Source organism: Vigna unguiculata, chromosome 9, assembly GCF_037176805.1.
Source record: "Vigna unguiculata cultivar grain cowpea cultivar isolate G323 ecotype 2 chromosome 9, ASM3717680v1, whole genome shotgun sequence".
Taxonomy (NCBI): Eukaryota; Viridiplantae; Streptophyta; class Magnoliopsida; order Fabales; family Fabaceae; genus Vigna; species Vigna unguiculata.
Genome location: NC_140800.1, coordinates 8,612,018 through 8,756,196, shown reverse-complemented (window position 1 = coordinate 8,756,196; position 144,179 = coordinate 8,612,018). Strand labels below are relative to the sequence as shown.

At 30.5% G+C, this 144,179-nt stretch overlaps 7 protein-coding genes across 10 annotated transcripts; 4 read left to right on the top strand and 3 right to left on the bottom strand.

The window, feature by feature from the left end:
• Positions 1–48,677: 48,677 nt before the first annotated feature.
• On the top strand, positions 48,678–51,870 carry LOC114162207 (vesicle transport v-SNARE 11-like). 3 transcript variants are annotated; one of them, XM_028046021.2, is made up of 6 exons: positions 48,678–48,928; positions 49,182–49,289; positions 50,450–50,508; positions 50,583–50,771; positions 51,215–51,385; positions 51,570–51,870. In XM_028046021.2, the coding sequence occupies exons 2-6, from the start codon at positions 49,196–49,198 to the stop codon at positions 51,720–51,722; spliced, it is 666 nt and encodes a 221-aa protein (XP_027901822.1). In that variant the 5' UTR covers positions 48,678–48,928; positions 49,182–49,195; the 3' UTR covers positions 51,723–51,870. The 3 variants fall into 3 exon arrangements, with proteins under 3 accessions (XP_027901822.1, XP_027901821.1, XP_027901823.1); XM_028046020.2 differs by having other exon boundaries at positions 48,694–48,928; positions 49,177–49,289; XM_028046022.2 differs by having other exon boundaries at positions 48,701–48,895; positions 49,177–49,289.
• Positions 51,871–54,119: 2,249 nt separating this feature from the next.
• Positions 54,120–59,619, bottom strand: LOC114163126 (two-component response regulator-like APRR1). Its single transcript, XM_028047227.2, has 6 exons — positions 58,933–59,619; positions 58,277–58,438; positions 58,041–58,174; positions 57,044–57,211; positions 55,758–55,854; positions 54,120–55,476 (listed from the first exon to the last, which is right to left on the bottom strand). Exons 1-6 carry the CDS (start codon positions 59,099–59,101, stop codon positions 54,524–54,526), a joined length of 1,683 nt encoding a protein of 560 aa, XP_027903028.1. The 5' UTR covers positions 59,102–59,619; the 3' UTR covers positions 54,120–54,523.
• A 14,768-nt stretch (positions 59,620–74,387) lies between these two features.
• On the top strand, positions 74,388–76,290 carry LOC114162798 (putative pentatricopeptide repeat-containing protein At1g74400). The gene has a single exon (XM_028046773.2). It carries the CDS (start codon positions 74,636–74,638, stop codon positions 75,962–75,964), a length of 1,329 nt encoding a protein of 442 aa, XP_027902574.1. The 5' UTR covers positions 74,388–74,635; the 3' UTR covers positions 75,965–76,290.
• A 2,498-nt stretch (positions 76,291–78,788) lies between these two features.
• Positions 78,789–81,598, top strand: LOC114162492 (galactoside 2-alpha-L-fucosyltransferase-like). Its single transcript, XM_028046404.2, has 2 exons — positions 78,789–79,174; positions 79,937–81,598. The coding sequence occupies exons 1-2, from the start codon at positions 78,952–78,954 to the stop codon at positions 81,379–81,381; spliced, it is 1,668 nt and encodes a 555-aa protein (XP_027902205.1). The 5' UTR covers positions 78,789–78,951; the 3' UTR covers positions 81,382–81,598.
• Positions 81,599–87,238: 5,640 nt separating this feature from the next.
• LOC114196120 (FKBP-like peptidyl-prolyl cis-trans isomerase family protein) lies at positions 87,239–89,485 on the bottom strand. The gene is made up of 5 exons (XM_028086652.2): positions 89,376–89,485; positions 88,183–88,353; positions 87,978–88,087; positions 87,578–87,720; positions 87,239–87,474 (listed from the first exon to the last, which is right to left on the bottom strand). Exons 2-5 carry the CDS (start codon positions 88,325–88,327, stop codon positions 87,432–87,434), a joined length of 441 nt encoding a protein of 146 aa, XP_027942453.1. The 5' UTR covers positions 88,328–88,353; positions 89,376–89,485; the 3' UTR covers positions 87,239–87,431.
• Positions 89,486–108,209: 18,724 nt separating this feature from the next.
• Positions 108,210–124,149, top strand: LOC114164227 (DNAJ heat shock N-terminal domain-containing protein). 2 transcript variants are annotated; one of them, XM_028048813.2, is made up of 20 exons: positions 108,210–108,602; positions 108,685–108,754; positions 109,576–109,618; positions 111,391–111,468; positions 111,600–111,681; positions 111,776–111,858; positions 114,354–114,411; positions 114,853–114,963; positions 116,937–116,994; positions 117,188–117,284; positions 118,046–118,081; positions 119,190–119,326; positions 119,502–119,572; positions 119,666–119,719; positions 120,353–120,495; positions 121,187–121,327; positions 122,731–122,970; positions 123,118–123,177; positions 123,436–123,711; positions 123,790–124,149. In XM_028048813.2, the coding sequence occupies exons 1-20, from the start codon at positions 108,449–108,451 to the stop codon at positions 123,928–123,930; spliced, it is 2,133 nt and encodes a 710-aa protein (XP_027904614.1). In that variant the 5' UTR covers positions 108,210–108,448; the 3' UTR covers positions 123,931–124,149. The 2 variants fall into 2 exon arrangements, with proteins under 2 accessions (XP_027904614.1, XP_027904615.1); XM_028048814.2 differs by having other exon boundaries at positions 108,213–108,602; positions 123,802–124,149.
• An 11,370-nt stretch (positions 124,150–135,519) lies between these two features.
• LOC114162828 (transcription factor MYB122-like) lies at positions 135,520–137,573 on the bottom strand. The gene is made up of 3 exons (XM_028046807.2): positions 137,259–137,573; positions 136,797–136,926; positions 135,520–136,565 (listed from the first exon to the last, which is right to left on the bottom strand). The coding sequence occupies exons 1-3, from the start codon at positions 137,389–137,391 to the stop codon at positions 135,659–135,661; spliced, it is 1,170 nt and encodes a 389-aa protein (XP_027902608.1). The 5' UTR covers positions 137,392–137,573; the 3' UTR covers positions 135,520–135,658.
• Between the last annotated feature and the right edge of the window lie 6,606 nt (positions 137,574–144,179).

Sequence of the window (144,179 nt, the reverse complement as noted above, 5' to 3'; positions counted from 1 at the left end):
GGGTAATAATTTTTTTTTTTTTTAGTGAGATGGGAATGGCTGACCAATGGAAGAAACTTAAAAAATGTTTCTTGTCAAATGCTCTAGATGAGACTTGAGTAATGGAAAGATCCTTAAAAATGATTTTCACGGATATTGGTTGATTAAACTTATTTGGTAGATGTAAAAAATGTATTAAAAAAATTTCACGCATAATCCATGTGTTTTTGAAATACAATTATAAGTAGTATTAAATCAAGATAAAATTATTTTTGTTTAGAACTTAGAGCTTTGAAATGGAAGGTAGAAAGAATAAATAATTGTAAAGTCAATGAAATTACGTATTTTCAGTGAACTCCCTCCACTTTTCGACCAGTCCATATTTTTATTGATGAACTTTATGAATCGACAATTTCTTTTCAACATCATACTTAGAAACTCCTGATAAATATATAATTATAATTCCACTTGAAATCTTGTATTGATTGGATATTTATGAGCACAGACAATTTCTGTTTTTTACTATTTTAAAATTGAGTATGAGTTACTCTTTTCATTTTCTAACCGGTTTTAAATTACTAAAACATTTTAAGTCTTCAGGTAAAATAAAAAAACCTATATTAATTAACTTTTATTTGGTTTTTGTAACTTCTTTTCATGACACACATAAAATTATTTTTTAATTTTTCTTTACATTCATTTGATTTTTATTCTTGATATTTATAAAATTATATTTTTTTATTAATATATAACATTAGAAAGAAAATGTTTATGCTTTTTTTCATTAAATATTTGACCACTACAAATCTGATTAACAATGAATCTTACTGGACAAAAGTTGTTAATTATTATAGTAACCAATTTAGATATCAATATATAAAATAAAAAGTTATTCGTTACTAAAGTAGTCATTGTTATGCATAAGAAATTATAACTGGTCTCTAGATTGATTTTTAAAATTTAGTTATCAATATTGTAGTTAACAAAGAAAATTAGTTATTAAACACTAATTAGTTAATAAGTATTTTGCTACCAAATAAATTAGTTTCTAAATTAATATGTAATTAATTATGTCATATATGGTCTAAATTAATATGTAATTAATTATGTCGTATATGGTATAATATATTGAGATATGCATTTGAGATAAATGATTTATTCTATATCATCCGTTGTGTTTGGATTAATTTCTTTTGGGAAAATGTTATCTCTTAACTTATTACGATTTTTTTAAGAAGATAAATGCTTAATTTCTATTGTGCTTGTTGATGAATATTTTGAAATGAATTATGTTTGGAAAAGTTTTGACAGATGATTGGTAGATTAGACATTTTTTGGTAGATGTAACAAATTACAAAATTTTATGCACAATGAAATTTTTTTGAAAGGCAGATATAATTAGTATCAAATCTAAACAAAATTCTTTCTGTTTAGAACTCAGCTTAGAGAAGGTAGAAGAAAGACGATCGTTGAAAAGAAAATGGTTCAACAAATAAAAAACTACGTGCTTTGTTTTCAACAATTCTCGATCGGTCCACATTTATTGATGAACGTTATGAATCAACAATTTGTTTTCAACATGGTATTAGAAACTTCGGATAAATATATAATTATAGTTCGAATTTAGCAATCAATTTTCACGAAATTACTTCTGCAATTCTCACCAGTGCAAAAATAATTTATGATGAACAAACATAGGAACTCAAACATAAAACCCTTAAAACTTAAAAAAACACAAAAATATAGTAAAACAAAATAACAAAGTTCCTCTGGCGACACAAATTCAACATGTTATATTAGAAAAGGAGGCAACGATAGAATTGGAAATGGTTAGTGGGAATATGCAACCAAAACAACTGGCAGGAGTATAACAAACTCGTGTGATTTGGGGAAAAGGTGTGGGGCAGTAACTAAATATATAGGTCATTAGCATAGGGAGGGGGAAGGGGAGGAATTTGGTCTCTATTGAATATTGCCTCTTAGTATTTATCTGTATGGTGCTTTTATTAGCAACCTTCTCCTTGGTTTCTTTCTCTACAATAGTAAATAATACTACAAAGTTGTTTCCTTGATTCACCTCACTCTGTTACTTTATTCCCATTATTTCTATCATTACATTGGTGTTTTCACTGATTTTGTCTATGGCGAAAAACACTCGTTTGAAGGATATTAGCATAGAGCTTAAAAATTTGTCAACTGATGTTAGACGTATAATGGAAATGATGGAATTACACCATGCTGATTATGCTATGCGTTTTGAGAACACGGAGACTGGTCTTGCCGCTTTGAAATCGGATGTTGCATCCTCGCAATCTCTTGGACAGAAAAATTCGAATGCCTATACTCTTCCATTTCAGGTTATAAATGTCAAGCTGTTTTTTTTTTTTTCGATTTTAGAGATGGTAATGCGGTCCGGCCCAACCCATTTAGGCCCGACCTGCATAAGGCCCGCACAATGCGGGCTGGCCCGCTCCGCCCCACACACTTTATGTAGGATGCAAACACTGACCCGTCCCACCCTGCACTTGGCTCGCGGGCCCACGGCTTGCCCTTTTTTTCTTTTTTTTAATATTTTTTTAATATTTTTTTTTAATTTTATGATAAAACTTTCCATGTTTAAAAATTGGGAAACTTTAAGAAGTTCACAAAATTATGTAAAGACTTTGGGAAGTTGAATGATAATTGATAATTCAACATTTTCATCATATTCATATGGTTTAATTATGTCTTTGGTCCCTATTTTGGAGTTAAAATTTCAAAATGGTACCCAAATTTTTAAAAGTCTCAAATTGGTCCCTTTTTTTGTTAAAACATCTCAAGTTTGTCCTTTCCGTTAAGTCTGGCTAGACGGTGATAAATGGGGTGCCACGTGTCAGTTCCTCGATTTTTTGAATTTTTTTTGAATTTTTTTTTAAAAAAAGAAATTTTTCCATGTGTCAAGCTATCATCGTGTCATGTGGCAATGACAGAGTGATGTGATAGTGACAATGACACGTGTCAGTATTATGCCAGATGTCATTTCCTTAGTCTCAATTTGGTTCTTGTATTCTAATTTTTGTCTCAATCTAGTCCCTATTTTTGTAAAAATAATTCAACTTCGTCCTCTCCAAATTAAAACAAAAATTAATTTTATATAAATGTTATACAAATATTTTTATTAAATTTGATATTTTTATTCAAATTGATATTTTTATTATATATTTTTAACATAGCTAAGTTTATTTAAAATTGTGTTTCACATTCAACTTTACTTAAAATTGTTTTCAAATTTTAAATTTATATGTTTTTTATTGTTGCATGAACTAGTTAATTTATGAATTTTTTTCTGTTAACATTATTTTCTATTAACAACTTTAAAACAATTTTAAATAAAGTTCAATGTAAAATATTAATTAAATGAACTTAATTTGGTTAAAAATATTTACTTAAAATATCAATTTTAATGAAAATATTTGTGTACATTTATATAGAAATTAAATTTGATTTCAATTTGGAGAGGGACAAAATTGCTAATTTTTACAAAAAATGGGACTAAATTGAGACAAAAATTAAAATAAAGAGACCAAATTGAGACTAAGGAAATGACACCTAGCATAATACTGACACGTATCACTGTCATTGCCCATCACTCAGTCACTGCCACGTGGCACGATGACAACTTGACACGTGGCAATTTAAAAAAAAATAAAAAAATTAAGGAACTGACACGTGACACTCCCTCTAACGGCGTCAACCTTGACTTAACAGAAAGAGCAAACTTGAGACGTTTTAACAAAAAAAGGGACCAATTTGAGACTTTTAAAAATATGGGTACCATTTTGAGATTTTGACTCCAAAATGGGGACCAAGAGCATAATTAAATCTATTCATATTCATACTATGACATACACAATGTATTCTTTAAATTTTAGCACATTAAAAAATACATAATACTTGTCTTTTCCAGATATACAAAAATTTGAAACATTAATGCAAGAGTCCATAAAAAAAGTAATTAATATACACAAGTGCAAGTTTTTTTTAAAACTTTTTATGTGGGCCGCATGCTTATGCGGGTCGGGTCACTGTAAGCTCACTACCTTGATCCACCCCGCATTTTTTTCGCGGACTTGTGGGTCGGCCTGACGGGCTAGGACGTAATTGCCATCCCTATTCGATTCAATGAATCTAATGCATTTGAATGGATTTTTAAGGCTGAACAATTTTTCACTTACTATAATATTCCGGATGCTCAACGTTTAACCATCGCTGCTATTCACATGGATGCTGATGTTGTAACCTGGGTCTTACAAATGTTATACCCTAGCATGGATAAGAACAATCCCTTTTAGTCATAGGTGGGATTTACTTTTGCACTCAAACTGAAATTTGGCCCTTCACCATACGAAGCTCCCCGATCTGCTTTTTTTAAGCTCAATCAACTGGGGTCTGTGCAAGAGTACCATCGAGAGTTCACTGCGCTGGAAAATCGTGTATATGGTATCACTGCTGATGCTTTGTTAGATTGTTTCAACCGTGGTCTCAGATCTGACATACGGAGGGATGTCATAGCCCAGGAACCTACTTCAATGTTACATGCAGTTTCCTTAACCAAATTATATGAAGCAAAAATATGTTGTTGGAAAGAATGTAGTTTCGTCACCGACGTCTTCCACCAATACCCTTGCCATGACCCACCAAACACTCAAAAACACGAGTCTATCCCCTATATTACCTTCCCTTGTTGTCAGGTCATCATTTCAACAAAACCCACCACATCTAATGTTCAAAAACTCTCTTCGGCAGAGATGCATTTGCAGCGTGAAAAAGGGTTATGTTTCACCTGCGATGCCCCATTTACACCTACCCATAAGTGTCCTAATAAGCAACTTTACTTGTTACAGGTTGCAACCGGTGCACCCACCTTGTTGGACCCTGATCCTCCTGATACAGAGCACGAGATTACTCAACAAGCTTCTTTAGAGCATCATCTCTCTTTTAATGCATTGAACGGATGTTCAGGAATTAGAACCATGAGATTTCAGGAAACTATTCGTGGAATGCAAATTCAAATACTTTTGGATAGTGGGAGTTCTGCAAATTTTTTACACCCTAGAATTGCATAGTATTTGCATTTCCATATCGAACCAACTTCTGGTTACAGGTACTGGTAGGCAATGGTCATTCTGTGAACGTGGAAGGGATGATAAACTTTGTGGAGGTTCAAATTCAAGGGCATGTTTTACATATGTCGATATATCTTCTTCCCATTGCGAATGCAGACCTCGTACTTGGAGTAGCTTGGTTAGCTACGCTTGGTCCACATATTTCGGATTACACAACTGTGACATTTAAATTTTACATGAATGGCCAATTTGTTACTTTACATGGTGAAAAATCTCAACTATCACCTCCAATTCAATTTCATAATGTGATCATAAATGTCAGTGGGTCACTGTCTCCACTAATAAAGATGTTGCAACCTATGACTATGCTGCAATCCAGAATGATTGTAAGAGGTAATCAGCACATGCAATAGATCTTAATTCAATGGGAAGGCATGGATGAGATACATGCTACATGGGAAGACTGGCCACAATTTCAACAAAAATATCCTGATATTAACCTTGGGGACAAGGTTACTTTTAATTCGGGGTGGTAATGTTATATTAGAAAAGGAGGCAAGGATAGAATTGGAAACAGTTAGTGGGAATATGCAACCAAAACAAGTGGCAAATGAGGGAGTATAACAAACTCGTGTGGTTTGGGTAAAAGGTGTGGGGGCAATATATAGGTCATTAGCATAGGGATAGGGGAGGAATTTGGTCTCTATTCAATATTGTCTCTTCCTATTTCTCTGTATGTTGCTTTTATTAGCAACTGTGTTACTTTATTTCCATTATTTCTATCATTACACAACCTTCATATGTTACATAGGCGAGGCCAAATTTGGGTGACGAGTGGTGGCACGAATGAGTTGATTGATATGGTTGTAGTTGAAACATAATGAGGCGAGAAGTAAAAAAAGGAGGTTGATGATATACCACCATAAAATGCTGCTGTGAGAAAAAGCAACAAAATTGAAGTTGAATGTTGGAAGGGATTGGTGTTTGAACCTCCATACTTAATCCCTATTCAAGTTAACTACATAGCCATGAGAATAGTATGAGATTTGTTCTTCACGGTGTTCGTTTATGAAAATATAGAAAACAAAAGAATGAAAAGATATAGAGGAAAAAAAAACAGAAGGACAAAGAGAAATGATGCAGATAAAGAAGAGAGAGAAGAGTGAGATGAAGAATCTTGTAGTTGATTAAATTCGTATTTAATAAAGGCCATAGCTAGAGGCTAAGAGGAAGCGAAACTTAGAGGAAACTTCCCAGAGTTTTGAGATACGCGTGCATAGATTACCCGGAATTAATTTTAGATTTTTTTCTTCTAATTTATAATTATTTAAATTTATATTTTAAAAAGATTCAATTTATTTATATTAATATTTGATTGTATACTTATTTAAATTATATTTTAAAATTAGTTTTCCATTTCATCTATATTTTAAATTTTTATTTTTAATAATTTAATTTAAAATATAAACAATAAAAAATTTACGGATATTAATATTATTATAAAAATATCTATGAATGCTTTTATATATATATATATATATATATATATATATATAAAGATGAATAATGGACAATTTTTTTTTTTTTAAAACAGAAGGACTAACAAGTGAATATTATTACATTTACCGCCCATGGATTGTCATCCTTAGGATGGTGAATGAGTGATGACACCTGATAATTAAATATCGGAAACAAATGTGTAGAGAAATGTATCGTTAACCGCTTCTTTATTTTATAATTAAATATTATTATTAAAAATTCTTATATTATATAGAATTTATTTTATAAATTTGTTAAAAATTTTGTAAGAAAATATTTTTTTCTGATATTTCTTTTAAAAATTTTAATTGATAGATAATTCCTTCGTAGATAATTATTGTTTACAAAATTATAAAATTTACAAATATTTTCTACAAAATTTATAACTAAAAGTGTTTTATATAAAATATTTTAAAAAAAATTGGCAGCAATTTCCTCTAAATTTTTTTTCATAACAAATATATAAGTATTTTTTACAATAAAAAATTCAAAACAAAATTAATAGAAAATATGAGTTCTTTTAGTAGTGTATTTTTATTTATTATATTTGTAATTGTATCATTTCTAGTTCTTATTATAATTTAATATTTATCATAATAATAATTATAGAAATTTAAAAATTCTTAGTCATAAATAATAATAATAATAATAATGTAAATTATTTAATATATGTAATATTTTTCATTAAATAAATATTAATAATATTATTTATTAATTTATAATGTTAATATTACTTTATAATATTAATGAGAAATTCCTATTTTAAAAATACTTTCTCTTGCATAATTTTATCATTTTAATTAACATAATATTTGTTATAGATAGGATATTGGGTAAACTGAATATTTGTGAAACTAATGATTATTTAGTGAGAGATCTATCTATTTACCTAATTTTAAATTTTAGCTGTGATAAATTAGATATTTATTATAAAGACAATTAATAATTATTATAAATTATTTGAAATTATTGTTAAAAATATAATAACGATTAGAATAGGTAATAATAATAATAATTATTATTATTATTATTATTATTATAAGATACTAGTAATTTATGTGTAATAATAATTATTTATTAATATTTGACATTGAAAAATAGATTTATTTTTCATTGAATACTTAACAATATGTTATGCTTATTTTTATGATTTTTGTTTTATAAAAATATTATTTAATTTAAACTTGAAATAGTAAAAGGGAGGATATCGACACAATTATGGGTATCTTGAAGGGATAAAATTGAGAGAAAATATTTATATTTATTAAACATTAAAAGGAAAAGGAAAAGAAAAATGAAAATTAAATTTTTATTTTAAAAGTAAAAATAAAAATGCTCATCCACCTAAATCTATTGTCGTCAGTATTTAAAAGAAGTAATTCTATATTATTTTTATATTTGATCTATAAACCACCCTATTTTAGCAAAAATATAACAATTTTACCCTTTTTCTTATCCGTTGCCTGAATACTTTGCAGTTTCCCATATCCAAATATTCTAATTTGTTTTCACATTAACAAACAAGTGTTGTTTATTAAACTCTGACCATTTATTACATTTACTAATATATCTATTGTGTTAATGTCTATTTTAGTGGAATAATGAATTAACTGTTTTTATTTGGATACTATATATTGAAAGCATCCAATGGTATAAATAGATAAAATTTATTAAAAATGTTTTTTTGAGTTAACAGTTATGTGAACCGAAGAGTGTTAATTTATAGGAGTCCAAATTCTAATTTATAGGCAGTGGTATTCCTTAATTCATGGACCAACAAACATAACGAAAACATAAAATCTATGATGCACCGATACTTCAATTTGGATCATATATTCATATCCAACACGTATCATATTCGATATTTTTTGGATATTTTAACGATATTTATCAATCGGTCTCTAAATTGATAATTAAAATAGTTTCAATGATGAATTGATGTTTAAATTAGTCACTAACATTAGTTACAAGATTTTGACTACCAAAATAATTTGTCTCTAATTAAAAAATTTGGTTTCATACTTTAACAATCATATATTTATTATGTTTGTAAGGATTAATATACACTTTCCATTATTCATATATCACGTATCTATTACGTATCATATCCTATAATTTTAAAAATAAACATATTGACGTATCAGATATGTATTGTATCCGATACACGTATCGTATCTATACATCATAGCATAAAACCCTTCAAACTTAGAAAAACACAACAAGGTAGCAGAACAAAATAAAAAAATTTCCGGAGAGACACAGATAGAACATGCTACAAAGGATCACACCTGCATATGTTACACACATAGTCTTGCACGGGAAACCGAATTTGAGTCGTGAGTGATGCCACAAATGAGTTGTTTGATCTGGTTGTAGTCGAAGCAGAAGGCCAGAAGCAAAAGAGTGGTGATGAGTTGATTGATCTGGTTGTATTTGAAACAGAAGGCGAGAAGTAAAAGAGGGACGTTGATGACATAGCACCATAAAAACTCAGGAGCAATGAGAATCCACAGCAGTGTTTCACATCCAACTACACCAGAGACGTGGAATATGAAAATAGTTGGGCAGGTAGTTTGAGCTGTGGAAGCAAGTAGGTGAGAGCATGCTGCTGTGAGGAAAAGCAACAGAATTGGAGTTGAATGTTGGAAGGGGTTGGTGTTTGAACCTCCATACTTAATACCTATTGAAGTCAATTCCAAGGCCATGAGAATAGTATAAGCTTTGTTCTTCATGGTGTTATGGAAATAGAGCTTGAGATGAAAATAGAAGGAACAAATGTTAAAGAGAAAAGTGAATAATTCGGAGAGAAGGAAAAGAGAGAAGATTGAGATGCCAAGTGAAAATATAGAGGAACCAGAAGTGAATTTATATAGGGGAGAAAAAAAGGTAGAAGGGCAAAGAAAGAAGAGAGAGAAGAGTGATGTGCCCAATTGCAGTTAAAGAAATAAATAATGCAGGAAGGAAGAAAAAGAAGGTAGGGAATTGTTATTACAAAGAGAAGAGCAATCTCCCGTATTGCACTTAGAGAGAAAAATGATGTAAGGTTTGCACTTAGAGAGAGAACAGTGATGTTTGCATTTAGAGAGAGAACAGCGATGTCTGCGTTTAGAGAGAGAACAGCGATGTTGAGAAAAGAACGGCTATGTTTGCATTTGAAAAATGATGTTTTGACCACCGCCAAAGAGATAACAACGATGTTTGCATTTGTAATGTTTATTTTAAAAATATTAAAAGAAAACTGAAAAATTTTAAAAGTAAAATTTACGAAAGTTTTGAAAATAAATTAATAAATAAAAAATATTTTAATGAAATTATAATATAAAATTATAATTTTATTCTTTTAACTAAATTATTATTATGGGTTAAATATATTTTTGGTCCTCAAGTTTCAGTAAAATTTAGAATGAGTTCCTTTTCAAAACTTTTGATCAAATATAATCATTTATTTTTAAAAATGCGTTAATTTAGTCTTTTTAACCATATTTTATTAAGTTTATATGACGTTTCAAGCACAATTCATGATAGTATTTGAATTATTTACACCATTTAACATATTTTCGTTTCAATGTTAACTCAAATATTATCATAAAATGCATTTAAAATGTCAAATAAATTTAACAAAATTTGATAAAAAAAACTAAATTAACACATTTGTAAAGATAAATGATTAAATTATTATAAAATTTCAAAAAGTGACTAATTTTAAAATTCACTTAAACTTAAGAAATAAAAATATATTTAATTCTTATTATTATTTTTATTGTTTTAAATAAAAAAATTGAGAAAATAAAAATAAATTGAGCAAACAATAAAGTAAGAAACATATGCACACCATATGATAGGAAATGCTTGAGTAAAAACACTTTTCATACACCTTCCCCGCATCAAAGATACTCTCTGTTATCAATCCTCATATCAAGTGCAATGTAAAATTAGACATAAGAACGTAGGGTTCATCCATCCCCACATCAGCGCATTCCATGTTACCGGCCAGTGAAAATGTTAAAGTCAACAGATAATAGTGATGTTTGCATTAGAGAGAAGATAAGAGAGAAGTGATGTGCCCAGTTGGACTGATATCATTTATTAATTTACAATGTTAATATTATTTTATAATATTAATGAGAAATTCCTAATTTAAAAATCTTTTCTCTTACATAATTTTATCATTTTAATTAACATGTTATTTGTTATAGAATATTGTATAAATTTGATAATCGTGAAATTAATGATTATTCAGTGAGGAAATCTATCTATTCTACCAAATTTAAAATTTTGGCTATGATAAATTAGATGATATTTATTATAAAGACCAGCGTATACACATGCGTTGTCGCACATGTGTGTACACATTTTTTGAATATGTATTGTATTAGTAGTTGATGATATTGTAATGTTATTAAGTTAATAAAAAAAATAAAATTATATTTATAAAAAATAAAGTTAAATGTATGGAGAAAATATGAAAAAAAAATTGTTGATGAATAGGAGAAAAAAGAAGAAGGACATAAGTAAATAGTTTTATAAAAACTTGTAAAAGTAACCGTTAATTTTTAAAAATTTAACAAATAATTACATTGTAAAGAGTAAAGTTGAAATTATGAAATGTAGACACAAAGATCGAATCTCTTTATATATAGTTATAGATAATTTTCAAACTATTCAAAATTATAATAAAATTTTAAAATATTGTCATTAATTATTATCATTATATATAAGATACTAGTGATTATTAGTTTGTCATTATTATTTTATATATAATATATGTGATAGTGACTTTTAATTATTATTATTATTATTATTATAAATTGTTATTGATACTTATTTTTATCTTAATATAATTTAATTTTAGTAAAAATAATATTTTTTAATTACTATTACACAAAAGTTATTAAATAATTATTATTTTTCTTATATTATAGTTTGATTCTAATAAAATTTAAAAATATCATTTTAAATACAAAAGTGATAATTTAATTATTTATCATAAAATTTTAATAATAACATTTATTTTATTTTCCTAAAAGTATTTTTTTAGCATGCGTTTCGAAGATTTTTGGGTGGGTCACTAACACAAAAGAGGTCTTTTACGTCCGGTGCTTTTTACTTTTCTCATCTGGTTTAGATCAAACGTAGTAACGGTAGTAGTAAATTTACGTCTAACTAAAAATAGGACATGAATTTACAGCTGACCCAAGAGAACAGACGTGAAGTTACGTGCAATGGACTCTAACTAGACGTAAAATTTGTCAAAAAATCATGCGTAAAAATTTACATCTGACATTGTATATCAGATGTAAATTTACGTCTGTTAATGCACAGTCAGACGTAAATTTATGTTTGTTAGTACACAGTGAGACGTAAATTTACGTCTGTTAATGCACATTCAGACGTACATTTGTAGTTTTTTTTTAATATTCGTTTTGTTTTAGCATAAAACCAACACCTGAAATCCAAAAAAGGTCCAGAACAAGTTTTGTCTTTTAATTTACGAAACTAATAGTACAATTACCAAAGTCAAAGTACATATAACTAATTATTAAAAACACATAAAGTGAAGAAAAAAAAACTCCTAAAAACCTAAGCTTCTTGCAATTGTTTGAGCAAATAAGATAAACACTTTTTCCTTATCTCCAACATGTCATCCTTTGTCAATGGTGAGGCATCATTGAAGGCCTTAAACAATAATTATATGTTAGTATGTGTGAAGTTCTGCAAAGCATACAATTGATAAGTTATATAAGTGTTTACAAATATACCTTTATCCAATAATCAACAATTTCTGCCCTAATTATAGTTTTAATCCAATGCATCATATAATATCTGCATTCAAAAGAACTATTTTGCCTATTACACTAAAATAGAAAAGAGAGAAATTATTCTAAAATATAACTTGTATAAATATTAATTAACTTATAGACGTGATTCCTAACCTTTGGAGTTATAATTTGAAAATTTTTTGATCTCCTGTTCAGTAACTGGTTTGATGCTGCCATAACTCTAGTTAAATTGAAAAATGTTAGTCATAATTGTTATATACTAATTGGATGTTATGGAACTTATAACATTACCCTTGTAGATAGTCCTTCATGTCATGGTTGGGTTTCTTATGAATGGAGCAAAACCAAACAATTAGGTACTCGTCATAAATCATCACTATTAACTGTCAATGAGACCTACAAGTAATTATCCTACTAGTTCATTAATTATCCTAACTTAAAAGTAAAATCGTACTAAGACCTACAACGTACACACATTACAAAATTTTGAAAAATAATTTTTCCAAACTGTCTGATCGGACAATTCAAGACTTAATACAAATGATTCAAATTAAATCAATTGCATTAAATCTTAAATGGGAAATAAGATTTACTCAATCTATCTATAAATTAATGAAGCATATAAGAAATATAAAATTATATAAACATTCAATATCTAATATAAAATATATAATATAAACCAAAAATAAAATTTAATAAAAAATCTAATAAATACAAAAGTAAAAAATATTTTCTACAAAACGTAGTATTCAAACAAAGTCTCTCAACATTACAAAAATAATGAGAGATGGCAAAATTAATACAATGGATTAACATGCAGTCAACTTTTCTTAAAATTAAGAATACTAATGTCAATCAAAACTAATTTGTATATGTAAAAAATTAATGGAAAAGACCTAACCTTGATAAAAAAAAATGTAAAAAAGGAGTGTTTTGGGAGGTCACTCTTGTTTCACACCACACCCCGCAGATGATAGTTGAAGTAGACGCTGGTTGCAAGAATTCTAGTCGTCGTGTGGCAAATGCACAATCCTCCGCTGTTGTACAGTCCTCCGCTGCTACACTTCAACCACAATCCTTTGCCGCTGCACTTCAAGCAAACGGCCACCGCTGCGTGTTGACCAGTCTGCCGCCGCTGTAGGTCTGCCACCTGTAGTTCCGTTGTTGTTGCCTCTACCAGAAATTGCAAAAAATTAGGGGTTTCAACGTAAATGGAGGTGCACCAAAATTGAATTAAAAGAGAAATCAACCTTTCAACAATTAATCATGGGATCCTCCACTAGTGCAGTTCGAAAACGTGAAAATCACATTCCCTTCTCGTGCAGTTGCGACACTATGGAGAAGAAGGTTAGGGATTTAAGTTTTAACATTTACGTCTGACACATTGTAGTCAGACATAAATTTATGTCTAACTGGCACTAAGCAGATGTAAATTTACGTCTGACAGGAGAAATCAGAATTAAGAAAATAAATTTATGTTTAACCTAAGGTGTCAGACGTAAGCAATTGATAATTTAATTACAAGTTTGTCACCAGTCATTTTTTATGTCTGATTCTAGTGGATCAGACGTAAAATCGGAGACGTAATATGTCTTTTAGCAGGCGTTTCAAAGATTTTTGGGGTGGGTGGAGGAACCTAAAAGTACTTTTTGTGAAATTATTAAATTCTAGGAATTTCTTTCTACACCCAGCATGTTTTTTTCTCCTCCCACACAATATCTATGTACTTTCCTTCACCTCCCCCATTTTCTTCTTCCACTTCCAACTCCACCCCATCTTCTCCAACCCAAATCTCCATCTCCATCTTCACCTCCATCTCATCTACTTCTTCCACCTTCACCTTAACTTCCACCACATCTTCTTCATTTCCACCCTAAAAAACATTCACAAGTGTCCATTAAAACAAATAAAGATCACAATATTATGAAGCATAAGAAAGAAGATGAGAATCAACGATAAAAAAATGTAAAATGTAAGTTTCAGATTCTACAATCATGTGCATTCCAGATTGTACAACCAGTAATGCAAAATTATATTACAGATTATACAATTCGAAATGCAAATTGACATTATAGATTGTACAATTCATAATGTAATTTTCGCATTACGGATTGTGCAATCTCAAATGTAATATATGAATTGAGTAAGGTTATGTTGGTCACCAACCTCACTACCATAGCCTCTCCCCTTGCTTAAGTCATATAGCCGGAGGAGGAGCCACCATCTCACCACCCCAAACACCATAAAACCGAGACACCCATGTATCTTAGGGCTACAAGACATAACATACTTTGTTAGTCTGTTTTGCCGATTCATGGAACATCCAAAGGAGAGTCACTTGCAGCAAAACAAATACTATGTTATTTACGGGGCACTCAAAATCTAGGAGTTTTTTACAAAGTTGGAGGAAGTGAAGAACTGTTGGCATACACTACCAGTGACTATGCAGGGGATCTTGAAGATCGAAAAAGCACATCTGATTATTCTTTCTTGTTGGGAGATGGTGTGATCTCTTAGGCATCAAAGAAACAATTTGTGGTCAGTTTTTCTACAACTGAAAAGAATAATTTATAGCAATTGCATTATGCACATGTCAGTGTGTTTGGTTGAGAAGAACCTTGGAACACCTAAATCACCATCAAAAGAGAGCTACAACAATGCTTTGTGATAATGTTTCTACGATTAAATTTTCAAAAAACTCAGTCTTATATGGAAGGAGCAAACCACATTGTTGTTAGATTTCACTTTTTAAGAGATCTATGCAATGATTGTGTTATTGAGCTAGATTATTGCAGTAAAGATCAGTTAACAGATATCGTGACAAAGCCACTTAAAGCTGAAGAGTTTCAACATCTGTGAAGTTCATTAAGCATGGTTGAAGACTTGAAAATAAACTACTGCAAGGAGCATACAGTTTAAGGAAGAGATTGTTGAATGAGTCAAAACAGTTTAAGAATTAATTTATTTATTTGTTAGATTTTATGGGTACTCAGTTACCTATTTTTTAGGAATAAAACTGTTAGCACAAATGTGTGCATATGTGTTGCTATTTTTTAGCAGGCTTAAGTGTATAAACTTGGCCATTTTATTTGAAATAATATACAGTATTGCACGATTGCTTTTGAGCACAAAACAAAACAGTGTTTCTTACATGCTAAATCAGTAAGCGAAGATAGGAAGAAGACATAACTGGTTCAACAAAACGAAAACTTCGAGTTTTCAATGAACTCCTTGCACTTTTCGATGAGTCCACATTTATTGATGAACATTATTAATCAATAATTTGTTTCCAACACATACTTAGAAACTTCTGATAAATATATAATCATAGTTCGAATTTAGCAATCAAATTTCACCACATCACTTCTGTAAAATTTTCCAGAAAATGGTCATGGAACATTGTGCATTTTAATTATATAAATATGGAAATCCGCATCCGTCATCCATATTCAAAGGGAATCTTACTTTAATGAGATGAAAAAAATAAATAAATGATAGTAACAATTTCCGACAAGCAACCAAAAATATTAATTCTGTTTATTATTTTCATTTTGAATTTGCTTTGACTTTAGTGTAATTTATAGTTTGGTTATTAACACCTTTTATATGTATGATTTTAGTATAAATTTGGGCAATTATATTATTTTTATATTTGATCTACCCACCACTTTATTTTAGCAAAATATAATAATTTGACCTTTTCTTTTATATTTAGCTTAAATATTTTACACTTTTCTATATTAAAAAAAGGTGACAAAATGGGTTGCACTTGAGGGATGGTCTAGTCTATAAGTTTATCGTGTGTGCGGAATGAATTATTATTATTAGTGATTTGTTTTTTTTTACGGGTCAAATTGATCCATTTTTGAACCTCTAATCCAAGATTCTAATTCTTAGTGATGTAAACGGACAGGTATGATATGGGTAGTAGCTCTCTCCTACTTTAACAGTTGAATAAATATTTGTCTTGTATCTGTATCTATATCTGTGCGGGTATCCGTTATATGGGTACCCGTATATTTTTTTAATATCCACGGTCACGGGTATCCGTAGGTATTTACAAAAAAAATAAAAAAATATATTTAATAACATATTTTAACTATAAATTCAAATAAAATACAATACATAACCTTCATAAATTTCGAACAAAGTTCAAATAATCTATTTAAATTGTGTTGAATGACAATTTTCAAAGAAATGAAGATTTTCTTAAAACCAATTGATAAAAAATAAATCATTCAAAATCAATGTGTTAATATTTTAATCATTTTTTTAAATTTAAATTAAAATATAGCAAGTATGGCTATCCGCAGGTACAGATACTATGATACCCGTACACATCCTGTTAACATGCGGGTATAAAAAATACTCGTATCCGTTATCCGTGGATATCCATTTATGATATTCATTTTCTACCCATTGCGGATTTTATTCGCGGATATCCACGGGTACAAATTTTGTTGACATCCCTACTAATTCCTTTTCACAAATTCTCTCGTATTTAGAATTAACTTTGAGTCTTGCTTAATAAATTTACTCAAACCATTTATTACATTTACTAGTACATCTCTTTTGTTAATGTTTATTTTATTTGAATACTATATATAATATTAAAGGACAATGATACTTTAACTCACTTTTTTTGACCCACTTTTAACCCACCACTTCAATCACCATTAGATCATCACATCACATCACTAAAAAGAATAAAAAAAGATGATCTAATGGTGATTAAAGCAATGGGTTAAAAGTGGGGTTAAAATATCATTTTCCAATATTAAAAGCGTCCCATGTTATAAATAGATAAAATATATTAAGAAAAATAATGTTTTAATAATTTTACAACTTCCTTTTATATTATGAGATGACTTTTTTGAGTGACTTTTCATTTTTTTTATAATCCAAAACCATTTAAAACATGTCACTTTAGATTGTAGTAAAAAATTGTTAAAATTTAGTTTTCAAAATGTATTTTTCATATATTAAATATGACTTCATGAGTTAACCGAAGAGTATATATTTATAACTAATTCATGGATAAAGAAACATAACAACTAAAACATAAAGCCAAACTTAGAAAAACAGAAACATAGGAAAACAAAATAACAAAGTTTCCGTAGGGATACGGATTCAACATGCTACAAAGGATGACGCCTGCGTATGTTACACAGGAGAGGCCAAATTTGGGTCGTGAGTGGTGTGACTGATGAGTTGATTGATATGGTTGTAGTCGAAGCAGAATGAGGCGAGAAGTAAAAGAAGGAGGTTGATGATATACCACCATATGAACTCAGGAGCAATGAGAATCCACAGCAGTGCTTCACATCCAACTACACCAGACACATGGAATATGAAAATAGTTGGGCAGGTGGTTTGAGCTGTGGAAGCAAGTACGTGAGAGCATGTTGCTGTGAGGAAAAGCAACAAAATTGGAGTTGAATGTTGGAAGGGGTTGGTGTTTGAACCTTCATACTTAATCCCTATTAAAGTCAACTCCAAACCCATGAGAATAGTATAAGCTTTGTTCTTCATAGTATTTTTATGAAAATAGAGGACCAGAAGTGGAATGAAAATGGAGGGAACAAGTAGAATGACAAAGAGAAATGATGTAGTGAAAGAAGCCGAGAGAAGAGTGAGATGCAAATTGAACTTAGAGTGACCGGGTATATATAGAGAGATCAGCAATTGGTGAATTCAATCCGAAAAGTTCTGTGTATTTGAATTGTCGTGTTTTATGATGTAATGACCAAAAAAGAGCAAAGAAGAATTGGTGGTGCTGTATGATGCAATGACAGAAAAGATGTAAAGGAGAAGGTCTGGTGCTGTATGATGTATTAATAACCAAAAAGATGCAAAAGAAAATGCCTGGTGTTATATGATGTAATGGAATCAGAGAGAGAAATTATAACTTATTATCTCCAATACATTTAATTCTCATGTTTTTAACTCAATTATTTTTATTTATTTATAATTTTAAAATTCACCATAATATTAATTATATTTTTTTTAAGTATATCTTTATTTTATTTTATTTTAATAAGTTTATATATATCTTGTGATAACAAAGATACAAAATTTATTATATTTGGTAACTTTTATAACAAAAAGAACCTACAGCCCATAAAATAATAGAGACAGTATTTTTTTTAATAACATTGTTTGTTTGGCAAGAATATTATTAGGTCATCATGGTACCCAAGGCAAGTAAATTGAGGTTTGGCTTTATCTAATGAAATGATACTTATCATCTGGTGGGGTTGGGCAGCACCAAAATTTCTCCCACAGGACCATTTCAACAAATGTTGACAGAAAAAAAAAGTTAAAAATTAGATTATTTGAAATAAAAGAAATAAAAAATAATGAAAAAATTAATAATGACTTATTTATAAGATAGGATAATTTTATTATATTAATAAATTTAAAAGATAACTTTTAAATAAATTTTAAAAATAATTTAACATAAAATATCATATTCTTTAAAAGTATTAATAGAGTTAAAATAAATTTTAATCTTGTTGAAAGGGAGAACTTGTTCAACTCCGGTGAAGATGGTTTTGATGATGTCTAAAATTATGCATCATCTACATCACTGATTTAGGTTTAGTCTTAATTTTCTAGTTTGTGCATTAGATGTTGTAGATCAAGAATTACATGTATAAAGCAAGCTTGCATTGAATTGTATCAGCCATCAAACCATTGAATGTGACCAAAAGCAGAACTCGTAAATAGATTAGCTACTTAACTAATAGATTAGATGAGTGCACTGCACTGATGCATTGAAAATACACTCACGATAATCCATTAGGTAAATTTCTAATCTATTAATAACTGCAACAGAACTCTGGTATAAAACCAGTTTCTGAAATCAGTTTTAAGTGTAAGAAAAATAACTGAATTACTGAAAAACGAAATTGAGAGACTTCATTTCTGAGATCTACAGAGTTCTTGTGCTTTCTTGGGAGATCATTCAATTGAACCTTCAAGAAGATTGATGGTGGATTCAACCTTGATGGGTCAAGCTTGGATCTAGGATCAAGTGACAAATCTGCACATCCATTAGGTGTATTCGTTCCTTGATTCTTTTCTTATTGTATTTCTGTTTATAGATTGATTCACTGTGTAAAGTGAAGGTCTAGTGCAATTGTGTGGATGCATTGCATCTAGGGGGAGTTCTTGATTTGTAGATCAAGCTCCTTAGTCTTTAGGGTCTTGAATTATATAGATGCTCTTGTAATTCTTGTATCTCTATTGATTTAGTGGAATCCTCCTAAGTGGGTTGTTAGGAAAAGACTGGACGTAGATTCATCTTGAATCGAACCAGTTTAAATTGTTGTGTTCTTTGTTTCTTTCATCTTTTATGCTTTTCTCAATTGCTTTACACAATCCATTAACACAGAACTGTAAAACTGGTTAATTGGGATATAAAGATTAAAGAAACTTTCAAGCTTCATTTAAAATCAGTAAAAAATTCAATAACCAATTCACCTTCTCTCTTGGTTGGGTGATATTAGACATATATGTTTTAACAAATCTAAAGTAAATTTCATTATAAAATATTTATAAACAAAAAATTATATTTTGAAAAACAATATAATAAAATAAAATTATTTTGCAAAATATCAAATTTTAATTAATAAGTTTTTGTTTATTTATTATTTTAATATTTTTCTTTTAATTATTTATTTATTATAATAAAAATATTAATAAAATATAAATGATTTCATTTAATTTTATATATTATTTTAATATTTTTAATTTTATATGAAACCGTCATGTATTATATGTTTCTTTTTCTCATTCCTTTACTAAATAAAAATTATGATATATAAAATGCATTTATTGAATGAATTATATAAAATATTAATAATTTGTACCAATTTTAAACTAAATTAGTTCATAGATATGATTAGTGCTTACACTTACACTTTTTTTAGTGACCATTTTCTGAGAATAAGAATTGTGATATATTGAAAGTTTGTGATTTAAAAATAATTAATATTTTAAATTATTTTATGTATACTACTAAAATAATTTAGGACGCATTAATTAAATGATAAATAGATAATTTTCATGTTAACAAACTAACGAATTTTAAAAAGTTATCAATTTATTAATATTAAACGTTTTAATATTTCAGAATGAATATTTAAATATAAATATATAATAAATTTTAAATATATTTTTCGAAAACACTTATTATTAAAAATAATGACTTAAACAAAAAATTACTGTAAGATAAAGTTAAATTCTGATTATTAATATTAAGGGTTAAATATGTTTTTGGTCCTCAAGTTTTAGTGAATTTTGAAATTAGTCCCTCATCAAAATTTTATATCAATTTAGTCCTTCATCTTTCAAAATGCATGAATTTAGTCCTTTTAATCAAATTTTGTTAAGTTTATCTAACGTTTCAAGCACATTTCATGATAGTATTTAAGTTAATATTGAAGCAAAAACGTGTCAAACAGTGTAAATAATTTAAATACTATCATGAAATGCGCTTGAAACATCAGATAAACTTAACAAACAAAATTTGGTTAAAAGGACTAAATTCATGCATTTTGAAAGATGAAAGACTAAATTGATCAAAAGTTTTGATGAGGGACTAATTCCAAATTTTGCTTAAACTTGAGGGACCAAAAACATATTTAACCCTAATATTAATTATTCATTGAGAATATTAAAGCTAAATTTATTTATTTTTTATAAAATTTTTGTTAATAATGTAATTCTATTATTCAAATAGAAACGAGATGGATGATAGGAGGAAATTTTTTAATTCATCATTTATAAAGAAACTAAATTAACTTTCACTACATTTTTATTTGATGAATCTAGCCACCAACACTTCTTGCTTGAAGAATATTTGTCAAAGAATCATGATGAAATGTTATGTTAGGCTGATTAATTTCATGACTGTAAATTTTCTTTACCATAATTTGATTAAAGATTGTTTCGAAAATTTTTTTGATGTGATAGAATATTATTTTTGGTTGAAGACAAACTTTTAGTGAATTAAAACATGATTTTAATCAATTAAAATATTTTCGGTTTTATGAAAAATTTATAAGAAATATTTTAATTGATTAAAATATCTAATTAACCAATTACATGTTATCTTATTTTAATTGAATAAAATGAGTTTTAAAAATAAGGTTAAATTATACTTTTAGTTTCTATTTTCGTAGCAAAATTTGAATTTGCTCCCTCAATTATTTTTTATCTCCATCTGGTCCCTATTTTGAAATATTTGACTCAATCAAGTCCTTTCCGTTAGTGGTGGAGTAATGGTGTTAAATGGGGTGCCACGTGTCAGATTCTGGATTTTATGATTTTTATTTTATTTTTTTTATAATTTTTTTAATTTTAATTTTTTTAATTTTTTTTTATATTTTATTAATTTTTTTAAAATTTTTTAAAAAATTAAAATTTTGTCACGTGTCAAGCTGACATCATGCCACATGGCAGTGACAGTGCCACGTGTCACTGTTTGGGAGGCATCATTTTCTGATTCTCAATTTGGTCCCTATATTTTATTTTTTATTTCAATTTAGTCCCAATTTTTGTAAAAATTATGCCCTCCAAATTGAAACAAAAATTATAAAATGTTATACAAATTTTTTTATTAATTTGATTTTTTTATTCAAATTGATATTTTTATTATATATTTTCAATAAAACCAAGTTTCTTAAAATTTGTTTCACATTAAATTTTACTTAAAATTGTTTTCAAATTTTAAATTTATTTATTTTTATTGTTACATAAACTAGTTAATTTTTCTTAAATTATATAATTGTTATTTTTATACTAACTAAAACATTTGTATAGAAATTATTGAATTTTACACATTTTAAAAATATGCAATTATTTAAAATATAAATTCAAATAAAAAACAATATTAAAGTATAATGTAATAAAATATCAATATAATTTATGAATTATTTTATTAGCATTATTTTCTATTAACAACTTTAAAACAATTTTAAATAAAGTTTAACGTAAAATATAAATTAAAATAAACTTAATCTTGTTAAAAATATTTACTTGAAATATCAATTTTAATAGAAATATTTGTGCATATTTATATAAAAATTAAATTTGGTTTCAATTTGGAGATGCACAATTTTTACAAAAATTTGGACTAAATTGAGACAAAAATTAAAATAGAGGACCAAATTGAGAATGAGAAAATGACACCTTCCATAATAGTGACACGTTGCACGATGTCAGCTTGACACGTGACAAAATTTTAATTTTTTTAAAAATTTTAAAAAAATTAAAAAATTAAAAAAATACAAAAGCTGACACGTGGTACCCCATTTAACACCGTTACTACACCACTAACAGAAAGGACTTGATTGGATCAAATTTCCCAAAATAGGAACCAGATTGAGATAAAAAACAATTGACGGACCAAATTCAAATTTTGTTACGAAAATGAAGACTAAAAGTATAATTTAACCTAAAAATAGTTAAAGCTTTAGTTCTATTTTGAATATTCATATTTTAATTGATTAAAATGATAAATTAATTAATTAAAATTGATTTTAAAAACATATTAAAATATATTTTAATCCATGAAAAGATTCTATATCTCTACAAAATTAATTATTTTGAGAAATCCATTTTGCATGCTTGGTAAAGACTACCACCACTATTACTAACACTGTCACCGTCACCACTAGTGGCAGATTTTCAGACAAAAATTCAAGAGACTAATCATAAAAAGTTAAGTACATTTTCGGTCTCTGAACTTTAATATCAAATTGAAATTTGTCATTGTTTGAACTTTGATATAGTTTGATCGCAAACTTTACAAATGAATGGATATAGTTCTTTTAACCTAATTATATTATTTTTTATATGTCAAACATGCTTCCCAGCATATATTAAAGGGAAAGTGTTATACCGTGTGAACAATTTAAATATAGCATGAAACACGTTTGACAATTTAAAAGAAATTTAGTATAATTAGATTAAAATAATTATATTCATTCATTTTTAAAATTTAGAAACCAAAATATATTAAAGCTTCGAATATTAATGAATTTCAATTTTATATTAAAATTCAAATACTAAAAACATATTTAAACTCAAGATAAATACATTTAAAAAAAATAATTCAAATACATAAAAAATATTAAATTAAAAAGTATATATATAAAAGAAAAAAATGTGGAAACCATAACCCCTACTAATACACTAAGATATGTCCGTCGTCACCACCACCACCATTATCACACTACTACAATCACACCACCGCCACTGAACCTCCAACACCATCTCTACCACAGCAAGACCACCACATCACCACTACCACCACCCGCTACCCTTACAATCACCACCACCACAACACGGGCACGCGTGAATACAAACTTCGGTGGCGATTAATCTTAGAGAGAGGGTTATATATGGACCATCACAATTAGGATGACATGAGCATGACTTGGTGGTGTAAGACTAGGGGATAAAGCAGCGGACTGGGGAAGAGAGGAATCTTCACGGAATCAGAGTGCTTTTGCTTGGAAAATTTTCTTTTGACACCATTTTTTTATTTGACCTAATTAGTCATATGATATCCATTTTTTTTTTAATATTTTAGTTTACTACTTATTTTTAAAAGGGTGTCAATTACATCCAAATTTTTGAAGAAGTGTCTCAATTAAGTCGTTTTTAGAAAAAAATATATATATTAACACCGTTAATAATGTATTACGTGTCTGATTTTTTTATTTTTTTAATTAGTTTTGTCAAGTGTCAGGTCCTTGTATGACACCTGACTGATAGTGAGAAGTTTTGTTAAAATTTATATTGATGTAACACTAATAATGTTAGAAGTGGTTAAAATGTATAATTATTAAGAGAAATAATTCAATCATTAATTTCAAAAATAAAAAAGTTACATCATAATGTAAGAAAAGTTTAATATAAATATCAATAATTCTTAATTTTGTAAGTCGTATTTAATAATAAATATCAATATACCATTTATATAAATAATAATTTTTTCTTGAGACAATATTTCAGTATTTTGAAATAAAAAATTGATACTAAATTGAATCAAAAGAACATATGTGGGGACTAAATTGAAACAAATAGACATATGTGGAGACTAACTTGGAATCAAGACAATGACACTTGATAGTGACACCGACACGTGTCAATAATACCTTGTTACATGACACTGTCAGTGTCATGAGACATATCAAGGACATAACACGTGGCAAAAAAATATTTAAAAAAAAACATAAGATTGCACGTGACATGTTGTTAACGTCGTTAATAATTTTTCTTTTCTGAAATTAACCTAATTGAGACATTTTTCGATAATTTTGAACGCAACTAACATTTTTTAAAAAGCTGTGATCAAATTAAAACATCCGAACAAAAATGGATGTCATCCAACTAATTAAACCTTCTTATTTTCCATACACCGCACTTTTATAACAAAATGTTATATTAACCAAATAAAATTAAATATTATAATATAATAATAATTTATAAGAATTGTAAGTTGAATCTAAGAAAAAAATTCAGTATCAAAATATCCGTTTTCTTACTCAAAATATTATGAATCAAAATGATCAAAACGCGCTTAGATTAGGGTAGATTAATTTCAGAAAAAATGTTTTTTTCAAAATTATCAAAACACGCACGCATAGATTAGCGTAGATTAGTCTTAGAAATATTTCTCTTTTTATTAAGTTTATACTTTGATGTAAATGATTTAATTTTTTTTTTAAATATTAAATTTATTTACATTAAATTAATGTATAACTATTTGAATTATATTTTAAAATATTTTTTATTAAATTATATTTTAAGAAAATCATTTTTATTAATTTAATTTTAAATTAAAAATAAATAAAAATATTTGTAGATATTTATAGATATCTACAAAATATAAAAAAAAAAAATCTATGAATGCTATGTATAGTCCCATGCATGGTCAGGTATTACACTTGGTAAATATTTGGGAAAAATGTATTGAATAGTCCACTACTTCTATAGTTTATAATAAAACTAGTTTTAAACTCTTATCTACACGTACGAGTTGGTGTTTGTTTATATATTTATTAAAAAAGGTAGAGGTTGAAAAAAAAAATAATTTTAAGTTTATAATTAAGTTTTGTGTAGAATCAATGTGAAAAATGATGTATAATGTAAAAATATAAATAGTATACTTTATAAAAAGATCAAAGGATAAAACATGTGCAAAAAGAAAAAGAGTATAATTTTTAAAAATATAAGGAAATGCAAAAATATGTAGAGTAGACTCGTTAAAAATAAAAATTAGTGTATGAACCTATATTGGTTCACTTCAAGAAAAATTATTTTTAGCAAGGGTTATTTTTGGCATTTTCGGAGGTTTTAACCCCCATTAAAGGAGTTACCCGCGGTTTGCTTTTCCCCTAGAAAAAACAGCGTCGTTAACAGATTACCGACGATTTTGACTAACCCCTGGTAAAACAGCACTTACCGGCGGTTTTGAAACCCTTGGTATTTATCGGCGGTTTGGAACCCCTGGTATTTACTGGCGGTTTTGGAACCCCTGGTATTTACCGGCGGTTCTGGAACCCCTGGTATTTATCAGCAATTCTAGAACCCTGATATTTACCAGCAGTTCTGGAAGCCCTGGTATTTTCTAGCGGTTCTGGAATCCCTGGTATTTTCTAGCGGTTCTGGAACCCCTGGTATTTACTAGCAATTTTAGAACCCCCTATATAATGATATTGAAATTTCCTTTTCAGTGTTTTCTACCCTTATAATGCAATTCATTATTTGTTTATGTTTTTATTTTTTAAATTTCTTTAATTTTATTTGTTACACTTTTTGAATGCATATAATTCGTAAAACATATGATATTAAATGCAAAAATCTTAATATTTGGACATTTTTTTATAATTACATATAACATTCATAGAAACCAGGAACATTGTCTATAAATTCAAGATAAATAATAAAGTTTAAACATTCAAACTAGTGAAACATACAATATCTTTGTTTTTATAGTTATAAAGTCAAATATAATGAAAGTCTAATAAGATTCCCACTTCCATACTCACTCATCGAATAAAGAAATGATTAAATCCAATGAAAACAACAAGGGACTTGATGATAAAAAAATAACATAATAATGCTTCCCAGCCAAGATTGAATGGAATCAGTTCAATTTATAGAGAAAATACATCTACTGGACAAGGATTCCACATAGAGAAAATACACATTAAACATTTAATGTGTATTGTTAAATTCATTAATCAAATGCATTGACAATCATTTAATACGAGTTTAAGAATGGAGTTTGAGAGGTCTAAAACAAATTTTAAAAATGAAGTCTTTTATTTAAATTTTTTTTCGAACTTTTTTGATGCAAAATTATTTATTAAATTGTTATAATTAATTTCATTTAATATTTTTTTTCAATAGATAATAGATCTAATCTTTTTTAATCTTTCTTTAGATATTGTTAATCTTAAATAAGTTTTGATAAACTTCTCATAGCAGAAGCAACTGATACTAAAATTGTTAACATTATTCTATAAGCTATATATACATTTGAAAAATAATTTTGTTTTTTATATTATGTCACCTTCATTGATGACTCCACTAAAAAGGTATGACTTTTTTTTTAAGCAAAAATAAAAAGTGTTTAATGCCTTTAAGAATTGAGTTGAGTTAACCTGGATTTGAAGGTTGAGTTAACTTGAGTTGAGGGTTGTATAGAGTCGGCAAGACCAAAGAATTGAGTTGAGTCAACTAGGGTCAAAGGTCGAGTCAAATTGACCTAAGTTGAAGGTTTAGTTGAGTTAGCCTAGGCCAAATGTCAAGTTGAGATGCTTCGAGCCGAAGATCAATCTAAATCAGTCCAGAAGGTTGACCTGAGTCGACCGGGTCAAAAAATCGAGTCGACTTAGCTTGAGTTGAGCAGGTTGGTATCAAAGTTGAGGTGAGTTAGTTTGTCGACTCGTCATGACCTTTAACTTGGGTCAACTTGTCTCAACCTTTAGCTCAAATCGACTTGTCTCAACCTTTGAATCAAATTGACTTGTCTCAACCTTCGACTCAAATTGACTTGTCTCAATCTTTAGTTCAAATTGACTTGTCTCAATTTTCAATCTGACTCGACTTGACTTTACCTTGACATAGATAAACTCAACTCAACCTTTTTATCCAAATTAAAGATATTATTTTTATGAATTAATTAAAATATTATAGTATGACCAAAACAATTGTAATATTAATGGAAAGTCACTTTTAAGAGAGATATTTGAAGTCTGAAACTTTTCTATATCTCTCGTATAATTAACGAATAAAATAGAAATTTATTTAAGTGATTTAAAAGTTACACCCGGGATCAAATTCGCATCTACATATAATGAAAATGAATTTTATAATCATTTTAGTCAATCAGACACAAATTTTGTTTTATTCTCTCCTTGTATGATAACTATATTTTATTATGTAATTTCTTAAATTTTCTTAAATATCATATTTTCTTACAATTTTATAATATGTAACATAAAATTATTCAAGTCTAAAATATGAAATTCAGAAATTTTCCTTTTAATATTTCTTTAAAGGAAAACAAATATTCTTTAAATGAGAAGTTACCTTTTTAACTCACCTCCTGCCAACTTTTTATTCTTTTAATAAAAACTTTCCTTTAATAAATGAGAATAGAGATATTATTTACATAACTTTTAGTTTAATTAGCATCACATTACAACTACTTTTATTAAAAATTCATATAAATTTCAAATATTTCAACTGAATAAAATCATAGTTGACTTTTCTAGAGGTATAACATTAATCATTGACGTTTTTCATTACCTAGAACAAGAGTTGGTCAAACTTGTATGAGTTATACGCTTGAAAACCCAAAAAACTGTACTGTTTGCATGTCGTTTACATTTAATCCCTATATGTCGGTAGTTAATATGATAAACAACGCAAGCTGTGACTTTCAATTTGGATAATTTGCCAAAAAGATGTAATAATTCATTATTATTGTTTTTCCTTAATAAATAATTTAAGTAAAATGTAAGTAAGTATAAAAAACAATTCGAATGTTCCAACACTTTTGAGGATATATATTTTAGAAAAATATCGTAAACACTACCAAATTTATTATTATTAACTAAATTAATTAAACTTTTAAATAGTTAAATATTTCGTTCCAAATTTTTTTCATAAATCCCCTCCTGTTTAATATTAACAAGGAGTCTGGTTTAGCAAATGCTAATCATTTATTACATTCATCATCTATTGTGTTAAAGTAAAAATAAACTAAAAAAAGAAATATGAATGTCTATTAAGTGAAATAATGCGTCGATTATTGTTATTTTAATACTATATATTAAGCAATAAATGCTATAAATAGATAAAATATATTAAATATAATTTCTCGAGTTTACAGAGCTGTGAACTGAAGAGTACTTATTCATGCAGTATAGTGTGCCTAATTCATGGATCCACAAACATAACCACTCAGACATAAAACCCTTCAAACATAGAAAAAAGACAAACATCGCAAAACAAAACAACAAAACTTCCCCAGAGAAACAGATTCAGCATGCTACATAAGACCACACCTGCATGTTACTTACATTACATCTCAGTCTTGAACGCGAGGTTCGAAATTTGGGTCGTGAGTTGTGTGACGGATGAGTTGATTGATATGGTTGTAGTTGAAACAGAATGAGGCGAGAAGTAAAAGAAAGAGGTTGATGACATAGCACCATAAAAACTCAGGAGCAATGAGAACCCACAGCAGTGCTTCACATCCAACTACACCAGAGACGTGGAATATGAAAATAGTTGGGAAACTGGTTTGAGCTGTGGAAGCAAGTAGGTGAGAGCATGCTGCTGTGAGGAAAAGCAACAGAATTGGAGTTGAATGTTGGAAGGGGTTGGTGTTTGAACCTCCATACTTAATACTTATTGAAGTCAACTCCAAGGCCATGAGAATAGTATAAGCTTTGTTCTTCATGGTGTCATGGAAAATAGAGGGACGAAAAGTGGAAGGGAAAAAAGAGAAGATTGAGATGTGAAATGAGAAAGGGGGTATATATATTGGTAAGGGTGGGAAGAAATTTCGCGGAAATTTTCCAGTTGACCAGAGCTTGTTTAAACACCATGAACCACAAAGCTTATACTATTCTCATGGTTTAATGTGACAGTTTTAAGAATTCTTTTCTGTGACGCTGACGATTAAGGATGAAGACGGACTGAGGATGACGGATGAAGAAGACGGACTCATGAATTCTTCAAGGGGAAAGTGTCTCTTCTTCACACTCTTAGGATCATGGTTCCGTCACAATCAAATTTTGATAATAATTTTGATAATCTTAGTGCCATTCATGGCTTTCTATTTTCTTATCTGAAAACATATTTATGAATCTTCTTTATACCCAAAATATATATATATAATAAATTTTTAAAATATAAACTTAGAAAAAAAAATTAATACAATTCAAATAAAATTATACACTTAATGTAAACAAATTTGTTTTTTTTAATTAATTTAAATAAATTATACTAAAATATAAATTTTAATAAATTATTATTTTTAAATAAATTTAATTTATAAGTCTAAATAAAAAAATAAAAATATATATGAATTCAAATTTCTCAAAAATATTTTAATTATTAATATTTATCTTTTGATCACTTAATTTTTAAAAATACTTAAATAAAATTCTTTAATAATTATTATTCTTAGATATCATGATACAAGCTTTCTTTCCGCCTTTTTAGGTGAAAGAGTTTTTTTCTTTTCTTTAATTTTTTCAAATACAGAAGACACAAGAAACTTTATTTACACTTTGATTTACCCTCATACATTTTTAAGTCGATTTTTTGAAGAATAAAAATAAAAGGTGTGACATTGCTTTTTTTTCTTTTCTTTTCCAGCAATAAGCTTTTAAAATAAAAGGCGTGACATTACTATTTTTTTCTTTCCAGCAATAAGTTTTATGTTAAATAACCCATACAATAAATTAAAGTTTTTATTTAATTATTATCGTGATCAATTAATTACGGAAACAGAGAAATTATAAAATACTATCCCCATTGCCTTCTCATTTTCATGTCTTTAACTCAATTATTTTCGTTTATTTATAATTTTAAAACACATGATAATATTAATTATACTTTGTTTAAACATGTCTTTATTTTATTTTTAGGAACAAAAACAATCCGAACAAAAACAATCCGAGAAGCAGTACCAAAAAAGTGAGAATTTGGACTCCTTATGAACCTCTAGAAAGAAATTCTACAACTAATACATTTAGGCTTTATTATTTGTAATAGAATATCTTGGCGTGCGCTTACACATTCAGAGTTCGCTTTCTTGATGTCATAAAATAAATCTTCATCATCTCTTGGTTCTGGGTTTCAAAAAATAATGCTCATACCGACATATTCGGCAGAAAAAAAAAACTACAAAAATTTGGGAAACATTCAATTATTTGAATTAATAAAATAAATTAAAAAAAGTATAGGTGATTTCAAGACTCTATGACTTAATATCCGAATCATACTCTTGATATAGAATTCTAAAGGGAGTATGCGTCTGTGCTGGCTTCTAAACTTTGCAGAGTCTAGACGCAAGGGTTATCACCCAACCACACACAAAGTTAATCCTCTAATGTCTTGGGCCCAATATGTCCCAAGACTAGGACCTCCTACCACTCTCACCACATAAGTTATTCTACTCTATGTGAGCGTGAATAATTTTTAGAGTTCAAGATACCTCCTTTATCTAGACATCTCCTATATCAAGGTATACACTAACCACCATCGCCAATAATTTCCCTTCAAACTCTTTTACCAACAAAATCCACATGCCATATCAAGCATTCAATTCTCATGCCAAACCACCACCAACCATACAATCATGTTTTCCATCTCATACACAACATAACAAGATCACATTCAATCTCATGCTTTATAAATGCATACCAATGTCCAACCCAACAAAGTCACGGCTCATTACATAACAACACATTATTCAAATGATTTGAGATTTTAGAAATAAAACTGCAGCTTGTGTAAAGCTCCAAAAATTTTGTATTTATATTCAAATTAAAGATTATTGAATCAAGAACCAAATGCAACAAGAACCAACTTAATTGAATAACTATAGAGAAAGTTATGCACCAAACAAGCAACAAAGGTCAATGCTGTCAACAACCAAACTACAGGGACCTTGCGATAAAACCCTCTCTCACTATAGAACTCCGATTCAAGATCCAACTGGTCAAAGTCAAGAACTAGGTGTTAAGGATCAGCTGTTAAAATTTCAGCTCGATCTAACGGTTAAAGAGTCGGGAAAGTCAATTTTACTAAAACTGCACATATATAAAAAAAAGACATAGTCGCCCAGCGACCACTCGATGCTTCTAGAATACGAAAAATAACCTCAAATATCACAGTTTAATGAATATTTGAGTCTCTAACTTGGAAATACACCAAAAATTAACGTTTTCCTCAATCTTGTCTCATATTCTACAAAACACTAATCAAGCTTAGCCAAACGAAATAGGGACAAGCAAAATAACTTAAAAAAAGTGAAACCCTAGCTTCCCTTACCTGCTTAGATGCTAGCAAATGCAACTAGGTGCGAAACCAAGGAGTAAGACAGCTCTAAGAATCAAATAGTGAGCTGAAAACAGGAACACTAGGACAAAACGAACGTAAAAGGTTAAACCCTAACCAGACCAACGTACCCAAACGGTAAAAACGGGAAGAAAAGACCAAGGAGTTTCAAAGTTCGACTTACTTGGAGGTAGAACGAATTTTGCTAGCTCGAAAATAGAAGGTTTCTTGTGCCCTAGCAGAGCTCTCGCACTGATTATTTTCTACAAAGAGAGACAGAATGAAGAGTGAGGGTCTGTGAGGGGATCTTGGGGGTCCATAGTGGGCTGATCTTGGGCCCTTGAAAGGCCAGGCCCAACCCCTCTTTTAGGACATATATTAAAAATAAAAAGGGGTCTCACAATCTCCGCATCAACAAAAATTTTCATCCTCGAAAATTAAGACTTACCAAAAAAAGTGCGGACATGACTTCCTCACATCCTCCTCTAACTCCCATGTAGAGTCACCCGTCCTCCGGTCCCAGATGACTTTGACAAGACTGATGGTCCTTCCCCGACGTTCCTCAACAAATTACATTGAACTTTATTTAAAATTGTTTTAAAGTTGTTAATAGAAAAAAATGTTAACAGAAAAAAATTCATAAATTAACTAGTTCATGTAACAATAAAAAACATATAAATTTAAAATTTGAAAACTATTTTAAGTAAAGTTGAATGTGAAACACAATTTTAAATAAACTTAGCTATGTTAAAAATATATAATAAAAATATCAATTTGAATAAAAATATCAAATTTAATAAAAATATTTGTATAACATTTATATAAAAATTAATTTTTGTTTTAATTTGGAGAGGGACGAAATTGAACTATTTTTACAAAAATAGGAACTAAATTGAGACAAAAATTGAAATATAGGGACCAAATTGAGACTAAGAAAATGACACATGGCATTATCACTGCCACATCATTCTGTCACTACCACATGGCACGACGACAACTTGACACATGAAATTTTTTTTATTTTTTAAAGAAAAATCAAAAAAGAAAGAAAATAAAAAGAAATTCAAAAAAATCAAAAAATTGAGGAACTGACACGTGGAACCCCATTTAACGTCGTCTAGCCAAACTTAATAGAAAAGACATATTTGAGACTTTTTAACAAAAAAAGGATCAATTTGAGACTCTTAAAAATTCGAGTATCAAATTGAAATTTTGACTCCAAAATGGAGACCAAAGACATAATTAAACCTAAAAATAAAAAGGGGTCTCACAAATAGAGTTAAAATGAATTTTAATCTAAAATAAAAGTTTATTATAAAATATTTATAACCAAAAGGTTATATTTGAAATAACAGTATATTAAATTAAATTACTTCACACATTACCAAATTTAAATTAATTAATTTTAGTTTATTAATTATTTATTTATTATAATAAAAAATATTAAAAAATACAATTATTTCATTTATTTTTATTTAGGGTTAAATATGTTTTTGGTCCCTCAAGATTCAGTGAAATTTGAAATTAGTCTCTCTTCAAAAATTGGTAAGAAGGACTAAATCTACACATTTCTAAAGATGAAGGACTAAATTGGTATAAAGTTTTGAAGAGGGACTAATTCCAAAATTCACTGAAACTTGAGGGACCAAAAACATATTTAACCCTTTTATTTATCATTTCATTTTAATTATTTCTATTTTGCGCAGTTTTCGTAAAATTGCATTTCCTGGTTCGTTAACTGTGTGATTTAGGTGAAATTTTGACAGGTGATATATAACATGTAGTTCTCCACTTTGAACGGTGGAGATTTTATTTGGAGGTCATTAGCGAGAGATATATGTTATGCACGATTGTTGGGTTCATAGTTTATCTTGTAAGTGAATTGATCATATGTGCGTATAAAAGAGTTTATGGAACGTTAAGGGGTACTACATGGAGCTATCATGGGTAATGTAAATATTAAACTGTTTCCAGAACCATTAACGAATATATATATATATATATATATATATATATATATATATATATATATATATTTGTGTGTGTGTGTGTGTTGGTTTGAGGTGGGAAACAAATCGATGTTACCTAATTGTTTTATAGCCTTTGGAAGGGAATAACTTTGTGGCAAATGGCTGAAATAACATGGTTGGAGTTGGGGATACCCTTACATGTATATGAAAGTAGCACATGGGTACATGGAATTGTTATGAGAATAGAGGTGGAAATTTTGTTGTAGCACTTACACGAACTTGGGAAAAAAAAAATCAGGCTACAAGGGGATAACCAGTGCAGCTCGCTGTACTGATGTATCGTCTGGCAGAAGGTTTGGAGCCACCAGGCAGTAGTTTCAAAACCAGTGGCTATTGGAACGTGTGGCGCCTGGCGGTGAGGAGTGTTCTGCCAAGCGATAACTGCAGGCATGGGCATTAGAGGCGCGTTTGCGCCTGGTAGTAAGTGTCCCCCGCCAGGCAGTATAGAGGCAGGCAGTTCCTGGCGCCTCATGAGCAGCACCAAGCAGTTTTGCAGCAGCAGATTGTGGTTATGCTTGCTATGATGTGCATGATCTACAAGGCTTCTAGGATATCTTAAAGGTCGACTTGCTGGTGTTCCTTGAGTTGTGGCCTAAAACGTATCCCTTGAGTTGAGCTCGGGATAGGGGTTAAGCACGTGGCATTCCTCGAGTTGAGCTCGGAATGACATCCCTCGAGTTGAGCTCGGGATGGCAGATGAACACGAGGAACCCTTGAGTTGAGCTCAGGTTGGCGAGGGTTGCCAGTGTTAATGTGTTGGTTGTGGCCAGTACGGATAGGTCCAGATAGATTTCCCTCCTCAGTAATTAGCTGACGAGTTTGGTAGTCTTGGGACGTTACGAACTATGTTCGTATATGGGAACTCCACATGGCGTTACGGTGTGTGATTCGTAGCATGGTTTCCCGCACGTGCTCTACCGGTTGTGGCTGATAGGTATTGTAGCAAGACACCTTGCGGTACTCACTAGAAGACACGATTAACATGGTGGTGACCATGTCATGTGATATCAAAGGATGGAATTCCTTTGGTGAGATTGTGTGGTTTGTATAATTGTGCCATAGGTATATATATGTTTATTTTGTTAGCTCACCCTATCTGCTTGTGTTTGGCGATGATCGTGTACGCGGTACACGGGAGCAGATGATGTTGCAGGTGGATCTAGTTAGGCGTAGTAGCGAAGCGGGGAAAACACATGGGAACAGTTTTATTGAGTTTTTATCACTTATGATTTTGGAATAAAGTTGTAAACTATTATGAGACTATTTTGGTATTTCATTGAATTTTGAGAAATTTGAATTTAGAGTTATCTTTATTATGAAATAAATTATTTGAAATTTCGCGCGTTTTTGGGAAATAGGTTTATAATTAATGAGATTTTATTTTTCTTATTTTATTTTATTATTTAAACTCGTAATATCCGGTCGGGATGTTACACTCTCCATGCCTTGCACCATAAGGAACATGCGCACCAATCTAGCTTCTTCCAAGCATTCTCAACCAAGCTTCAAATTGGGCTTGAAGCTTAATAGTTAAAATCTTGGTAGTTAATATTAAAGACCAATTTAGACTCTAATTTTATTTGGTATTTGTAACTTATTTCAAAGACACACCGCTATAAGAGAACTACTAAATAGTGATCAATTATAGTGACCAATAATTATTAGTAACTATAGTGACTAATTTAGATACAAATTTACAAAACTCAAAATTATTAGTTACTAAAATAGTTACTATTATGAATAAAAAAATGATAATTCATCACTAAATTGTTCTTTAAAATTAGCTTCCATGATTTTGACTATCAAAGGAAATTGGTCACTAAAAATTAACTACCTGAGTTTTGAGTATCAATGCTAAATTAGTCTATAATTATTTAGTGACCAATTATAATTTATTTATAATAGTGACTATTTTAGTAATAATTCATTTTTAATTTTGTAAATTGGTATCTAAGTTAGTCACTGTGGTGACTATTTTTTGTTTCTAAAATTGGTTTCTAATTAAATATTTACTATTTTTTGTTTTTAAAATTGGTTTCTAATTAAGAATTTTCCTAATCGCTTTTCATCTTTTTTTATATTTATTTGATCTTTATTCAATTATTGTTTGATATTATTATTTAATATTTATACAAGTATAATTTTATTTATTGATATTTTGACATAAGGAAAAAAATGCATCATTTTTACATTGAATATTTCACAATGTTAAGTTCTGTGATTTCTATCTTTTAAAAAACAAATTATTTAATTAAACTTGAACTAGTAAAGGAGAGAGTAGACCATGGTACAAGTACCTAAAATAAAATTAAACAAAAATTTCATATTTTTTAAATCTAGGAATGAGAATGAAAAATAGTTTATGTTAAAAATTATCATAATTTTAAAAAATGATTTGGGAGGCTTACAACAAACATAAGAATGAGGCATTTTTATTAATAATTTATGTTAAAAATTATCATAAATTTAAATAAAATTTATTTTTCAAATTTTTTGTTATGCAAATTTATCTATTAAATTTTCATAATTAATTTTCTTTAATATTTCTTTGTGAATAGATAATAAGGCTAATTATTTAATCTGTGTAGAGACATTATTAATTTTAAATAAGTTTTTATCATCTTTAACTTTGAAAAACTATTATTGGTGAAGTAACTAATACTAAAATTGTTAACATTATTCAATAAACTATATGTGCATTTGGAAATGAATATATTCTTTTTATATAATTAAGAATGATTTAAAAAAATAAAATTTGGTTCTAGTTATCAAAAGAATAAATACGATCACAAACTCGTAGTATCTTGAAGTTTGAAATTGAAGTTTCTTTTTATTCTTTAGTAAGTACTTAAATTTAATTTTTAAATTTGAACTTTTTCATAAACCTGCTCAGTTTATTTTAAAACTATTCATTAATAAAATAATTTAAAATAAATTATTTTAATTGAGGTATATTACAATTAATTTAATAAAAGTATATTCGTATTAAAAAAATAGAAATCTCCAAGGCAACACTACATGGTTTGTTCATATCATCTCATGGAATTGCTTCTAAGCTCCCAAACTCCTTAAAGTAAAAAGACATACAAAAAAAAACAAAAGCTGAACAATTTCTACTTAAGTGAATTAGAAACTCTCAAGATTAAGACACTATTACTCTAATTTATATACAAAGAACGATTAGTAAGTTATTAAGTTGTTAGCATAAGACAAACCCAACCGAACTTAACCTACAACACAATGCAACGCAACGCAACACGAGAAACAGTGCAACCTAACAACGCACATGAGAAACAATTGTGAAGCAAGATGAACTAGACCTGCAACGCAACGCACAAAGCACTGAACCTGCAATCGCAAAATGCAGAACAAATATGATAAAAGGGGAAGTGAGAAATTAACATGAAAGTGAAAGAAAAATCGAAAGTCATTACCAATTTAAAGTTGTGATTGAGCGATTAGAGAAGAGAAAAACAAAGAAATTTAAAGCTACAGTTGAGAGGACAACGTTTGCTAAAAACGAAAGATGAAGCAGAAATGAAGAGAAGAAAATGCCATTTGTTAGGTCATGCAGGAGAATACAATGTATTGAAAAGTTAGAAAAGAGAGACCTAAAAAAATGAAAGGAAAATGAAATATTCATTTAAAAAACCTTTGACACTTACCAGAGGTTTAAGAAACTTTTGATATGTATATAAATTACTTGGGGTTATACTAACCTCTCTTGATAAACCTCCACTAAAATTCAGAATTTTTGTAGTGGAAAGTTATTAAAATAAATATTTAACTTAATAAAATATGTATAAAGAAAATATTGTAGTTGATAAAAAAAATTCAATTCTATTAAATCTTGCAAGACTCCCTTTCTGTTTTAAAAAGGTGAGGGCTGGTTTTATTAAAGGGCCTAGGTCAGCCCACTTGTTACCCCATGACCCCCTCCCAACCACTCACTCTTATTTTGTCTCCTTTCCAGAAACAATTCCCTTCTCCCTCACAGTTCTGAAGTAGAAAGATCTGCTAGGGCATAAGATTTTTCCTCCTCCGAGCTTACTGAACGCTCTTCCTCCACCTCCGTAAGTTGTAGTCGTGTCGTGGTGCTCTTCTTTTAGGGCCTGTTGTTGGGTTAGCATCTTTTAAGGTAAGGGAAGCTAATGGTTGTGCCTTAGTATGTTTTTTTTTTTATTGAATTATGGAATTGTAAGTTTATTCTTGTTTCAAGTTTGGGAATTTCGTTTTTAGCAAATTTGGGTATTTTGTTAATTGGTAGTTTAATTCCATGTATTGATAAGAAAAACTTAGTTTTCAAAATTTTAATTATTACGGAAGGGATGTTTTTGTTCAAAGAATTTGTGGTTGTCTATTTTATGAGATATATATATATATATATATATATATATATATATATATATATATATATATATATATATATATATATATATATATATATATATATATATATATATATACATGTATTGAATTTGGAGGGTTATAGGGACATGTTAAAAAGTGGATGCATGTGAGATTAAGTTGTGGGTCTTGGAGAAATATGGTTCTTGAGTTGAATGGAGATGGAACTCTTTTATTTTGGTAGGTGATGTAGAATATGGTACAAGGTTGGACTTTGGGTTTGTAACCATGTTTGAATTGAGGGTTTGATATTACTTAGCTAAAGTTTTGCTTTTACTCATTTATAGACTTGGTAAATGTAGAATTTAGGTAGTTTAGAATGCAATTAGAATGAGAGATATTGATTGTTATAATTGTTCAGTTTGGTATCATCTATAAACCACTTTGAAATGAGTTTGAGAAGATAAAAGTGCAAGATACCAAATTGTACAGTGGAACAAGTCAAAATCTCACAACCAAGAAGCATATGGTGTGGCGCTACCCATTTTTCTACATTGCACGCCTTTCGTAAAATGAAGGTTCCAACTTCGTTAACTGTTGGATCGAGCTGAAATTTTAACAGCTGATCCTAGACACATAGTTCTTGACTTTGACTGGTCAAATCTTGAATCGGAGGTCTGTAGTGAGAGAAGTTTTTATCGCAAGGTCCATGTAGTTTTGGTTGTTGACAACATTGACCTTTGTTGCTTGTTTGGTGCATAATTTTCTCTATAGTTATTCAATTAAGTTGGTTCTTTTTGTATTTGGTTCTTAATTCAATCATCTTTAATTTCAATATAAATACAAAAATTTTGGAGCTTTACACAAGCTGCAGTTTTATTTCTAAAATTCCAAATTGTTTGCATAATGTGTTGTTAAGTTGGATTGGATAAAAATTATAAGAATTAGTTATTTTCCAAGAGAGACATATGTTGTATGGTTTTTAATATGTGTTTTAAAATGCTTGTGTGAGAATATAGGAGATTCCATGGGGGAAATCCTATTTGATTTAATTAGTAGTGTGTTCATTGATGTAAGGAGTCAGTACTAGAGGTTTATCTTGATACTCTAATGTTCATTCAAGACTCATGTAGAGTGGAATGAGTCATGTGGTGAGAGTGGCAGAAGGTCTTTTCTTTAAGAACAGTCTCAAGGTTCTTATGATGATTTAAGGGACTAACCTTGTGTGGTGGGGTAAAATCCATTGACAATGACTCTGCAGATAGTAGATGCCACCACAAGTGCAATTGAGTCTAGATCCAGATAATTGAGTCTAGAGTGTCATCTTGTGTGATGGGTTAGTTGATATTACTTAGCTTAGTGTAATTTGTGCATTGTTCTGTAATTCTTTTGAGTGTTATATATATATATATATATATATATATATATATATATATATATATATATATATATATATATATATATATATATATATATATATATATATATATATATATATATATATATATATATGTGTGTGTGTGTGTGTGTGTGTGTGTTTTTTTTTTTTTTTTTCTTTTTGCAAGTAACTTACTCTTTTCTCTTTGTGTCTGCTTTCTGTATGGTTATTCTTTTTGCAATGAATACCAAATTTTGGTGTGAGCAGTGTGGAGATTCGTGGAGATTGTTCCGATGGTGGAGATGCCGATGTTTAGACTAGGTGGTAGTTTTTGCTCTTTGGATGACCCTTTTGAAGAACAATTTTAATTGTAATCCTTTGTTCTATTGAGCAATCTTTCTACCAACTATTTCATGTTTAAGTTATGTTATTAACATTGTTTTGTGTCTTAACTTTCCTTTTGGTATATTATGAATAAATGTAATGGTTGAATCCTTTATACTTCACGTCTCGTGCTCTAATTATTTATAATTATATGATATTTTATTTATTAAAATTATTTTATTAAATTGGGATCATACAAGTCTTGTCCATCAAATATATTTAGCAAGTGGAATATTACTTGAGAAAAAAAGTCACGATGATAAGATTTGAATCTCCGTTCTATTTTTATTTAATTGAAAATTGTTTACTTGAATGAAAATATTAAAAAGTTCAAGTTTACTTAAAGAAAAAATCAATCAAATTTTAAAATAATTTAAAAAATGCGTGAATAATATAATTTCTGAACAATTTCAAATAATTAATTCAATTCAAAACATTATAAACAATGATTTATCAAATTAACTAAAAAACGTTCAGTTTCAGACATGCAAACAAATTTTCACTCAATCATAATTCCTAAACTTAATATGATATGATCATATCACCTCAGGTAAAGATTGTGTATTCTAAAAGATCTATAAAAAAAATATACATAAGTTTCCTTAACTGTTTATATTATTCAAAACCAAATAATAAGGTTATTCCAAGATTTAGATAGTTATAACAATATATACAAACATAATCAAATTTCAGCATTTAATAAAACAAGTTGAGAGAGACACTCTTTTCCCAACTTGTCTTAAGTGACTACCAATAATGACAAAATTATAAAAAAATCCGAGGAAATATGGTGTAGAGGTAGCTTAAAATAGAATAGAATAGCCGTAAAAGCAATAAGATTGTCTACGTCAATATTCTTACAACATATATAAATGATCGATCCGGAACATAAATCTCCGGTGTCATAAATACACACGTCTCTTTACTTGTCTGCTTTAGTTAAATACATTATTATGAAGATGTTTTTGATGAATAAATATGGTGCAGAAGAATTTACAAGACATTAATAATTAATGAGCGACGGTACTGTCGTTTTTGAAAATTAAAAAAAAAAAATCCAGTGAATGAGTTATGTTATGTAGGTGTTAGAAGTAGGGATTTAAAAAAAAAAAAATACCGCAAAACATATATTAAAAATGATATCCACTACTCGCAAATACGGTTATTTTTTATACCGCATGTTAACGGGGCGGGTACGAGTATCTGTACCCGTGAATATTCGTACCTGTTAAATTTTAATTTACAAAAATACCCATATATATATATATATATATTAGTAAAAAACATTCTGATCTAATTTTTTTCTAAGCTACACATCTCGTCTTGTCTTCTGTATTCATTCTTCCAGCTTCAAGTACTGTATTAGTACGTTGTCTTCTTCCAAGTACACCCCTTGACATCCTTCTTTTTCCTTTCTTTAAAATTGAGCATATACATCAAACCTTATATAAACACGTTTATGGTATGTTTGTTGTCAAATGATGAAGTTAACAAAATAAGAATACTGGGCATATCACAGTTAAGGTTTATTATTTGTTTATTTTGTTTATTTTTTAGAAATGAATTAGAGAAAGTGAGTTTGTTGATCCAAGGAATAATTAAAGAATTTTCATTGTGTTGAACATCATTTTATATTTATTTTTATAATTATTTGGACTCATATGAACTTGAGTTTATTTGAACTTTATCTAAAATTTATGACAGATGTATTTTATTTTATTTGAATTTATGATTAAATATTTTTTTAAATAATTTTGTAAATACCTATATATGTGAATATCAACGGATATGAAAAAAAGAGACAGTTATTAATAAAAAAATAGATATATACGGAACAAATATTTATCCGGCAGGTAGGATACGGGAGAACTACTATCAATACCATACCTCCGTTGACATGAAATAGATAAAATAAAGAGAGGAAAGAAATATGAGTAGATAAAAGAAGTCACATAACCATTTTATTTAATTAAACAACAAGATCAACAAGTTTCAAGATGCAACAAACAAAGAAAGGAGAGAAGGTAGTAATAATCCTCCGTCGACAGCGGTGGAAGCGTGTGGAGAAGGAATGTAAAAGAAAAACGGAAAACAGTAAAAGAAGAAAGAACATAAAGCATTGGGATATGTGACTGGCAGCGGGATCATATGAGATCAAGGACAGTTATTAAGAAGTGTATCTGTGACAAAAGAGACGATGAAGGGGAGGCCAGGGACGGCACGGTTTAGGGCATTGCCGACGCAAATTCGTGCTTGGACAACAGGCAACGGCGTAAGGAGGGCGCAGCAGGAAGGGGCGGTGGTCGGGGGTGGTACACCCACTGTAATATTCAGCAAATTCAACACACATAGTCTCAACACAAATACTGTATTCTCAGGACATTCATCACGAATTACAGGAGGCATAGGTTGTGCACCTGGAACAGCTTGAGGGTTCACTATTGAGACTGATACTAGACACAGAGACACCACTACGGCAATGTATTCACTCAAACCCATTTCGCACTTCCTTACTTTTCTTTTCTATATGCTTACGGATTCTCAAGCATCAACAACTCAACACAACCTCCTATTTATACCCTACCTACCAACTTCTGCTTTTCGGCTTCATCATTTCTTTTCACTTAACAAAACTATAACTAAACAACCCTTCTAATTAATTATACATATATATTTTTAACTTAACAAACAAATTCATTCAATAGATTTTTAATTTTATGTTATTATTGTAAGAGATAAATATGTTTTTAATATATTAATTTTAAAGCAAAATTAAAATTTGTCTGTATTTCAAAGTTTGATATAATTTAATCTTTAAATTTGAAAAATGAAGGAAAATAATCATTCTAATCTAATAACGTTAAACTTTTTATGTTCTGGATTGAAGTTTGAATTGGTTAGATCGTTTGACACATTATAGTTCAAATGTTGGTCTCAAATGTCGTTTAATACATAAAATATATTAACATATTTGGATTAAAAACTCTATATTCATTCATTTAAAAAGTTAAAAAATTAAAATATATCAAAGTTTTGACACGAATAAATTCTAATTTTATATATAAATTTATAGATTAAAAATATATTTAATCACGATAACGTTCAGTTTCATCTTTATAAAAGAAAAAAAAAAAATATATATATATATATATATATATATATATATATATATATATTTGTAAAATTCATCTACTGACATCATATTATTATAAAATTATAAAATAATTAAAATAATAAGTTAAAAATATAATCATATCACTTAGTTAAAAAAATAATAAGTATTCAATTAAAAATCTAATTTTTTTAAAATACTTATATATCATATAAATGTAACTAAAGATTCTCAAATTTATCATAAACTTAACTTAAATATAAATTATATTGTGTGCCGTGTTCTGCAGGCCAGTTTCATAGAGTTTTTAGTAAGGTAATAATTCCTATTAATTTCCTTCAAAACTGGCTCATGTAATAGAGCTTCTAAACAACTAAAAGCTGCAATATATATTAATTTTATTGTACAGGCCAACTAGTGTGGTAAAATTAGACCTCACCCCTTTAAGTGTATATATATAATTGGACTAGATTACTCCAAATTAAAAAAAAAAATTGTATAAAAACACAATTCAACAATGCAAACTTAATTGACGACAGTGTATCCTCCACTATTTTCAATATCGCAGGTTTCTCTACCAATGTTCCCATTTCATCTGACTAAAGAGACCATCGTTGTGCCTTGTTCCCTTGTGTTTCTTTGTTACTACGTGTCTTTCTTATTATGGGTTTATTTAATATGGTAGTTTGTCAGCAAACAAATTGTTTGAGTTGAGGCGCACCTCAATTATTAGGGAGAAGTCTGTTGTGAATATAGATAATAGAAAATGCAGTTTGTTCTGAATTTGAATGAGAAGACTTCATCGATCACTGGTTTAGAAGATCAATAAATAAATAAATAAATAAATATATATATATATATATATATATATATATATATATATATAACCACTTACGAGCATGCACTTCGTATGGTATACATATTAACTATTTCTAATATCTTCCATTTGAACTATAATTATAAAGTTTGACATCAAATCAAATTTGATACTATAAAATATATTATTTGCAGGCACGTGAGTTGGGATGACATGTGTCATTTGATGAAGTATTTCAGCAGATGCATATCTGGAAGGATACTGGCGAGTATGTGGATGAGAGGTCTAGAAAGACAAATGTAAGTCTCTTTCAATTTCAAAATATTAGTTACTCTTAAACTATATATATATATATATCACAATATAATGATAAATGTTCATTTTTTACTTACAGAAGAATTTCTAAGCTATCCCAAGTCAGATATGAGGTATCCTCATGTGGTGCTGATGGAACACAGGAGCAATCCTCTGTTAATCTCACACAGGACGAGAATATCAGGACTAGGTGTTGGATTGAGACGGTTGGAGGAAAAAAGAAAGGAAGATTTTATGGGGCTGGCCAACTTGTTTCAAAATATACGGGTTCAAAAGAAAGCCTATCAGCTTCTTCCTCTTCTAATACAGAGGACCTCACAAACATTAGGCAACAACTTTCACGAAACCTAGAGGAAAATGAGCAATTGAAGACTGAGTTTCGATCCTTTCAATCACTAGTCCTGCAATATCTCCCTCCTGATGCTCAAGCTCGTCTTCAGCAGGCACAGCTACAGCCACAACCGCAATCTCAGCAACAAAATAATGAAGAATCTTCTCCAGATTATGAAGATTATTAGCTCTTCATTTCCTTAAGAAAAACATTTACCATGTACTTAAACTTGATATTTATTATGTTTTACTTGGTATCATGGTCATGTATATTTTACTTGACAAATATTGTTATGTTATGCTACATATTATTTGGTATGTTTTGTGTGATGGAATTTTATGAGTATCTTGTAGTGCTGCAATTGTTTGGAATGTTAGAATTTTCTGGAATTGTGTTAGAGTATTTTATATGCAGGTAATTGGAAAATGCTAAATAAACAGATGTTGCTGGATACAACACTTTATTTACCGATGAATTATCGACGGCCTAATTCGTCGGTAAATACATACGTTTATGCATTGCCATTACCGACTGTCGATAATTACTGAAGGATTTATCCGTCGGTAATGGCAATGTATAAACGTATGTAGTTTCCGAAGGATTAGTCCGTCGATAATTACCGAAGGCTCAATCCGTTGGTAATAAGCGATGACTTTTGCAAAGGATGTTTCCGTCGGTAAATACTAACGAATTTCAAGCGTCCGTCGGTAAACTGTTATTGACGATGCGTTAGTTGACGGATTTCTGGCTGTCGGTAGTCCGTCGGTAATACCAATTTACCAACGGATTTGTGACATTACAGACGAATTATTGTCGTCGGTAAATTTGATTTTTCTTGTAGTGATATGAAGAGACATACATGTCAATCATCTATCCTATAAACAGACATACATGCCAATCATTTATCCTATAAACACTCAACAAGTGTGGGATGTTATTTATTTTCTTGATGTATTGCCTCCAACTGAAAAAATAGTCTGGAAAGTCAAAAAAGAACAGAAGACTAGAACCTCGAGAGTTAAAGAAGGACCAAAAACAGTTAAGAAAATGTGGTTAATGTGAATGATGTGGCATTTGTAAAGAACTTGGAAACAACAGAAAATATTGTCTCTAGCTAAGTCACTAAAAACAATCTTCTCATTCAAGTTAACCACCAACTTCAAGTACACCAATTACACCACCTCCAGGAACTCGATTTTTTGAAAGATCACAATTGACATGTGAAACCAAGGTGGTATGCTTCTTGAAGATTTGATGAAGATTTAATGAAGCTCTTTTGAACTATCTTGAAGCCATTAACCATTGGAATGAAGCCTACATTGATAAAAGAAAGGTGATTTGATGGTATTCATGTTGATCAAGGTTGGAACTTGTGCTCTTCACATAGTTACATCATTAAGAAAGTGTATTTGAAGTTTGTAATTCATATTGCTGACCTTGTAGCATTAATTAAATGTATTTGGTCTTTGTTATGTTTTTTAATCTGTTGAATGGTTTTTCAACAAGTTAAAATGTCTTTTTTAATTTGTTGAATGGTTTTTAAACATGTTAAAAGGTTGGCTGCAATAGTCTTAAACTGCAACAAATTCAATCAGTTGATTTATTTTTTAATCGACTGATTTTAATTAAGTCAAGTGAAATCAACCGATTGATTTGGAAATCAACTTATTGAATTCGTAACAGTTTGACTATAAAAGTTATGATTTTCGAAAGAGATGTGTGTTGATCATTTTTTAGCGTGAAATTATTCTGGAAACTCTCTCCTTCGTGATCATACAGTTTGCAGCAGTTGAAAATTGATCTTGGATCAATTCTTGGAGCTTTTGGCTTGGTTTGAAGCTTATAGAAAGTGGTTTGTGGTAGGCTGGGTTGTGCTACCATTGAGATTTGATCTTTCTCAAGCTTTGTGTGTGTGCCTGGTGGTTTTCCAGGTCTGCAAGAGGGTTCTTGTTGTGCTGGTGTGACTCTTGTGTGATTCAAGAGTCTTTTGTGTGGTTTTTGCATATTTTGAAAGTGTAAGGGTGGATACTTTGTAAATCTTTTGAAATAGTGCAAAGTCAAGCTCAGGTTGCCTTGACAAACTGGATGTAGCTGAGGTTTGAGTGAACCAATATAAAAATCTTGTGGTCTCTTATCTTCTCTAACCTTCATCTCTTGCATATTCATTTTAAAGTTGAAAGAACTTGTGTTTTAATCATCTTTTTCATGTTCTTGCATGTTTTCATGACATATGCAACATTGAGCATGTTTGCATAATCATTTAGAACTTGTCTTGATCATTCTTGTGCATTGTTCCTGGTTTAAAACTCGAAACTGCATTTCTGCATTTTTTCCCAGTATTTCAGTCGACTGTTGTTCTATTTCAATTGGTTGATTATACCATAACATAATCTGTTTAGTAAAATCAATCGATTAACTATGTTTTTGACCGATTGAAAGTATACAGTTCAGTAATGTTTGCACCCTAACTTGATGATCTAATTGATTCAATTAAAAGTGGTTTTTAGCTTTCAAAAATAGCCTAAATTTTTAACTAGTCAATTCAACCCTCCGCCCCCTTCTTGACATTTCAACCATTTCAAAACTTACAATCACAACCACTCAGTCTTCTAAACCATTCCAACCAACACTACTAAATCTAATTCATTCTCCACCTCTCCCATCACAAGCCAAACCAAACACAAGGCAGAAATTGAAATATAGGATAAGATGTGTTTGGAAAACCAAAAAAGAACAGAACACTAGAACCATGGGAGTTAAAGAAGGACGAAAAACAATTAAGAAAACGTGATTTACGCAAAAGAGGTGGCACTTGTAAAGAACTTTGAAACAATAGAAAATGTTGTCTCCAACTAACTCACTCGAAACAACCTTCTCATGGAAGTCAACCACCAAATTCAAGTACACCAACTACACCACCTCTAGGAACTTGGTTTTGTGAAGGATCACAACCACCACTACAAACAACTCATTGTTGTAAACACACTTAGCACATATTATGTTAATTACATTACATCCATCTACATTTTACAACGAAACATGGAATTTTCATTAACAACGAAATTATGATGATATCAATTACAACAACAAAAACAAATAATCCTTATTAACAACTTTTGGAATCCTTATGAAATTTCTCTAGATTATATATCTTCTTTCTTTGTCTCACAATATAGCATTTCTTTCATCACCACCATCTTCAATGCACCATTTTAAATAATTGTACCCCATCAAATCCTCACTTTCACTTTGTTTTTCAAAAGAACCATAACAAAATACAACCTTATAGTTTGGACAAATCCTCACAAAACAAAACATAAATTTCATGAATCTAATCTTATAGTCATTCTCAACACTACAACCTATACACAATTGCAAATAAGTATTACACTCAATCGTCTAGAGCCATCATTATGAGAGGAAAGGGATGATTTTGCATCTCCAAACATTATATGAGCTAAATGAAGACGAGTGACACTTAGACATAAAGACAACACCATTAATGAGGACAAAGTACGTTTCCTCTTCCAAAAAAGACAAAAGTTGTAACCTTAACCTCTTGAATTACATTCCAAATTTAAAAAATGTGACACGTGTATTTTATTTAGTTAACATTTATTAAAATCTAATAAAAATAATCAAATTAGATAATTTAAAAAATATATATAAACTTAATTGAAAAAAAATTAAAATACCCGATTAAATAATTAAAATAAAAATTATAATTAAATAAGAATTTTAGCCGATAATATATTATAAATATTAAAAAATGTGGTACACAAGAGTGTGTATAAATTTACTCATTTAAAATCATTGAACATTAACTATGTTAGTAGTTAAAGTAACAAAAGAATAAGCTTAACTCATCTTAAAAACTTAAATTAGAGCACCATAACATAATATTTAAATATAAAGCATGAAAATATAAATGATTAGGAACATAAAAGATTAAAAAAAAATAGCTTATAAATTTCAAGAACAGATCGGAAATGTCAATCCAGTAGTAATTCATGGCAAAGGCGTAAATACTCACAAGTTTGGTGAAGCCCAACGAACTCTCGTTGATCCTTCTTCTTCGGTTGGTTGTTTTATTTGGGCAAGCTCCGCTGCTTTCTCCGCCTCCTCTTCTCCGATCAGTCTCCGTCAATCTTCCGGTCAATATCCGGCAACTCTCAGGTCAACATCCGGAAAACCTCTGATCGTTCTTCGGTACGCTTTTTTGTCAACCTCCGTCGACACTTCACGTCCATCCTCCTTTGTATCGTCACATTGCTCGTTATTTTCTGAGATTCTATTTGCAAAGTTTAAAAGTTATAAACATATTTATTGGCAAAATATACAAAAGTTTCTTCATAGATATATGTGCGCGTGTGTTTGAAATTAACGTTTAAGTTATTGTTGCTGTTGTTGTTTCTAATTCTTGTATTGGATCTGATTGATTCGAATTGGGATGGTAGGGTAGAGAAATTGGGAACAATGAGTCAGGTATTTGACGGGTACGAGCGACAATACTGTGAACTATCAGCGAATCTTTCGCGGCAATGCACTGGGGCTTCCTCTCTTGATGGAGGTAATGCAATCAATCTCTTTCTTCACACACACTCTTCAGTTCCACCCTTATAATATTGTTGAGGCTAATGATTTTGAGGCCGTATATAGGAACGGGAAGAACATCGTAAAATCTAATGATCAAGTTGGGTTCACAGGATATTATACAATGGTTAATTACTTATTTTGTCCCTTTACGTACATAGACTACTTGTTTTAGTTTTACACGTACACTTTTTAATCCGTTTTAATTTCTAACGTATAAAATTGTAAGGATTCAAACAGATTAAAAGGTTTATATGAACTAAATGAGTAAAAAAAAATGTATGCTCGGGGACTGAAGTAGTAGTTTCTGTGTGTAGGGACTAAATTGTAATGATAGTACAAGTATTGAGATTAAATGAGTATTTTTTTTTTTTTCATCAGCAAAGTGTATATATATCTATATATATTGTAGCACTTTGAATGCTTCAACCCTTATAAAAAAGTATTTACATTGTTCAGTGGGCTTTAGGTCTCCATAAACATGATTAAAACCTCTACATTTGAATAACTAAACCTTATGTAATTACTTATCGAATATGATGATGGAGTTTTACTTCTCATGATCACTGGATTACTATAAGATTATTAAATGCTTCTCTTTCAAAGTTGGTATCATGAATACTGGAACTGTTGGATGTAATGTTTTTATATGATTTTAAAACTGGAAAAAACTTAAATGAAGTTCTTTAGATGCTTTTTAGTTCTGTTTTCTAATCAAAATTGGAGTTTCACACTGGTAACTCGCACAACAGAAGTGGACATTTAAAGTTGGCATTGAATAATGAGTTGGGCTCCTATTTTGATTAGAGAACAACGCTAAAAACATCTGAAAAACTCCTCCTAAGTTTTGTCCTTTAAAATTTTCGTTTTGCTAGTTTTAGCAGACGCAACTATAAGCGTGCTGTATGAGACTTAAACATGCATCAAAGGCTTGCTATGGGGGAATGCATGATGAAGAGATTTTCCTTCTGATAAACTATGTTATTCATATAATTTCTGCTGAACAGACTTAAGCTTTTTGTTAAGGATGTAATTTTTTATTAAGTCCCATCCCACAACATACACGCACGCAAAAGAAATGGATAAGGACTGTAGCTTTCTCTGTCTAATGTTTGCTGGTTACCTTATGTGCCGCAGAAAAAAAGAAGCAGAAACTTTCTGACATAAAAGCTGGATTAGATGATGCTGAAACATTGGTATAATCGAACTTATCTTCTCTTTCTCCTCCTGATGTTTTGCTCAATTATAATTCTTGCTTGAATATTTTCAGATTCGGAAAATGGACCTTGAGGCTAGGAGTTTACAGCCTAGTATGAAGGCAACTCTTCTTGCCAAGTTAAGGGAATACAAAACTGATTTAACCAATTTGAAGACCGAAGTTAAGAGAGTTACTACATCTAATGTCAGTTTCGCTGCTAGAGATGACTTGTTGGAATCAGGAAGTTCTGATACACTGGCGGTATCTCTCTTATACATCCCTTCCTTAGATATTAATAGGTGTCAATGTAACTAATTTTGAACTGGGAGATTTGAGACTAGATTTGGCTGGTAATTTTCGTTGTTAGAAATGGCTTTTTGGAAGTTAAAAGTCGTGAATTGCCTTCAAGCCAAAGTTGGCCAAGTATTGAAGTATGTATGGGCCTCCAAGCCGTAATACCCACATTTATATAGCACTAAATTACTGAAGTCTTGTGTGTATTCTAGGGTTGGAGAGAGCCAGAAACATTGCATGATGTGTAGATATTTTGAATCTCAACTTCCGGATTCTTTGACATCTGGCAATTTCTTTCACCTCCATCTCAGTGCTACGTTTCTTATGCACTACAGTGCAACGATAGATGATACATTACCTTCTTTTCATTTATTTTGCATTCTAATAGCTACTTATGGATGCTAGGACAGGTATCAAATGATCAAAAGGGAAGACTTCTAATGTCTACTGAAAGACTTAATCAATCCTCTGATAGAATAAAGGATAGCAGAAAAACAATGCTGGAGACAGAGGAGCTTGGTGTCTCTATCCTCCAAGATTTGCATCTACAACGACAATCCCTACTCCATGCCCATAAGACAGTAAGTTCCACCACTGGGAGTTTTTAATTGCCCCCTTTCATCTAGATGATTTAGCATTTGATGCTCAAGCTCAACTAGCAGATGCACTTATAAGTTATAAGCACTTCACTGGTTAAAATGGTTTCCCAAAACCTTACTCCTGATAAGTTGTCACGAGTAGAATAGTAATCGTTTCTGGTTTCAGCTCCATGGGGTGGATGATAACATCAGCAAGAGCAAGAAGATTTTGTCAGCCATGTCAAGAAGGATGAACAGGAACAAATGGATTGTAGGCTCCTTATTGACAGCTATGGTCGTTGCAGTTATAATCATTTTATATTTCAAGCTGACTCGTTAGCCTGCTATCTTAGCTTCTCATATGGCTAACTATAAGTTGCCTAACAATGTCAGTTTTTTCAAGAGCTGTTTGAGCAACGGTTCTTAAAATTTCTTATTACATGAAAAATTCTTTCATTTGAGAAAATGACAATGGTACCATTACACTTTCCTGTGATGCATCATTATTGATACTTCAGATTGGCGTATACAAAGAAAATAGAAGTATCGTCACTATACCAAAGATAAAAACAACAGAAATGGCACATGTCCTTTATAGCCAAATCCTTTTCCTGTTTATTATATCTCAATTCCATCCTACCAAACATTTTCATTACATGCTACCTATTCAAGATAAGGATGAATGACTCAAATTTTTAGGAGGAATCAATATTCTCTAATAAAGCTCTGGTTAAATATTTAGTTATAAATAAGTATTTGACATTTTCTTAATTTAAAAATGAAGGTTTTTTTTTTCTATGACAATGGCTTCATGTACCATTCTATTTTTCAAATGTAATCACAAAATTGACTTTTTAAAAGTTGCTATACCTTTCGGAAGATACAATTATTCATTGAATGATGGATTATAGAATCCCAAAATAATTTGGAAAAATATATCTCTGGATAGTATCTAAAACTAACTTTTAACTAGTTCAATTTAATTATTCTGTAACATTCTATAGAACAAATTTTAATTACGAAATAAAATTCTGAAATCATTTAAAATATATGTCTACAAGTTAGAACTTACTAAAATATTTTATTCATAATGCTTTTTAAAACCTTTCATAAGGCTTGTTTGGGTAAGTCATTCATATTATCCAAGAGAAAGTGATGGGTGTGCTTACAGATGAGCTTGTCTGCTCAATTTTTCCTTTTCCTGGTTCAGTGGTCTTATTGTCTTAGAGTTGTCATGTTCAAGCTCATTAATTAATATTTGTGATAATTAATTACTAATTGGCCTCGGAGAAAAGAGTGGTAGGATTTGAAGCCATGTGCTACAACAATCACAAACACATATTCCTTCACTCGTTCTCACGTTTTTTGATTTGGTAGTGAGCACTGCAAACTGTGTAGTGGCTCGGCGTAGCTGTGTTGCACTCATCCCATCATAAGCTTTCAGCAGGTTTGAAAAAACTTTTCGAATAAAATATTTTAAATGATTGAATGATTAATACGAATATAACTTAAAATTCTTATTTTGAAGTATATTGTTTTAAATGATTTTGGAACGTGTATTTAACAATGATTGAATGATATGTTTTTTAATTTATTTTGTAGATAAGAATTTCAAAGCACATTTTCATCGTTATAAGATATGTGAATGTAAAAGAATTTAATGGTATGTACCTGTAATGTAAAATTATTTTACACCGTTGCCTAATCTCAAATTACTGTTCATATGAATTTTAGGATACAAAGGTTGGTCTCTAACAACATGCAAATATGGTTCAAATCTCTCTTTCACAACAGGTTCACATTAAATATCTGACAACCTCAAATATGATTAACTTCAAAGAATGATACAAGTGAAAAAGAAAAAATAAAAAATAAAAGTTCAAATATATTAATAATTTAAAAAATTAATTAAAGTATTTACTGCATATATTATTATACAATTATAAATTACTAATTTGATATCTGCAAATAATTTATAATATATTCTAACAACTATATTCAAATTAATATATAAAGTTTGATTTTATATAAAATCATGCGAAAGAATTACTGTTATTTAATTTATAAGGCATCGTAACCTTTAGAAATTAAAATTAAAAGTGGATACAAATTTATTTATTTTAAAAATGGGTTCATTTTAAAATGTGTACTTAATAGAAACCATATAATATAAATACATAACACACAAACATAAAGAATTTTACATATAAATGCAATAAAAATACGATTATACGATAATTAATTATATTCTTTTCTCATGTCACTTACTATCTAACTCAATTGAGTGTCCCTTTAACTATCGGTTGTCCAAAGAATTTCTAAAAATGACATAATAAAAAATAACTATATTACATGTAATAAACATTTGTCAATATATATATATATATATATATATATATATATATATATATATAATTTGTTATTTATATATAAATAATGGTAATTTCAACATTGGATCGATATAATCCTTCACTAATGCTTTTAAAAATCCCCACAAAATATAAAATATTGCCGATGTTATTTTACGTTGAAAAAATCACTCAAATTTTAAAAGTTAAAGTTGAATGACTCAAATAGCTTCTTTAAAAGATAGAAAATCTGGATAAAATTTAAAAATAGGATAAAAGACCAAAAGTAACTAAAATTTTGCCATGGCGGAAAATTGATTTATCATCCCCCGAGAACAAAAAAATGTACAACAAAGTTTAGGAGGTGAAGTGTTTTGTATGCTCGTGAATTATAAAAGTAAAATGTTAAACAAATAACTCATTTCTGAGGTCAACCTTTTAAAATGTCATGACATTTCTCCATAAAATAAGCAGAAACAAGCTGCTTGTAACTGTTTGAATAAAAAGTAAGCATGATACTCTCAGCCGCAGTGGACATAACCTTCAGAAATAGCTCAGAAGGATGGATCATTCATTGAGCTTGTTTCAACTGTAAAAGATGAGGGTACATATTGGAAGAGCACCCCAGATACATGAGAACACATGCACATGCACATGCTCATGCTAATAATTTGATGCTTTGGTCAGAACTTTCCAAAAGAAGTAAGGAATCCTTTTGACAGGACAATATCAGTGAAGGAAGAAATAGATTGACCCTTCATTTTGTGAAGTAAAAGTAGCAATTTTGACATGCTCAAGCATCCTCAGGAGAAGAATCTCTAGCTCCCTGCTCATCTTCATCCTCTTCATCGTCTTCATCATAGTCAATTGATGCAGGCTGTCCATTGAGATCAACATTGGAATTGTTTAATTTTCTGACAAACTGTCCCCTCACCCGAGGCCGTCTTTCGGCGAGTCGTTTCCGGTTAACATACCTAATTTTCTTATCAAAGCAGCGCTCTTTCCTTTTCTGTCTGAACTTCATCAGTGCTGCTTCTCTCCTGTCAACTTTACTTAATTTTGCTTCTGATGAACTTGAGCTGCCAAATGATGGCCATGAATGGGGTTGAGGAACCTGACCAGGTTGTAAGCATATACTCATTGGGTAGTATGGGAAAGATGTCATCCCTGGTCCGTGAGGACCACCTTGGGGAAGATGACTGTACTGGGCAATCATAGCTGCACTAGGATGATTCTGTAGGTCCTGCATATTCTTCTGGTGATACATTTGTGCAGATGAAGGCATCATGACATGATTAACAACTCCTGAAATATAATATGGATAAGTATGTTGGGAAGCCATGCCAGACACTTCATGCTCAGAACAATGAGTTCCATTTCTTGGATGCATCACACCCTGATGGAAATTTTCTTCCTTGTGCTTTTGCGGGGAAACTTCCATTGATGCAGGTGGAGTACAAGACCTTTCCATAGAGAGAGAATCAGGTATACTACTGCTGCTGGGTAAGTCATCTTGCGATTGACTTTCACAGGTCTCTCCATTTTCACGTGTTTGAAGGTCATTAACCCCTTGTTGACCACATGCTTGATGCATAACTTCCATCCTCACATGTGCAGCACCATTGTTGTCTACGTTAACAACCCCTTCAAAGTTGCTCTTCAGTATAGATGCTTTGACATACGTGAAAAAGGCTGATGACTCACCTATCCTTAGTTCACTCTTCTTCGGACCAGATGAAAAATGTGCTACAAAATTACAAAATATCAGAGAAAACAGTAAACTGAAATGGGTAGGTGCTACAAAAAATTCCAACCACAGGAACTCAAATTTCAATTCAGATTAAACCGTTCAGATATTAAAAAGTACGGAGCTATAAAAGGCAGGTAAAGAACAAGTGATTTTAAAACAAGTTCCTACAATCATACTTAGAAGTAGTTGGTGCTACACTACGTAACTTTTTATAGCAAAAAATCAATAAATAATTTATGGCTATTGAAAAAAGATCAAACGAAGAAAAGAAGCACACCTGTTCGATGATCATTAAATCCATTGACTTCAGGCCCGTGTTCTGATGCATGAGCATCTAGAGGTTTCTCGGCAGCAGCCGCAATTGCAATAGTAGACTGAAAAAGTAAATTATATGCATAAATGACCACATACTACAATACTTGTGATTTGAAGTTATTAGTAGCTACATAATAATGTCTAATCATGGCTTAAACACCCATATAATGATGTCAGCTTATACCTGACCGATAAAAGGTAATAGAGAATGCTACATCTAAACCCATTTACACTTGCAGATAACTAGTATCCTTTTCTGCACTACAGGAGTAACTTTCGATCTGTGTGGAGGAGACACGCAAACACAAATACTAAATGTCAAGGAATAACCACTGAAAAAAAATTAGATAGTTTGGTAAAGACTGGATTTTAAATTACATCTCTCGCATGACCCCCCTCAATACAAGATGGCAACAGTGGTTCAGGCTTGAGGCGTGAATAATAAACAATCCACCTACAACTTTCTTTTAGAAAAATGAGTCTGGTATATCAAGATGCAAAGGCTAAAATAGTCAGAAAGGTATGGTCAACCCAAAGGTTAATAAAGGTAAAAAAGGCCCAAAAGCTCTCAGGTCCATTATAACCTATATAAACAGTTATAATACTGAGGTAAATCGCACTGTTCGTTTTCTAGCATACCTTTTGCAGGTAGCCACCCCCCTTTTCACTTGAGTCCTGACATTACACTGAGCGGAGAGAGGAGGAAGGCATCAAATGTCAGGAGAGGGAATTTGTACTTATTTGCAAGTACAGATGACACGGATCCAAGTCTACCCCACTTTACATATTATGAACTATCCAAAAGATTAAAGTTAAACTATTAAGACACAAGAATGATTTCACATCAACTCTAAACAAATTCCACATGTAATAATGGCTATAAAGATAGTTGTGACTTTTTATATCTTCAATTCCTATGAAAATAATACTTTTCAAAGTATCACTTCACAAACTTCCAGGCTTTGTTTATGATTTCCAATGGCGATGCTACTTAAAATTGGTTTTAGGGAATTAATTTATTTATAACTTGAATCTGATTCATTGTTTGAGTTCCTATGAACACAGTCATTGCCTTTGCTCCACAATCAATAATTTATTTTACCTATGCTTTCCGGTTTATAATTCAATCTCTATAGTGGCATCAGACTTGATGTTACCCCTTCATGGATAAACTTAATTTCAAAGTTTACAATTTATTGATTGGTGACCATGTTGGTTGAGTTGTTGCATTATTTAAATACTTCTCACCTCTTGCTCTTGTTGGACTGACAATCCCACCTCTGGATTGTTGCTTCTCTTGGACTTGTCATCTGTGTCATCAGAGAACAAGGTGGTACTGTTTGTATTGGCATCACTGGGGTCTGATGCTACAAGATCAAACTCATAACTCAAGATGTTCTTCTCTACAAGTCCAAGCTGCAAGCAAAGATATAAAACTTCAATTTCAAATTGGGTAGGTCTAAGCATGAATTGGAAAATCAAGAGAAAAGTTCCAGCATGCAAAGAGCAGAATCAGGCTAGGTAAAGTGGAGGCACAGGCCTAACGTTCTATATCCCATGCATATTGTATAGTTAATTCAACATCTATGTAAATTGTTTCTATATGAAGCCTCCTATTAACTCAAGGTCCGTTAATTCTTTCCAAAATCTAATTTATCTGACAAATTCAACGTATATAACATAATGCAATGCAAAAACGAAATTATCAATTATAATTGATATCTGTGTGATGGTAGTAGACATAAAGTTGTTTGGCTTTGCCCATAAACTGTTGCACAGATGAGGTAGCCCAATAATTGGTATGCAATGTGGCTTCTACAAAGCTTAAGCATATCCTCTAATAGTTCCATATAAAATTAGACAAATCGTTTTGTCATAAAAAGTAATGCAAACTGACTGACTAAAACTTAGAAAACTTTTGGTAGAACTTAGATTGGCAAGATCAGCCTCAAAACTTAAAAAAAAAAAAAATAAAAAGTCAAAACTTCTAATATATCTTACTCATCTAATATGTCAAAAAAGTATGTATTATATCGTATCATTCAAACCATGGTTCATCTGCGGCTTAAATCTTGACAACCTAATTTTCTAAAACTAGTGACTATAATATGATGGTAAAAGTTGACAGCACAAAACAGTGGTGAGTCAAATCTGCATCAATTTTACAGACAACAGGTTGAAAACTAATAAAACGAAAAATAAAAAATGGGGAGCATCCATAAATATGAAGTTGACCAATACGAACCATGCGCCTCCGTCTCCACATGTGCGTCCACAAATTTAATAGTTCATTAGTACGTAAGGGCTTTACTAGATAGTCAGCTGCTCCAAGTCTCAAGCATTTAACAACAACGGATACCTCATCTTGTGCGGACATCACTTATCAAAACAAGATATTCAAAATATTGATGAGCATAACATAATTTGCTTAAATTCAAGAGTTTGACTAATTTCTTAGCAATATAAAGAACCAGAGCTTACTTATAACTGGGATTCTGCGAAACTCTTTATCCCGTGCTATGTACTTCAACATCTTCATGCCCTTCTTTGTTGGAAGGTCAAGTTCAGCCAGTATGATATCTATATGTTGCCCCTCTGCATTCAGCGCGTCAATTACCTGTCTCGGCGACTTTACTAAAGTCACTGTGTAGCACAGAGAATCAAGAGGTTTATATATATAAAATCTCAGGGTGAAATTGCACTTATCTTTGACATATATACATCTTCAACAAATGAGTATCAAAACAGAAATAGCAAAACTGATTATTCCAAATACTCATTGAAATCCAACACTAGCACAAAGAACACCAGCCGAGTTTCAAAAGGAACTATAGTCAAACTTGGCTTAATGAAATTCAAGTTTGACTAACACGTCCTTTCAAAGTGCTGCAGACTGGCCAACAAAATCCGATTCCAAAGTACTCTTTTTTCTAGAAACATATTCAAATTAATACTTTTCATAAGACACCGCAAAAAAAAAAAACATTTTTTTCCTTTGGAATTTGAAAGATGACATAAACAAAACCACAGCAAGCAAATATAGCACACAAGAAGAAAAAACAACTAAGTAGAAAAAAGGGAGCAAAGAAAAAAACAAAGCAATTATAAAAGGGGTTGAGTTGAGTCTCCGTACATACCTTGATAAGAACACCTCAAAAGAAGCGTGAAAACCTCTTGAGAATTCTTGGAATCGTTATCGCACAACAAAATCCGCACCTTACTCCTATCAATGAACCCATCACCACTCTTCCCATTATTTCCACCACCACTTTCTATATTCAAATTAATCTCCTCACCAGACTCCATCTCCAACTCAAAAAATCAATTTTTTCAAAAAACAAAAATCACACACTCACCTACCCATTACCCCTGACATAAAAACGACGACGCTAAAGAACTCTCACAACAAGACCCCCCATTTCCACAACGTAACCCGCCAACCAAAACCATCGTCAAATCAAAAGCTCCCTCACTCACCCAGCGAATCCGGAACTCCCTCAATCCAATAAAGCTGAGGAAGATCAAGGAGCACCGTTCAGACGGCGCACGTTAGCAAAGGGGGCAAAAGAGTGGGTGAGAGGAGTCGGCGAAACGAAGCATGGTAACCTGAGTTTTCTTTATTTGGAGAAAAGCGATTAGAAAAGGGTGTGACTAATATGCGCCGGATTGGGTTAAGGTAGAGGGGCAGTGCGCACGGGGCGTGGCGTAGCGGAGAAAGGGACGTGGAAAGGGACGAAGAAAAGCGCAAGAGCATGGAAGAGAGAGAGAGTGGATAGTTGGGTAGAGATAGAGAGAAGGCCACGTCACCCTCAGATCTTTCTCATTCAACTAAATTCAACAATGGCCAGTGCCTGTCCCCAAAATATCCCATCACAACTATCAACCAAATCTATACACACTCAAATTTCATATTTTCATGTGCTAATATATTTCTAAATATTTTATTCTAATAATAGTTATATGTTAAATATTGAGTAGAAAATAGAAAATATAATTATAAATAAAAGTCACAATTATAAATTAAGAATTTTTTTTTTAATTTACTTGTATATAAAAGATTCACCTTGTTCATATTTTTCAATTTTATTCTTTAATAAATAATTATTTTTTTTAATTAAAATACTTAGCTTATCAATTTTATTTTTTAAGTAACATTTTTTCAATTTAATTATTATCACTAATATCATAAATTCTACCTTTCATTTTTTTTTATTAACTTATAAGATACTTTAATCTCTCTATCCCATATTTTTCAATCATAACATTTTCATATAATTTTTACATCAAATCAAAATTTTAACAATATAATGAAATATTTCACTTTGTTAAACACATATTCACCATTTTATTTTAGGAAATTTATTGTATAAGAAATCAGAAATTTATGCCCTTCTTCCACTAATATATTTGAAGATTCATACAATAATATGTAACTCAAGAAATATAACTTAACTTAAATACATCACTTAAATTCTTAAATATAAGCGTGACATCAGATATAGTCCTGTTAGCATTGAAATCTATTCTAATATAGTAATACAATGTATAAGAAAAATTACTTTACTAACCCCATTTAAGTGTTCAAATTTTCATTGTTTGCCCATAGCTTAGTGATCAACACGTGGTAGTGCTCTTATTTGGTTTAATGCACTGATAGAGTGAAGATGCAGATGGCGCCAACACTGTAGCTCAGTGTGATGGTTTCTTTCAAATCTTCTATGCATATTGTCATTTAAAATTAGTTTTCTGCTTTTCCTTTTTTTCATCAGTTGCTCCATCTCAGTTTTCATTTCTGCTTCTACTTCTTCTTTTTCTCCTTCTTCCATGTACTACATTTTTTTGTCCAAGGTGAGTGATTTTGGTCGTGGGATTTTGTATGTTTTATAGTTGATTTCTTAGACGGTGGTTGTGTTTCAGTGCTTTTGTGAAATTTGTTTCCATTTGGTTGTGGGTTTGCAAGAATTTGTGGTTATGCTTTTGGTGATGTTTGTGATTTCGTGTTTGGATTGAGGGATGTGGGTTGTGGATTCTATTTTTTGTTGTTGCTTATTTTTTGTTTTGCATTTGTTTATTTACACTCTTTATTTACACTTGATTCGCAGTTGCTTCAAATGTTCTACTATAAGTTTGCTTTTTATTCTCTTTCATTTTCGTAGTGTATATTCAAACGGGTATGGTTTTTTGGTTTGGATTTCTGTTTGGTTGGAATGTGTACTGTCTTTCCAATTTTATTTGTTTTGGTAAAGTTTTTTTATTTTGGTTCTCGATCTCGACTTTCCTATGGAAAAAAATTTGTCTTTGTGAATGGGTATTTTATTTTTTTACTTTTGGTTTTGGAGTGTTGTTTGGTTAGAAGAAATTTTAGTATTCGTAAATGGGTATGGTTGGAATGTGTGTTTTAACGTTTGGATTGTGAATCTGCGTTGTGTTAGGGTTTTAGCGTTTAGCATTCAATTTTTGTGGTTTGATGTTTTAGCATTTACCATATGGTTTATGGGGGGTTTTAGATGGTTTGGTGTTGCTTTTTTTTTCTTTAAGCGCATAACCGCATTTGGGAGGGTTGTTATGTTCCATTTTACTTTAGTTGATTTTTTTGGTATTCAAACCCTTTGTATTTGTTTTCATCTAGCAAAATGGTTAAATTTTGGGATTCTTTTGTGTAGTTATGTTCATCTTGGAATTGAGTATGTGGTTATCTTTCATTTTATGATTGTGTTAATGTTTGTGTGCAGTTATGTTTTATCATTGTAATGACTTTGGTGATTTAATTAGGAGTTAGTGTGTCTAATTATTGAATGTGATTTTGTAATTTGTAACTATTATTTCAGAAATGTGATTGCTCGAGAAGTTGCATAATTTGTTCATTTGTTTGGATTTGAAAAAATTTCATTTGAAACCACTTGAGTTTTATATAAGCTAATGATTTGGCTCTAATGTTTTAATTGAATTTAAGGCTTCATTTGGTTTAATTAAAACTTGGTTGGATGGCAAATTCAGAGGGTTTTTCAAGATTAGTTGTACAGTTCTAAGTAGAAACTGATATTGGAGGAAGCACGGGATGTGTTCGAATAAAGTAAGAACCGAGCTTAACAAGAAATAAGTAGTTTTGTTGGTTTCGTATGAATAAGTTGTGGCGCATTTTCTCACTGACTTTGTATAGTAGTATATCAGTCATATGAATATGACATTTTAGAAATGGTTCCTTATACATCTCAATATCTTTGCTATGGTATTGATCTTTCTTTTTCTAATTAGGTGGGTGAATCTAAGTATATATTTGAAGCCAAAACAATTCAGAGAATGAAGCTTTTTGTTCTGAACACATTGAAATGGAGAATGCATGTAAGTACAGCAATTCAAAGATTGCTTGGTAGTTAATTTAAGGAATGGGAATCCAATGCATGAATTAACTTCATAGAGTTCAGACCCTCATAGATTGCAGCAGTGGCAATATCACATTTTAGTAATGGTTCCTTATACATCTCAATATCTTTGCGATATCTAATGGTTCCTTATATATCTTTTTATACATCTCAATTGCTCTCCAGTTTGTTAATAATAGGGCTATGATGGTGCAACATCAAATGCATGGTCATGTGGTGTTTAGAAACTCTACTAAAATCCCAATGGAAGAACTAGTTGAAAGTTGGCAATTCTGCATCATTTGTTAGCAAGTTTCAGAGGAAATGATGATATTATACTTCAATTCCATGTGTTAGTTTAATGCAAGGGTATTAGTGGGCATGAACTTACTTTAAATATTGACCTTTTCACTATAACAACATCATTATATTTTAATATTGAAATGTTGTTGGCTTTGTGTGTTGGTTGTACTACTACTTCGTTTAGTGCTTTTAATGTAGTGTATTCCTACGAAAGTGATCATTTGAGATATCTAAAATACTACAAGCATTTGGTACTACTCATGGACTATAATTTGGCTTATTGTTAGTTTTACAAGCCAAAAGCTATGCATAGGTTTTATGCATTTGGTACTACTTCTGTTGTGTTTATGTTTCTAATCAGTTGTAACTAATTATTACAATTTCAACTTATTCTAGAAGTATATATAAACTCTTGACAAGCTCTCAGTGGTTAGATATCAAAATGCCAAAGATTCCTCAATACTCTCAACTTTCTATCACTTTCTCATGAAATTTAACATTTAGTATTAGTTTGAATATTTTGGAAAGTCTTTTGTACTTAAAATTGGCCTTATGATTCATTAGAGACATTGATTCAAAATCTTCTCTCTTCAATGCCATTTATTTCTATAGTTGTTGGAATGCTTGGCTATTATCACTTTTGTTGAATGATCAAGAGGAAACAGAGAAATCAATGGCATATTGTGGGAGTGATTCATCCCAAATTAGGTTCCAATGTAGGCATATTTTTCAAATATACTGTTAGTTTTATTTCTATTTTGCTTATTAATCCAAAGTTTTATGCACCTCTATTACTGATTGTTTTATTTTCAATTGTTATCGCACTTTTTTCTATATTTGCGCTCCTAACATTTCTACCTTAAATTTAGTCTTACTGTGCGTTAATTCGGGCTTTTCTACCTCTGGTAATGATTAGTGTTTTTCAGTTTGTGCATTATGTGGGGGTTAAAGTAAACCAATTTGTTCATTATTTTTGTGGTGCATCATAGTTTCTGTCAAATGAGTTCTTCTCATAATGACTAAAGGTTGGTTATTTCTAATATAGTTTCTATCAAAAGAGTTTTTCTTATCATGACTAAAGGTTGGTCATTTCTATAGTGCAGATTGTAGTGCGAGGAAAGGATGATGGTGTTGTGCATCTTCATCTGGCAGTCATACAACCTCTATTGCAACTGGAAAAAATGGAATTCCAATGAAGATATATAGACATGAATTCAGGAAAGCAAGTTGGATGCCTCCATGTTCTAGGTGAGGAATGACGTCTCCCCAATTGATCACTTTTTAATTAAAACCGAGAACTAACTTGATGCTTTTTCTCTTCATGATTGTTGTGAATAAAGCACTTTATAGACTTTTTGAAGGCTTTAATTCTCTTGCCTTTTTCCTTTTCACCCTTTTATGTGTTTAAGTTACAATTGTTCTATTTTGTGATTCTTGCTTCATAGAAGTAATGTAAAACTCTAAATTATAGAGTACTCAAATTTTAGCTTATGTTTTTTGGTGCAAGAAATATTGGAAGGGGTAGCTGACATTGACTTGGCAATCAATCTGAAGCTCCAAGAAGATGTTCAACATGATAAATGCCTTGATAGGAGAATTTGGAATAAGTGTGGATGGTAATTGAATGAAGTCAATTAAGGGTATGTTTCTCAAACAACCTCTGTAGGGCCTATTGTTATTGAATGGCATGACTTTTGTCACCTTTTTTTAATGTATTTTGGTTGGTGTACTTTCAAATGACATGGATTAAAATTTGTTAATTATGTTTAAGAATAAAGACACAAGCTACCTTATGTTTGTAATTATATATTAGTCAGAAGTACATATCAAATTTGTTTGTGGTCAATAAAAACCCTAATCTAAAGCACTTTTAACAATGTTAGTCATTCTCACATCTCATGATGCATGTGAGAGAACATTTGTTTATTAATGGCATTCTTTTTAAATGCTAACTAGGGATGGCAAAACGGGCCAACCCGACCAGTTTAGGCCCAATTTGTCTCTGGTTCGTTAAAATCAAGTTGGGTCGGGCTAACCTGTGTAAGACCCGGGAAAATTAAATAATTAAATAAATAATTATTTAATAAATGCGGGTAGTAGAAGTCTTTATGGTATTTAATGTTAATTGTTGTGATGTGGAAAAGTAGTAGCTCAAATGGTTGAGAGTATTTTGATTGTGTGAAAGGACTTGGGTTTGAGTCCTATGTATGTCATGTATGTGTTATTTGATTTATTATTAATTTTAATAATATGCATGATTATGTTGGTTGATAACGTAATTATAGAATTAGAGGAATTAACACAAACGTGACTTGGTTGAATTGGTTGTGCCTTGACATTGGAATTGCAAGGGTGTGTGTTCAATTCCTGTTCAGAATGAAATTGATTTCTTTATTTTTGCTAATATAATAGTGGTCTGAATGTAAAAGGGTGGGAAAACCCTAGAGGCCTTGGCAGCCAAGGGAGTTGGGAAAAATAACCCATAATGGTCCTACTTAAAATCAAAGGGCAAAACCAAGCAATTAGGAGGTTTTTTGGAGTCGAAAACCTAAAGGGTGGTAAGGAGCACGAGTTTGGGAGTGAAGGGTGTGTAAGAGGGAATCAAGAGAGCTGGAATTAGAGGGCACCAAAAGAAGTTAATTTTTGGGCAAGAAGAACCATCATCTTTCCTTGTTTTTAAGCATAAGAAACCAAGTAAGGGGAGCTATTTTCGTTTATGTAGTTTTGCGCATGTGTGACAGCCATAATCTCATAAATTGATGCTATATTGACATGGAATTTTCGTGCATGTATGATTTTATGTGTGAATTGAAGTTTTGACATTGTTGAGAAAGCCTCTTGTACATTTGGGTATGAATATGATTGGGGTAATTGTATTATAGGGTTGTTGTGGTTCAATCTCGAATTGTGGTGGTTCAATTAGGTCTAAGCATATCCATGAGAATTATTGTTGCTTAAGGAATGCGTGATAATGTTTGTTTGGGGTTTTGGTTTGGAAATTATGCGTTGTGCGTGCGTGAACAGGGATACCATTTGCTAATCTCGCTCAGGCGAGCCTAGGCGAGAGTTGCAGAGTCTTGATCTTATTTCTGCTCGAGCTACTCGCTTAGGCGAAGTGCTCAGGTTTTTGGGCTACCTGTTATCTTGCTCAAGTGAGTACCTCTCGCCTAAGCGAGAAATCGAGGGGTGTGAGACTTTGTTTTGGGCACCTCGCATAGTCGAGGAGGTCAATTTTTGGGCGACAAGGCTTTTCGCCCAGGCGAGAGGTTCTCGCTTAAGCGAGACCTCGTGCTTAACTTTGTGTTTTGCTTAACTCGCCGCCTAGGCGAGAGTTTTTGGTGTTAGGCGAAGGGTGATCTCGCCCAGGCGAGGAGAGACTTGCTTAAGCGAGACTTCGCAGATAAACCAGGTTAGCACGCTCTCTTAGGCAAGAAAGCTTAGCCTAAGCGAGACAGGCCTGGTCGCTTAAGCTAAGGCTTCTAGCCCAAGTGAGTTTAGTGCAGTTTGTACGCATTGATACGAACGTGGATCAGGAGATGATGTGCCATGAGCGGGTAGGTTCATGGATGGTGGTTGACATGTGATGGTATGAGCGGGGAGGTTCATACTCAATTACTCTCCTGTGGGGATACGAGCGAGGTAGGTTCGTATGTTCTGTGCTCACAGTTGAGAGATGTTGCGTGCGAGGAGGTACGTAGCTAGAGAATCACATGTGTTGGATTACGAGCGGGGAGGTTCGTAGAGGCAGGACCACGAGCGGGCAGGTTCGTGTGAGCATCATGAATCCTAAGTCCATGGCTAACTTTGTTGTTAAATTGGAGGTTTAACTATGAGAATATAATTGGGTGTATTTAGATTATTTAATTGATATGTTTCTTATATTCTTTTGAGCTCACCCTTTATGTTGTGATTGGCGATGATCGTGTAATTCGTTACACGGGAGCAGATGTTGATACAGGTGATGCTGAAGGTGCTCAGGCGACGGAGTGAGGGCTAGCTGGGATTAGAGCTAGGGATATTTCTACTATGTTTTCATTATGTTTTGAAATTTTGGAATTGTATCGACATTATGATTTGATTTCATATAAATTTTGGCGCGTATTTACACATTTTAAATTTTCCCGCTTTGGAAATAATAAAATTATGACTTTTGAATTTCATTTATATATTGGTGTATTTTAATTAAGTAATATTCTTTAGGGATATTACAATTTGAAGTCTAAAAACGGGTTGAGATGTTCAACTCGTCCCGCCAATAAGTAGGCTGGCGGGCCGGCCCGCCCCTCCCTTCTTTGCTTTCATAGTTCTGGAAATATGAAGAATGTTTGCTCAAAATTTATGCACACTCAAATCTCTTTCAATGTAGGAGCAAAAGTCCCTCCATTTTTGGGCTTTACTGCACGTCACAAAACCAAACCAATATCACCCTCAAGTTCCAATTTTTACCAATTCTTGTAACCACAAAATTCAAACCAAAATCCCTTATTCAAACTACAAAATCCCAATCCCCAAATCGAACCACTAAATCACAATCCCTAATTTGAACCAGAAAATCCCAATCTCCAAATCCAACCACTAAATCACAATCCCTAATTTGAACCAGAAAATCCCAATCTCCAAATCCAACCACAAAATCACAATCCCTAATTTGCCCAAATTCGAACAACAAAAAGAAGAGAATAGAAGAAGAAAAATGAAATTGAAAAACATAAATGAATTTGTTTCCCGTCGCTTCTGTGGGTGAGTTTCACAGGGCTAGCTCGTCGACAAGGTGGAGTGGTTGGTTGTGCTGGTAGGAGTGAGTGTTTGAGAGAAGAAAGAAACGAAACAAATGTGAAGGGAATGAGAGATGATGGATGAAGTGCAGGAGTCTAGGAGAGGAGACGAGAGAAGCGAAGGAGAGGAGACGAGAGAAATGAGTGTCTGAGAGTGAGAAATGAGAAAGTGTCTCAACTTGCACTGAACATGTTCCAAATTTTTTTAGTGACGTTGGGTCACGGGTTGGCTCGGTTTGAACTTTGGGCTAGCTCGACGGGTTCCCAGACTTGGCGGGCTGGGTTGCATCGAGTCTAATGGTTAAACACTTTGTCCCGACCCAATTCTTTTTTACGGGTTGGCGGGCTGGCCCGTCGGTCCTGACCCATTTTGCCAACCCTAATGCTAACTGAGATACACTAAAGTAATTATTGAAAGCTTTTCTCTGCATTTTTTTCCAAATTTCCTTACATTGTATGAGTAGGTGTCAATTGCACTCAAGGATGAAGTTGTGCTTGAGGGCATGTGTAGCGTTGTATATGTGTTCCTCTTGAAACTTATAGAAATAAAGAAAAGTGTGTCAAATGATACATGGATACGTTGACTCATGGCAACAAATATAAGTGTCCATAGAACCCTCTACCTATTTAGTAGCATTTAAGTTTTTCTTTTTCTTTCAAGTTATCAAATTTGAATGCACGAGTATGTGGTTTGATATTGTTGAACTTAATAATCAAGTGATGATTAATTATCCAAGCAATATTCCTTTATATCTAAATATTATTTTAATAATAATAATATTTTTGATTTTATATGTTAATAATTTTTAATATTTTTTTCTTTTTATATTTACGTATGTTTTTATTTACCATATTTAACATCAATTTCAAATTTCGTGTTATTTTTATTTTTCACGGATCATGTGTTAATATACTTATATTTTATGATGACTACTGAGAAGTAATAATGTTTTAGAGTCATACTCAAATTGTAAGTTATCATGATTACCATGGGTAAAATCAAATGACTCATAATTAACAAAAACACCAATTCTTGCACAATAATTAACTTCATAACGAGATTATCCTAATAGTGAGTATTTTGAAAACAGTTCCTGAGATACAATAGTTTACTTGCAATCATGAAATCCAACAATACAATAGGTTATATATATTCGTCACACCATCAATACACCAAATTACCTTTTGATAGGTTATATATATTCATCATATATGGTTATGATTATAGTCATCGGGAGATTGTAGTTTCATATGGTTATATGACATTAGTTTTACACATATAAGATCTTAGACACCACTTTAACCCCAAAACCTTAAGGCAATGTTGTTATGGGTCTTTATTCTTATATAGTGTTTAACTTTGTCTTTTCTATCCAATGTGGGACTTTTTGACTCACATTGGGACTATTCCCAACATGTCCCTTCAAGGGTGAGTCCCTTATTTTTTTTTTCTTTTTTCATATGGTATATTTCCCTTTAGGTGTATGAGTGACCCCTTTGGTTGTGGTTATGCGGTCAGTCACTTCGGTGACCCCTTTTTGTTATGGTTATGGTTATGCGGTCAGTCACTCCGAACCATCGGCTCTGATACCACTTTTAGGTTATATATATTTTTCACATATATGGGTTATGGTTATAGTCATGGTTATAGTCATTGGGAGATTGTGGTTTCATATGGTTATATGACATTAGTCTTACACATATAAGACCTTAGACACCACTTTAACCCCAAAACCTTAAGGCAATGTTGTTATGGATCTTTATTCGTATATAGTGTTTAACTTTGTCTTTTCTATCCAATGTGAAACTTTTTGACTCACACTTGAACTATTCCCAACACCTTTTAATATATAACTAAAATAATATATAAAACCTAACAAAATAAGATGTTGTTTATTATTGTTATATCATAAAAAGTAAAATATAGCATAAACTAATATTATATGTTATGTCAGCTCCTGTTATTACGAAAACTAATATATTCTTATGTATATATTGCATTCGAATGAATAACTATAAATTATTTCACTTAATAAAAAAAACAAACACCCGTGCATATGCACGGGGTATAATATCTATATACTTTTTCCATAATGATTCGGAGTTATTTTTCTTTTGTTAGTTATACATTTTAATCATCCTTATACTATTATCAACAAATTTGGAAAATTTTGAATATACTTCCTCTTCTACCTTTATATTCTTTTTACTTTTTATGAATTAGTTTATAAAACTTTTCAGAATTTATATATATGTATTGATTTGAGTTTTATGTTCAATACGTGTGAGGAGAAATATCAAGCAGGATTCACTCTTCAGGATCAGCTTTAGGATGATGTATGATTACTTTAGTTAGGTTTTGTCATAGTCTTGAATGGGTTATTCCTTAAAATTATTAAAAGACTCAACTCAATAACTTAATTTTTTCTTTATTGTGTCTTTAAATCTATTGACATGTTTACATGATAAAATCGTTAATTACTTTTTTTTCAAATCTTGATTAGGTAGTTGCCACCATTGACAACATTGAAGAAAGTTGTCCAACCTTGCAAATCATGCCTTAGGATTGACAGCTTCCTTTGATGACTACTCATCAAATTGATAAGTGCACTAAAGGATGGTACTGTATTTATGTTGATAGTAATTACAACTCTTTATCATTATATATGTGCCAAAAGATAAAGAGTACCGAGTGCTTTGTATATTTAAACACAACCCTCTAATTATATTTCTACTAATTTATATTTACACACAACCTCTATAATTATACTGTATCTACACTCTCAGATTTTCAACTGAAATTGCAAAATGCAAATCCTTTTACATTCTAACCAATTCGAAAGTTCGTTATTTTGATTATATTCCACTTTTGCATACATGTAGAATTGTTTGGTTTTTCTCAGCTTTTTTTCTTGGTTGAACTTTGTTGGATTTTATGTAAATTAGTTTCAATTTTAATTGCTCTAATTCTTTATAGTAGTAGTTAGCAGTGAGTTTACAAAATTTTAAGCAAATAAATCGACTTTAACATCAACGTGATGAAGGCTAAGATTATACTGAGTTCTTGCGGCCAGAATGGATCCTTTTCCGCCATTGGAGTTAAGCCCTGGATATGAAAACTATCATGTGATTCATATGGAAGTTGCAGAAATTGATGAAACCCCGAGAATGATACGTTAACCTCATCATTTTGAATCTATATATATATATATATATATATATATATATATATATATATATATATATATATATATATATATATATATATATATATATATATATATATTAATTATATGTTTGTTTAATTAGATCATAAATAATTATTTAATTATAAAAAAAAATGTGTGTTTTACCATTTAAATTCTGGAATAAATAAAAAATATGTGAATGAGAAAAGGTTAAAGAAACTGTAATGTAAGTAGGCAACCAAAAGCCAAATTATCAATGAAGAGATAGGTTAATGTTTAGTTTGATTAGATGATAAATAATTATTTCATTTAAAAGCAAGCAAGAGTTCCAATATTTTTAACCAATTTATTTTTAATTATTTTCCTTTATTGATAACAATGTGTAAACTAATTAAATATTAGGTGAAATATAAGGGTATAAATGAAAAAGAAAAGATTAATTACGTTGTGTTGAACTTTGTGGAATTTTGAACTTGATAGTTTATAAAAAATAAACTTTTTTAAGAAATGAAATATTTGAAAGTAAACGGAGGAAGTTGTTGTTATAAAAAAAAAAATTACTTTGACATCACTATTTACAAATAACTCTCACTTGAGACCAGCTTTTCTTAATAAAATATTATTATCTAAATAAAATATTAATTTATTTGAATGTCAAGTGGAAGTAACAGTTGTCAAAATACCACCGTCAGACAAACATTACATGACTCTTGATTAAATAGAAGTTGTGAAGAGAACATGGTTAAGACGGTAAATTTGAATTCAACTACCATTGAGTTGGCTTAAAATGGTGAATTTGAACACATTCATTTATTTGTTATTAAAAGAAAACGAAATTTGACAGAAGCTATATATTAATTATTGTAAGATTTATAGTTTATTAAGTAGTGGATGGTTGTATTTTCTAGAAAAGATATCATTGGTTTTTATTTATAGTTTATTCTTATAAATTTACAACTTATTTTTATATAATGTAGATAAAGACGTATGCACTTGAATTTAGAAAGCTAAGTTTAGTTACTTTACAACAATAGAGATCTCAAATGTCACTTGGAATAATTGTACGATATTATATGTCAAGCAGAATCTATAGAAATTTTTATGTACATAAATGCTTAATGTTTAAATTGGAAAGTATTCAACAGGAGAGCAATTGTTCCGCCAAAGTATTACATAGGTTTCTATTTGAAAATATTAACATCAATTTTATGTTATATTTATTTTGTACGGGACAATACTACATAATATTTTATATTTTACTTAATAAGGGTCCGTACATATATATATTTCATCCTAATATAACATTCAAATGTTTATATGTACATGAGTTTTTATTTAAAAATTTTAACATCAATCTCATGTTATATTTAATTTATACGGGACCATATTATGTTTATATTTTACTTTAACAACAACCCGTTGATACGTATTTTATTTTAATATGTGTTTATATCTACATGTGTTTGTATTTAAAAATTTTAATATCAATTTCAGTTTGTATAATATTTTGTACAGGACCATATTACACCATATATACCTACATTTTACTTATTTGATAAGGACTCTGCATACGCATCTCATCTTAATATAATATGTGTTTATATCTACGTTGTTTCTATTTAAACATTTCAGGTCATATAATATTTTGTAAAGCACCATATTATATAATACACCTATATTTTAATATATCAATGAGATGCGCATACCAGTTATACTTAATTAAATCAATAATATATTTAAATATTAAAATTAATCATTATATATAATTAAATCAATAATAATAATCATTCAAATAATTGATTTATATATAATAACAATAAAAATTGTTTTAAAAATTACAAAGTATAAAACAAAAAGAACACGATCGGGTCTCCTACGAATTTTTCTTTACATCCCCATTGTATAAAATTAAACTTCATATTCTTAACTATCTTAACTGTTTAATATATCCAATAATTCCATGTAACAATGTTCAAATTTTATTATGATTTCATATAACTATGTTTAGAAAAATTACAAAATATAAAACAAAAAGAACATGATCGGGTCTCGTACTAATTTCTCTTTACATCCTTACTATATCAAATTAAACTTCATATTCTTAACTATCTTAACTGTTTAATATATCCAATAATTTTATGTAACAATGTTTAAATTTTATTATGATTTCATATAACTATGCTTAAAAATATTAATACATTATAATTACTGTATTAAATTAATATATCAAATGATATTTATTATATTTTGTTCTTATCATCTAAATTCATCATACAAATTAAATTTGTAAATATAATAATTCCAATTACTATATATTACAACATCAATTACAAGAAATAAATATAATAAGAATCCCTTTATTTCATATTTTCTTAATACTCACATTTCAATATTTTAATACATATAAAAAAACAAGTTTGTTAATTATTTAACTTCATTTTTATATTATCAATTTTTTCATTTAAATATTATTATATAAATAAAAAATTTATAATAATATAATAATAATTAAATTAACTATCATGAAAAAAAAACAAATTTTGTAATCACAATTAAATGGGATGTAAGAATTTTAACTTCTAACCAGTTTTTTAATGATTTGCATATTCCTTACTAGTAGTGTATGTTTTGATGCCAATAAGGAGAAAATAATAAGAAGAAGAACTATGGTTGTATATTGTGATTGATAAATTACTAGTACATATCAAGTGTTTTTTTTCATATAAATTTGTTATACTAACTACAATATATGTCAAGTTTTTAAATCTAAGACCGATTTACGTTGTTGTACTAGCTCGGATACATTATATTTTATCTTTCATTCATTATTTTTTAAATTTCGCAATATCTGAGGGATTATTGTTGAAATAGAAAACTGTAAAAGGTACATTCTTCTATGTGTGTTGCTATAGAAGCCATGATGAATCTATGCAGTGAATCCTCCGCTCAAGGTGTGAGAGTGAGATCCTCTCCTAAAGTTGTTAATCTACTTCGCAATGTGCTCTACAAATCCATTGTAAGGATCACACTAGACGTTGGCTTCTTCTTCCACAAGTTTTGGTACGGATTTCACTCTTCATGGGTTCTTGTGAATCTTTCTCCATGGATAAGGGGACGTTGTGGCTTGTGACTATGCAAAACAAGCTTTCCCTCAAAAAACATAGATTCATTCACTCTTCTTCTTCTCTCGAGGTCTCTTTTCTCTTCTCTTATTCTTCTAATATATTCAGTTTATTACTCTGAGTTTTCTTGCTAAATTCTGATTTATTGGAAATATTTGATAAATTCTTGTTATGTCTTGAAGGACTTGCGCAATAGAGTAATCCTTAAAAGTAATGAATTGGTATCTGAGAAACTAAAGTTGAAAGAGTGCTTAAAGAAAAAATTTATGTACAATTGATTCGGTTCAGATATTAGTATTTAAAAGTTAAAAATCAATATTTGTATGTGTGTGAAAAATGAAAAAGAACATAAATTCATATGAACGGAATTCATAAAAATTGTCATTTTTACATATAAAAATGATAATTTTCTATCTTTAGTGGAATAAAGGATGATCTTTTATAGTTAGAAATCATGATTGCTAACCATCACGAGTCCATGTTCTAAAAAATAACAAATTTTGAAATATATTATTCTTTTATACAATTGTGTTTAGAAGATAAGAGCTAATGTGTTGTTCTTTTGTAAATTTTTTAATTTGGTACTGAAGTAAATGATTTAAATAATGACTTTTTCGGTAAAAAATTTACTTTTAATGTCAGTTCTCATCTCTCTTATTTTTTTTATAAATTAGTTAAATATCACATTGAAAACTTTGATTTCTACTAATTTATTTTTAAAATTTCAAATTTTGAAAAGGTTAAATTTTACTACTTTATGAAAACATACTTTTATATAAATTTTGAGAAAGTTAATTTTTTCTTCCATTAAGCATGTCCGCGTATGTATGTTTGTTTTTCATTCCGTTGAACTGAATCTCACCAATTTCTTATTTTCTTCTTAGTTTCTATAATGTAAAGTGGAAACAAAAAATTGAAGGTATATCTCACTCCTTGTTTCTTTCTTCTATGTTTGTGCATTGGAAGTTAAAAGGATTCATTTCACGAAATTTGAACAAAAGTTCATTAATATGAAATGAGTGGAGTGTTATAAGGATAATGAATTATACACATAAGTGCATAACATGGCAGAACTGAACCTGTGATATTGATGTCACACTTGAAATGGTTCAACTCTTTGCTTGGAAGCAGTGCGAACCGGTTGGTTCGTGTTTCCATGTCCACCTACAGTCACAAAGTTGAGTTCCCCATTAGCCTCAAACCACCAAAACCCAACCAAACCCTTAGGAAGCACCTTGAATGCAATAGGCACACCAAAGTGTTTCTACTCTTCAGATCCTTGTTAAGAAAAAGACCAACTTTCAACGCCATTGACAGCTTTTCTCTGCTTTATGCCCTCAAAGCCTGCAACAGCAAACACTCCTCCACCCAAGGAAAACAACTGCATACCCTCATCGTAAAATTTGGGTACCAAGCCATAGTTCAACTCCAGACATCCCTTTTAAAAGTCTATGCCCAGTGTGGCAACCTCCGTGATGCACACCAAGTGTTCGTTCAAATACCCTCAAAGAATATCATATGCTGGACCTCTTTGATTTCTGCCTATGTTGACAACCACAAGCCTGGGAGGGCTTTGCAACTGTTCAGAGAGATGCAGAGGAACAATGTGGAACCTGATCAAGTCACTGTGACCGTTGCCCTCTCTGCCTGTGCTGAGACCGGGGCACTGGAAATGGGTGAATGGATCCATGCTTTCGTGAGGTGTAAAACAGGGCTGAACAGAGATTTGTGTTTGGATAATGCTCTTATAAACATGTATGCAAAATGTGGGGATGTTGTCACGGCTAGGAAGGTGTTTGATGGCATGAGAAAGAAAGATGTCACAACTTGGACTTCCATGATCGTGGGGCATGCAGTCCATGGGCAAGCAAGTGAGGCTCTTCAACTTTTTTCAGAAATGAGCTCAAGTAGAGACAAGGGAGATTGTGTCATGACCCCAAATGACGTAACGTTCATTGGGGTTTTAATGGCTTGCAGCCATGCAGGGTTGGTTGAGGAAGGGAAATGGCATTTCAGAAGCATGAGTGAAGTTTATGGTATAGAGCCCAGAGAGGCTCACTTTGGCTGTATGGTGGATCTCTTATGCAGAAGTGGGCATCTGAGAGAAGCCCGTGACTTCATTATGCAGATAACAATGCCGCCAAATGTGATTTTCTGGCGAACTTTGTTGGGAGCTTGCAGTGTTCATGGTGAATTAGAGCTAGCTGTCGAAGTTAGGCACAAACTACTCCAGTTGGATCCTGGCTATGTTGGTGACAGTGTTGCTATGTCTAATATTTATGCAAATAAAGGCTTGTGGAACAACAAGATACTAGTGAGGAATCAGATAAAAAAGTCTAGAGCTCCTGGTTGTAGCTCAATTGAGGTGGAAAGTGGGGTTGGTGAATTTCTGATCGTTGATGGCGATCATGCTTTATGACAGATAAGGGGTGATGTTCCATGGAAGCTTATGGTTGATCATGTGACTTTGGAAGCTTCATGATATACACTATTGAAATCTCTTCCCAAACTTTCTCTAGGACTGGAATATGCTGTAGGAGTGCAGCTGGGAACAATGTTTGTTATGTGTGCCACTGAAGTATGTCACACTTAAAAAGAAATCCGTAACACTTTTCTTCATTCCCTTCCAATAAAAGTTTCCAGCCAACCTCTTGTATGTTTATGTGAACCCATAACTCTTGTAATAATAGAGGAATCAACAATGAACTTTTAGATAATAACTTCCCTTCATTGAAAAGTATTCCATCCTTCGACTTGGAAAAATCCAACCAGCATGGACTCATACACATGGTTCCTAATTCAATAGTATAATATCTTATTGACAAACATTTGCAACTTTGTTTTCACAACTAAGTTTATACAAAACATCAAATTAGTACTCCGAAACTTATGTAACTAATATTGTTGAAAGTAGTGGTAATTCTGTGATTGAGTAATTGCTTCGAGCTCTTATGATAGGTAAAAAGCATAGAAACTTCTTCCCTGAGGCAATACATACAACACAAGTGTCGTAATTTTTTTTTATACATAGATTTAGATAGAGATCAAGTATGTTCTTAATTTCTTACACGTAAAATTAGAATTTGTCTCTTTCAAAAAGTTTGTATAAAACTATTTTCATACTTTAGTAATACATGAAATACATTTTTTTCATTGAACAACATTAAGTTTTTTTTTTAAATGCGTAACGACAATGTTGAGGAGATTAAAAAGTCTAGACATATGGTTGATACATGATTGATATAATTTTAAAAAAAGAAGTCTGGGCATGTGGTTGACACATGATTGATATAATTTAAAAAAAAAAATATCTATTTTATTTTATCAAAGATGGTAGGATAGTAATAAACTTTGAGGTCCAAGGTTGTTTGTTCTTCTTATGAGAGATAATGATGAAATTTAGTTGGACTTGTGCATGAATGGTTAAAGATCGATTCTAATTTTTTATTCATAATTATGACTTTTTTAGTAACCATTAATATTTTATTTTATAATTTGATGTTTAAATTGGTCATTAAAGTAACTAACAACTTTTAATCACTAAAATTAATTGTTAATTAAACATTTTCGTGCAATGTAACCACCTTTACAAATCTTAAAATAATAACTAACTTTTATCCATTTCTCAAATCAAAATAAAAAGTTAGGATCAAATAAAAAGATAGGATTATTCTGCTTATGCTCTACTATAATACTTTGACATTTATAATTATATACTCTTAACTTTTAAAAAAATAAAAATAACATAAAAAACCACATGATATAAACATAAATGGATGATGTGACAATAACGTGTTGATGTGTTATAATATTAACACAGAAAATTTAGGATCAAATGTATAATAGTATGAAAATACAGTAAACAAAAGTGTAATAGTATGAAAATATGAGACAAACGTATAGCATTATAAAACTAAGAGGATAAAATGTGAGAAATATTAATATTAAAAAAAAATAAACTATTGTTTATTATCTTTGAGTCTTCCTTCCACAATATACACACTAACTTGTACTAATTATTAGGGTGAAATAGATCCTCATTATTAGTGTGATAATGAGTACATTTTCAATAGAACTTACATTATTTTTTAAAAGTATATTATGAAATGCCAATAACATCAATATTTATGACAAATTGTAATTATATTGAAATATACAAAATCTTTCGCAAATGAAAGAGAGAAACAATTAAGAATTATAACATGTAACAAAATAGAAGATGGTTGAGTGGATATGTGACCAATCAAACTCATAATAAGAATGAATATGTATAAACAAACAAAAATAGTTTAGAGAAGTGAAAACTTACTAACATTTCTAAAATAAAAATTCTTTATCATTTTTTTATTCCTATTTGTATTTTGTCCTCATATTTTCTCAATAATGCACATTTGCCTTCATATTTTTATAATGATGTAGATTTGTTCTTATATATTTACAATGCTGCACATCTGTACTTATCTTTTTTTAGTGTTGTACATTTTTTTTAGTAACATTTTATTAGTATCATGAGTTAACCATGTCAAATAATGAAGTGTTGTGTTAGGTATCAACATTGTTATGTAATAGTTGACCAAATAAGATTGATAGTTGTGAACAAAATACTAAAATCCTTATATTTTTTTAGGAAGAAAAAAAAAATGTGTCAAAATTAAGTATAAGAAAAAATTCACCAGAAAAAGTAATAAATTGGAGAAAAAATACATTTATTATAATTATGACTATATAAGTTTTTTATTTAACTGGTTGGTTGTCATGTAGAGTAAAACATATATATATATATATATATATATATATATATATATATATATATATATAATAGTTAAGAAGAGTTTTTATTGTAGTATTTATTTACACAAATATTTTTTTTTTATTTTACCTCTAATTATAATTTTAAGTAACTAACCTTTATAATATATTTTGCTATTCCAATTATAAGTAAAAACAATTCAACCTGAATATCTCTATCAATACACAAATAAAAAAAGATAAATAAATGAACCGAAAATAAGGCATATTATTAAGTATATGTGTGTGAAAAAGACAAACAACCACACATTCTCTATAAAGTAATTCACTATTTTACTATATATCTTATAATAGTAAGTATACTTCATTTTAAAAATATATAAAATTAAATTAATATAATGTTTGAGTAGAGTCTCCTCCATAAATATACAATTCAGTTTTGGGTAAATAAATAATTAAGTTTTTATAAAATAAGAGTAAAACTGGTTTAGTCAAAACTTGAGTTGTGGCATGATGAGTGGTGTTTATGGCTATGGAAGGGATCTCCAACTCCAAAGCGGTGTAAGAGTAACTAACACATGACAGTGCCGTGTTTGGGTGTGAGTGAAGAAGCAGAGCATAACTGATAACTGAGGTCGAATCCAACCCATACTGCACATGAAGAGGCATTGGCGCAACACCGGCCACGACGAAGAAAGCCTCCCAGGTTCCGATTCAGACACGCGCTCCACCCGGAAATTCCCTCTCACGCGCCTCATGGCGCTCTCTCTCTTTTGTCTCTTCATCTTCTCCCTCACGTTCCTTCTCCCGCGCCCTCCCGTCCAATCATCTCCAACTATAAAAGCTCTGCTCCAACTCAAACAAACCCAAACTCAACAAGGTTTTTCTTCTTCTTCTTCTCTTCTTCTTTAGTTTATGATTTGGTCTTCGTTTCTATTTCAACTTGGTAGACACGTGAGAAATTTGGATCTTACAGTTATGCGGCATTTGTTTTCGTTTTGTGTAATGTGCTGCTGTATTGGATTTATAACCTTATTTATAAGTCTTTTTCTAGTTTTCTCTACATTTTTGCTTGGTCAAATGTATGCTGTGCAAAAGCTAATGATTGTTGGAGATCCAACATTCACTGTTGATAACGCTAGAATACTGTATGTGAATGTCGACTTGTGACTTAACTTTTGGAATTGAGTTAGGTACAAATTCAAAATTTTGAGATGGCATCTAAGCCTGTTGGATCATCTTTAAATATTTAGTCTTAGCGAATTTCGTGTTATTGAATTTCTGTTCTTGACATTGACATGAAGTAGTATTATTGCTGATGGAACAACCGTTACACGAAAAAACTTATTGGATTGAGTTAGAATCAAACTCAATTTTAAGGAAGCAGTCATGAATATGATTAGAGAGAGAATTTGATGTTTTGCATATATTTTTGTTTTGCATATATTTTAGGTATGCTCAAAAGCACTTTGTGATACATGTACCTGATTTAACCTAGAGGAATATGACTTTTGTTGTTGTTGCTATTATTGTAGTGACCTGATTTTCCCATTTCCAGTTTTTTTAGATATTTGATTTACTTCTTATGTACATGAATGAACATTCTGGTTTAATAATGGAATTCTTCTTTTTTGACTTGTAGGTGACGTCTCTGATTTTGTCATGTTGAAAAAGGATAAACTACTTGGTGGCCTTTTAGCAGGTGGTTTCGATGAGAGATCCTGCTTCAGCAGGTACCATTCTGCCTGGTATGGGAAAGGACTATCAGGAAATCCTTCACCTTACCTTATTTCTAGATTGAGAACATATGAAACCCTTCACAAGGAATGTGGACCTTACACTGAATCCTATAATAAAACGGTGAAGGATCTCAGGTCTGGTCATGTGAGTGATTCCCCCGCGTGTAAATATGTGGTATGGATTTCATATAGTGGGCTAGGGAATAGGATATTGACCTTAGCTTCTGCATTTCTATACGCCCTCCTCACGAATCGTGTTCTATTGGTTGATCCTGGAGTTGATATGGTTGATCTTTTTTGTGAACCGTTTCCACATGTTTCCTGGTTTCTCCCTCCTGATTTCCCTCTCAACAGTCATTTTTCCAAATTTGATCAGAAATCTGATCAATGTTACGGGAAAATGCTGAAAAATAAAGCAACTACAAAATCCACGGTGCCTTCTTTTGTCTATCTTCATCTTGCACATGACTATGATGATCAAGACAAACTTTTCTTTTGTGATGAAGACCAAACTTTTCTCCAGAAAGTACCATGGTTAGTGGTGAGAACAAATAATTACTTTGTCCCATCTCTATTCTTAATGCCATCGTTTGAGCAGCAACTGAGTGATCTCTTTCCGAACAAGGAAACAATTTTTCATTTCTTGGGTAGATATCTTTTCCACCCCACCAACAAAGTATGGGGACTTGTGAGTAGATACTATCAAGCTTATTTAGCTAATGCTGATGAAAAATTAGGCATCCAGATAAGAGTGTTTGACACAGGAACTGGCCCATTTCAACATGTGTTGGATCAGATATTAGCTTGCACCTTGAAGGAGAATCTTTTGCCTGATGTTAATCGAAAGGGTGATTTTGTTAAGTCACCAGGAAAGCCGAAATCAAAAGCTGTACTGATGACATCGTTGAGCTCTGGTTATTTTGAGAAAGTGAGAGACATGTATTGGGAACATCCTACTGCGACAGGAGAAATTATTGGCATTTACCAGCCAAGCCATGAAGGTTTTCAACAAACAGAGAAGAAGATGCACAATCAAAAAGCTTGGGCAGAAATGTACTTGTTGAGCTTGAGCGACGCGTTGGTCACGAGCTCGTGGTCTACTTTTGGCTATGTGGCACAGGGGCTTGGAGGTTTGAAACCATGGATACTGTACAAGCCAGAGAATGGAACAGCCCCTGATCCTGGTTGTCAACGTGCCATGTCAATGGAGCCATGCTTCCATGCTCCTCCCTTCTATGATTGTAAGGCTAAGAGAGGAACTGATACTGGTGCACTTGTTCCACATGTACGCCACTGTGAGGATATGAGCTGGGGTCTTAAGGTTGTAGACAGCTCTAGTTCGCAATAAGTTGCTATGTCATGAATGCCTTCATGACTGTCATAACTCATAAGTTTTGCAAATTTTGTTGTACTATAGAATTGGTTATTGGTTCAAAAATTTTATCATTTCCTATAGAAATCATGAAATAGAAAATTTTCTCCGTCATTACTATGTTTCGGTTGAGTGTATAATGTATTAGCATCATTTGGAATGGCTTCAATAACAGGAGCATGTGACTTGCGTATATTTGGATGCACTTGCGTAGAGTATTGATGAGTGTATAATGTATTAGCATCAATATTTAAGACAAATTGTAATTATATTGAAATATACAAAATCTTTTGCAAATGAAAGAGAGAAACAATTAAGAATTATAACATGTAACAAAATAGAAGATGGTTGAGTGGAAATGTGACCAATCAAACTCATAATAAGAATGAATATCTATAAACAAATAAAAATAGTTTAGAGAAGTGAAAACTTACTAACATTTCTAAAATTAAAAATTCTTTATCATTTTTTTATTCCTATTTGTATTTTGTCCTCATATTTTCTCAATAATGCACATTTGCCTTCATATTTTTATAATGATGTAGATTTGTTCTTATATATTTACAATGCTACACATCTGTACTTATGTTTTTTTAGTGTTGTACATTTTTTTTAGTAACATTTTATTAGCACATCAATCCATGTTAGTATCATGAGTTAACCATGTCAAATAATGAAGTGTTGTGTTAGGTATCAACATTGTTATGTAATAGTTGACCAAATAAGATTGATAGTTGTGAACAAAATAATAAAATCCTTATATTTTTTTAAGAAGCAAAAACAAAATGTGTCAAAATTAAGTATAAGAAAAAATTCACCAGAAAAAGTAATAAATTGGAGAAAAAATACATTTATTATAATTATGACTATATAAGTTTTTTATTTAACTGGTTGGTTGTCATGTACAGTAAAACATATATATATATATATATATATATATATATATATATATATATATATATATATATATATATATATATATATATATATATATATATATATATATAATAGTTAAGAAGAGTTTTTATTGTAGTATTTATTTACACAAATATATTTTTTTTATTTTACCTCTAATTATAATTTTAAGTAACTAACCTTTATAATATATTTTGCTATTCCAATTATACGTAAAAACAATTCAACCTTAATATCTTTGTCAATACACAAATGAAAAAAGATAAATAAATGAACCGAAAATAAGGCATATTATTAAATATATGTGTGTGAAAAAGACAAATAACCACACATTCTCTATAAAATAATTCACTATTTTACAACCTATCCTGACATCGGATCTAGGTTGGCTTGTTTCAACCTTTGATCCAAGCCAGTCACTCACGATTTCATCCTAGGCAAGCCCATCACGACATTGGGCCAAATTGAATTATCTCGAATTTTGAATTGAGTCGACCCGTCTCACCTTTCGTCTTGGTCGACACATCTCAACCTTTTGCCCAAGTCGATCCGTCTTGAATTTCGACACAGGTCGGCATGTCTCGAACATAGACCCGAGCCGACTCAACTCAACTTTCAGCTCAACTCGACCTATCTCTCCTTTCGGTCCATCGGCCCGTCTTGACGTTTCGTCTAAATAAGTTGTCTTCAGTCAAACTGGCCAAGGTTTACCTTCAACCCAAGCCAACCAAGGTCGTCTCGTAAAAATTTGGCCAAACTTTTATTAAGGCTAATTTGACTGACCATCAACCTGGAATGACCCTTTTCGACCTTCGACCCGCACCAGCCTATGTCAACCTTCAAAATATAATAATTTAATATCATTGTCATGAATCTTCTTTATCATCATCCAACATATATTGAAGTTTAGAAAATGGAAAATCTATATTAAATTTCATTTATTATTGGATTAATTTTAGTTTTTTGTGTCATTTTATTAAAATGGTGTATTATCTTTCTTTATTAGTGTATAAAAAAATAGTTTTCATTAGAATTTAAATGGGAGTGGAGAGAAGTTTAAAATATTTTTAAATTTGAATATCAATTTTTTCTTTTGTAATCTTTCTAAAATATTTTTAAATTTTATTAATTTTGTTTCATTAATGTTTACAAATTTAATAAATATTTTAATTTTCATGAAATTTTATTCGGTATTCTAATTTGAAATATTTAAAATTATAATTTCTTCTTAACTATTTCATATCGAAGAAATGAGAATACGTTTTTTTTATACTAAATATTTAATGATATTATGTTTCATTTTGATTTTTTTTTATAATTTTCGAAATCCTAATTAATTAATATTAAAATCTTAAGAAAACAAATATGGGTACGGACACGTACAAGGCTATACCCATTATATAATGGAGATGTGGATGAGACAAAAGTTTTATACCCGTTGAGTTTGGGTATGAGAATGTGATGAATTATTTTCTTTGGAGATGGGTATGTAATAGGAAAACTTGTTCCCGTCTCAGTTGGCATCCCTAGATGTGTTTTTCTTTTTCTTCATGTTAATTCCTTTAAAGAGTCTGGAAAGATTTTTCTATCTCATTATTGTTGTATTCTTTTAAGTATTTATTATGTGGTAAGTAGGTCTCTGCAGAGTTATTTTTATTTGGGTCATGCTAACCTAAGTGCACTAGTTAAGAAAAATAAATAAACATTGAATCGTATAAAAGTTCATGTTTATTTGTGACATTAAATTAATTTTGACCTAAACAATTTTACTTTATATAAAAGACAAAAGTGTACATAATTGTTATTTAGTTCTAATTGATAATTTATTTGATGCACACCAAAATTATCATTCATGCATAGAGATGGCAAAAATAACCGTACTCGTGGATATCTACGGATAAAATCGGTAACGGATAGTTATTACCTGCAGGTATTTATTACCCGCGGGTATTAAAATATTTGTTACTCGCTACCCGCTTATAAATAGGTCAGGTACGAGTATCATACTATCTGTACCCGCAGGTATATGTTACCCTTAAAAAGTAAAAATAAAAATTTAATTTATATTTTATTAAGTTAAATTTAATTAAAATTAAAATTAATAGTATATTTTATTATGTCAAATTTAATTTAATTTATATTTTATTTTTATAATTTTATATTAAAAAAATTATAATATATATATATATATATATTTTAAATATTTGTGGGTATCGGGTATCCACGGGTACCCGCGGGTTTTAAAAATATCCGCGAATATTTTTTAAGCGGATATCCAACCGGTAAATGGACAGATAGCAGGCAGATTTTATTTTGCGGGTCAAGTTGCGAATAGGCATTATCCGTGCCCAACCCAACCTGTTGCCATCCCTATTCATGCATAGTCAAAACAAATAGGGAAATTAATTTGAAAGAGTGACAAAAAGCAATTGAAAGAAAGAGAAAATTTGTCCATGAAAAAATGCAATCTATCCGTAACAAAGGAATTTGGAAAAGACTACAATTTTCAAAAAGATTTTGTTTTTTTCAAAAATTAAAGATTGTATCTTTCAAACATTTCAAACCTTTACCTTTCAAATTTTTACTGATAGACGATCCTCAAGTATCAAAAATATTTTTTCTTATTTTTTGGTTAAGACATTAGAAATTTCAAAATATTTATTTTATGTTTTCAAAACAATTGTAGAAATAAAAGACGAAAACAATAATTTTTCTTTAGAAAATCTATTTCAATCTATAGAGTTATACCTTAAAGAGTATTCTATTTTAGTCAGTGGTTAATTATTTCATATTTCAACATAAATGTAGTGAAATCAATAATTATTAATTATACCTCATAGTGTCCTTAAAAAACTCGTTAAGATTTCCTTTTTTTATTTTAACATTTCTTCTATTCGTTAAATCTTTACAATGCATTTTCTATAGAAATAAAATCGATTATAATTGTACGTTACAGTAAAAACTAATACTTATAACAACAAATGTATAGTTGATGTATATTTATAAAAAAAGGTTATTATAAATTTCCTTTTTAATTTTCAATTTTTTATTTGTCTTCAATCAAATATATATATATATATATATATATATATATATATATATATATATATATATATATATATATATATATATATATATATATATATATATATATATATATATATATATATATATTTCTCTTCTTACTTTTTTTTTCTTTTCTCACCTACTACTTTCCTCTCATCTTTCTCGTTCCACTAAACCGTGAGCGAACGATTTTCTAGAATTTTTGGTTTGATTCTTGTATAATATTTTTTCAGGTGAACAAAATCAACTTGTTGTAAATTTTTTGTTAGGAGGATAAGCAAATAATTGTTTTATCTAAATTAATATTTTAATTCAGATTCCACAATTAACACAAAATTGATATGTAATATGTTTGTATTGTGGATTAATTTCAAAAATGGTGAGAATAGAGATGAAATGTAGAGAACAAAAATAAAGAAGATGAAAATGTATTGAAGTGAAAGTATTTGAGAAACCGTAAATGTAAAGTGCTAGAAATGTAAATATAGGAAAACAAATTATCAAGGATACAACATGAACTTGTAAAATAAATCTGAGTGCACTAATCCAAATTGCAACAAACATTATCACTGAATTAGTCATTATTCTCTTTGCAGCCTTATCAGAATATTTGTGTTGTAAATATAATGTCACCTCATTTTTTTCATATGAACAACCTATTTATATTTTCGCTTTTTTCTGGCACTTAAGTCAAAATAAAATAAATGAAAATTATATAATTTGCAATAACCATAAAACAAAAATCCTCCACATTGTGTTAGTTATGTTTACTACGCCCATGTTTTGCACCAGTTATCATATGCCTCAACTTTCTTTTTTATCTTGCGTAGTCCATCTTTCAATTCTGGCAATTGAACATCTTTCTCGATACACTTCTTATTTCTCTATCATTCTTCAATTTTCACTCCTATGTTGGCCTTATTTTGATTTCCTATGTAACCATTATTTTCTTAATCTTGTCCTTAACATCTTTTTTTTTTTTATGTGTTTACCTTATTCTTTTCGATGCATTTGCCTCAGTATATTCTTCAATCTCTCGATTTTGGTACCCTCAATGGTGCGATTACCATGTTTTTGTTCCATTTTAACTAATTAACTTTTATAAGACTCATGAGTCTTAATCCACCTTTTCCCTTTCCTTCTTTTCTTTTTCTTTATTCTTTATTTCTTCCTTTTTCATCATTTCTCTAACCTTACTCTCTCAGTTTTAACCTAAATGTGCGTGGGAAGCTTGCATGAAAAGTTGTTGACAAAGTGACCTGAAGCTTGTTGTACTAGTGGAAACAACCTGCTATCAGCTGGAAGGAACTTCAATGGACAGATTCTCAAGCTCGCACTAACCTCATACACGTTCCATACACTCATACATGATTTTCATGCATTAGAATTCAATTTAGGAAATCAAACCATTGCATTCATAGTTGTAGAAAATGCATTCTATACAGTTTTGGTCATTACTTTAGATATAGTTCATTCATTATTTGTATAGCATTTTAGGACCATTTTTTGTGTAGTTTAAAGTATTGGATTGTATCCCCCACTGTTACAAACACAATTCAAATTCCACATGCCTAAATCACTCATAACTTTGTCTCTATTTGGATTGATACCTTAGTTGATCCTTACACTACTTTAGGGGCAAAATTAAGATTTTTGTAAATCTCTGAGACTAGGAACTTAACAAATAGTGATATCCAATCTTCTCTGCTGGCCTATGTCGCATTCCCTCGTTCATTTCACCCTTGCCCTGTATCATGCCCGTAGATGCCCCAAACAGCGGTCATATAAGTCTTTCACAAAGATGAAATTGGGGTCTACATGAATGGTATTAAAGCAGTAATACGTCACAAAAGAGGTAAAAGCATCCACATTCACATATATTCTCTGAATTATCAAAAGTATTAGAAAGCAAAATCAATACACATACTAGAATCTGTCGATTTCTATTCTCAACCACAATCACAAAAGGAGAGGAAGCAGATAATTATATCAGAAAATTAAGTACTCTGATGCCCTTGAAGTTCAGCTTCGTTCTTAATCAGGGATCAGTTCTTTCTTCCTTCACTTAAGATAATATGGTAGCCATGCCTGCAACATCATCCAAGTAAACATTAGCAAGTCTGGCTAAATAGTAAAGAGAAGGTGCACAGTTGCTAATCAGAATAATTAAAGTTAGAGTGCAAGAGAATACGTTGATTTGAAAGGAGCACTAGTTGCGCCAACAGGTGTGCTGAAGGCAACATCCTGAAATGGCCCAGCCATCTTTCCTCTGGGAAACCATCCAAGGTCTCCACCCTTCTTTCCCGAAGGACATTCAGAATACTCTTGAGCTATCTGTGAAATAAGTGAAATATTTTTTATAATAATTGACCAAAATATTTGCTCTAATTAAATTTCAAATGAACAGATTCATATTTCTACTTTTCAATTTACAGACATTCATCAAACTTCACATTACTAACAACAGATAGTGGAAGCAGAAAACAATTTTGTTATTAAGGTAAGCTCCCTTATAAACAGAAAACCAAAATAAGGATTTGAAAAATGAAACAAGAATGAAATTCATTGTATGACCTCTAAAAGAAAAATACCTTTGCAAACTCAGCTGGCGGGACCTTATCTCCGTTGCTGAGCCAACCATCCTGCAGCTTCTTGTAGGCTTCATTGATCTTACCTTGTTTCTCACATAAGATATGCCTAGCTGAACGGAATAAAAGGCCAAAAATGAAATCATAGTAAAACAAACTATGAAAAGAACTAATGATGGATACAATTGTATCTTGGAATTTTGTCTACCTTTCACGTAAGTGCAAGTACCGAGCCCATCTCCACCTTTCCCACCTTTTCCTTTTCCCTTAGAAGCATTCTCATCACTTCCACTTGCAGCCTGCTTCCCCTTGCCCTTCCCTCCAGACTCCTTTGGCTTAGAGTCTTTTCCCATGTTTATCACAACTTAAATAATTTCCACTGAATAAGCAGATCAAGCATTTGACGATTGCAAATGTAAATCAGTAAGAGTGAAGTAACAAAGGGATACTAACTATAAACAGATTAACGGTAATACAAGCAAATAAAATGCAATAATGCATATAACTCTAACAACTTCAACAGAAATACAGAATGTACCATATGCTTAATGGATTTCCCTGTTGGATATAAAAGTAATAAACATATCAAGAGGAGGGCACAGAAAATTTAAACCATCCACAAAAGAAGAAATGATAGAAGAGAAAAATGGGTGGCGAAAAAACAGGCAACCGCCCTCAATCTCCCAATTGAAAAGAAAAAAAGAAAAAAGAGAATTCATCTACTCCACCCAACACTGAACTCCTAGGAAACAACTCCAATCTATTTGACAGAGATACTCGGGGTGGATTATTCTGAACAAAATCACTGGAATTGACCTTCGTCGGTCCAAGAAAACTATAACTAAACCCAATAAAATGAGCTCATTAGCCACAAATTTTCAGCCTTTTTTTCTAACCCAAGACAAACCCATTGTTCCCAACAACAGGCTTAACAAAATTGAATCTATGCTTCTATATCTATCAAAATAACGAACACAGGCAATCAATCTATCTAAACTCTAAACTTCAAACCTTCTTAGTTCCAGTTAAAATCGTTCAACAAAGGTTCGGTAAAGGCTCTCAAAACTTCTGGTACAAGGAAAAAGAAAGGCACAGACACAATTAAAGTTAAAAAAGAAAACATAAGGGTTGAGGTGTATGAAACAATTAATGCATACAAAAACACAATCCGAACCAAACCATGAGCATAAGCCATGTGATTAAATCAGGGGCAATATGGAAATGGATATGGAAATTGATGTCGGGTTTCGTGAAAGTGTTACGGCACGGATGTGTCGAAGCGCATAGCATAAGCAATAGAAACCTTATGCACAATCAAAGAGAAAGTGGAGAATTGAACAAACAAGTATATAAATATCTGGAACATTTTCAGCTAAAAGAACAAATGAAAAAGAAAAATACCCAAGTCGGAGACTGAGAAATTATGAAGGGCGATGAAGATGATGGTAACGAGTCACCACACTGGTACTGGAGAAATAAGAATCTCTTTCCATTTCGCTTTTTTCGTTTTTACGCATTCAATTGCACCAATTGGGCCAGGCCCAAGTTAAAAACTAGACCTCTTCTTCCGCACCCCTAAAATCGTATATTCCAATTTTATCCTCGTAAATTTATAATAAAATATATAAAAAGTTAACTTTCTCATGTTTTTCGTTGAACCTAGGAATGTCAAAAACAATTGTATCTGTGGGTATCTATTACAAATTAAGAAAAAAAGATACCACCAAAATTATTATATTATTCATTTTCTTTTTTTATTGACAAGTGTCATAAAATTTAGTTTTTTCGTCATTTTAAAAATGTGTAACAAAAGGATTCGGGTTCAAATCCAACAAAAACCTATTTGTTTTTATTTTTTCATTTATTTATGATTTCAACTATAATATTAATTATAAGTAATCTTATTATTATTTGTAATATTTTTATAAGTATTATTATTTGTAATTATTAATAATATTATTATTTGTAATGTTTTGATAAGTATTATTATTATTTATAATTATTAATAATATTATTATTATAAATATTATTTGTAGTGATAGTAATAAAATTATAACCAATATTAATATAATAATAATAATTATTATTATTATTATATGTTATTATTATATATTATTATTATTATTAGTAAATAAGTAATTAGAAAAATTATTAACTATAATATGCCAAAATTAATACTTAAATTAGTAGTGAAATTATTAGTATTATTATTAGTATTATTACTATTATATTTTGTTATTATAAAAATTATTAACATTATTGGTAATAGTAAAATTATTGTTGTTGTTATTATTATTATTATTAGTATTATTAATAATATTAACACATAATATATTAATATTATGATTATATATGATTGTTGTTATTATTAAATTTATTGATAATATTAGTAGTAGTAAAAATATTAGGATAGTATTACTTATAATATCAATATAATAATAATAATAATAATTCAACCCTAACCGCCAAACATGCACCGAAAATAATAATAATAATATACTCCACGTTTACCATATACCGAATTATAAAACAACGACTAGAAGTACCAAACCGCCAAAATTATCCTCATTATATAAATGAAGCAAATTAACCAATATTAGTTCCAATGTATATAAAAAAAAAGAACTCTGCATATAGTCATCCATGAAAAATGCATTTAGCCCAAGGCAACAATAACCACCGGACCTTAAATACTTTAATTTACTTTCCCATCATCAAACACAACAATTTCAATCTGTAAAAGTTTCCAGAGTCTTACAAATTATAACTATAAATTTATTAAACTACCCAAACATAATAATTTAACAAAATACCAAACCTCCAACTCCGATCACCAAAAGCCTTTTTATCTTTATCTCAATGCACTAATTCCTAAATAAAAAAAATATTGGACCTGTAATTAACAAGAACATCACGTAATGATTATTTCCACACCGCAAAACTCTTAATCTAACTTTTTATACCTTATAAAATTACCAACGCAATGAAAATGTCGTAATGCTTATAATGTATCTTAAACCTTATATAATATTAAAAAAATACCGTAGCCATATATACGTATAACAAGACCAAACAATCACCTTGGCAACTTTTTATGGAAACTATAAAGATATATAAACCCCTATTGCCATTTTTTTCTTAACATAATATATGAATCCTTCACTAAAAATGATTGCCTTTAATAAAATAAAGAAACCCAAATATCAGTGAAATCAGTTTGAATTATAACAAATAAAAGGGACTTAGCTCCCAGTACACAAAAAACGTAATCCAAAATGGTATTTCACAATTTCACCATGGATTCATCCCTGAAGAACTTAGAGATCATATTAAAATCATCCATAAAACTCACTTTATCCTTCTATAATTCAACTTACAATTATTGTTCTGCACATAATCAAACAATACTAAGGAAAAGAAGAAAAAAGGTTAGCTCCCCTTACCTGGTGTTTTAGCTTCAAACAATTCTAAATGAATTCTTTCTTGTTTTCCAAAGCTCCCCTTCTTGCCTCCACTCCAATTCTCGCTCTGGATTGCAATTCTCAGCCCGACACACACTATGACACTTTGTTTTCCCCACTCACTCTTCTCTCTCTCCCCAAATTCAGCCCAAAATAAATAATACAAATAATAAAAACGAAATTAATTTAAATTCAAGATTTTATGACCATTATTTTTTATTACTGCACCCTCTCAAACACATGCACACCAACAAACTATCACATTATTCCTATCAATTCACACATTCATACAAGGTTAAACCATGTTTCCGCATTCATAATATTTTGGTAATATAAAACACAATTAAAATCACACTAATGCCACACACTAGACTTGAATCCAAGTACTCTCAATATAATCAAGTACTCTCAATATAATCAAGTACTCTTAACCACTTAACTAAAATTATTCCTTACCTAAGATTTGTCAATAAATTCTCTTAGAATACTTTCAACCCACATTTGTTTCTAATTTATTTATTATTCTTTATTCCAATTTCCCGGGTCTTACATTATTAATATTAATATAATAATAATAATAATTATTATTATTATTATTTGTATTTTATTTTAAATAATATTAGTGTTATTATTATCATATTAATATCAATCTTAGTGTTATTATTTGAATTATAGTATTTAGATACACATTTTACTTTTATCTATTACGGATTATATATTAATTACTCGTATTTTTATTTGTTTTGTTGTTGATTTATCTTTACATCTGAGTAATTAGCTGAATTAAAAAAAGTAGTTACTAAAATTATTAAAATAATAGAACTAAAGACTAATTTTTTTATTTATCAATAATAATTTAAATTTAAAAAATAATAATTAAGAGAATATAATTGTAAAAACAAAATAGGAGACCATGTATCTCTATATATGTAGTTGTGTATTATTATTTTTATTTTTATCAATACGGGATATTATTATTATAGTTAGACATCCATTTTATTTATATTTACAACATGATCATGTTCCAATTAATTGCACTTTTTTATTTCTTTTTTTGTTAATTTATCATTACATCAAAATAATTAATTAAAAAAATCGTTACTACTACTATTATTATTATTATGAGTAAAGAAATAATTAGAAAAATTATTAACTATAATATACGAAAATTAATATTTAAATTAGTAGTTAAATTATTAGTATTATTATTATTATATTTTGTTATTGTAAAAATTACTAACATTATTAGTAATAGTAAAATTATTACTATATTATTATTGTTATTATTATTAGTATTATTAACAATATTAATATATAATATATTAATATTATGATTATATATGATTGTTGTTATTATTAAATTTATTGATAATATTAGTAGTAGTAAAAATATTAATATAGTATTACTTTTAAATATTTATTTAATCAAAATTGATAATATTTATTTTTATTTTATTTAAATATTTATATCATAATGACTATAAACTATAAATATTATATTAAATTTATAAAACTATAATATCATATTTTTATGAGATAATTTTATATTATATTTAAATAAAAAAGGTTTGTATAAGTTACTATTAAAAAATGTATATTTTTTATTTGTTTTCTCTTACAAAAATTTATTCAAAATTTAATTACACATTTTATATGAATAATAAATATAATATTAATTATATTATTTAAAAAAAACAAAAACAAAAAAAAAAAACTCGTGCATATGCACGGGTCAAGAACTAGTTTACGGATAAAATCCATAACGGATAGAAATGGAAATTCGTGGATAATGGGTAAGGGTATTTTTTTATATTTGCATGTTAACGAGGTGGGTACGGGTATCATAGTATCCACACTCGTAAATATCTGTATCCGCTATACTCTAATTTAAATTAAAAAAATTAAAAGAATAATTAAAATATTAACATATTGATTTTGAATGAGTTATTTTTTATCAATTGGTTTTAAAAAATCTTCATTTCTTTGTAAATCATCATTAAACACTATTTAAATAGGTTATTTGGACTTTGTTTGAAATTTATGTATGTTATATATTGTATTTTATTTGAATGTATAGCTAAAGTATGTTGTTAAATATTGTAAACTTTTTTTGTAAATACCCGCGGGTACCCATAGATATCCGTGGATATTAAAAAAATATGTGAGTAAGATACGGGGAGCTATTACACGTGCCCTACCCGTCCCGTTGATACCCCTAGTTGAACACCTGACCCAAACCTCTTTTCTTCACCTTCGTTCATTTTATTCTAACAAACATTCCTTATGAGAAATTGAGAATCCAACATCAATAAGTGAAGATATTAGAATTTGTTTCTTGCAAAGTCCATATGGTCATGTAAACAATCTAGCTTCCAATATTTTTCTTCTTCGTATAACTTAACACCTTTTATAAGAAGAATGTATTGTAGGTAGCATGAACTCCTTCATTGGTTCAAAGATTCTTTGTGATATGATACGAAAATGATATTCAGACATTGATTTTGAACTCAAATTTGACATGGATGACGTGGCACGATAGTTTTAATTTTTACATTAATTTTCATTTAATGAAAAAAACCGATGCCCGTGCGAGAGTTAGAGAAGATGTAAAGGTAGAGAGAGAAAACTGTTGGTGTTAGAGAAGCAAAGAAGCACTATGTTTTAGTTACAGGAGACACCGACGACGATACTCGACGGTAACGATTCCACCGGAAGCCACTTGCATTGTTCCTTACGAGCATTCATCCACACAATTTTATTGTAAGTTTGTTGTGATTCTGTCATACCTCTTTCCCCCACCGTCTTCGTTCACCATTAATGTTTTTTTTGTGTAAAGTTTTGAGCTTTAGGGGAAAAACTTGTTTTTCTTTTCATTTTTGATGGAAGTTTGTTTAACTGATTTGGTCGTCTTGTCCCCAATGTTGTGTGCATTTGTAGTGGCCATAGTTGTAGTTTGCTATTGTGGTGTTGTATGCTTGTAGGGCTTTGGGCAACAAAATTTTTTTCAACCGAACACATTTGAGGATTTTCGAATTTTGGTGCTTCTGTGTTGTTGTTTTTATTCAAAATTTTTGGTCATTTAGTTGATGGTTGATGAATTTGGGGGGTTTAGGAGAAGGACAAGTGCAATTTATGGTGTTTCACGAGAAGGGTGTTGGTGTTTGATTGGTTACAATTTGGTGGTGTTATTGTGTGTTTTGTTAAAAATTTTCTTTGCTTTGTGTTAGTATTTTGTACAATGATATTGAAGGCTAATTTTTTGCAGTTGTCTCATACGAAAACATTATGGCTGGTAAATTACGATGTAATGAGAAAGCATTTGCATGGTGTTATTTGAATATTGTTTTGGGAATATTTGTGTTAAAAGCTAAATGAAGTATTAATTTTTGTCATTTCATTGATTGTTAGTCTCGGTTGCATACATTTTGTTACACAAAGTGCATTGCCGAAATGAATGGATTGATCTTGGACAACCATTGTGCAAGGATTGAGGATACACCATTTAAAATGTGTTTGCACATAGCAAAACCATTACAGATATGTAACCCCATTTTGCTGGAGATGTTGAAGCATTGGTTACCTGCTTACGAATCGTTTCGTGTGATGCAATGGTCTATTCCATTCAGTTGTGCTGACATTTGCATGTGCTTAGCATTGAGTATTATTGATGTAGATGTCGAATTTGATAAAAATGTTTGTGAGGTGGTGGATTCACTTATGAAAGACAAATTAATAACAATTGAAAATGTTATTGATATGATTAAGAGTGTGGTACATAGTGACTTTGATGACGTTGATAATGTATGTCGTTTGTATATTTTTGTTTGTTTTATGGTCCTTTACTTTCTTAGGAATTCAAAAATTGTTAGTAATATTCATTGTAATGTTTTAGACCATATATACAGGTTGTCAAGGTACAATTGGGGTAAAACAGTTCATAGTTATTTGGTTAAGAGTTTAAGTTGTGCGTTTTTGGCACTCGGGCTGACGGAGATTTGCCTAAGCGGGTCAACATCAGTTTTGCAGGTACATAGTACTTTATGTAATGATTATTTGTTATTTGTGCTATATTTTAAATGATGTAATTTACAATGTTGTTTGGTGTAGTTATGGGTTATAGAAAGACTTTGTTTATATGGGTCAGATATAAAGTTAATGTTTCCAAGAATATTGGCATGACCGAATGTTCACTTAAAGTCAAGACGTATTGAGAAGTTGTTCCAAGAGAGCCAAATATAAGTCGCTACAATTTATGCTTTATAAAAATGTTAACTATTTTTTAACAATAAGTTGTTATGTGTTGTGTTCATTTAGATATTTTGGGAATGGAGGTTGAGAGAAAAAGATAATGAAAATGAAATGATTCGAGAAGCGTTGCAAGTTGGAGAGGAACCAAAATCCAAAAAAACGCATGTCGATGTAAAGTTTGCATCGACGCAAGATTTGTTAAAGAAGTTGAGAAATCATGGAAGATGCCTATGGAAGATGAAAAAGCACATGACGGTATTGCGTGAGAAAATATTGTCTTAATGTCATGTTGGGGATGAAGAAGGTGGGGAAGATGTACATGAAGAAGGAGGTGTTGAGGTTGAAGTTGAAATTGGTGACCATGACGATGAAATTCGTCACGAGCCTCCAATTGTTGTTGAAAGAATGAATCGAGACGAGGTTGAGAAAGCTTTTGATTTGAACTCAAAATTCTATGTTGGTCATTGTGGGGACGTTTCAACGCTTCAACTCCTAGTTCCATATGTTCCAAAACAGCCATCAATTGATGCATTAGAAGTTGACTTCATGAAGTTGTATAAGACTGTTACTTATTTCGATGTACCTTACATGTATTACTAATGTTCTATTTATTAATGTTATGAAATGATTAAATAAACAACTATATTTGTAACTAACATACTTAAATTGTAGGGTGATGGCCAATATAAATGGGCAGATTTTGGGTACCTCTGAATGTTGGGGTTGGTCCTGGAAAGAAGGTTAACAATATGGTAAGAAGTCTTTTAAGATATATTTAATGTTTAAAGTTTTTGTTAGCATTATTTGTAAATCATTTTTTGTAGACTGTTCTGTTTGGTGGAAGCACAATGATATACTTTGAATGACGAAAATATGGTCATGTGAAGAGAATAGCTTTCAATCCGTTATATACGTTATAAAGAATATTTGCTTATGAATGACTTAGCTTTAGCTTACTTACAAATAACTAATGTCCGTTATGAATGTAGACTCATGTTTTGCACGACTTAGCTTTAGCTTTAACTTATTTACAAATTTGTATCATCAAATTAATATTGTTATCTACAACTCCACATACAAAAATACATTGGAATGCTATGCCAAAATAACAATGACCATACCATAAATTCTATCCATAAATTTCATTCATAAAAAACAGAACAAAAAATAAGAATTATTTCCTAGATGTACTTATCACTTCCTAACAACATCAACCCATTGTTAGTAATTTCAACTTCTTCTTTCCATAAACAGAAAATGGTGTTCTTATGGCACAACTCTTGTATCGCCTTTGAGGTTGGGCCTTCATACGGTCATACATATTGTTATGTTCTCCATCATCATCATTTTCAACATTCGTTACATCATCAACCGACTCAATGCTTGGCTCATTCACCATTTCGTCATCAACAAAACCGTCATCACCAACATCATCTGGGACCTCATCCTTTTGTCGTTCACCCTTCCGTTTTGCAACCAATTCTTCCAATTCAGAGATAGAATGTTCCAGATCAACTATCTCGCCTTCATGATCATGTAGCAAATGCTCAACCTCTTCCTTCTCCTTCACATATTAGTTTTTGTAGGCAATGCCAAATTCTTCAAATGCTTCTTTTACAATAGCATGATCAAGTTCTTCCTTTGACACGACCACATCAACAATAGCCTATACAAAAAAACACATAATTACAAAGGCAAAGTCGTTACAAACTTCAAACATAACTAATATTATTAAGCATGTTTGCACCATGTCATTATCAAACGAACTCTTTATCACAGTGTCACCCACGCTCACATTCATCCAATGCAACAATTGCGGGAAGTTGTTCATCCGACACTTGAACTTTGAGTTGCAAACAAGCACATGATCAAATGACCATAACTGCAAAAATAAATAAATGTTAAAATCAATTTATGCAAAATGAAAACCATCACTTAAGAACATTAAGAAACATTAATCAATTTACCTGAAGCAAATACGCACATCCTACCACATGGAAATCAAATCGACTTGGTTCATTCTTCAATGCCAACGAAGCACTACATAGGCTACACACCAAATACTCGTACACTAATGTACCTCAATTATATTTTCTAATACTTTCCACATCATCTACTATCTTAAAAATCATGGGAAAAACACTACCCTTTTAATTTGACAGTAAGAACTCTGATATTCCTAACAAAATATATAGCTTGCAAAATAATTCTACATCACCAACATCATCATCAAATTTCACCAATAAATCATAAATCAACTTAACATTAACTCTTTCACGCCCAAAAATATTCCAAGTGTCACTCTCCACGCCTTTCTCATTTAAAGCAATTTTTTCTCCCACCACCCTCAACCCTAACCCTAAACAAACGTCTAATAAATTAAATTCCACCACTAGACCACCAACATCAAAACCACTCATTCTTTCAACTCATTTAAAACATAATTGAGATAAAACATTCCTACTTATCTTCACTGATTCCTTTAACATGGGTAAACACCAAAACGGGGTGCCTGTAGTATACTTCTTTTGTTGTACACTTAATTTATCATTCAAAACACCAATGTACTTCGCTTTACAGGAGTGACGGAAATACATTTGTGTAACAAATTATACTTTTAGGAATTTAAGAAAAATTTAAAATATAAAATCAACACAACGGTGGAAAATAACACACCTATTCTCCTCACCGCAATAAACAAATTCAACACCAAAATTGCCCTCTTTGTACTCCTTAACCAAAAAACATACCCTAAAAACTCCCACATCATCCATACCGAAATGGAAAATAAACTTTAGTGAAGCAACCATTTAATACAAAATTACCTGATTCTACAACCCTCGCAATCATTCAAACCACCCAAAAATCTAACCTTTTTCTGCTAAACAATGGGTTATCAAAACCATGAAGGATGAACAAACATAATATGTGTAATACAATAAGAGGATACTTACAACATAATAGTTTGTTCCCGTCGTCGTCCTTGTGTGGAGGTGTTCCCGTTGAGGATTTCTGCAAGCCCTTGTCTCCAAAACCCACGTCTCAATGCTTCTTTGATTCTCTTTGCAAACACTTCCAAACACACCTTTCCCTTGCAACCCAAAATTGATGGAATTGTCATCGTCGATGACTTCTCCTCGCCGTAGTGTCCTCTAACCCACCGTCAAGTGCTTCCTTGGCTTCTCTCCGTCAAGCACTACTTCTTTCTCTGTCTCTGTCTCGTTTGCTTTTGCCAAAAAAGTTATCTAACTCCCGCACGTGCAACGGTTTCTTTCATTAAACGAAAATTCATTTAAAAATTAAAACAACTATGACATGTCATCTATTTCAAATTTGAGTTCAAAAACAATGTCTGAATATCATTTTCAGATGTTATATTTTTCTCATTTTAATTATCATAATGATTCTGTTTTGTGATCTAGTACTGGTTACTTTTTATACATAGGTTTGTAGAATCCCACATGATAAATACAAATGTTTTATATGACAATTATTCTCATAAATAATAATAAAGTTAATTGAGCGTCTTTATAAAAGATCTAATAAAATATTTATATATAATATATAAATATACCTTATTGCTTTCTTATTCCCCTATTATTATAGTATATTATCACAATATTATATAAATGATAAACAAAACAACACGTGGCGTTCAATTTGCTTAGTCAATTTGATGAATTCTTTGTATTTTACTTAGAAGTTATATATTTTAATAAACCATTAATACTTTCTTGATAAGTATAAAAGCATAATTTTGAGCAAGAATGTCTAATATGTTTACAATTAAACTGTGTCCATACATTGTTGATAAATTTTGATCAATGGACCATGATAATTTGAGTCTAAGGTTTTTTTTCCTTTACTTGTTGACAATTCACAAGTAAGTCAAACTTAAGTGAATTCACAACTCATAACTATTTGTTTGCTTGTTGAAAGAATAACATTGAATCGTGATTTATTATGCATGACAAATGCTTCATAGCTATTTCACATCAAAAGGCATAAATTAAGATGAAATGATATTGATCTAGGGTTAATTTCAGGAGCAACTTTTGCGTCATTTCAAAAATTGGCCAAAGAAACTCACTTAGACATTGTTGAGCCAAGTGATGATTTCAATGTTTTGAGAAATTTTGAGCCTTTTTTTAATTAACTCTTAATCACAAAAAAAAAAATCAAATCGATACAATGAGTTTACAATTGAAAGAAGTGTTAAAGCAATATGATATCAATTGATAAGTATTATGGGAGTACCACACCATAAAAGTCTCAACGGTTTGTGCAAATTTTGGTACAAGGCTTGTTCTAATCATGCTTAGGGATATGAATTATGATTAGTATCATTCATGATTATAGTCTCAATCAAAAGTGCAAGGGTGGTTTTATTTCTAACCAAAATTTTTGGGACAAATTAAATTAGAGCTTGAATACAAACGAATCAACCACACTTGGCTTATAGAAGAATGCCCTATAACTAGGTTGATGGGATATTTCCTTTAAGCTTATGTTTAATGTATTGAATAATTGGTTGTTTAAATATCCTACGTACGAAGTTGATAATTAAATGCTTGTGAAATTGAGCAATAACATTCCTGTAATAACGTTTTTATAGTTATTTTGTTTCTTCGTTACATTTGTTTAGGTAGATCTTAATCATAGAAAAAATTGTCAAATTGATGCAATGAGTTTACAATTAAAATACATGTTGAAGAAATCTTAGATTCAATGATAAGAAGTTTGATATCAATTAATAACAAGTATGGGCGTGCCACACCATAAAAGCAAGCATGTTTAGCCAGGGAGTCCAAGGCTTTGTAAACCTCACATTTGAATCTTATACTTCCAATATGGGACTCAAGTCCCATACCTTAAAATTGGATATCATCACTTTGTTAACTTTTCAATTTTGATATTTTTGTTCTTTATATCTTTGCATCTTGACCGATAAGTTATCTTTGTAAACAAATTGTCTTAGGTACTAAGAGGTTCCAATATTAAAGTTCTATTTTAGGAGGCAAAAGAACCAATGTGATGTAGTGGGTAGTTAGGAGGGCCTCTTTGTTGGTTAGGGGAATTAAGAGAAGGATTTATAAATATCATTGTATGTTGTATAAGGGTAACAATTTTGTAATTAATCTTAACTGTTTTCATGGGAGTTTCTCTTGGTAGAGCAAAATTATAAACATTATCTTTGCTAACTAGTGCACCCACCACCTTTAAATGATACTAAATGTTCACAAATTTGTAGGAAGGCAAAAAGACCTTACCTAATAGACTTGTTATTTCTCCTTAGGGATTCTTTATTAGAAGGTGAAACTCTTTTAATGTGAAAACAATTACTAAGGAATGGGTATCCCTTATTTAATATTTTTTGTTATTCGCTCATTTAAGACTTTTTATGTGATCCTGTATTGAGATTACCGTGACAACCTAGAAAATTATGTTTTAAGAGCGCAATGTTTTGAAATAGTGAGACCCTATTATTTTAATATTAAAAAGCTTAAGTGTAAATAGAAATTTCATAAAAGATTTCATTACTTAAAAACACTTTATCTCTTTAAAAATTTCTTTCTAAGAATTCTCTTCATTCTCTCTAAGTCTTCTCACCATCTACTAGTCTTTTTGAAGATCAGAGACCGTAGGAGTGCTCCTTGCGATGATTGATCAAGATCAACTGATCAATTTCTTCATTTGGGGTAAGTTAGATTTTCGCCTATTCTTGTTTTTGTTTGATGTGGCTTGCATGTGACTATCTCATGTTTGCATGTGAGGTTTTAGTCTTCTTCTTAATTCTTTGTTGATCAATGATCATAATGTTATGTTTGATCATGTTTGTGATGTTTTTATGTATAGATAGACTATCATGTGAGTTGAAGGGTGTTTGTTGTTCTAGAACTTTGGGGATGATCTGTCAAAGTAAGGGAAGCCAGTGGTTTTTAGTGTGCCTGAGATTTATGTTGCAGTTTGTGGTTGACTATTTTTTATGATTAAACTGAGTTGTTCTGGTGATTCTATTTGGTGTGTATGATTATGGTAGTTTGGATGGTTTGATAAATTGTGAAATGTTGTTGTTTCAACTTGTGGTAATTAGGAGAAAGTGGAATTTGGTTCATTGATCAAATTGGTACCAGCCACTATGTGTTTAAAAATTATTTTTAGACCAATATTTATAAAAGAAGTACCAATTTGAGCTATGAAACAAGTCTATATTGCCTAAAAACCACAAAATGCATTTTTGTCACCTGATATGGTGTCGAGTGTCATTCTCCACCGTTAAACGCCAATTTTTGCTAGTTGATTAGCGTTGAGTGTCATGCAAGCAGCATTGAGCGTCAACTCCTCTATAGGTTTATGAGTAGCTTGTCCTTAGGGCGCTAAGCGCCAATTTTTGCGAGGCAAATGGAGTTGAGTGTTAGATGCCCTATTTTGTCTAATTTTCCATTTTGGATGTTCTGTGGTTGATGTGAAGCTTATTTTATAGTTTTCATTGTTATAAATTGAAGTGAATATATTGTGGTGAGTGTGTATGATGGTGTTGAAGGAATTTCAAAGAGAAAATTTGTGTGGTGATAATTGTATTGTATGCATTGACATATGGATTCAATATGGAGGTATCATATACTCTAAAAACTATTCACACTCAAGTAAAGCATAATAGGTTATGTGGTGAGAGTCGTAGGAATTTCTAGTCACTGAACTTGTTTGGTCCTAGGCGCGACGGGGATTTACCTTTTGTGTGGTTGGGTGATGACCCCTTGAGGCCAAACTATATAGAGTTTGGGAACCACCACATGTGCACACCACTAATGAGTTCAATGTCAAATGCATGTATCGAAATAATTGAGTTTAATGCCAACTACTTGTGTGATTATAAGCTTAGATATGTTAAATACCATGTTTTATGGGTTTTTGGCATGCTTAAATTATTTATAAATGTTTCTTTTACACTAGCTTACCCTGTTGCTTTTTTTGTCTGGTTGATGTCTTGTTTGTCTCTTTTGCAATGATCACTTAACTGTTTAAGCAAAGGAGGATGCATGTGAGTATGCTCCTCTAGGGTCAACAATGAGACTACTGAGCAGCGTTGAGGGTTCTTGAGGTTGTATAAATGTAGTTTCTTTTTGAAAAACTCTTGATATCTTCAGTTGCTTTGTATATGTTTTATATTATTATAGTTATTGTTGGATAACTATGTTAATATCTTATATATGCCTATAACTATTTGTTTTGCCTTATCAATATTTAAGGTTTTATTTAGTAGTTTTATACTATTAAATGATATGTTACAATTAAGACTTTTGGTTATGAATTAAAAATACATTAGATGTGTATGTGATGTTTCTAAAATTTTAATATAATTTGTCTTTCTTCTTTTACATTAGTCTTAAATAGGAATGATAACGACTCAACTCACTGCGGTGTGTAACATCCCGTCAGGATATTATGATTTTAAATAATAAAATAAAATAAGAAAAATAAAAACTCATTAATTATAAATTCATTTCCCAAAAACGCGGGAAATTTCAAAACTTTATTTACTTCAATAATAATTCCAAAATCCTTGAATATAATTACTATTACCATTAACAAATAGTCCAGTAATATTAATAATTACAACTGATTTGAAATCATAAAGACAATGTAAAAACTCTGAGAAAATTGCCCCAAGACTAGCCCCGCTCCGGCTCTATGCCTCATCAGATCCACATGCAACACCATCTGCTCACGTATACCGCATATACGATCATTGCCAAACACAAGTAGATAGGGTGAACTAACAGAATAAACATATAAATATAAACACATTTATATATATTTCACACAAACACACCAAAGGAATCCCTTCCCTTGATTCCACACCACATGGCCACAACCATGTCAATCATGTTCTATGTCTTCTAGTGAGTACCCCAAGGTGTCTTGCTGCCATACCTATCGGCCACAACCGATAGAACACGTGCGAGAAACCATTGCTACGAATCATACACCATAACGCCAGGTAGAGTTCCCAAATACGAACATAGTTGGTAACGTCCCAATACTACCAAACTTGTCAGCTAACTACTGAGGAGGGCAATCTATCTTGACCCATCCGTACTAGCCATAACCAGCACACTCACACCGGCAACACTCGCCAACCCGAGCTCAACTCAAGGGTTCCTCGTGTTCATTCGCAATCCCAAGCTCAACTCGAGGGATGTCATTCCGAGCTCAACTCGAGGAATGCCACGTGCTTAACCCCTATCCCGAGATCAACTCAAGGAATACGTTTCGAGCTCAACTCAAGAAACACCAACAAGCCGACCTTTAAGATATCATAGAAGCCTTGTAGATCACGCACATCATAGCAAGTATAACACCAATCTGATGCAGCAAAATCACCTGGCGGGAGACACGTACCGCCAGGCGCTGCCGCTTCCAGATCGTCTGGCGGGGGACACGTACCGCCAACCGCTAATCGCCTTAGTCTTTACTATCACTGCAACTATCGCCTGGCGGGACTTCCTGTGTTGCCAGGCGCAACATGCCTTAGTATTTACCAAACTATAGACTCTGCCTGATGCACCCTTCCTTACCGCCAGGCGCCACCGTGATCCAAAACCCCCTGTTTCTACGTTGTCGCTTGGCGAGTCGATCACCACCGCCAGGCGCTACACTAGTACTTGCGTAGTACTGGTTTTAGTTCAGATTTAAGCACACTTCACACAGGTTGCTCTCATTCTAGAGTACCCCTAATAAAAGGCATTGCCATCTATAATGTTCCAGGCCTTATAGCACCTCACATGTGCATTCATCCCTAGTCATATAGACCATCCCAAGCATGCTCAAACAAAATAGAAGCAGCAACACTCTAACAATTTTAAGCACATGATCTTATGCACCAATGCAATTTAATATTGACACCCATGCCTTCACCAAACCAATTCTCCACATGTGACTAACCCAAAGGAACATTCAAATTGATAGAGACTTACTGCATAACCCAATCATGTTTCATTAGAAGCTACTTGAACTTATCAAGAGCTTATTCATGTATTTTACAGACTCCAAAATCAGCAATATTAAGTAATGTATATCTCTAGATACTGACCTCCAAATCCAATATCCACCGTTCAAAATGAAGAACCACATGTTATGGACCAACTGTCAAAATTTCACCTAAATCTGACGGTAAACGAACTGAGAAATGCAGTTTTACAAAAACCAAAAAAAATGGTGGTGCCTAGCGCCCAGAAGTGAGGATATGGCACCTGGCGGGACTAAAATACCGCTCGGCAGTTCCTATGCGTGAAAAGTACGAAAAATAGCATTTTTCGTGAACAAAACACCACGTGCACCGCCTGGCGACAACCTTTCACCGCCAGGCTATTCTTAACAGAAAACCCAATAATTGGGTTGTGTCAACATGAGTCGCCCGGCGGCTCATGAACTGCCGCCAGGCGGTGCATACAATTCTGGAAAAATCCCAATTGGTTCTGCATTTGCGTAAACCCCAAAACCCCAAATCAACCCTTCCCACATTCGTCTTGAGATAATTATATGGTGCACACATCATATTTATTCAATTCAGATTATTTTTATGCATCATATCATCTCTTAATTTAAAAGCCCCAATTTTCCAAATGGTTCAAACCTAATACTCATATAATCAATATCTCACCCAATTACTTCCCGTTACCTCACGATTTGCCACTTATGAAATATTTACATTATAAACAATTCCTAAGACCACTTTTTTCTTAGCAGAACAACCTTGAATCACAAAAAGAAACACTATTACCGTGCCAAACTGACACGCATCGCCTGGCGGTAGTTCATCGTCCGCCAGGTGGTTCATAGTAGATGTGCACAAAAACTGGAAAAATGCATGAGTCGCCTGGCGGTAGTTCATCGTCCGCCAGGTGGTTTCTGAAAACATTCCAGAAACACGAAATTTAAGCAAAGACAGAGGATAATCATATATAATCATGTTATACAACATGGAGTTAATCTTAAACACAAAATTAACGAGTTCAACTCCCCTAACCTAGATTCCTCGCTTTAAAAAGGATGACTCTAGAGTTCTTCCTTGATCACCAATTTCCTCCCTTGGCTCCAACCCAATTCAGCTCCTTTGCTTACTCTTTAATCACTTTGTTTCCTTTGAATTTGTGTTCCTCACAACACTATAATTTTCCAGTCTCAAAAACCCTTCAAATTGTCTTAGTTTGCCTTTTTATTATGGTCCTTAATTGTGGTTAATAGCCAAAAACGAAAATGACATTAAAATGAATGTAATTGCCATTCAAATTCCATTATGAGCTGTTTTCACCCACTCCTTGCTTCCTATGCCCCTTCACCTTCATGCCACAAGGAACAAGGAATTTTGGCAAAAAAAAAGCTTAATATGGTTCTACCAAGGTTTGAACCCATGACCATTCCAATGCCAACTCAATATATAACCATTTAACCAAATTCATGTTTTGTGATGATTAATATAATTCTATGATTATATTATCACTCAACATGATCAAGTATATTATTAAAAATAATAATAGATCAAATAACACACAATTGACATACATAAGATTCAAACCCAAGTCTTTTAACACAATAAAGTACTCTCAATCACTTAAACTAATACTTTTCCACATTACAACAATCAATATTAAATCTTATAAAGGCTCTCACTACTCGCATTTATTAATTAATTATTTAATTAATTAAATTTTCCCCGGGTCTTACACGATGGATCTTGACTAATAATTTTTGGGAATCAAAATAATATACTCAAAATTTATATATTTTATTATAGTCATTAATACAATAAAAAGGAATACATCACACATATCTAAAGAATTGTTGTTGATAAATATTTGAATCAAAACTAAATTTAAGCTATTTATTTTTCAATAAAAATAACTATATTGCTAGCAAGAAATTCATTTTTCATTTTATTCTGTAATATACCTTAATTTTTGTTTTAAAAAAAGACTAAAAGTTAAGTTATCATAAACTAATCAAAAAATTGAAAAACGTAAATACTAAAAGAAAAATCTATGATAATTAAACCAAAATTAAAAATCGATTATAAAAAAATACATAATGCATTACTTTTTCTTCTATATTCATAAAAAATAAATATACAAAAGACTCATAAAAAATAATACTAGCTATTAAACTAATATTTTACTCAAGTGAAACAAAAAAAAAATTACCTTATTTTTTCAATAATAAAAAAGAACATATGAAAAAAATGAGAATTAATAATTTTTTAATTTTTTATTATATTTGATTTTATGTTTTATTATTTATTAACTTAAATGTTATGTTTTATAAAAGAAATAAAAGATACTTAACTAAATTCCAATCCCATATTACGTATAATTTAAAACTTTCTAAGAAAATTGGGGAATTGGGGACATGACACTCATTGTCCTTCCTATAATCCGTCCTATGGAATCAGATATGAGTACTACTGAGTGTCTATATGTTATCTGAATCTTTTAAAAATTTCTTCGTGTTATCCACCTCGTTATTCATTGAATATTCATGAAAAAATACCCATAGTTTTTTATACTGACAAGTAATTATGGATATCTACAAATAATTATATATATATATATATATATATATATATATATTTTTAAATTGAAATAAAATTGTTTAAAATTAAATCTTTAAAACAAAAATTCAGATAAAAAAATAATTTTTAAGTAAAATTCAAATTAAATTACTAAATAACATATTGATGTAAATTAATTTGATTTCTTAGAAAACAATTTTAAATGAATTGTATCAAAATATAAATTTTAAAAAATTAATCTTTACAAAATAATTTCAATTTTATAGATTTAAATAAAAAAATGTGAAATCAAAATTTAAATGATTATTTTATAACTAATATTTATTTCTTTACTAATTTTATTTTGGTTGATAATTTGAATAAAATAAATACTTACATAGAATTTATTAATAACTATTAGGTGATCAGTTACCATAATATTTGTATTCATCCTTAACAAACAGAAAATTAAATGTTGGTATATATATATATATATATATATATATATATATATATATATATATATGTATATATCATATATTTTGTGATTTAAATTTTAATATATTTATAGATAATTCTTTTTAATATGTGCATAAACTTTATATTGAAAAGAGTATTACATTAAGATTTAAAAGAATATCATAAAATTAAAATTTTATCCAACGCGTTCATATAAGGAAAAAAAAATGATAACACCAAAATAATATATCTCTTAGATTCTGTTTTGGTTCACTCAGAATTTTGTATCAAAATTTCCTTTTAGTAACTGTTTATTAATTATTTTATTTTTTTAAAATTGTATAATTATATTTTAAACTTTAATTAATTACTAAAATAAAATGTTAAAAATTATTTCATATATTATTTCTTTTAATAATTATGATAAAAATTATTTTTTTATTATTATAATAAAAAAATGTGGATACTCACATATTTATTATGAAGTGAATGGTTGGGATTGAGATTGTTCTCTTCAAATTTTGAATGTTTAAACTTTTGCAAAAGCTCATGGAACATAGGAGAGATAGATGAAAAGGCAAAGAGAAGACTTGACCAGGGAGCAAGAGTACTCTAGCTAGAACCTTAAACGTACAGAACAAAGTTTGTTCATTTAGAACTACACAAAGGAACACAGGCACCACCAAAGTAGCTTACAAATCTCACTCACTCACTGCAATCACAATCAAAACCAGGTTAGCGCTCCTGGTTCCGTAGCCATGTCAAGGGTTTCGGCCAATTCTTCTCCTTCACGCTCACTTTCTGTGGCTTCCACCTTCAGAGCCTACACGCTCCCTATTATTCTCTTCGCCGGAGCCATGTACTACCAGCTCTTCGTTATTCCCAATGCCTTCCCTCGTTCTCATTACGATGGTAATTCCTTCTTTATCAATCAATCTATCTATTTATTTATTGCAAAACTGATTTTTTATTTCTGTATGTTTGGTGATTGCAGTTTTGCAAATTGAGAGCTATAGTTCCGTTGAAAAAGTGCAAGAGGCTTACGAGAAGCTTGAATCTAAAATGTAATTCATTCATGTCTCGTTTGATTAGTTTATGGGATGATTTTATTGTATTTTAGCATTTGGCAGTGGTAACTGTGAATATACTCTAAATTTTACACATACCCTTTTTTTTCTGTTTTTTATTTTTTGCTAAAGGAATTTCAAGAAGCTAAAATAAAAGTGGTTATTTTCTCAATATAAAGTAACCTAAACGCACAATCGAACGTTTGCTGTGTGCATGGATTGGATTTGTGATGTGATTAAGGAGTATGCTTTTCCCATCCACAATTTGAAACTCCGGTTTATGTGTAAGGACTGTGGATGAACAGATATTCATAAAGGGAATTCTTACTCACTGCCTGATTTATTTTGAACATTTAGTCCTAAAAAGTGTGTATGGTGCAAGATGAAGGGATAGTTAAATGCTTGGTTTCTGCATTTTCTGTTTGAGATGAGTAGTGCCTAGGTTAGTGCCCAGTGCTCACTTTACCTAGCTTATTTACTGTAGCTTGGTTATTTTATTTTCTTACATTTTTCTATTAAGTTTATTTTTAGTTAGGGCACCTTAGATGTGTGTGTGTGTACTTTTCATTTTTTTTTTTTTTAAATTGGAGTTTTTATTCTATGTAAAAAATTGTTTAATTGCCATAATAGGGTAGCTAAGATTCTTTTAGCAAAATTTCAGATAAAGAATAGTCATTTTGTTTTTTCATGTAGTTTGTTGAATAGGTTTTCGGGTCTTAGTTTGTTGAGTGTGCTTAAACTTTTGTGGAGCATTCTGTGTGATAGGTTACATAACATGCTATTAATAATCTTATGACATTAGTTAAATTGTCTTTCAGGAATTCTGCTGACGAAGCTTTTGATATTCATGAGTTTTTAAAGGTAATTGAGAGGTCATTTATCAGCTATCTTGTCTATCAGTCAAATTACAGTATGATGCACAAAATTCTCCTAAGAACAACATTCTCCTAAGGTGATAGTGACTTTGGTATTATGGGGTGCTCAAATCCCACATCAAGTAATATGGGAGGTTCGGTGGAGTATCAAGTGCTTGGTTCTTCCCCCCTTAATAACTAGCTTTTGAGGGTGGATTCCCCAAGTACTTTGTGTTACTTATCATATGGCTTTAAGACCACCCTCATATGATAAGGATCATTACACTTGGTTTACACTTTGGCCAAATCTAGTTTTAACTTTTAAGTTTATTGTGTTGGTTTCATGATTCAATTTGTTTTCTTAGGACTAGTTTGATTCACATTATATAAATTATACTTAATACTTCCAAACAGAGACTGTTGAATTTATTTGAATGAATCCCATCATCATGGTTTTAAGGCTACAAATCTGCTTAATCAGAGATCAACACGTACTGCCTTGACGTTGGACTGCACCTGCCTTAATGCCTTAATATGGTCTTGCAAACACTCTCTTGGAATGATGTGAAGAGAGGAAAACTTTGTTTATATACGTGAGTTTCAAATGTATAGTTGAAGTATGGTCTTTCTATTGAAGTTAGCCTAGCGTGAATTGGTGCATACGAAGAACCAGGGCTTTTCAGTAAGATTTAATTCTGCATACAAAATTTGATTGTTCTTGTTGGTATTGGTTTGTTTGTAGAGACATAGGATAGAATAGCTTTGAATGAAATGGCACTACAAACACCCACATCCACACACTTCATGATACAATTTACAAGGATAAGTGACTGGGTACTATTTCCATGGCCTTGTTTCCAGTGAACACTGTTGTAAAGCATTCTTAATCGCAGGGAGCACTGGCCCTCTTAGGGGCCTGCCTTAATTATGGCCTCAAAGGTTGTGGTTTAGTTCCATATTGACTAGAAATATGACTTATATAGAGATATAATTAAGTCAGCCAATTTTTTTGATAGTACAAGAGCTTATCCTAGATCCATTATTTGGTCACGTGAATTTGCCACATTCCAAGCTGGTAAGGAGCAACGGAAAGTATAGTGAAAGTATTGTGAAACTAAGAATTCTGGAAGGTAAATCTGAAAAGTGTCTTAAAAAATATGAAAACATGATACTAAGTTACACACTCCTATATATAGTGTATAATATTACAAAAGTCATATAGGGACCATGGAGAAAACCCAATTAGTTGAGATATTGGTATCCTCTCCACAGTTTTGAGTTATTGGTAAGCCCAATATGTACTGGATCAAAGGATGATAGGTGAAAGAGGGCTTTAACAACCTTATTGGCCCAAAGTCACAAGGCCTAAGAATATTTGAGTGCCGGTAACAACTGTGATTCAAATAAGTATCTCTGATTAGAAAGAACAATGATTTGAGTTAGGTCCCAAGTCCTAATTCAGAGAAAAACTAAATTGTGATACGTGAACTACATGTGAGCGTGCAGTGTAGCTATTATGAAATTAATATGCAGAAACTGTTTTGGATATCATAACTCACGAACATGTTATAAAGAGGTGGGTATGCATTCATGAAATGAGACTGTAGTACTCTTACTGATAAATTGGTATTTCTTTTTTCCTATCATATGCCCTGGTACTTTAACACGGTTTTATGTATTACTCATGATTTTTGTTTGATTGCTGTTCACTACCACATTAGCATTGTGGATTTACTATGGTTTTATTCATGTGATTTGCAATGAGAGCATGCTTTACAGATTCGATATGCTTATGAGTTGCTGACAAATCCTTTATGGAAAAGAGACTATGACATATTTGGTATTGATGAACAACTTGTGAGTACTCTCTTTTCCATCGTTTTAAACTTGTGTCTGTTTTTAAGATCTCTCTTGTAAATGTTTGTATCATCCCTGATTACTATCATCTCCAAATGGTTTAATTAAATGATATAATTTTACAATGGTAGCATATTGTTGAGAGTGCCAGCAAGCAATATGCAGGGAAACATATTTCAGAATTGAACCTCCCTTTACTTCAGGCCCAATCTGGTTAGTCAAAGCATTCATTAGATGTGAAGTTTTTCAATGGATATGTGACATGGAAACTTTTTTATTGATGGATGCAAAATCTTTTACCTCTTAGGATCTGTGGATCATTCTTCTAAAGTCATTACAGCTAGTGACTTCCAGTATATATTTCCAGATGTTAAGCCATGGCTAATTCAGGTACATATGTTGATATGTTGTAACAAATGTGATCACCGTCTAACTTTCATGCTGAATTATTCTTGTTATTTTTAACTCATATTTTTATTTTGTATAACTAAATTAACTGTACTTTTACCACTATTGACCTCCATAACTACTGAATGAAATTAAAACTATTTTCAATTAAATTATATTATATTTAATTGAATGAAAATCTGAGTTTCTGAAACTGTATTGACTATAAATCTTGTACTTTTTTTTCCATGATGCCTTAAATATTGGTTTCTACACTTGCATCGGAGTATTTCACTTACTGAGATCCTAAAGTTTTGGATCAAATCAATTATCCCTAGTTAAACCTGGCAATATAACAAGGAAGAATAAAATCTGATTATACTAATTTGAAAGCGAGTTTAGGCCTAACTTAACTTACAAAACCATGTTTTTAGTAAGAATAATTCACAAGTTAAACAAAAGTAGCATAAATCATGTCTCCTTAGAAAAAAGTACTCTTTGCAGCCTCAACAGTCATTTTCCCTATTTCAATCTCAGACACAATGGAATCAATTTTAGCTTCAATGAGTATAGCCATTACCTAGCAAGAACACTGCTTGCATCACACACTAAATAGAAAGTCACGTCTCCTTAAGATGGTCTTTTCTAGTAGCCTTTGTTGCTACTTTCTCCGCTTCAATCTCACAACAACAATAATGGCATCTGTTTCAGCTTCCTCCAGTTGATGCAGGTCATGCCCTTTTATCACCACAACAACTTCTATGTTCTTCCCTCCACTCTCTACAGCTTCAAGCAATGCATGAATAGCTAATTTCACAATCTCCTTGCCAAAGTTCAATATGCCTGAGGAGTTTGTTCAGTATAGGGAGGGTGTGCTAGTGTAGGGATCAAACCCAGCCATGAGGATGGAAAGCCCCAAGGGGTGAACACCACCACTCTGCTTGTGCTTCTAATTAAGGCCCACAATGTAACAAGTGATTTATGCAATGGTAACGGGATCCTCAACCTTACGAGTAACGATAATGAGCAATATATAAGTGTACAAATCTCATTTTATTTTACAAGTCGATTTTATAGGGTTGAGTTAATCTTGAACAACCTTAAAAGAATAATAAACATTCCCTCTCAAGCTGAAATATAAATATCTCAAATAGTAGGGAGCATGTTACATATGTAGCCTATCGAAGGATCTTGTAAGGATTTAGTTTGTCTATCTGCAAGTTGTTCCTTAGAGCTTACAAAAGTAGTCTTGATGATGCCAAGGGAGATCTTCACTCCACTGTAATGAAAGGACAATTAACCTTTATATCTTGTGTAAGATAGGATTTGGAGAAATGTTGATTGAAGCAAGTTCTGTGAGACCTATCTTCAAAAATTTGAACAGCTGAAGCAAATGCTTTAACCACAAGATACTCTCTACTTCTGTACTTGATCTTGTACCTACAATTTGCTTCATATTTTTCTTTTTCCAAGAGATCAAGTTTCCACTAGTTAGAACACAGTAGCCTATCATGAATCGTCTATCACTAGCATTTCCTGCCCATTCCACCTTGGATGATTAGCGTCACCCCTATTCATTGATTTATCTTATTTGATCAACTGCATTCCTATGCCTATCACTTGGTGAATTGAGAAATTGATTGACAACCCTAATAGGAAATATGTTGTCCTGACTAGTCATTATGAGATAATTTAGCTTCCTATTTGTAATATACTAGCAACATAGTCACTGCATGTATCTTAGCCTTAGTCCTTCTTTAGCCCAGCTTAGTGGCACACCTGTGAGGAGAGTAGATTGCATGCCTTTTAGTCCTATGAAAAGTAGACCAAAAGGGACCCTTAGGAGGCATGAGTTAAGGGGATCTCAAGGTAAATAATATCTTTGAAGATTTAATCTTTAATTGGGCCAAATAGTGTTGGTGTTATCCATTGTAGTGGACCTCACATAGAGGGATAAGGCTCTTGTAATAAATAATAATACATTAAAGTCATGCCTTGGTTAAATGAATGAACCAAAATGGCATGTCTCATTGAAGTGGCTGCACCTTAATCAAGAGGTACTGACTCCTGTTCCCTGATTTTAGCACCTTAACCATCCCTTCTTGCACCTTTTGTTATACTGCTTCAAACATAGGAATTGGGAATGTCACGTGAACTTTCAAGATAGCATTATTTTTGATAATATTGGAACATTATTTTTCCAAAAGAAATGTGGTGGTATGTTTGAGACTATAACTATATGTTGGTAAATTATTTGCTTTTCATCATATTATTCCATGAAATGGAAAACTAGTCATATTTAATCCATTTTGTAAATTGGAAAGATATTCATCAGCTTTCTTTACTTTTTAGTAACATGATGTCTCTTGAAAGATATATTTGATCAATCTTTCTTGTAAAGATTGTATATCACCATTGTTGCCTGCTTCCATAATTTTTATCTATTTGATTCTTTTAAAAAATTAACTTGAATTTGATGTTGGATGTATTTGTATCAGTTGTATTCATCAGGGAGTGAAAATTGTGCTCAATTTTCCAAGTCCTGGAATAAAATTGGTAAGTTATTTAAACTTAACTCCTGGGATAAATTTTTTTCTTTATGCACGTGATATATTTCTGTGGAAATGTTACCCTTTTCTGACTAATAGCATTTAACTTTTCTTGAGTTAGTCACTTAGTCTTTAGGTTTTTGAATTATATTGCTAGAAAAGGGAGAGAAATTTCCTTGTCACAGTAAATTGAAGTTAAATGAGAAATATGCGAACTTGTTTCAGGTGTATCTTTCCCCTTATCTCTGTTTCTGTCTCTCTCTTTCTCTTGGAAGTTTCCACTTAGTCTGTTTTTTGGCAGTGTTTCCTTCCCTAAACAGTGATAAGTTTATGGCACTATTCTTTATATTTTACATGGATTTAATCTAATTGATATCCAAGCCCTTTGTTATTATTTTAGTCACCAGTTCAATGACCAGTTTATTCTGATGAATTTCTCTGCTTTTAGCTTCTTTATTGGATGTTGTTGCAAACATTGGTGTGGTGGAACTTGGTGAGAAGGAGCTTGCCATATACCTTGCAGATAGAAGATCAACTGGAAAACCATTTTTTAGAAATGGTATGTGCTGAATACAGTCAAATTTTTGTTTCTGCCCTTTTGTTTTTGTGGGATCCCTATAAAAAATGAATGTTCCCTTGTTTAAGTAGTTGTTTTGTTTGACCCTTCTGTTATATATTTATAAAACAGTCCAATATAAGGAGCATTCTATACAAAACGTGCAATTATTATTTGTAAATTCACTGTAAAGATTGTTCCATTTTATCCAAATCAGACTAGTTCAATGCGTGCTGTTTCCGAGTATGTTTCTTTTTGTGTATACTTAATACACACTTGTGTGTGAGACTTGTGAGTATTTCTTTATAACAATCGTGTTGCATCTATCCATGGATACCTGTGATAAAACAGATTTATTATTGGTGGTTTCCTTCTATGTTGATTAACTATAAATGATTAAATATAAATACAAAATGATGACCTTATAATCAAATTAAAATAATAGTATACTTTTTAGACAGAAAGCTGTGACTGGCCTAGATTTTTTTGTGTAATGGGAGAAAAACACAGTTATATAGATGATATTCCATAAGGTACCACACATCTGTATTTGGCTGCTCAATAACAGCAAATTTAATAGAGAATTACTAACTCTTCAGAAGGTACATCTTCCATTCAGTTTCAATATAATTTTCTTTCAATATGGTATTAGAGCATAGTGATCCATGGCCTAAAAGAATATTCCACAACGTTCCCCTCTGCTACCTGCGGTGACTTAGGCAATGTGGTTTCAAACTCACAGAACTGCAACTAGCAGTGGTTGTCATATTTATTCTGCTGCTAGATCCAATCACGTTTTCTCATAACTTCAGAGAAACTTGATGACAAAAATTCTTTGCTATGGTGATGACAAGTCAAGCACATAGGTTGCATAATTTAGTTTGACTATGAAAATTCCTCTTTATTTTCTTTCTGAACAAGATCTTTATCTTAATTATGTGACTCCAAATTATCTTGTTTGGAGACAACAAGATCAAATGTTTAGTCTGGTTACAATGGTCTCTTTCTAGTCCCACTCTTGCTCTCTTTATTCTCGCTCATGAACTGCGACAACATAATTATAAGAAGAGAACTATTTCAGACTGTTAGAATATAATCAGCGGTTACAAATTTCTAGAAAATCAACCGTTACATAATATCGTAAATTAGGGTGATTGATTCCATATTATTATGTGCCTTTATTGTAATTTGTTAAGATATCATTAATATCCTATTTTCTGTTTCTACTGTTATTAGTCTTCATATGTATTTTGGCCCATATTTTCTTTATTATAAATACAATCCCTATGTGTATTTTCTACACAAAGGAGATTATTCTCAAATCCTATTTTTTCTATATTCAACATAATTGATTCTATTCAATAGTATAAATACATATTGTGTGCTCTGCATTAGACACACAATACAATATAAATACATATTGTGTTCAGAACATATACAATTCTATGCATTCTCAGTCTTCCTTCAATGATGAGTCTGTTCAACTTGATAGCAATGTTATTGAAAAATGGTCATGGTGGAAAGCGACAGTGGATTTTCTGCTGCTCGCTACAACATAGACCTGAAATATGTAGGACAATAAATAATTATTTTATTAATTACAATCACACTAGTTACATTCTCGTAGTCTCTATTTGTAATATCAAAACCTTTGAGAAAAGAAAAAAAAATTATGCTGAAATGAATAAGAAGATTCTTAATATTTTTCCTAATTACTTTGAAGATATTGAGAATATTTTTTATCATGATAATATGCTATTTACAACACTCCCCCTCAAGTTTGTAAATAAATATTAGTGTTGTTACTAGAGATGCAATATTAGAAAAGGGGTTTAGCTTTATAAATTGCCATTACTTCTAATTTCTAGTTGACTTACAAATGCCTGTTTCTGTCTTCAATGGTAGATGTCTGTTTAAAGTTTTCCATGATAAAGATAGCATTTCCTTGTCTTGATGTATTGAAAACAATGGTCCAGGTGTTCCATCTCTTGTTGCCATTCCTGCAGGATGTCGTTCTCCTAAATGTATTAGGAGGTGAGTTTTATTATTTAACCAAGGGTTCATTTGAGATTAGAGAATAGGAGTTTTGATTTTTTTTAACTTTACTGACATGTTAATTCACATTTGGATAAGTAGGTCAATAATCATTATTATATCATGTTTGTAGTCTACTTGCACTAGTCATTTCTACTACATGGAGTTACTATAAATTATTTTCTTGTGTCAGGTTTAATGGTGAGCTTACGGTTGATAAGGTTACAAATTGGTTTGCAACAACTATACTGGCTTTACCTCAAATTAACTACTACTCAAGGGAAACTCTGGTAAACGTGTTAAAAATATGATTTAAATATGTTAAAAATATGAATTGATTATATTAAATATATATGATATTATTTGATAGGAAAATATATTATCAAATATTTCCCATTACATGGTATTGTTTTCTTCAGTATTATTGTATCTCTACTTCATTATCAAATATTTCCCATACTAAATAAACATGAAAGTGTTTCTCCTTCTTTCATCTGGCCTTTCTTAAATTTCATTACCAAATTATCCAGCATTAAACAATCACATATGTCCATGCCATACAAATTTAGCACTGTTTTTATGTTAGAAGTTGACTGCCTAACACAACCTCTACTTTTGTCTAGGCTCAGGATATGCTTTGTAAATATTTAAAACAATACACAGAAAAGGGTGGAGTTTATGAAATGATGCCTAAGTAACCAAAAACAAAGTGAATAAGTGATAACCAAATACATGATAATATTTTTTTATTTGGTCTTTAGCTTATAGAAATAGGTATAGCGTCGAAGATTGACCAATTCAGTTATTATTCTTAGAAAGGTTGCTTTTAAAATAATGAAAATAATATTTTTTTGGTAGAAGGACAATTGAACAAAGATTTTAAACAAGTTCATGGCATATCTAATTTGAAAACTAACTCCTATTGGGTTATCATGCTTTCATTGTTATTGTCCAATGTCCAACTAACTTGATTTGCTTTTGGAATATAAATTATCTATTGTGAGTTTTAATGGTTACTAAGGGTATTTGGAATGCCACTTCAAAATTTCAGGTGCCAAATTTTCTTGGTAAAACTAGTCATCATAAGGTACAATTACATTGCTCTTCTGTTAAAAAAATCTACATATTTTGCTCTCTGACTTTCTTAGCATAAATATCGTTCTTATATTTTCCACCTACTAGTCAACTTCTGTACTTTCATCACACATTTTTTTATTGAATAAAGTTTAATGTTTATTTAAGTTGTTAATTGTTTGAGGAAAATTATATTTAAGGAACCCTACCTGAAAATATTTCAAATTACAGAATGCCACACACTTCATAACACGATTTTCACATTATTGTGTGGATCTTTTACTGGATTTCTGGTGTAACTGATTGAGGTTACTGAGAAGTCAATTTTATCCAATATAATTAGGTTACAAATGGCTGTAATGCATCTGTAAACTGTTGCTCAGTTTCCTTGCTTAGTAATTTGTAACCTGTACAGTTTGCAATAGCTTAAAGATATGGCTGAAAAATAGTGGTCAGTCAATCTTTATTTAAAGAAAATGCTAAACTTCTTTTGTCCAGTGGTGTAATATTCTTTTTGAGCATGTCATCGGAAACACATTAGCCACTTTTCTTCTGTATCTTAAGTTTTCTGCCCTAATTCTAGCCAATGAGCAACAACTACTGTTACACTACCACATCTTGTCTTGTGGCAGCAATAATGCATTTAATATGTTCAGAAATCAGTCTTCTACCATAATATGCGTAAACAATAATTTTCGAGTCATGAATTGTGACATTCAGCTTGTGCTTGGTTGACCTGAAAATATGCTGGTAGAACATGGTGCTATGAAAGGTTTGAAATAACTATTACTTATATTTGGCTTTGATTAATCTTGGAGAAGAAAAATCCTTTTGGTTTCAAAAGTTCCATTTTTTACACGTTATACAACTTTTGTCCTCCTTTGCAATTAGCTTGTAGATGTTCAAAAAATAATTTTCCACCTCTGGGCCAAGTTTCAAGGTTAAGGAAATAGTAATTCATTTTTGTCATCTTTATGGTAGTCTTGCTAGAAAAAGAACAATTATTTCCTTGAAATAATATATTCCTAACACCCACTTAATCTTGTTTGGATGCCCTCTGATTGAGTAGATCTAGAATTTATCTGTTTTAAGGTTTATTTTCTGTGAATCATCGCATATAGGTAAAAGTCCTCTTTTTCTCAACATTTGGTGAGCGTGCTGCCCCATTTATACGACAAGCAGCTAAAGACTATTGGGCTTTTGCTTCATTTGCATTCATTCTCTGGCGGGAAGAGGAATCTTCCTATTGGTTGGGAGCGTAAGTGACAATTTTCAGAAAATATGAATCAGGAAAACAATATTCTGCATTACATTTTCTGTACAGAAGAGGATGGTGCTATGAATATTGTTATATTCACCAGCCTATTGGTTCATTGCTTGATCTGGCATTGAAGTGTTGAATTTATTTTGGTTTATCTGTTTTCAAATTTCAGATTTGGGGTGGAATCTGCACCGGCTATTGTATTTCTTAAAGACCCTGGTGTCAAACCTGTGGTTCACCATGGTCTGTTTCATCTTTCATCATATTACTCCATTACCATACGAATATACATCTGCCCTTCCAATCAACTGACTGTCTATGCATTGTGTATTGCAGGTTCTATCAACAATTCAATTTTTCTGAACTTGATGGAAAATAATAAACAGCAAGGTAGATGCAAATTCATTGTTCACATTCGCATGTTTGATAGCCATAATTTTTCCTAAATGAAAAATTACGTACCTGTAATTTTTAAAGGTAGGTTGGGAAAATTGGGTGGAGACTCTGCTGTGGGACTAGTGCACTAACTTCAATTGAGAGTTCAAAGATCTAATCCTGAAATAGATGGAATTACTTTCTACCTAGATTGGAATAAACCAAACGTTTTCAGAAAACAAATATGATAGTTTACTCCTGTATGACAATACATTATAAAACTTTAGTATCAAGTTCATTCATCTGAAGAGAAATGAAAATAAAAACTGGGATGCCCAATATCATGTAGGCAATGACTTTGACTAATTTTTGTTCTCAACACATGTGGCAAGGACCACAATATTAACCCAAAACTGTTTGTCTGTTTGCATACTATGTGCCTTTGGGCTTTTTCTTGTCAATTTCTTGTGACTAGGTACTAGGTAGTGATTACTATTTTTACTGCGTATAACAACAAATACTCCTTGAATGTATATATAAATAAATTAGTTTGTCCATCTGATGCATGTCTTATTCTATTCAAGGCATTATTAATATTAACTTTTGTTAATATAATGGTAAATTTTTGTTCACCCTTTTTGCTTCCAGAGCTTCGGCAACTAAGGAGTGTGACATCAATGGAGCTAGGTTGTGATCCTCATGGCTATTCTCGTGCTGGTTATGATACAATGATATGGTATTGTGCTATTGTAGTTGGAAGGCCAAGTCTGGAGCTGAACAGAATGCGTGAAGTATGTCTTCTTAGTCTCGTTTTTGGGCATAATTTGTTTATATCGAGAATTATGCTAATTTTAGTTCCTTATAAAAGTCAAATCACTGTTATAATAATTGATACTTTAAGTTTTGATAGGTTCCTAGTAAAGTAAACTTGAGGCTCTATTCTAGTTTTCATTTTTATTTTGGGTAAATAGCTGGTTCGAAACAACAAGTATGGCTATATTTTGTTTTTAGTACAGTGAGAACAAAACTTACAATCTTAGTAAAAAACTTTAATTCCATTAATATTGTTTGAACTCTGTAAATAGTTAAGGTAAGTCCACAAGTATGATCTTCAGTAATTGTCACTTGTGTTTATTAAGAGGAAAGTTAATGTTGACATGCAATTAACTTTGAAGAAACCACTAAGGGTTAAATTTATAAAGCAAAAGGCAAAGAGTCCTTCAAGGTTAATTACATATTAACATTAATTTTTCCTTTAATAAACACACATACCAATTACTAAAGACCAAAACACATATTCAATTACTTCAACCATTAACAGAGTTTAAATAAAATTAACAAATTAAAGTTTTTGTATTAAGAATGTAATTTTTTTTTTCTTGCTGTACTAAAAAAAATATCTCAATACTTATTGTGCTAAACCGACTATACCCTTTATTTTTACAGCTTCAAATTTGGTAGAGTTGTAATTTTGTTCCATAGACTATGTACAGGGTCCAAGAAACATTTTCTAAGTACAGCCAAGTGGATGCATCATCTGAAAATCAATCCTTAGCTCCAGCTGTGGATGCATTTAAGGGAAGGCGGTTGACATTTGCTTGGCTTGATGGTGAAAAGCAAAAGGTATTTTTTTTTTTCTTTCATTTGAATGATTTACTTTTTAGCTGGTGTTTCTAAGTGAATTACCCTTCTTTTTTATCAGAGTAAATCTCATAATGCTGATGCTTGACATCAGTGATTGATTTAACATTAGAGAACTTTTTTAAGAATACCAATTTCATTTGACAATGACCCATGGGCATCAAAGCAAAAATTTATTCTAAATTGCTGCTTTGACAGCATCTAATCTGCAAGATGATGGCTGTATTATACGTCACTTTGATGAACTAGTCACATGACCTAATTTCACTACTAAATCATTAGAATGCTTTATTATGCATATCCATCCAGATTTTACCACAGTATAATGTCCTATTTTACATATTCATCCAGGTGTTACTTATCTTTTTCGGATGATGCACTTGTTTTGTTAAATATAAAATGTATTATCTATTACATATGGACAGAGATGGTTTTGTTCACTAGCCTACAGTGGCTTGGAGTATTGGTTTTGCCCTTTTTAATGGAAATTATGGAAATAGGGGCATTTGAAAAGGCATAGGTTCTTATATTCATTGTAGATAATGTAAAAGGGTTCACATTACAGTTATGCCTCACCTATTACTTCTACTCATTTATTTCGTGACATTTATAGTACTATTGCTTTGGCCCACATCCCAGTGCTTCCATGCTAACACAAAACATTCGGAACTTGACCTTTTCATTTTGTTGAGAATCAATTTTGATTATTGTGTACTTATTGTATAACGGAAACAATATGTGATTTATAGGAACAAATATAATCAATTGTATTTATCATTTTCAGACAATATAATAAAGTCACCACCAAGTATCTAAGACACAGTATTCTCTAAATTTGCTCTATTTTTCCATTTCAACGTCGTGTATGCCAGATTTTTCTTTTGTTTTCAGTTTCATATACAAATATTTGAAATGAGAAACATAATGAAAATGAGATTTTTTATGTCTTTTTAATTGTCTCTTGAACAGGAAATGAAAGCAAATTCATTTTTCAAACTAAACATGCCCCTAATTCTTATGTTCTTCATAAGTTATTGACAATATTTGCTTAATATCTTTTATTTAAATCAGTTTTTAAAAAATCTTTTAGTTTTTCAGAAATATCTTTTACATAAAGATAAAAATATATTTATTTATTATTTAGATTTAGGAAGATAAGATTGGGGTATTGTTAATATTTGATATTGTGTTACATTTTATTCTATACAACAAAATAAACCAAAAGCTTCTCCAATAACATATCTTTCATATTTTCAAAATCCGAAATCCTAAAATAAGTGAGTTATTTCTTTAAATTTTTCTGATGTATTTTGAATTGAAAATACTTTTACATCATCTTTGCCACTATTTCTAACCTGAGCTATTTACCTAAATTGATTGTGTAGGATTACTGCCAATTTTACCTTGGTCAAGCGGGTAGCGATCACACTTGTGGGCAACGACGGAGTGTGACTGATATTCCTAGGTTGTTTGTCATTCGTTACCTGAGGAATAGTAGTGCTGTTGATTTGAGAAAAGAACAAAAATCCAACTGGAAATCATCACTGGTCCAAGATCTAATTAGTGATTCTGATCTTGCAGGCCAGTTTGTCGCTGGGTACAAGGGCGAAGATGATGTTTCACAGGTTTGCCATTTTGCAATAAAAGATTCACAATGATAAACTGCTTTTACATCTCTTTTATAACTTAGTGCATTGTCATCGTAAAAACTAATGATGTACAATGACGTAGATGCACAGTTCTTTTAAGATATTTTCTATTTTCATTTGCAGATTACCCACTGGCTTGCAAACATTATTTCTGATGGTGACTCTAGAGACTTACCATTCTTTGTAAGTTTTATTACCTTTTGAATAGGTTTTGTAGGTAAGCCTTATTGTATGGGACACATTCAATGTTGAATTAATAACCTTGGCCCTCACTCGAGTATTTAATTTCTGTTTACCGGTTTTCTCTAAATGTCACTTTACATTCATTATTGTGATCATTTGATTTCACAATTGCCCAGGTTAATATTTTAAAATGAGAGGTTGTTGATGGGATTAATTGTGTAGTTTACTGATTAAGAAAATACTATCTCCTCGTTGCAGTCGCTACGAACTCCTGAGCTTGTCCCTGATGACACAGAACCTATTTCACAAAATATTCCTCTGAACAATCTGAAGCAGAGTATTCTTGGTAGTCTTAGTGGACTCTCTATATACCGTGAGGATCCTAGAGTTGGTCCGTTTTTGCTTTTGGGTGCATTAATTTCTTTGGGTACTATATGGCTGCGTAGGAGCCAACAAGTTCATCCTTCTGAACCAAATCAACCTAGTTCCAATCACCCATCTGAATCAAATCAACCAAGTCAACCCAGCTCCAAGGTAACTTTTGCCCTGATATCTAGCATTTTTTTTTTTTTCAAATTTGTTTATATTTCTTGTATAATTTCATTCTGACAGATGTTTTCACAGGATGAAAGGGAAAAAAAACCTAGAGACCGGGTCAGGAATCGGTCAAATAAAAAAGCACCCCCTTCTATGACTGATTTTGAACCATCGAATTCTTACCAGGTTCCACTATCAGATTCTGACTCAGAGTAATTTCAGTCTGGTTGCTCCATGAAGGAAAGGAAAATACACAATGTTACATGGTCTGAAGGTGGAGTTCTTCGTTTGGAGCAAGATAATTGCTTATTTTCAAAATATAATTGATTATTTAAAGATTTTTTAATTGTTTGCGCAGATAATTAATTATTACTTAGAATGATTTATGAACTATTTTTAACTTGTCTCGTCATTAATGTTTGTTGTGTTGGTTAAGTAGGCTTCTACACTTGGTAGTTTTTTAAGGACGGATTTTCAAGAAAATTTGACCGTATTGCATAATGTTTATAATGTTTATGGTGGAGTGTATTTAACTAAATTGAACTTTCAAGAGTGGTCAAGCAATTCATCACATTTTTTAGCGAAAACCAAACAAGTTTAAAAGCTTGAATTCATCGAGCAAATTATCTTAGCTACATAATTGCATTTTTAGTTTTGAAACCCACACTTATTCAATGTTAACTCCTAAAATAGTTTCAATGCTTTTCAAATTCTATCAATTTAGGTTTTTCAGTATTTTCCACTTCATTCATTGGCTTCTAGTGAGCTTCAGAATCAAAGAAATGAACAATCTGACTTTAATGGAATGCATAATGGGATTATTTCGGGGGTATGCATTTGACCATGATTTAAAACAAGGAAGGCCTCAATCATTTTGAAAATTGCATAAAATAAGTTTCAATCCAAATAGTCAAGTTAAGTTCTAGCATTAATTTACTTTAAGCATTTTAAAGTGAAGCAAATTAAATTGATAAATGCAACAACAAAGTATCATGAAAAGGAATCGTGATGTAGATTTTACTATTAATTAAAAATAGTAAATGGTTTCGAAACTAGAAAAAGCACTTTCAAAACAACAAAAACACAAAAAACAACAAAATGCGCATGAAAAAGTGCAAATTTACAAGTATATAGTAAATATGCTTCCCAGACTTGATTCTTACAATGTCTTTGGTGTAAGCTTGCAGTTGCTAGAGGTGTCAATTCGGCCAGTCCACAGGGCTTAGTCCTGGTCTATGTGGGCTAGGGTCAAAAAAACCCATATTGAAAAAAAGTCCTCATCAAAGAAGTCTACAGGGCTAAAAATCTCACAAAAACTCTATGGATCAAGGTCAACCCATGAGCTTTCATATTTAACATAAAAAATATATTATTTTTTAAAATATATATTATTATACATGGAATGGGCCTAACGATCTGGACGGGATCAATGATCCAGACAAGCATGGCGACCCATACAGGTCCAATGACCCAAACCTGCTCGTGGACCCTAACAAGCACGATGACCCGGACAGGCTCGACGACCAAGATGGGTCCAACGACCTAGACGAGTCCAACTAAACTTGAAAGGACCCGATGATCCGAACGAGCCAAACGATACGGACCAACACGACAACATGAACTTTCCTGACAACCCGAACATGCCCGACGATTTGGACTGTCTCGACGATTTGGATGGGCCCAACGACCCAAGCAAGCGTGACAACCTAGATGGGCCTGACAACCCGAATGGGCCCAGCGAACCAGACGAGCCCGATGACCAAGCTGAGTCTGACGACTAGAATGGGTTCGACGATCCAGACGGGCTCAACGACCCTAACAGACCCGACGACTTGGACGGGTCCTACAACCTTGACCGGCCAAATGACCTGGATGGGCCTGTCCAAACTATCGGACCCATCTGGGTCATTGAGCTCGTCTAGATCGTCGAGCCCGTTTGGGTCGTTAGACCCGTCTGGATAGTCGAGCCCGTCTGGATCGTAGGGCTTGTTTGGACGTCAGGCCCGTCCAAACCACCGCGCCCGTCCGGGTCAGCGGGACCATTTGGGTTGTCATGCCTATCTGGTTCGTCGGGTCTGTTCGGGTCGTCGGACCCACCTGGATCATCGGACTCTTCCAGGTCTTCGTGCTTATCTGAGTCGTTGGGCAAGTCTGGGTTGTTGGGTCTGTCCGAGTCGTGGTGCTTGTCCAGGTCGTTGGGCCTATTGGGCCCGTTTGTCTTGTTGTGTTTGTTCGATTCATCAGACTTGTCCGGCTCGTCGGGCCCATCCGGCTCGTTGGTTTATAAAGCTCAATAAGGTTCAGGTGTGAGCATTAGAAGGCAAAAATGCAAGGATCTACTTGAAGCCTAATCAAGGTATTACAAATCTCTTACAAGATAAGTAAAATCAAGTAATGAAAAGCCAAGCATAAAGTTAGGCATGACAAGTGTGAATGAATCATGGAAAGCGTCACTTTCTCTCTACATTGTTTAGGAAACAAGAACTAATAAGCACTCAAATGTCATAGGAATGAAAGCTTGTATATGTGTATATACGTTATCAAAATTGTCATGAAATTTCGTTTGTATGGTATGAATTTTACTTATAAATGTGACAAAAATATTTATGTTTACCAAGTGCTTTTAATTTGTCATTAATGTTTATATAAAAGATTTTTTATTTTTAACTAATACTTTCATTAATTGTTACGCTCCTTCTATCGAGGGAAAATGCATGTTTTATCGTAATAGGGATGTTCATTAGGAAAATACAATATCAATGAGACCTGAGCCCAATCACATAATAGAGCTTGATTTAGTCCCACATTACTTAGTATTGTGAGACGTGGTTCTCTATTTTTCTATATAAGCAACCTTATGTAAAGCTTAATATACACATAGAAATAAAATACTTCCTAGTGTAGTCGTGGACATAGGCATACACACTATATGCTAAACTACGTTAAATTTTTGTTTCGTTTATTTTTCTTTCATTTATTCTTTCCTTTATTGTCTCGTTCCTAACAATTGGTATCAAGAGTCATTTTCTTAGTATGCTTTGTGGTTGTAGCTTTGTTTGATCTTCCGCATTAGAAAAAAAATGTTTTCCTTTCTTCTTGTTAATCTCAGTTTAGAGAAGTAGTGAGAGCTTTCTTCAAAAGCAAGAGTAATGGCATTGGAAGAAAAGAAGGTGGAGATTGAGAAGTTCGATGACAGTGACTTCAGGTTCTGGAAGATGCAAATAGAGGACTACATGTATCAAAAGAAGTTGTATTTACCCATAATATGGTAAAAGCCAAATGACCTAGAGCAATCAGAATAAGAGTTGTTAGATCGGTAGACACTCGGTATGATCTGACTAACATTAGCTAAGAGTGGTGTGTTCAACATCATGAACAAGAAAACAACCGTAGATTTGATGCATGCGTTGTCAAATATGTATGGGAAGCCATTTGTAACCAATAAAGTATATTTGATGCACAAGTTAGTCAACCTCAAAATGGGTGAATGTAACTCAGTTACTAATCATATTAGTGAATTTAATATAATTATTGCACAATTAACATCAATATAGATAGCATTTGATGATGAGGTGAAAGCATTAATTTTATTATCATCTCTATGAAAAGTTAGAGTACAACTGTAACTGTAGTTAGTAATTCTGCAAGTAATAGCAAGTTGAAGCTTGATAACATACGCGACTTGATCTTAAGCGAAAATATTTGTAGGAAAAGTTTAGTAGAATCTTACAATTCTAATTTTGGTTCAGCATTAAGTACTGAAACTAAAGGAAGAAGTATCTAGAAAGGTTGTACTCAAGACTGAGATAGATCAATGTCTAGAGGGAGATAACAAACAAAAGTCTGGAATGATATCACTTGTTGGAATTGTTAGAAAAAATGTCACTTTATAAATCAATGTAGGGCTCTAAGGAAGCACAACAACAGAAAAAAAAAAGTAAGATGATGATCAATAAAAAAATTCAACAACTGATGAAATTGAAAATGCATTATTATGTTGTTTAGATAGTTATATTGACTCATGAATTATGGACTCAAGTGCGTCATTTCATACTACACCTTATTTAGAACTATTATCTAACTATGTTTTAGAAAAGTTTAGGAAGGTCTACCTTACAAATGGAAAATCTCTGGATATTATAATAAGAGGTGATATTAACATCAGAACCTTTAATGGAAGCATGTGGAGTTTGAATAATGTTAGACATATTCCTGCCTTAAAGAGAAACTTAATATCTATAGGCTAATTGGTTTACGGGAGGTAATGAAAGGTAATCTTATTGTTGCTCGTGGAAAGAAGCGATGATATCTTTACATGATTTCAGATAAGGATATGATATCAGTTGTAGAAGATGGCAACAATTCCTCTTTGTGGCATCAGATGTTTGGGCATATGAGTGAGAAAGGAATGAAGCTCATGATCTCGAAAGGTAAAATACCTAACTTGAAGCATGTTGACGTTGGACCTTGGAAACATATAGATGTTTAGGGGCCAACTCCATTGAAATCCCTTGGAGGTTCACAATATTATGTAACCTTCATTGATGACTCTACAAGAAAGGTATGAGTTTATTTTCTTAAAAATAAATCTGAAGTGTTTTCTATGTTTAAAAGGTGGAAAAATGAGGCTGAGACTGAAACAGGTTTAAAGGTTAAATGTTTGAAGTCTGACAATGGTGGAAAATATGATAGTAGTCAATTTAAGAAGTTTTGTCCAAAGAATGGGATCAAAATGATCAAGACAATTCCAAGAATACCAAAACAAAATGGTGTGGCAGAAGGAATGAACAAAACCTTAAATGAGATAGCAAGATGTATGAGAATCTAGTCATGACTACCCAAGGTATTTTGAGCAAACGCAATGAACCCAACAACCTATCTCATAAATAGAGGACCATCAGTTCCTTTAAACTATAAGTTACTTGAAGAAGTATAGTCTGGAAATGAAGTAAATCTTTCACATCTGAAAGCTTTTTGTTGTGCTTCATATATTTTATTAGACTCTAACAGTAGAGCTGAATTGGATCCTAAAGCAAAGCGATATTATTTCATTAGTTATGGATCTAAAATGTATGGCTACTGGTTTTGGGATTACCAAAACAAAAAAATTATCAGAAGTAGAAATGTTACTTTTAATACAAACATGTTCTATAAATAAAGGACTATAGAATTTGTAAATGCAAATAAACAGCTAGAGCAAATATCATTAGAAGAAATTTCATAAAGTGATGCAGTCAACAGAAGGCAGAATATAAAAGTAGAGCTTAAGTTAGAGCCTGAGTCAAAACCTGGACAAATAGTAGAGTCAACAACTCCTTGAATCTTGATTAGAAGATCTAGCAAAACAATTATAGCACCACAATGGTATTCTCCTTCATTACATTACTTGTTGTTGACTAATGTCGGTGAGTCAAAGCATTTTGTTGAGGCTATGTAGGGAGATGAATCAATTAAGTGGGAGATAGCAATGAAAAAAGAGATAAAGTCTCCTCAGAAGAATAAAAAATGGTCTTCAACCAAGCTACCAGAAGGAAAAAAAGTTTTGCAAAATAGGTGGGTCTATAGGTTAAAAGAAGAACCAGATGGCAATAAAAGATATAAGGTTAGACTCGTAGTAAAAGGTTCCAACAAAAACAAGGAATTGACTTTACAAATATTTTCTCTCCCGTTGTCAAGATGACTACCATCAGAGTTATCTTGAGTATAATAGTTGTAGAAAATCTTCATCTAGAGCAGTTAGATGTCAAAATTACATTCCTATATAGGGATCTTGAGGAGGAAATCTTTATCACGCAATCAAAAGGTTTAGAAGTACAAGGCAAAGAGAATCTTGTATGCAAGCTTCATAAAAGTTTGTATGGATTGAAACAAGCATCAAGATAATGTTACAAGAAGTTTAATGAGTTTAGAAACTCAAAATTTCACAGATGTGAAGAAGATCAATTGTTGTTACGCGAAGAAATATGTTGACAACTACATCATTCTTGCCTTTTATATTGACGACATGTTGATTGTTAGTGCTAATATAGCAAAAATTGACAGGTTGAAGAAACAATTGTCAGAAAATTTGCAATGAAGGATCTTGGTCTTGCCAAACAAATTCTTGGTATAAGAATCTCTAGGGATAAATCTGAAGGTATTCTGAACTTATCTCAAGAACATATATAGAAAAATTGTTTAACATATTTAATGTTGGAAATGCTAAAACTAGGAATACACCTTTGGAAACTCACTTAAAGTTTTCAAAAAAGAAATCTTCTCAGATAGATGAAGAAGAAAGTCACATGTCTAAAGTGCCATATGCATTTGCAATAGGGAGCTTGATGTATGTTATAGTTTGCACCACATCTGACATAGCACATGCAGTGGAAGTTGTGAGTAGGTTTCTATCAAATCCTGAAAGGAGCATTGGGAAGGTATGAAGTAGATATTGATATATCTGAAGGGCACTTCAAAGATGCATTTGTCTTTTAAAAGAAGTAATCTCAGTTTACAAGGGTTTTCTGATGCAGACTTAGGAAGTGATCTGGATTGTAGAAAGAGCACAATAGGTTACATTTTTTACATTGGGTGGTACGATTATCAGTTCAAAGTCTAAACTTCAAGGAAGAGTCTCTCTCTCAATCATTGAAGCTGGGTATGTAGTTATCTCAAAAGCAGCGAAGGAGATGATATGGTTGAAGAAACTTTTAAAAGAATTAGGAAAATAACAATGTGACTCTTTGTTGTTCAATGACAGTCAAAGTGCTATTTGTCTGGTTAAAAATCCAATTCTTCATTCTAGATGCAAGCACATTGAATTGAGGTATCATTTTTTTAGAAACCTGACAAATGATGAAAATTTGTTTTTGTTGAAGATTCTAGGTGCAAATAATCCAACTAATATGTTGACCAAGAGTGTCACAAAACACTAAGTTGAGGCTTTGTATTACCTCAACTGGCCTTCAAGAAAATTGATGATGAAGGCACTACACTAGGTGGTAATATAGATCAAATTCCAAGTGGGAGAATTGTTAGTATTGTTATGAAGCTTCCTAGTGTAGTCGTGAACGTAGGCATTCACATTGTATGTTGAACCACATTAAATTCTTGTGTCGTTTATTTTTCTCTCATTTATTCTTTCTTTTATTGTTTTGTTCCTAACATGAAAGATTGACATTATTCTCAACCCAAAATCTCAAGACAATGGTTTATAGTTCTTCATCCTTATACAACTCTCTAGTTTCTCAGTTATACCTAATATGAGACTTAGACTCGTACTTTAATTCTCAACGACTTCATGTGACTGTTGTTGACTATTAATTTTATACGTAATGTATTTGTTCTTGCTTTGAGCTTTTGTATATCTAACGTTTTATCAGAATTCGTCTATTTTTGATAATGTATGCTTTAAGATACCTTAATTGATTGACACTTCAATAAACTTAAAGTTTAACAAAAACTTGGTATTACTTATTATTTGTATAAACCATTTATGCCTTAACACGGTCGGGTTGTAGCTAGGAGTAGTAGTTTAAAATATTCGTTATAATAGTTGTTAGTGGAACTTGACTAGTAAAATTGAGCGTAATCTCATATTAAGACAAACCATTATCATTTTTGTGTTCCTTGTTCTCTCATTTTATTATTTCATATATTCTTAGGTTTGAGTTCTTTTATTTTTTATGTTGTGAAAATAAATTTTGAAGATGACATCTTACTACCTTCTCATCATCTGAACACAAATTAAATTATAAGTTTAACTCTTATCTTATTCAATACTAAACTACAGACAATACACTCTCCTTCTTGAAAAAGACTTGTAACATTTTTAAAAACATAATTCAACCCTTATTTTGTGTTTCATACGATTTATATTTTTTTTTGTTTTTATTATATTAATTTAAATATTTTATTTTAATTTCTATATTTCAGAAAATGTTATTTCTAGACACTCATCACTATCAACATTATGTTCATTCCTAACATAACTAATGACATCAATATCAACAATAACAGGTGTCCCTTTAAAAACTTTTTAAATTTGTGACTAAATATTGTAGTCTCTAAAATTTATAAAATTATATTTTAAATGTAAGATTTTATGCGGATGAAAACTCACTCAAATGCTAGAGATTGGAAAGGAGACAAATTTGGAAACCAAAGTGTAGGGACTTGGAGGAACGAAGAGTAGAGAGGTTTTTAACGTTTTATTTATTTATTTGGAAGTAATTCATTTTGATTTTCAAAGTTGATGTTATTGAAAATTTGTTGATGTAATTAACATGTATTTAATTTGTGAAAAATCATTTAATAATTGGCTCATATGATAGTTATTACAATTGTAATGATTTCTTCTTTTCTTATTACACTACTAGAATTTTTCATATCATATGTGATTTTTCTTAAAAATTTGTTAAAAAAATTTATAAGAAAAAATTATTTTTTATTATTTTTTAAGAATTTTAATTGATAAGTAATTTTTTCGTGAATAATTATTTTTTACAAAATTATAAAATTCATAATATTTTTTATAATTGTATTTTTGCATAAAGTATTTTACAAAAAATATTTTGTAAGAAAATTGGTAGAATTTTTTTGTAATTTTTATTTATAACAAAATTTGTGAATATTTTTAATATAAATTTTTTCAAAATAAAATTGACAAGAAATATAAATTTTTTTAATAATGTATATTTTACTTTTCTTGTTTTTTCTCATGTTGTCATGAATAACGTTTTGATTTTGAGATTAAAGTATAGTTATTACGATTAGAATGTGTATATACAATATTTCTTATTGTTTCACTAGATTGTGAAAATTTAAAATTATTAAAAAGTTTATCTTGAAACATTATTCGTTAATTTCAATATTTGAAGTTTTAAATTGTAACAAATCTCATATCTAAATTCTTCTGAAAACATATCGTTACTCACCTAAACTTATTCATAAAATACAAAAAATATTGAAGTAAATATTACGAATAAATTATTTTTTAATTTTTCATCTGTTTTTTCTTTTCTAAAGAAGTCAAAGGAAACAAAATAGCTTTACATTGATTCTACAGTTAGAAAGTTGATCCATTTGTCGAAATTGAGGGAGCGAAAGGTCCAACTTTAAATTTGAGAAACCAATTACTAAGGTGGGATATCAACAGTCGCACTAACAACAAATATAGCACTGTCGTATTAAAGGACCTGAAGCAACATTAAAATTTCTAAAAACAATTTAAAAAAAGAATACTAAGGGGTGTCATATGGACATTAGTTAATAAATAATTAAGATGAATTGATTTCATCATTTTTATTTTAAAAGTAAAAATAATTAAATATATTAACTAAAATAGTATAAATGCATATAATAGATTTTATAAAGATCAAAATATTTTTTAACTTTTTAATAATAAATTTATGATATAAAACAGGAATTTTGATATTTTTAAAATCTTTACTAAAAAGCAAAAAAAATCTTTACTTTAGTCTTTTTTAATTTTATTTTATTTTTTTAGTTTTTCTATTAATTTAAACTTTTTATATTTAATTATATTTAATTTTTTGCAATATTAAAATATACTTATTTTATTATTTAATTATTTTTTCATTTTTATTGGTAACATTAAATAAAATAATAAACACTGTATAACACTTATGGACATTTTTGCCTTTTAAATAAAATAAAATTACATTAATAATTAGTAGGTTAAATTCTATTTAATATCACACCTAATTATGCACTTTTATAAGATTCAATGCATATTAATTATTTATTGAATTTTATAAGAGTTTATAATTAATTTTAATATTAAATAATATTTGATTTAACAATTATTAATGCAGTTTTATTTTATTTAAAGGACAAAAATATTTATAAATATTATAAAATTGTGTTTAATATTTTATTTAATATTCATCAATAAAATTTAAAAAATAATTAAATAATAAAATAATTATATTTTAATGTTACTAAAAATTAGAATATAATTAAATATAAAAAATTTTAAATTAACATAAAAATAAAAAAAAACAATGTTAAACACAAAAAGTTTATTAAAAATAATAAATTAATGTATCAATGAGACTTTATTGAATTTGTTTTTCTTTGACTTGTGGATAACTTTTTATAACATTTCTCTTTAACTTAACACAATTTTTTAGTATTAAAAAAACATACAATATTTCAATATATAAAATTATTAAGTATAAATAGATAAAATTAATGATATATAAAAAGATAATTTTTTCTTACTATATTTTAATGTTACTAAAAATTAGAATATAATTAAATATAAAAAAGTTTAAATTAACATAAAAAAAAAAAAAAAACAATGTTAAACACAAAAAGTTTATTAAAAATAATAAATTAATGTATCAATGAGACTTTATTGAATTTGTTTTTCTTTGACTTGTCGATAACTTTTTATAACATTCCTCATAACTTAACACAATTTTTTAGTATTAAAGAAATATACAATATTTCAATATATAAAATTATTAAGTATAAATAGATAAAATTAGTGATATATAAAAAGATAATTTTTTCTTACTTTTTAACATGAATCTTACAAATTCTAAAATATTTATTTTGTATCATATATTTATTGTTTAAATATTTCAAAAATACTTGTGTTTATAAAATCTAGTATATACATTTATATTATTTGAATTAATAAAATTAATTATTTTAATTTTAATGTAAAAATATAAAACCAATTCATATTAATTATTTTTTAATTAATAATTTTAAGAGACTTGTTATCATTCCCCTAGAATAATAATAAGGAGAATGCTAACCAGTGCTCACCAGCTAAGAAAAATTAATTTGCATTGATTTTTCAGTTTTACATTAAAAATTTAAATAATTAAATACATTAACTAAGATATTATAAATGCATATAACAAATTTTATAAAGACAAAAATATCCTTTTAAATTTGTAGATAATAACATACTGAAGAATGACTTTGGAATTTTTAGATTTTTACTAAAAAAAAAAAAATCTCTAGTGACACATCAAGAGTTTTTCAAGGTGAAAGTTTTAAATGTGAAAACCGTAAATCTTTGAAAGATATGTCTTTAAGTTTTAAAAAGAAAAATTATATTTTAGTTGTTTTTTTATAAATCTTTTATATATTTAACACTATTTTTTTTACGGATTGTTATGTTCATTTAAATTTCTTTATGTTTAATTATATTTAATTTTTAATAACATTAAAACATAATTATTTTATTATTTAATTATTTTTTAATTTTTATCGGTAAATATTAAATAAAATATGAAATGTATAATATTTATAAACAATTTATTTTTAAATAAAATAAAATAATATTAATAATAATTAAGGCAGATTTAATTTAATATTATATTTATATGTGCAATATTTTATACAATTCAACATCAAGTGCGTAATGGCACCTGTCAGCAAGATCCTGATAATAAAAAATCAGAAATATATTTAAATCTGTTTGTTATCACCCTGTCTCCCACCCATTTATTTCCATGAACCCAAGAAGATGAGACAATAAATGACCCTATATATTTTTGTCTCTGGTTTTCCTATCATCCTATTATGTTTTTTCTTATATCCATATTTTTTCGTGTGGTTGTTATTTAATAAGTGTTGACCCCGTTATTACTTGGGCTCCACCAAACCTTCCCATGGATTATTGGAGAGATGCGTGGTCACTTGTTTTAACGATGTGGGTCCTAATTACACACACCTTAATTATATCTCTATGCATTACATTTTTTAACCTCTTTTTGTCGTATCACGTGTTTTGTGCTAAATGTCTCTTTTTTCCATTCTCTTGTCTCTCATCATCACACAAAATTTCAGAAAGGAAAAATCAAATTTCTTATTACAAAACAGAGAGAGATGATACATAGATACCTCTGATAAACACCTCTGCAGAAAAATCTCCATTACATTGGGTGTTTTGTTCAGTAAACCTTTTTTTTTTTTTCTTTTCTTACAAATACTGAATGTACTTGCTTATTTCATCATCACAGGTTCCAAGATCAGCATTCTCAAACAGAAAACATGATGTTGAACCAGAAGACTCACCCAAGTTGAGTTCAGAAACAGTGCATTGAGCAGCAGTTGGAGGAGCACAATGTCTGAAAGAAACGTAGTTAGATGAAACACTTTGCCAATTATCTTCATTGTCCGAAAAGCACGAAGGTGTGGTCACTTGATTGAATATGAGAGAAGGACTAGAAGGGGACCCAACCACGTTCGTTATGTGCGGTCCATCCTCAAAAGGGCTTAGAGCATTCAAACACTCTCCAATTTCATCACTGCTAATAAAGCTACCATCACTTCCACTGTCACCTTTTTCACTGCTCTCCAGTAATTTTGAAAAAACAGCTTTTGCAGATTCAAGACCGTGAACTTTATGAGGGAGTGAAGTAGCCATCTTGTTCAGTAACTGAGCAGAAGAAGTTACTGAATTATTAGCCACAAGAGGCTCTCTGTTACCCTCCTTTTCCACTCCAATTCCGGTTTTAACCACACTGTCACTGTTTGTGTTCCCACCAACCACATGTTTATATGATTTAATCGCTTCTAGGTACCCAGATGAAAGAATTTTACTAGCAACTCGGTTCAGAAGCTGAGTTGAAGATGACATTGTCTTTGGTATGTTGGACTGATTCGATTGGTGTGTAGTGGCATTTGGTCCATGGCAATCGGTTTCCTTTGGTGGAACCTTGCACAAGTCACTGGATTTTGATTCTGTGGAGCTAGCAGTGCTAATTGGTTTTGAACCCGATGGATCCACATCATTCTTTTCATAGTGCCTTTTCAGATACGAGTTCCAATAGTTCTTGATTTCGTTATCAGTTCGCATTGGTAAATGCTTTGCAATACTTGACCATCTAAAAATACGAAAGTGATACAATGTATTAAAAAGTTATCCACCATTTCCACTCGGTAAGGTCCTACATATAAAATACGTTGCTTTACCAATTACGATTCAGTTTCATTAAAAGTGCTTTCTAACTATTTTATTCAAAAAACTCACTTTGTTTTCTTTATATTCTACTCATGGAATGAAATTAATTCTGCAGCAGGGCACATAACCAAAAACATTCATAGAGATCTTTCACCTGTTGCCAAGAACAGCTTGAAGTTTTATAATCTTCTGCTCTTCTTCTGGGCTCAATTTTCCTCTCTTAATGTCTGGTCTGAGGTAGTTAAACCATCTCAGCCTGCAACTCTTTCCACATCTCTGAAGACCTGTAGTAAACAAGTACTCAAAAACGTCATTGCCTACATCATCTTCGAGATCAAAACTAATTCTAAACACCTCCGTCCCTAACCTGTTCCAACCATCTTAAAAAGATGAATTTCAACTTCAACTCAATCCCAAATCCCAAAAAACCAACTTGAAATGTGATATTTGAACACACTCCAACAAATCAGAGGCAATGTTCAGTGATACGAAACCCTCACTGAGATATAAAAGTTGTTTACCCAAATACACGTCTAAATCAACAGCAACAACATAACCCTATGGGTGAAATCGGAGTAACGATGGTTTAATTTAAAAAAAAAAAAAAAAAACTGACCAGCTTTCTGGGGCAAGGTGCGCCAGCTTCCAGTGCCATGTTTGTGAATGTAAGCAATGAGTTTCTGGTCTTCTTGAACAGTCCATGCACCTTTTCTAAGTTCCTCGTGGCTGCAGCAAGGAGTTCTTCCCATTTTACAACATGACGAGAAAGAAGAAGAAGAAGAAGAAGAGAAGAAAATTAGGAAAAAAGAATGGTGAAAAAGATGGGAGTAACTGTGTGTCTAGGTGAGAAAGGGGTGTGACTATGTATTGTATATGTGTGTACTGAGATGGACAAATTAATGAGGGCATTGAAAGTGTGGCTGTAGCTGCTGCATGTGTTCAATTTAAGCCTCTCAGTTGTACGATGACTTTGAACATTGATGGCATGTGGGGACAAAACATTGCTGGACTTATGGAGATACGATTATTGACAATGTGACAAATGGTAGATGTATTGTTGCTACCACTGGATGGTCCTCAGAGTTTCACCATGCTAACCTCGCGCTGCATGGAGGAGACCGTCATTCACCAATTATACGTTATTGTCTCATACGCACACATGTATACATCCATGCTCAATGCCTAGGGACCAGAGTTGTTGTCCACAATAAATTCTCATATATCACACACCACCTTGATCAAGACATTTTTAAAACATCTATTTTTGTTTCCTAACTCTTTATGTCTTCAACTTTCCAACTTTTCTACTTTTGTTCAAGAATGTTTCTAGTTTTTTTAGTTTTGAAATTAAATTAAATTTTTTTAGTAATTTTTATATATTTTGGTTTTAAAATTTATAAGTGAATGAATCTATCTTTTTTAGCCCATTTATTTTAAATTAAATTTTGTTTTGTTAGCGTGTTTAAAGTCTGGGTTTAATTAGTCGGATAATACTCATTTTTATTTAGATGTGTCAGTTTTGTACTCGCTATTAAAAAAGTCTCAATTTCTTTTTCATAAAACAAATATTAACACCATTAACGATATTGATATTTAAAATGACTTACAAAATTAAGTATTGATATTTATATCAAAATTTAGTGGTAAAAAGTCGTGAATTAAGTTAACTATTTTAGTAATTTTTGTTTGAAATGGACACTTTTTCAAAATTGAAACTAAATTGATATATGTTTAAAAATAGGTACCAAACTGACACATTTAAACGAGAGTGAGTACCATCTAACTAATTAAACCTAAAGTCTTGTACTAGTATTTGATTATTTTTTACCCTATTTAACACCTTTACTTTAATATCTTGACTAAAGTGATTATTTCCATTATTTTTAAAATTAGAAATTAAAATATAAAAAAGTGTTTAACTTTTTCTTTTTCGTACAAGAATACAACGGCGTAATTAAAGTTGCTGAAAGTAAATGAAAGTACTTTAGACCGAATGTACTGTAATATTAAATCTTGGTATAGATTACGTAATGACCTTAAAGATGAATTATTTAGGAAGGGATGGTTCTTTTTACCATAATGGTATGATTTTAGGTGAGTTTTACTGAATGGACAAAATTTTTAAAAACTTACAAGAACTGTTAAAATCGAGCTTGGGAACATAATTTCAAAGTGACGGAATCTTGCTGATAAAGTTAAAAGCACGTTTTTACTTTTTTTTTTTTTTATGAAATTGGAATTCAAGGTTATTCTATGAAACCGTTTCACACGCACGAACTTAGTGCAACAGTTCTTTTTTCTTTTTCTTTTTTTTTAAAATCGTGTTTGGAGAGACGGATTTTTTTTTCTTTTAAACTATGCACCCACAGACACGTTTTCACTTTTCTTTTTTCTTTTTTTCCATTCATTTTTGTTTTTTAGTACATACTTTTTAAAAGTGTGCGCGTGTTCTAAGTTTTATATTTAAATTTTCTGCGTAAGATAGTTTTTTTGTTTTATTATAAATTGTTTTTTTATTTATTTAAAAATGTATTTTATTGCTTTTTGAGAAATGTAAATTAACAATATATGGTGTTTAATTTTTAATTAATATTTATAGTTTAAAAAATGACTTTATTGTTTTTTTTAATTGAGTTTATGTCATTAATTTATTTTGATATAGAAATAAAAAATAATCCATTATGAAAAGACAAAACTTAAAAAAGTTTCCTTTAAATAGTGAAAAACATTTATTTTATATGTTCAATCTGCTTATTATTTTTTATTCAAATTATACGTCTACTTATTCATTTTATTTCTCAAATTACATTCAATGAACTTTATCATTTTAGTTAAGAAACCAGATTGTCTAAAAATATACTAATAAAGATGAATATTATTTTAAAACTAAAAATCATGCATGTTTATTTTGAACTTCTTAAGAAAAACGATATAAATTACAACTTTAAAGAAGTATATATATATATATATATATATATATATATATATATATATATATATATATATATATATATATATATATATATATATAACCAAACTCATGTTTTGGAAGCACAATTTTTTTATTTTGAAATTGTGTTCCAAAAACACAATTGACCCATTCTTTTGACATTTAAAAAAAATTGTTCATTTTCATAAAATTAATCTAAAATTAGATCCATTTAGTTAAAAATAACCGAATATTTTCTACTCCCTTCGTTACTAAATTTATGAAGTTTAGGTAATTACAAAAGTGCTTAAAAATATCTGATATATTTTATTTAAAACAGTCTCATCTAATATTTACACGTATTCTACCAAAAAAAAAAAATTAGTGTTAGGAGTCTAAGAATAAAATGGAGTGATGAATAAAAAGCTTGTAAGTGTGTTAACGGGTTCCTTGCTCCAATTATTTATCCAAGGCAGAAGAAACTGAAACGCTGTGAAATTATCCACGTCACTCAATCATTTAATACTTTATCTTTCTTCTATAAATTAACATTACTGTTGCCAATCAATAATACGGTACGTAGTGCAGCCTCGTGGAGTGTCAGTACAGTACTACTTAAATACGCAACAAATACCAACACATATACGATTATTAGGGGTGTGTGTAAGGTGTGGGTACCGTATTCATTGAATTGTTACAATTTTAACTTTCGTACACCTGAATTGTTAATTTTGTAAACAGGTTAACTCTTCCCAATTTAAATAATTAGATACAAATATATATATATATGGACATTTGTTTAAGTCCGCACTTATTTATATCTTGCATAAGTCAGTATTTGGAAAAAGAAATTTTTTGGATCAATTTTTGTGATTTTATTTAAAAATAAATCACATAAAGCCATTTAACAAAAGGTAAAGAGCACACCCATAACTTGATTTAAGTGATGATAAATAATGAAAAAATTTTCAACTTACTCACATTAACATCAAGGTTGATAACATTTTTTAATGATTTGAAGATAATATCGATCAACTTCTACTCCATGCAAATCAATTACTTCTATTTTATATATAGAAAGAGTATATGAATAAAATAAAATAAAATAGTAAGTTCTTTGAATAACATATCTCTTATATCTATCACATATATATATATATATATATATATATATATATATATCATATCTTTCATATTTTCACAATCCTAAAAATTCTTAACATTTATAATATTTTATATTATACTTATGTGATCCGTAATATTTTATATTGTAATATGATTCTTAAGATTCTATAAGTTTACATTTCAATTAAGTCTGCATCAAATTTTTAAAATTAAGATGAAGACTTAAATGAATGTTTACTGTAATAATAAAACAAATATTATTTAATAGTGAATTAAATTCTTATTAACGTTGAGATGGTTTTTTTTTTTCAAATATTCTTTAATATTGTTGAAATATTCGTAAATTTTAAGTTTAAGATCTTTAAATAAGGTGGTATGTTTGTAAAAGATTCCAATACTCAAATCAATATTCTTTTATTAAAAGGAATAAATGTTATTTCTTATGTTTATATATTTCAAAATGTCAACTTAGTTACAGAGTTTTAACTTTTTTTTAACGGGTTTAAATTAATGAGATCTTTTATTTTTAATTACATTCGTTTCTTGATTAATCAAATTATTTATATAATTATACTTATACCATTAATCTTAATATTTATCATTTTTAAGTAATGGAAATATGTTCGATCCTTTGTCCTAGAATCTCTTTGTTTTAGCATTGAATAGAAGATTTCTATTAATCATAATTTATTTATAATTTATTATATGACAAGAAATTTTTTTGAATAAAGATCAATTTTAGAAATAAATAATGATTAATTACTATAGTGAACAATTTAGGCATCAATTTATAAACTACAAATTATTGAATAGTTTCAAAAATCTATAATTGGTCTCTAAATTGGTAATTAAAAATAGTTTTATTATGAATTTGTTTCTAAATTTGTCATTAATATTAGCTATCAAGTTTTTTACTACCAAAAAAATTAGTTTCTAAGTTGGTCTTTAATTAAGATAAATTGGTCTTTAATTAAGAAATGATTAAATATGTTTTTGGTCCATTCATTTTTAGTGAAAATTGGAATAAATTTCTTTCCAAAACTTTGGCCCAATTTAATCATTCAACTTTAGAACACAGTGGATTTAGTCATTTTGACTAATTTTTGTTAAATTTATTTAACGTTTCAAATGAGTTTCATTTTTTTTCTTAGTTAATATTGAAGCAAAAACGATGTAAATAACTCAAATACTATCATAAAACACATTTAAAACGTTAAATAAACTTAACAAAATTTTGTTAAAATGACTAAATTCACATAGTTCTAAAGTTGGATGACTAAATTGGACCAAATTTTCAAGAATAAACTAATTTCAATTTTCGCTGAAAGTTAAGAAATCAAAAACATATTTAACTCATTAAAAAATTGATCTCTAAACATATTTTTTGTCACTAAAATTTATCATTATTTAAGAGTTGTCTTATAATATTATCACTCGGAGATGCTAAACTTTTTGTTGGAAGGTATTACTTTTAAATTTAAATGTAAATAAAATTAACTAATTTTACTTTAGGAATAATAGTAGTTCATTCAAAATATTATTTTCCCACAATAGAAAAAACTAAATAAAAAAAATATTTTTAAGCAACTCTCGGTTATAATTATTGAGGATATTATTAAAGAATAGAATTACATAGATTTAAGAGATAGTTGGATTTTATAACTGTTTTATTATTTGTATTTGATCACAAACATTGGCATGTACTACATAAATGCATGCATTGATCAATATAAGAGTATAGAAGAAGACACAAATCATTAATTATATAAAACTAGATTTTCCAAGTCAGATCCATCAATAAAGGAAGATGAGATCTGCAAGTAGCTAGTGCATGTGTGTAACCATTATGTTTTCATTTATCTAACTTAATTCTTACATTCAATACACCTGTAGATTCAGCATTATCATACACAAAACTATTTGCACGCAACTCAAGATTTATGATATTATAAGTTGATATGTAATCTCAACATTTACTCTCATAAATGTGAACATTTGACCATGTTTCACAATAGGAGAGCTTAATAAAATTAAATAATAATCTTTTCAACATTTACGATAAATAAAATCGACAACAAAGCAATTTCACATTCGCAACATACGTCAATTTCATATACATCTCTCCTAATTAATAACCATGATGGCATCAATAATCATGATTCAATAATTGATTGCCAAGTTGCACACCTACACTGATGTATGTACATACTTTCCTTTTTGACTTTTGCAATTTAGAAACTCCTCTAATATAAGAAAGTATATCTAAAATATGATTACGAATAAGTAATTTACTTTGCGAGTTTTCTAAAATTTCTTCATGTAACTAAAGATTAAAGAAACTTTATTAGACTTGTAATAAAGTTATGGTGAAAATAAAAAAGAAAAAAAAGTTAAAGTATTTTGATCTCTAGAACTAAAGAGGAAAGATGAAAAGTGAGAATTTGTTAAAGAATAATGATATTTTAACCCACTTTTTTTGACCTACTTTTAACCCACTACTCTTATCACCTTTAGATTATCTATTTTAACTTTTTGTAGTAATGTGATGTGATGATCTAAGGGTGATGAAAGTAATGGGTTAAAAGTGAGTTAAAAAAAGTGGGTTAAAATATCATTATCCTTTGTTAAAATAAGTATAAAGTTACACTTTAAATCATATTTACTGTTTTCTTTTATTTTTGTTTTCCTTTTTTCATAATTTTTTTTCATTCACCAGTTTTACATTATACTACTTTTTTTTATATAGATGCAGTTTACTCTAGAAGGGGCACTGATTATAAAACTCTAAACCTATTAATCGATAATTATGTGCTTGATAAATAGGAAAATACATCAATAACAAATCAATCGATCATCAAAACGCTTAATTGATTAAATCATAATTAAAACTTTTTTTAAAGAACATTCAACTTTTCCAGAAAATAGGCTATGCATTAAATTAAATTATATGTACTTGTGAATTATTTTCTCTAAGAATCACACACACATGTGAAGAAAGTTTTAATGATCAATAAATATCCAGGACCATTTTCATTAACATCATCATTAAAACTAGTTTCACTTGCTTTTTTAGAAAGCTTGACTTGATTCCATCCTTCAAGTCCAATACTATTTTGGTCCTTTCTTATTAGACCTAATTTGTTGTCTTTGTGTTTACATCTAATACTAGAGTGTCCCAATTCTGCACTATGGTGACAATTAGGTTTAATATATTTCTTTATCTTATTCTTATTCTTTAAGTCATATTCTAGGCCAAACTTATTTGGAGTGTATCTAGAATTAGAAGAGATAACGTTTAGAGTCTGAAAGCTCTAAAAAAGCATGTTTTTTGTCTAACCCATAGTTAGATGTTGAATTTGATTCTTCTTGTGTATGTGCAGCCTTATGACTCTTCTTCCTAAACTTGGTATTTCCCATAAGTTTAGGACATTCTATCACACATGCAAAGGCTTTTCCTTTTTACAATAGCATATTACCTCTGGT

Coding starts and splice junctions, on each gene's coding strand:
- LOC114162207 (XM_028046021.2), top strand. CDS start 49,196: ATGAGTCAGGTATTTGACGGGTACGAGCGACAATACTGTGAACTATCA. Junction 50,509..50,582: donor TAGATGATGCTGAAACATTG/GTATAATCGAAC, acceptor GAATATTTTCAG/ATTCGGAAAATGGACCTTGA. Junction 50,772..51,214: donor GAAGTTCTGATACACTGGCG/GTATCTCTCTTA, acceptor ATGCTAGGACAG/GTATCAAATGATCAAAAGGG.
- LOC114163126 (XM_028047227.2), bottom strand. CDS start 59,101: ATGGAGTCTGGTGAGGAGATTAATTTGAATATAGAAAGTGGTGGTGGA. Junction 58,439..58,932: donor TTTGAGGTGTTCTTATCAAG/GTATGTACGGAG, acceptor TGTGCTACACAG/TGACTTTAGTAAAGTCGCCG. Junction 55,855..57,043: donor CAGTCCAACAAGAGCAAGAG/GTGAGAAGTATT, acceptor TTACTTTTTCAG/TCTACTATTGCAATTGCGGC.
- LOC114162798 (XM_028046773.2), top strand. CDS start 74,636: ATGTCACACTTGAAATGGTTCAACTCTTTGCTTGGAAGCAGTGCGAAC.
- LOC114162492 (XM_028046404.2), top strand. CDS start 78,952: ATGAAGAGGCATTGGCGCAACACCGGCCACGACGAAGAAAGCCTCCCA. Junction 79,175..79,936: donor ACAAACCCAAACTCAACAAG/GTTTTTCTTCTT, acceptor TTTGACTTGTAG/GTGACGTCTCTGATTTTGTC.
- LOC114196120 (XM_028086652.2), bottom strand. CDS start 88,327: ATGGGAAAAGACTCTAAGCCAAAGGAGTCTGGAGGGAAGGGCAAGGGG. Junction 87,721..87,977: donor CGCCAGCTGAGTTTGCAAAG/GTATTTTTCTTT, acceptor CTTATTTCACAG/ATAGCTCAAGAGTATTCTGA. Junction 87,475..87,577: donor AGTGCTCCTTTCAAATCAAC/GTATTCTCTTGC, acceptor ATGATGTTGCAG/GCATGGCTACCATATTATCT.
- LOC114164227 (XM_028048813.2), top strand. CDS start 108,449: ATGTCAAGGGTTTCGGCCAATTCTTCTCCTTCACGCTCACTTTCTGTG. Junction 119,720..120,352: donor GGAAAATAATAAACAGCAAG/GTAGATGCAAAT, acceptor TTTTGCTTCCAG/AGCTTCGGCAACTAAGGAGT. Junction 122,971..123,117: donor GCGAAGATGATGTTTCACAG/GTTTGCCATTTT, acceptor TTTCATTTGCAG/ATTACCCACTGGCTTGCAAA.
- LOC114162828 (XM_028046807.2), bottom strand. CDS start 137,391: ATGGGAAGAACTCCTTGCTGCAGCCACGAGGAACTTAGAAAAGGTGCA. Junction 136,927..137,258: donor CACCTTGCCCCAGAAAGCTG/GTCAGTTTTTTT, acceptor TGTTTACTACAG/GTCTTCAGAGATGTGGAAAG. Junction 136,566..136,796: donor CAAGCTGTTCTTGGCAACAG/GTGAAAGATCTC, acceptor TCGTATTTTTAG/ATGGTCAAGTATTGCAAAGC.